This window comes from Ursus americanus, chromosome 11 (genome assembly GCF_024610735.1).
Source record: "Ursus americanus isolate L20-20 chromosome 11, mUrsAme1.1.p, whole genome shotgun sequence".
Lineage (NCBI taxonomy): Eukaryota > Metazoa > Chordata > Mammalia > Carnivora > Ursidae > Ursus > Ursus americanus.
Window position 1 is genome coordinate 56890379 of NC_142137.1, and position 121896 is coordinate 57012274.

The 121896-nt window shown below is 37.0% G+C and overlaps 1 protein-coding gene across 9 annotated transcripts; it reads right to left on the reverse strand.

Moving 5' to 3' along the window:
- Positions 1-35729: 35729 nt before the first annotated feature.
- Positions 35730-121680, reverse strand: SHPRH (SNF2 histone linker PHD RING helicase). 9 transcript variants are annotated; one of them, XM_045805292.2, is made up of 30 exons: positions 121480-121679; positions 113897-114567; positions 111530-111659; positions 109388-109606; positions 106045-106123; positions 104873-105023; positions 103738-103846; positions 102846-103102; positions 100205-100864; positions 96733-96984; positions 95806-95884; positions 90640-90803; positions 90273-90529; positions 88947-89068; positions 78385-78473; positions 76355-76447; positions 74590-74697; positions 73473-73615; positions 71536-71709; positions 71161-71223; positions 69955-70180; positions 68066-68209; positions 66681-66782; positions 63234-63305; positions 60069-60257; positions 45929-46021; positions 45142-45228; positions 44245-44423; positions 39119-39199; positions 35730-37928 (listed from the first exon to the last, which is right to left on the reverse strand). In XM_045805292.2, exons 2-30 carry the CDS (start codon positions 114533-114535, stop codon positions 37832-37834), a joined length of 5058 nt encoding a protein of 1685 aa, XP_045661248.2. In that variant the 5' UTR covers positions 114536-114567; positions 121480-121679; the 3' UTR covers positions 35730-37831. The 9 variants fall into 9 exon arrangements, 6 of the variants coding, with proteins under 6 accessions (XP_045661248.2, XP_087721689.1, XP_087721688.1 ...); XM_087865563.1 differs by lacking the exon at positions 121480-121679 and adding an exon at positions 121246-121463; XM_087865562.1 differs by lacking the exon at positions 121480-121679 and adding an exon at positions 121006-121208.
- Between the last annotated feature and the right edge of the window lie 216 nt (positions 121681-121896).

The following is a 121896-nucleotide window of genomic DNA, read 5'->3' on the forward strand; positions in this document are numbered from 1 at the left end:
GTATCATGTAATATTTGTCCTGCAACTGACTTATTTCATTTAGCAGTGTCCTCGGGGTTCATCCATGTTGTTGCAAACAGCAGGATTTCCTTCTTTTTTAAGGCTGAATAATATTCTATTGCGTGCATCCACCACATTTTTTTCTTCTTCTTTTTTTTAGATTTTATTTATTTATTTCACAGAGAGAGAGCACGCACAAGAAGGGGGAGCAGGAGAGAGAGAAGCAGGCTCCCCTCTGAGCCGGTAGCCAGATGCAGGGCTCGATCGCAGGACCCTGGGATCATGACCCAAGCCAAAGGCAGACACTTAACCGACTGAGCCACCCAGGCGCCCACATTTTCTTTACTCACTCATCCATCCGCAGACATTTAGGTTGTTTCCATATCTTGGCTATTACGAATAATGCGGTAATGAACATGAGAAGGTAGATATCTCCTTAAGATCCTGATTTCTATTCTTTTGGATATATATACCCAAAAGTGGTTGTCAGGGGCTAGGGGAGGGGGAAAGAGGGAGCTGCTATTCACCAGTATAAAGTTAGAGGTATACAAGATGAATAAACTCTAAAGACCTGCTATGCAACATTGTGCCTACAGTTGGTAGTACTTTTCAGACAGAAAAAAAAAAATCTGTCTTGTGACTGCACATTTAAATGGGTCCTGAGGACAGGGCTGTAACTGGTGTTTATAATAACATTTTGTAGCACGTAAGAAAAAATGGACATGTTCAGGAGATTCTGTTTAAGAAAAAAATGAAACAGAAGCATGTGTATTTATCAAAATTTCAATTTTAAATGGTTAAAACAGGGGCGCCTGGGTGGCACAGCGGTTAAGCGTCTGCCTTCGGCTCAGGGCGTGATCCCGGCGTTATGGGATCGAGCCCCACATCAGGCTCCTCCGCTGAGAGCCTGCTTCTTCCTCTCCCACTCCCCCTGCTTGTGTTCCCTCTCTCGCTGGCTGTCTCTATCTCTGTCAGATAAATAAATAAAATCTTCCAAAAAAAATAATAAAAAAAAATAAATGGTTAAAACAAAACAAAATAATACAGCCAAATCATTTTCAAGCTGAAAAGTGTAACGCTTAGTGACTTATTGCTTGGCTTTTTAGAATATTTAGTTCCCCCAGGTTTCTGGAGAGTCAAGTTTTCACAGGAAATTTATAATAGCTTTTTCTCTAAATAGAACTAATGATACTGCTTAGAGCATTTGATTAATCAACTTAGGTTGACACAGATCCCTGGGGACACTCTCAATTTAAAGTCTAAATCACCTGAATTAACTCACCTCAATTTCTGCACAAAGAGCTAAAAAATAGTCTACCTATTTACACGAAGGAAACCCTCTGTCTTCCTAAATTATAGAGTCATCTGCTTGGTGGAGTTCATTTACCAGTCGTTTACGGAGTGCATCGTATGCCAGACCATGACTATGCCTTTACGAGGAGCAGACAGCATTAGGTAAAGCTGATCTACTAAGGGCTCATTGCTATATTCTTTTTCATATATGACAAAAAACACAAAGGTTAGAAACAAGTTCAGAATTTTTGCATCATTTCTGATTTATTGTCATCTCTTGATTTAATAGGGATCTACAGGCGAAGCTTTATCATTTTAATGTAAAGAGCAGGTTTTCAATGGGGATATAGAGAGTTCATCACAAAACTACATGCAGAAATAAGAGCGCAAAGGAACTGATAGGTTAATTTCATTTCTAAGTGGAGTCAGTAAATCAGTGCAGTTAAAAAACCGGTGTGTGAATAAAACGTACGCTCTCTTGACAAAGCAAATTATAAGGGATACATCCTTATAGAAATTACAGGAATGGTTTCATAGATCAGCTTAATTTATTGACTGGTGACAGTAAAATTAATAATAATCAATATCAATGATACCCAAGCCCAAACTGTCATTTTCATGTACAGTTGATGGTACATAACTCCATTGTGATGAGTGAATGTAACATTAGCAACACACTGAGTTCTCTGAGATACTTCTTTTGTGTCTATCTGTTCCAGGATATTTAACAGACAATTTGTTTTATTAACTATTGCTTCCTCAAACAAACAAAACAAAACAAAAGATAAGTACTTCAAAGTCATTTTTGGTTGGTAACGCTGTCCGTTATTCGGAATCAATGTAGCATGACACCTTGTCTACTGATGTAGACGTACGTTTGACAGGTAGTTTCTTGTGGAGGCTAGATCATGCAGCAGTTCAAAATCTGGTGGTCCTGAGTGTATCTTAGGAATCTTATAATGTTGGGATCAGCGTGCAGGTACACTGATTTATAATTTTTGCCAACTAATAGAAATTTGGGGCTTTTTGACATTCATTATTTTCTAAAGATGATCTTGGTTGGGCCTATGGAAATTCCCTCTTTCACCTCCAAGAGGAAGTGGGATGGCTTCAGGAAAATGTCTTTAAGGTCTTGTTTTTCACAAGTTATCCATTCTACCGCTAGCTCTTCCCCTCAGGAGCCATATGAATGTGTCCTTAATTGGCCACATAGAAGAGTTGCTAGCTACTAGCCAGAGATACATTCTTGAATTCTTTGTTACTCAAGTATCTATTAAAAGCTCAACTAAGAGAAACAATGTCCATGGATGATTTTGGAAAGATACACAGTTCATTCATTCCTTTATATTTTGTCCTCACTGTATTCCCAACATTTATGTCAGACAAGTAGTAGGTACTTCACAATATTTGTTAATTGGATGAATGCATGAAAACTACCACTGGATTAAGTTTCTTAAGAGGTAAGAGATAAAAAAATAAAATAAAAAGAGCGAAGAGATGTATTTCCAGAATATATTGTTTTATCCCCTCCAAAATTTTTCCTGAGTTGTATTTGGTATGATGCCCAGGGATTATACTGAGAATGTCTCTATCAATCCTCCTGTGAACTCGTGTTATTAGAATATACACTCCCTGCTCGATGAAACACCTTAGAACATTTATTTTCTGGTCCTAATACAACAAATAGTCTTGCTCATCTTGAGAATTTGATTTATTTCATGCATATCATGAACTGTGTTACCAATCAGATTTCCCTCTTCCAGTTCCCTGCCCTAAGGAAAAATCTGTAGCTCCAAATGCCATCATGATTGCATTTTTTTTCAATTAATTCATTTCTACTTCTATTTTCTGCCCCCATGTTTGTTTTTCATTTTTCACCCTCATATAGTTTGTAGTTTATAATTTATTGGCATATTTGTTTGGTAGCTTATTATATATTGTATTTATCCCTTTAAGTGATCTTAAATTCCTTTTACAATAAAATAGGGTATTAGCAAATGAAATATTTAATCCATCAATGAAATTAAAGATTAAATTTATTGTATAGAAGAATTTGACAGTCATAATCTCTGGTTTTAAAAGTCCTTGATACAAGACAATCTTGTGGAGTATACTTGCTGTTTGTTCTAGCAAAAACCTCCTGCCTTCTTCCGGAAAAAGCAACTCTATCTTCTGGAAACTGCTTCCCTTTCCACTGCAGTCATGCTGTCCTCTGACCACCTCTGCCTCCTAGAAAGTGTTGGGCACTCCAGGGATGGGCTACTACATCGAACTGTTTACTCAGGCGTCTCCGGTTGTTTCTTGGGGATGGGGATGTAGTACGGGTGAGGCAGGCCTGTCCTAGGATGGAACTGAGAGAAAACTTGGGTGCTGAGAGTGATCACATTTCCTGCCTCCTGGAGAAAGCCTCGCTTAGTGTACGAAAAAGTTGGCATAAAGCAGAGACAGCAGGTCAGAGAGAGAAAATAAATGAGAGAGAGGAGAGATCTGGCAACATTCAAATTCCTGGTTCTATCCTTTCCTGACACCCAGCTAATTCCTGGTTCTATCCTGTCCTGAGACCCAACTAAATCTTTGCTTTTCAGGTGGTTTTGAATGTTCACTCCTTCTTTACATTTTGTAAGATAACTAATTCTTTTTCTTTTTTCTATATTGGTTCAAAGTGGGTTTCTGTCACTTTCAAGCAAGGGTCCTTGCTGATGTATGTTGCTTCCAAGCTTTGTTGTGTGGAATCTGGGGCACCAACGTACTTGAGAAGAAATGCTTTGGCCCTAATCCTTGTCAGCCCCACAACTCAGCTTTGCACAAAGATGTGACTTACTCTTCATTTTGCAAAGTGTATAGCTGGCTCCAATTTTTCTTTTCTACTCTATTCTTTTCTTTCTTTTTCTTTTCCTTTATCCTTTTTTCTTTCTTTCTTTCTTTCTTTCTTTCTTTCTTTCTTTCTTTCTTTCTTTCTTTCTTTTTTATTTAAAGGAAATACAGCAATGCCTCTTCTAGATCTGGTGTAGAAAACATTTGAATTTTCTTCTGCAAGATACCAGTATTGCAGGCATTTGTCAGCAAACTCAAATTGCTTGCTCTCCTGATTGTGTCAAAATGTGGACTTAGACAATGGTTACTAGAGATGTAGGGACATAATAACTAGCCTTTTCCAGATCATTCTCCTTCTATTTCTATATCAAATCATCAGAATTGTACATGCTGGGGTGGATAAAGTGGAAAGAAGATGGACTTTAGATCAGGCAGACCTGGCTCCAAGTCTTAGCTTTACAACTTGGCCCTGTTTCCCAGTCTCTCTCAGTCCCTCTTAGGTAACTTGGGGAAGATCTAGCATCTACCTCATAATGCTGTTAGAGAAAACACATGTAAAGCCCCAATACAGTGTCAATATATAATAAGTGGGAGCTGGAAGGCCATTTCTAGTGCTGGAAACATAGCAGACCTTTAGAGAGATTATATTTCCCGTACTGACTGAGACTAACGATAGTCTCAGTCAAACCTGAAGAAGGTTTGATATTTTATCTTATTTGGTCAGTGAAATCAGAATAGCCTCAAGGAGTGTTGCCAGGTATCAACAGCTAAAATCTATAAGCATCTTTAGAAAATAATTTTCCACAATACCTTCCATGTATTTGAAGAATATGTTATGGTGCTGTTTAGAAGGAAAAAGATCGTCTCTTCATTCTACCAACAAAGACGTTTAAAATCACAAAAGTATATTTTCGTTGTTCACTGTAAATATAAAAACGTATTTTCAAATGGACTTAGTTAATTTAAAGGACTATCAATTTTCATACTATTTGGAGTGAAAACAAAACAAAGATCCTGGGGATTTCTGCTTGAAACAATACAGAAAGGAGAGAGATGGCTTCCTTTCTGAGTCTCTGGTCTCTTTCACAACCTTGACAGAGGATTGTTTAACTTGTGAAATGCTTTTTATACAATCTGTTCTGGAAGGCATTTTGTTTATGGGTTGATACTGTGCCAGCTTTTACAAATTCCCTTCTTTCTCTTTTCTTTGTTACTTCCATCTTTTCTTTCTTTCTCTTTGCACCCCCTCTCACACCGAACCCAAAAAAAATGGCTGTTCTCTGTCTTTATGGCCCTTTCTCCACCCCCCGAACCCCTGTGTCCTTCCTGCTTCCACACTCGAAGTTGGCTACAAGAACAGTAGATTGAGTAAACGTCTATCTAACGGTAATAAATTAGAGGGTTTTCCTCTTAAATTGTGTATGTTTGTCGATATTTTGTTGAAAGTACTTTACGTAAAAAAAAGTTTTAAATGATCCTAAGAATTTTCAGCAACAATCTAGTGGGTTTTGGTCATACAGCACAATGTATAAGTGTCAGAAATAGACACTAGCCTGTTAATTTAGTCAGTCCCCGACTGTCAGGATGATGGGTAATTCAAGCTATGTTATTGATTGCATTTCTAACTGTCAAGCAGAGAGGTACTCCCTTTCCCTGGAATCTGCAGCCATGGGAATAATGGAGCCTCGAATGGCCAGGTGCCGTCTTTGCCAGCACTTAGAAAGAGCCTTGACTGAGAACAAGGACAACAGAGGAAAGAACAGCCAGAGATGGAGGAAAGAGAGAAAAGAGCCTGCTGATGTGGTCTCCTGATGCTATTCACAGCTATCATGCAATGATCTGTCCAGTTATTTAAGACAATAAATAAATTTTCTTCTTTTTTTTTTTTTTGCCTTAATACGGTTTAAAATCGATTTCTAGCATACCTTTGAAAAAGTTCCAACACGCCCATTGCTTTTTAATTCAAATGCAGTGTCACACAGTCATAATCGTTCTAAGACAGAATATGATTTTTATTCCTTTTTACATCTCCAACTCCAACACTTTCCTGGATGGGAAGCTTACCAGTTTGCTAATAGCAGAGCTGTGGAATATTTAGACTATAATATGGAGTAGAGATCACTATAAAAAATCTCAATGAACCTGGATATTTGGATTTATTTTCTAGATTCTTTTTCATTCATTATTTCCAATAGTGTTTTATCCTTCCCAACTCGAGAGCACCTAGAAAGAATTGAGAACACAAAGCCAATGGATTATACTTGATCAAACAACAGGAATCCTGCCGTTGCCTGGTACTAACTTACCATGTCTTAGGCCTTATTTTGCTCAAGGACCCTTGAATAAAGGAGCAATAAATGCAAAGACCAGAGTCCATGTTAATTTTACATTACTTAAAAGCCTTTTTTGTCTGGATTTAGCTAAGCGTATGTCACACCTGGTGGCTAGTCACTCATAGAGAGGACAGCCAAGTCACCACATTACTCAGCTGTTCTACAAGCTTTGTCCCTAACCTTGCCAAGTAGTTGTGACTGTGCAACTTGCACTCCTGGGAAAATTAGGTTCGTCATTCTTTCTCAGCTAACTTCCCCATGTAGTTTTGCCATTATAACTTGAATTTTCCAGACCTAATCCCTTTAAAAATAGAAGTAAGAATCCAAGGATCCTAATTCTGTCCAGTGAGTCACTTTTTCTTTCTGCCAACGACCCCTCAGGGAATCAGTCTAAGGTTTAAATCCTGCAAGAGTCATGGATGGATCTCCTAATGGGTTATGCAGAAGGGTGTGGAATCTGTGATTTAGGAATGAAAAGCAAAAGAACACATGTTATTAACATTCCTCCCCCAATCACCTAATATTTTAGCATCAAGAAGATAGTCTCATGAATGAATATAGAGCACATTTATTTAAAAAATGCCAGTAAATCACTTTACTCTGAACCTTAATTTCTTTTTTATAGAAATGACAATTCACTTTCTTTTTTAAAAAAGATTTTATTTATTTATTTATTTATTTATTTATTTATTTATTTATAGAGCATGAGCGGGGGTGGGGAGGGGCAAAGGGAGAGGGAGAGAACCTTAATCAGACTCCCCCTTGAGCTTGGAGCCCGACATAAAAGGGGCTCGATCTCATGACCCTGAGATCATGATCTGAGTGAAATCAAGAGTTGGACACTTAACAGACTAAGCCACCTGGGTGACCCTAAGATTTTATTTTTTAAATAATCTCCTATTGGGGCTCATGGGACTGAAACTCACAACCCTGAGATCAAGAGTCACAGGTTCCAGTGACTGAGCCAGCCTGGTGCCCCAGAAATGAACATTCCATCCCAAAGCTACAGAATACACATTCTTCTCCAGTGCACATGGAGCATTCTCCAGAATAGATCACATCCTGGGTCACAAATCAGATCTCGACCGGTACCAAAAGATTGGGATCACTGCCTGCATATTTTCAGACCACAATGCTTTGAAACTCAAACTCAATCACAAGAGGAAAGTTGGAAATAACTCAAATACATGGAGGCTAAAGAGCATCCTACTAAAGATTGAATGGGTCAACCAGGAAATTAAAGAATTAAAAAATTAATGGTAACCAATGAAAGTGAAAACACAACTTCTCAGAATCTTTGGCATGCAGCAAAGACGGTCTTAAGAGGGAAGTATATAGCAATATAAGCCTTTCTTAAGAAATAAGAAAGGTATCAAATATACGACCTAACCTTACACCTAAAGGAGCTGGAGAAAGAGCAGCAAATAAAGCCTACACCCAGCAGGAGAAGAGAAATAACAAAGAATCAGAGCAGAAATGAATGAAATAGAAACCCAAAGAACAGTAGGAAAGATCAACAAAACTAGGAGCTTGTTCTTTGAAAGAATTAATAAGGTTGATAAACCCCTGGCCAGACTTATCAAAAAGAAAAGAGAAAGGACCCAAATAAATAAAATCATGAATGAAAGAGGAGAGATCACAACCAACACCAAAGAAACACAAACAATTATAAGAACATGTTATTAGCAACTATATGCCAACAAATTAGACAATCCGGAAGAAATGGATGCAATCTGGAAGAGACATATAAACTACCAAAACTGAACTAGAAAGCAGTAGAAAACCTGAGCAGACCCATAACCAGCAAGGAAATTGAAGCAGTAATCAAAAATCTCCCAACAAATGTAACTTACTCTCTTAATCTCCCCAAACTGGATTTAGGTATTCGATTACAGAGCTTCTTTTATCATGTGGTACTGTTAGGAGTGAGTTGGACAGTTCGGTAGTCAGGGCCGGGGTCCCTAACAAGAAGATATGGAGTCCGGACAGCTAAGATAAAACAGCACTGACATCCTGTTTTGCAGCTTAGACAGGAGCGCGCTAGCATTCTGCTTTGCAGCCTTTGCAGAAACGACGTCTGCAAAATATCTTAAAATAAGACAATTAACCACAAAGCATTTGTCACTATCACAGTCAAGGGGCAGTTAAGACATAAGCCCCTAGATGTCAGCAAAAAAGGTCATCGTCTGGATGACATTAACCTAATAGGTAGACAGATACATGACCAGATTGGCACGACTCAGCACACCCTGATTGCTTACGATAGTCCTACAAGAGAGCTCATAAAAAGTCCTAAACTTAGACACTCCGGGGGCAACCCTCTTGGGTCCCCTCCCTCTCTGGGAGCTTTGCACTGTTGCTCCATAAACCTTGCTTTGCTGCCCACCACTTTTTGTCTGGTCCTCCCTCTTCATTCTTCGAAGCTGCGTGACCAAGAACCGTGGGCACTAAAGGCAGAGAATTTCTGCAACGGTACTTGACTGGGTTTGTATTTGTCATCCTCACTAGTAGCGCTTGCAAATATCAGACTGGTAATGTGCGAAGGATGCCTCAACAATTTTCAAATTGGATAATTATAGGACTGAAATTTGACTAAAAGAAATGAAAGAATATGGTCTGAAAAGTTAAATGTTGAGTTTTTCATAAATGATGTTCTATAACCTCAACTCTTTCTTGTGTAATGATCTGAACCCAGATGAACAATTTTCTTGAAAATAAGGAATGTAACTGAATAGATGCCATATATACTTTGTTAGGAATGTGTCTTTCTAGGTTAGAAAGGGAACACTTTTGTATAGGGTCTTGAACACTGAAAATGTCCACTTTATATGTGGACATATGTCTTGGATGATAATTTTATTTAGTCAAATGGGCTAAATTTATTTGATCAGCATGTGCATGAAAGTGTGTTGGGGGGCCAACAGACACATGAAAGAATGCTCAACATCACTCAGCATTAGGGAAGTACAAATCAAAACCACAATGAGATATCACCTCACACCTGTGAAATGGCTAAAATGAACAAGTCAGGAAATGACAGATGTTGATGAGGATGCGGAGAAAAGAGAACCCTCTTACACTGTTGGTGCGAATGCAAGCTGGTACAGCCACTGTGGAAAACAGTAAAGTGCTTCCTCAAAAAACTAAAAATAGAGCTACCCTATGACCCAGCAATTGGGTATCTAAATACTACTAGGTATTTACCCTAAAGATACAAACGTAGTGATCTGAAGGGGCACCTGCACCTCAATGTTTATGGCAATAAACCAACAATAGCCAAACTATGGAAAGAGACCAGATGTCCATCAAAAGATGAATGGATAAAGAAGATGTGATATATATATATATATATATATATATATATATATATATATACATATATACATATATACATACATACATACATACACACACACACACACACAATGGAATATTACTCAGCCATCAAAAAACAAAATCTTGCCATTTGCAACGACGTGGATGGAACTAGAGGGTATTATACTAAGCAAAATAAGTCAGTCAGAGAAAGAATTATCACATGATCTCACTCATATGTGGAATTTAAGAAACAAAAAAGAGGATCATAGGGGAAGGAAGGGAAAAATAAAACAAGATGAAATCAGAGAGGGAGACATAATATAAGAGACTCATAATCATAGGAAACAAACTGAGGGTTGCTGGAGGGGAGGGTGAGGGGATGGGGTAACCGGGTGATCACATGATGTAATGAGCACTGGGTGTTATGTAAGACTGCTGAATCACTGAGCTCAACCTCTGAAACTGATACTACACTATCTGTTAGTTGCACCTGAAGTGTTAAAGAGCAAATCTAAGATTGAAAATGGTCCAAAGAATTCCACTTTTTGTTTGTCCTTTTCCTCCTGGGACCCCAACCATACTTGCAGGCCTTATACCTAGTTAAGCACATTTTTGGTTGCACCTGACTGTTAATTTTCTCTAAATCAACCTTCTGTATGAATATGGAAGAAAAAAATGATTAGGTTTTTCTTTATGCTCCAACTTTATACCTTGGAAATACTTATTTTTACCTTTTCTTATACAGTGGAAGAGGAAAGTGACTCTTGCTAATGTAAGAGGAGAGCTTGGACATCCTTGGGGCCTGCTTTCTTACAATACAGGTGAAAAATCTGAGGCCCAGAGAGGTCAAGGGGCTTCTCCAAGATGGTGGAGGCAGGCTTAGCATCCGGATGTCCTGAGATCTTGCCCCAGCCCCTCACTTTGGTTTTTGGTCTTTCACCACTTGATGCAGTTAACTTATGGGACATTATGTCATCCAGGTACCTGCTTCTAGCTCATCATTCCCAAGACTATGTGACCTGACAGTATTTACAGCTTCTCAGGAGCAGCAAGAATACGTGTGATTTATATTTGTTCTTTGAAGAAGGATCTTACTTTAAAAAATAAACTAAGAGTACTTTGGGGCTAATATGTGATCAATATGAGTAACTCTGTGTTTAATCTTTGTCATAAAATACTAAGAAATGGCTACGAAGCTGTGAAGTCGGTGTTTGTGGTGGCTTAAAAGCAAATCTCTAAAGGCGCTTTCAAAAGAGGAGTTTCAACGAGTTTAGATCAATTGCTGATTTTTTAAAAATAAGTGAAGAGAATCTCATTTAACTAAAAAGTTTTGTAATGTGTTCAAAGCATTATGCTTTATCACCAAATATAACCTAAATTTTCACAGGATGGTCTGATTTAATTGCGTTTTAGTTATGCTACAAAGTCACGTTTTGAATAGTGGAATGTTCCAGTTGTTTCTACAGTAAGCAAAAGAATCAAGAGCACTCTTTTTTTTTTTTTAAAGATTTTATTTATTCATTTGACAGAGAGAGAGACAGCCAGTGAGAGAGGGAACACAAGCAGGGGGAGTGGGAGAGGAAGAAGCAGGCGCCCAGCAGAGCAGCCCGATGTGGGGCTCGATCCCAGAACGCCAGGATCACGCCCTGAGCCGAAGGCAGACGCTTAAGAACTGAGCCACCCAGTCGCCCCAATCAAGAGCATTCTGCATCAGAGATGAATTTAAGATTATTCTTATGATCAGACTAAGCTTAAACAGATCATAAATCCTTCCATGAAAGGAGTAATTCCAGAATACGTTTTTCCCCTTCCAATTTTTGTTTGGGTAAATGGAAAGCGTATATTCTAAGAGACAGTCTAAAGATTCAAAATACTAGTTCTGGATGACGTTGTGACCCAGCCCACCTACAACCATCACAGAGACTGCGATACCGCGGGGTTTGGATCCTTCATGAGGCACCCACAGAAATGGACTTACTTGTGGTTGGCCCTGACGTTGTTCTCCTCATTTGCCTGTATTTCTATGTAATTCATAGCATAACGGCAAGCAAATCCGATCCTAATCAATGTGCTTGAGATTATCGTGGGCCCCATGTTCTTGGTCGTCTGAGAAATACAACGTGAGCATCTTCAGAAGCATGAAGAGCAACACGGAACTTTGCCTGGGTGGGTCTTGTATGCATACGTACTTGTGGAAGGTCAGACATACAGGAAGTGTAAGTCCAACCACTTTTGAAGAAATGAATCCCAACTTTGAGTTCAGCCAAAAACTAACAATGTGGTCTCGTCTAATTAGCCTGTCATGTTAAATACAGCTTTCTTTTGATGGTTAGTGATTGCATTTTCCTACTTGATCTATGTACACTTTAGAAAGTATTACGCTGTTCAAACGATAGATATACAACTCATGTTTGTTTAATATGATGTGTGGCATCATTTATAGGATTTGGGCATGGGGCTTTGGCTAGGGACTCTATGACAAAATTATGTCTATGGGAAAATCAGAATAAATTTTCAACATTGTAATGTAATGTGCTTTTTTTATGGAATACTCTTTGCTATGAACATAGGGTCCACTTAGATTTTAAAGTATGTATCATTACTATGTTCAGAATAACTGATCCATGTAGTCAAATCAATGCCTGGAAATGGTAAAAGCAATCTAGAAACAAAATTGTCTGTGTTCCAAGAGGCAACATTGCAGTGCCTTTTGTTTCAAATAATACAAGACATTTGCAATACAAAAAAAGAAACAAAGAAACCAAAGGTCAACCATAGTAAAGGTCTCAGACTAAGCAGAAGCAGGATTGCAGTGAGAAGGAGAGTATGATAATGTACATTTACAGAATTGCTTCCAACTGATGATTCTGATTCCAGCCAGCATAAAACACTGTGGAAGCTCGGGTGCCAATGGCCAAGCCGCTTTGCTGGCTGTGAATACCATCATGGGAAAGAGCGGCAACAGGCATTGGAAAGGCAGGAGGAGGAGAAATTTTAAGTTGAATTCTGTTCTTCCTGAGTGGCAGAAATGAGTATACATTGAAGATAATTAACAGTATCGAAGGTAGATTTTTGTTTAATGATTGTTAATCTTTTTTTTTTTTTTAAGCTTTATTTACTTGAGAGAGAAAGAGACCACACAGGGAAGGTAGGAGGGGGAGAAGCCAAGGGAGAGGGAGAGAGAGTCCCAGACGGACTCTACACAGAGCATGGAGCCTGACAGGGGCTCGATCTTACAACCCCGAGATCATGACCTGAGCCGAAACCAAGAGTTGGCCACTCAACCGACTGAGCCACCCAGGCGCCCCTAACAATTGTTAATCTTTAAACAAAATTTAGCCTTCTTATTACCTAAATTTAAATTGTATGTTAATATAACCCCCTACACTTTTAAAATTATTTTGGAACAGGCGTTCATCACTGATGAATGAAAAGTGTACTGGAGGACGAGTATTCTGTATTCCCAGCCCCTAGCCCACAGTTTACCAGTCACATAGAGGGTGTTGAACAATTGCTTTTGTGTTTCAGGTCTCAAACCCTGGGTTCCGAATGTATGAGGCACTGCATTTCTCTGTGAAACAGTATTTTCATGTCTGTGTAAGAGTAATGAAGAAGTAAAGAATATTTTGCTTTTATTTTCCTGTTTTTTCCATCAAGCTATTTACATGAATGTCTTAGGAAACGCTCTCTCATATGCAACCAGGGTGTAAGATTATTCATTTTTTTCTGGGTTATAGCCCGAGGCAGGAAGCATGTTTTATTAATCTCTGCATTCCCTGTGCCTGGCATGTTATAAGGACCTGGCACATAGTAGATGTTCAGTTAATTTTGGTTGGGTGAATGAGACAAGCTGTATGTAGGGTTAAATCTCATTAAACTGGCACTTGACCCTGAGAATAGCAGGTGTTGCATGACAAGCACGTGTCTGACTCTGTTTTAGTGCTGAGGACACAGGTGCATACAGCAGGCACACCTAGCCTGAATCAGGCAGATACACAAACACATCTAATATAATGCCGTGGTCTAAGCACCATAACTAAAGTATGAAAGAAGAGCTATGGAGGAACAGGGACAGAAGTGAAGTTTTCCAGATGAAGTGCTACTTGTGTTGGGACTTGAAAATAAGAAAAAATGCAGCTTTGATTAAAGTTAACCAAGAAGTCTTCAGAATAATGTGTTTAATGCAACCAAGACTAGCCATAAAAAAGTAGACATTGGTAAGACCAAGTTTCCAAAGAAATGCATGGATAAATGTAAGTATCTCCCAAGTTTGAGTTGTATAGCTCCTTCAATAAGAAACAAGTATTTTAAGCAACAGAATATTTGAAGGAAGAAGCTGACAGTAGCAGGTCGCTGTTTTCCAATAGTCCCTGGTGTTAAAAACACAGGGAAGGGAAAGGAGAGCATTCTGGGTAGAGAAGCAGCCTATGCAAAGGCACTCAGGTGTTGAGGGGATGGAAGCTTAGTGGGATTAGAGCGTTGTTTGGAAACAGTGGCTATTTTAGTCTGCTTCAGGTGCCTTAACAAAGCACTATAGATTGGAGGTTTAAATAACAGAAATTTATTTCTCACAGTTTCGGAGGCTGGAAAGTCCAAGATCAAGGTGCCAGCTGGTTCATTTTCTGGTCAAGGCTCTGTTTCTGGCTTGCAGACAGCAGCCTTGTCACTCTGTCCTCACATGGCTTTTCCTAGGTGCATGCTTAGGGTAACAGGGGGAGCAAGGTCTCTGGTGTCTCTTCTTGTAAGGATATTAATCCCATCACAAGGGCCCCAACCTCATGACCTCTTGTAACTCTAATTATGTGTCAAAGATTCCATTTCCAAATACCATCACTGTAGGGGATAGAGCTCAATATGAATTTGGGGGGACACAATTCAGTTCATAGAAGTGGCTGAGATGGGACTGGACATGGAGGGCAGGCCAGCTAATAGAGGACAGACTGTACCCCGTCTCAGGGTTTGGGACACTTCCAATGTCAACAAGGAGCCAGTAAAAGTTTTTAAGAAGGGAAGGGACATGACCCAAGTATTTTTCAAAAGGTACCTTTGACAAGCAGCATCTCCTGGCTCCTGCCTCCTCTTGCCTCTAGCGACTCTTTAAGTGTCTGGCTGTCGGGAGTCAGGACCTACACCTGGGACGATACAAGGTATTGAAGAATTGCAATTATTCGTGATGTATCATTGGGAAATTACTGCTGAACAGGATGTGTTAATATCTTTTGTGATCATCTTTTTTTACCTATTTTTATCCATGTGAGAAACTTGAATCGTAAGTGTCTGGCAGCGGTTCCATGAACCTTTATTTATTTTTATTTATTTATTTTTTTAAGATTTTATTTATTTATTTGACAGAGAGAGACAGGAGAGGGAACACAAGCAGGGGGTGTGGGAGAGGAAGAAGCAGGCTCCTAGCGGAGGAGCCTGGTGTGGGGCTCGATCCCAGAACGCCGGGATCACGCCCTGAGCCGAAGGCAGACACTTAACGACTGTGCCGCCCAGGCACCCCTCCATAAACCTTTAAAGCATTTCTTCATGTCAGTGGTTTATTCTCTCATCCTGTTGACAAATTAGATCACTTCTCCTCTCCTTGTTGTGTGACTTTAATTTCAGACAAGTCCCGCAGGGCTATCACTGATGGTCTCATCTCCTTGTTTCCTGATTCTCTTCTTAGAAGAGAATCAGGAAACACCTTTCTTTGTTTTGGACTTGAATTTGGGGGTCTTCACATTATTCCTTAAGGACATTTATTACTGAATAGCCCTACTATTTTACTCATGCCAAACATCTTTAAGCTGATAAAGATCCTTGAAAAAAATAATTAAAAAAAATTTTTAAACAACGATAAGAAGAGGAAAAGTAGGGGCGCCTGGGTGGCACAGCGGTTAAGCGTCTGCCTTCAGCTCAGGGCGTGATCCCGGTGTTATGGGATCAAGCCCCACATCAGGCTCCTCCGCTATGAGCCTGCTTCTTCCTCTCCCACTCCCCCTGCTTGTGTTCCCTCTCTCGCTGGCTGTCTCTATCTCTGCTGAATAAATGAATAAAATCTTAAAAAAAAAAAAAGAAGAGGAAAAGTAAAACTGAAAACAACAACAAAGGATAATGCTTTTTGTAAAGAAGCAGTGTTTTGCTAACTGGTGTTAAGATTTTGTTGTTGTTGTTTTATTTTGGTTTTTTAGTTTTTTTTTTTTTCTAAGTCACTTAGCTTATGAACAAGATTTTAAAAGGTTTCAAACATAAAGGCAAGAAAAAAAAAAAGAGGCACAGCCTTCTTTCCAAGTGAAAAGCCCAAAGGGACCACAAGGTTTGGTGATGTCCTAGATTTCTGGGACAGTCTACACTGAAATGATTATTTGTTTCTTTTTCAGTTGCCACTTTTTTTTTTTTTTTTTTTTAGGTCATTGGTGGTAGGCAAAGTCATTAATGCTACTATCTTTTTTTTAGCTCAATAAATCTAAAGCACCAAATAAAAATTTAAAATACAAACACATAATTTGAGACTGTGGTGCTTTTCTATTTATTTCTAGTATGGAACTGTCAGAACTATAAGCTGTCACATTTCCATAAGCTGCTATGGTTTTATTATTCTGGGCTGAAGATTATCTTCCCTATAGCTGTGACCAAGCCAGGTCCCTGACTTAAGCACCTGTCTGAGTTCAACATATTGGCACTTTTGACCCCTCTTAGACATTTTCTACCTGAATTTAAAAGGAAGGAGACGGTTACTTTTCATTCCAATTCAAGTTGCTATTTCAACTGCAGTGAGACGTTAGTACTCGTTTGAGCAAATTCCAAAGCTGGCCCCGTTTCAGGAGTTGTGTCCTGGCCGGAGGAGAGGTTTGGGTGGCCCCCCAAGAGCTGGGTTCCACTGCATCTTGGTCTACTGGCTGTTTCAGTAAGATTTCCAGACAAAGCAGGGCTGACTGTGGATAGCAGGAGTCTCTCCCCAGTTGACCTTTATGCTCTCATTTGCAAATTTTGGAGGCATCTTTATTTTGCCTGATGAAGGAGACAAAAGAGTACCTTTCCCAGAAGCTGGGACCATGCCGTGGGTGGAACAAACTGTGTTCAGTGCCAGAGAGTCTAAGATTTGCATCCACGTTCTAATCGGGAAAGCCTGCGTATTGTCTACGTGTCCTTCTTCAAGTTCCTTGATTTTGAGTCCATGGGAGTCGTTTTATAATTCTGTACATGGTCAGGAAGAGGCGTACAAATTCTATCCTGCCGGGTGTGAGTTTTATTGACCTCTGTCTCCCTCTGCTTCTAGTGGGGTGGACAACAATTTTGCTTCCATTTGCAATTCGCTTTGAGCTTGCTTTATTCCATAAAACGTGTGCTTCTTGACTTCTTTTTTTTTAAGATTTTATTTATTCATTTGACAGAGAGAGAGAGCACAAGCAGGGGGAGCGGCAGAGGGAGAGGGAGAAGCAGGCTCCCCGCTGAGCAGAGGGCCCGATGCGGGGCTCGATCTGAGGACCCTGGGATCATGACCTGAGTCGAAGGCAGCTGCTTAACCGACTGAGCCCCCCAGGCGCCCCTCAACTTCTTCTTTGAACCAGCTGTACCGACTGCCTCATTCTCTCACCAAGTGAGTTTAACAAAATATTGAATGAATGTCCATTTTTTAAATCTGTACCAAAGTCACAGTTTTTTTTTTTGAAATTAGCTTTTTAACACTCAACTTCCTTATTTGGAGAATGAGCATAATAATACCTCCTTCATGTTCCTCCTGGAGTTTTTGGAATTCAATGAATTATAATTACCTGGGTTGAAATGATACCTAAGAGCTGAAAATGTTCTCTTATCTCCTTTTGTGTTCCTAGTATCTGGGAAAGAGAATCTGCACCAAAGTGCTCTTGATGGTAAAATACCAGACTAATAGGAGGTATAGTTGTTCTTAGCAGACCTTATTGGCAGTGCAGGAGCCAGCAACCTCTGACCTCATTTTGAAAGTGGCCAGAGGGTTCACCTTAGGTGGCATTCAGAGTCAAAGGTAGAGCGCTCACGTGCTGGGCAAATGGGGACATGGTGGTTTCCGATTCCAGGGAAGAGGCATTAAAGGTGACTCTTAAGAGTTGGCTTTTCCTTTCTGGGCCCTTTGCCAGTAGGGGTTCAGAGGTCAAAAATGCTTTTGCCACAGAAACATCAGCTGGTCTAAGACACAGCTGCTTGCCGCCTAAGACACAATTGCTCGCCGCCTCTCCTGGCCTTTGCCTGTGCTGGCTGAGGTGAGCGGAGCAGAGCAGGATTTCTGGAACACAAAATCTCACAGCGAATGTAAAGATTTGTCAAAACACTTAACGATTGCCAACACTTATTGGCTAAGTCTGTGTCCTACTTTTTTACCTTCAGCTTATTTCAGTTCCAAAATATGAAATCCAGAACTTTGGAGTAGGAAGCTAACACTTAAAATGGAGGTCCCTGCAGAAATGTTCTGTGCCGGTTTTTAACAGTGCCAGCATCTTAGCTTCCATTTTCCCCTCTTTCTCCCTGATCTCAAAATGAACAAGTGCACTAAACACTTTGCTCATGAAACATTACTAACTGGAGGTTCCTGGGAAGGCAACTTGCATTCACCCAGGGAGAATCTGAAGGTGTCCTTCTTTCAGAAACAGTCACAGGCTGCCCAAGGGCTCCCGAAGAGAGCACTCCTGTCCCTGGGATCTGGAACAGTACCTTATGGAGATACAGGTCTTTATAAAAGTGATCGAGTAAAAGAGCATGACAAGGGACCATTATCTGGATTAACCTGGTGGGCCCTGGATACAATCATAAGTATCACTCTGAAAGGGGGAATTCAATTCAAGTATCTTCGTACTACCTGTTTCATATGTTTTCTACTGGTTACATGATTATTTTATGTTAAATGTGATGAAACAACTAGAAAATCGATCTTTTCCTCCAGACAGTGTTTTAAAAGCAATTGTTGGTATATAGTGTCGTTCTTGGACAAGTCTGGTATTTCCAAAGAGCTGCAGAGATGATTACATAATCAGACTCTTTCAAAGGCATGTGAACTCCTAGCCAGAGAACTGAGTTTTTTATGTGGCTTAATTATGTGAAAAGAGGGCTTCCAGGTAATTATAACACCCGAAAGTACTCAAAAAGAGGATAAAACTGTTCCCCTTGCTTTCTTTATTTTCCACAGGTTAGTCATAACTTCCAAACAATAAGATTAATGATGACTAGATTTATATATAGACAATAAATGTATCTGTTATCTGCTTTCCAAGCCATTAACAGACTTCAAAGAAGTTTTACAAATTCACGGTATGTATAATTAGTTGACCATAACAGTTTTGAACCTTTCGGAGATTGCCTTGTTTCCACCTGTTAAAGTGGCATAGCCTGTACCACCTGAGGAGAGAAGAAGCATATTGGCCCTTCAGTCCAGAACATCCATACAGGGAGGAAAACCCCCAGACTGGTATTTGAAATAAATCCATATTAATAAGGCTGGAAATTCTTTATAAAAGCAACAACAATGACAAAAAAACTGCTTGGGATTTCCACATGATTCAAATCTTTGGAACAAATGATGGTCTCACTGATTTCTGCCTGAGATTTGATGTTGCTGGTCAAAACACAACCTACTAGTAATGTGTGCTATTTAGGTGCTAATCTTAAGAGAAATCTTTATACAAAATTATCAGGGCACAGCTTTTTTTTTTTTTTTTTACATTTATTTATTTTTTTAAATTAACATACAATGTATTATTTGTTTCAGGGTACAGGTCTGCGATTCATCAGTCTTACACAATTCACAGGGCTCACCATAGCACATACCCTCCCCAGTGTCCATCACCCAGCCACCCCATCCCTCCCCCCCCTGCCCTCCAGCAACCCTGTTTGTTTCCTGATATTGAGTCTCTTATAGTTTGTCTCCCTCTCTGGTTTCATCTTGTTTTATGTTTCCCTTCCTCCCCCTACGATCCTCTGTTTTGTTTCTTAAATTCCACATATGAGTGAGGTCATGTGATAATTCTTTCTCTGATTGACTTATTTCACTTAGCATAATACCCTCTAGTTCTATCCACATTGTTACAAATGGCAAGATCTCTTTTTTGATGACTGAGTAATATTCCATTGTATATATTATACCATTTCTTCTTTATCCATCACCTGCTGAGGGACATCTAGACTCTTTCAATAGTTTGGCTGCTGTGGACATTGCTGCTATAAACATTGGGATGCAGAGGCCCCTTCGGATCACTACATTTGTCTCATTGGGGTAAATATCCAGTAGGGCAATTGCTGGGTCATAGAGTAGCTCTATTTTTTGAGGAAACTCCATACTGTTTTCCAGAGTGGCTACACCAGCTTGCATTCCCTCAACAGTGTAGGAGGGTTCCCCTTTCTCTGAATCCTTGCCAACATCTGTCATTTCCTGACTCAGGGCACAGCTTTTTTCCTAGCTTTCCACCATGTCTAGAGATTCAAGTCACCCTTCTCTTTCCTGGGCTGTGAAAGAATTCGTGTGAGGGCTCTCTGACATAAGGAGACTAACACACATCATACTCCGGGTCTCCGGGGGTGCCTTCACTTACGTTGCAAACGCATCTGCCCTGGAAATTTACGACAGTTGTCTCACTCTTCTTTTTACACGCTATTTGAAGTTGGTTTCTCGGACACTGATAAGTTGTACTTATTTCATTTGGTGGTGATGAAAGAGCAACGCATTGATTCTTGTAAGTGGATGGCAGACAAATGCAGCTTGTTTTTCTTTCTTTCCTTTTTAAAAAGGATTTTATTTCTTTATTTGAGAGACAGAGTGAGAGCGAGAGAGCTAGCCCAAGAGGGCAGGGGTAGGGGCAGAGGGAGAGGGAGCGGGAGAAGCAGACTCCTAGCTGAGCAGGGAGCCTGACGTGGGGCTCGATCTGGGGACTCCGGGATCATGATGTGAGCTGAAGGCGGACGCCTAACCGATTGAGCCACCCAGGCACCCCACAGCTTGTTTTTCTATTTCAGTATCATATAACATCGTAAAATACTAGAACGTTGACACATCACATTTCTGTTCAACCCACGGTCTGCACAGTTAAAAAGGAGCTACACCATTAGAGAGTTTCTCTGCAGGTACTGCACCCATAGACGAGGGATTCTGAGCGTGGTCTCTGGACCAGCAGCATCAGCACTATCTGGAACTTGTTAGAAATAATCAGTCTCCACTCAGACCACCTGCATTAGACGCTCTGGTGGCAGGACCCAGCAATCTGTATTTTAACATGCCCCCCCACCCCAGGATTCTAAAGTGGGCTTTAGTGCTGTAGTTTGAGAACCAATGATACAGTACGTTTCTATCCGAAGGATAAGACTCATTGGGATATTAAGCCCCTGTTAGGCCTGATGCAATGATGGGTTAAAAAAGGGGGGAGGGGAGCTATGACTGACATTCACACTCTGCTTGGTTACCTCTTGATTTCTTCTTAGAATCGGAATCTGTAGATGATAAAATTAAGTTGCTTTATAGCTGAAACAAATTTAAATAAAGGACTTGAAATGAGAAGATGGTCTGGTAGGGAGAGTATTTTTAGAAAAATTCTTTAACAGGAATCTGGGAAAGATGTACTACAGAAAGTCGTTAAAAATCTCCAAATTTTGCCACTGGGAGAAACTGAAAGAGACCCTCATATCTGCCTTTGAGAGCAGGTGCCAGTTAAGTGACATGTCATTCGTTACCTAACCAAACATCTGAAGATTCAAAAAACCCAGAATTAAATTAGTGAACAGTTAAATGCTGCAGTAAGACCCATAATAAATATTATTGAATTGTGCTAAATTTTTTACTGTATAAAAAGTTGGTGCTATTGCCTTGAGGATTAAAAATAATGATTTCTTGGGAGAAGAAGCTAAAGAGTTTTAACATATAGCCCCATATAAAAGGGAAAATTAAAGTACACGGAAAAGCGTAAAAGGTAGCTATAATTTTTGCCTGGGTTGGGAAAGGAGTGGCTTGTGGAGGGGTATAAAAAAATGGGAGGGCATTTGAGCATGTAAGGGCTCTGAAGCATGTAAGGATTTATCTATCTCTATCTATCTATCTATCTATCTATCTATCTATCTATCTATCTATCTATCTATCTATCTTTCATCTATCTATCATTATCAGGGCTCTGAAGCATGTAAGGATTTATCTATCTATATCTATCTATCATCTATCTATCTATCTATCTATCTATCTATCTATCTATCTATCTATCTATCTATCTATCTCTATCTATCTATCTATCATCTATCTATCTATCTATCTATCTTTCATCTATCTACCAACTAGCTATCATCTCTTACCTATATTTATATTTTTAAATTTATTTAATATTTTTATTTATTTCCAAATAAATTTCCGATTTTTAGAGCACTTTTAGGACACAGAAGGTCCAGAGATTTCCCATATACACCTTGCCCCCACACATGTATAGCCTTCCCCATACCAATGTCCCCCACTAGGGTGGTACACTTGTTGCAATCAATGGACCTACACTGACACATCATTATCATCCAGGGTCCATGGTTTACATGAGGGGTCAGTCTTGGAGTTATACATTCTATGGGTTTGAACAAACTTGTAATGACATGCATCCACCATTATAGTTCGTACAGAGTACTTTCACTGCCCTAAAAATCCTCGTGCTCTCCCTATTCATCCCTTCCTCCCCCTAGTCCTGGTAACCAGTGATCTTTCTACTGTCTCCATAATTTTACCTTTTCCAGAATATCATATAGTTGGGATCATTAATATGTAATGTTTTCAGATTCACTTCTTTCACTTACTAAGTTTGCATAGTTTTATAGCTCATTCTTTTTGGCACCGAACGATATTTCACAGCTGGATATACCGCAGTTTTATTTATCCATCCACATACTGAAGGACATCTTTGGTTGCTTCCAAGTTTTGGCAATTTTGAATAAAGCTGCTATAAATATCTATATGCAGGTTTTTGTGGGGACATATGTTTTGAACTCCTTCAGGTAAATACCATAGAGCGTGACGGCTAGATCAGATGATAAAAGTATGCTTAGTTTTGTAAGAAATCAACAAGGTGTCTTCCAAAGGGGCTGTGCTATTCTGCATTCCTGCACACAATGAATCAGAGTTGCTGTTCCTCCACATCTTCACCTGAAGTTGGTATCAGTGTTCTGGATTTGGGCCATTCTAACGGGTGTGTAATGGTATCCCCTCGTAGTTTTATTTTCCATTTCCCTGATGACATAGGATGTGGAGCATATCTTCATATGCTCATTTACCATCTATATATCTTCTTCTTCAGTGAGGTGTCTCTTAAGGTCTTCAGCTCATTTTTTAATCAGTTGTTTGTTTAGTTATTATTGAGTTTTAAGAATTCTTTGTATATTTTGGGCAACAGTTCTTTATCAGATGTGTCTTTTACAAATAATTTCTCCTGGTTTGTTGCTTGTCTTTTCATTCTCTTGATAGTGTCTTTCACAAGGCAAAAAATTTTAATTTTAATGAAGCACATTTATCAATTCTTTCTTTCGTGGATTGTGCCTTTGGTGTTGTCTCTAAAAACTCAACAAACCCAAGTTCATCTATATTTCTCCCAGATTATATTCCGGCAGTTTTAGAATTCTGAGTTTTACATTTATGCCTGATCCGGTTTGAGCAATTTTTGTTGAGTATATAGGGTCTGTGTCCAGATTCTTTTCTTTTTTTTTTTTTGCATGTGGATGTCCAGTTGTTCCAGCACTATTTGTGCAATTTTAGGCTGTCCAGCTAGAGTATGGAAAATAAAGACTTTGGTTAGGCATAATTCTCATCTCATCCCAATTATCTCTAGTGACCAAAATATACCAATACGTTGTTGAGAGTGGCTGAGCTAACCCAGCTTTCTATTTCACACATGAGGAAGCTGAGAGAACCATTGTTTTGTTCAGGGAAACCCCACTTGTTAATGATAAAGTCAGATCATTCAAGAGCTCAAATAGCCTTACTTCAAACTGAGGTGTTGCTGGATACACTCAAAGGCAAGTTAGAAACAAGGGTTTGGGGCCAGAAGGAGAGTTGAAGAGTGGAAATAAAGATTAGGGGGTCATTTATAAATGTTATGATTGAAGCTGAAGCCATGATTGATTATAAGGCAAAGCCTTAATTAGCAGGAACTAGTCCAAGAAACTATAATCCATAATACCTAAAATGTATCCCATATTCTACTTTAGGGAACAATGAGATAAATTATAAGCTTTTGATGTGTTTTTTAAAACCCAACAATTTCTATGGGAAGTCTTTAGAATAGTACTAATCCCAACTCCATCTATTAAATGTAAGACAAGATCTTATTCATTCATTTTTCCAATAAGGAGCTATTGAGCTCCTACTGTTTACCAGGTGCTGGGCTATAACAGCAAACAAAATAAAATTTCAGCTCTTAGGGAGTTTATTTTCTATCAAGGAAGACAGAAAAAAATAGATAAAATGAATATATGTCAAATGGTGATAAGAGCTTGGGGAAAATGAATAAGGGGGATAGAATGACAGTGGTGGATAGGAAGGGTGCAATTTTGTGCAGAATGCTTGATATGTCCTCACTGATAAGCTGGCATGGGAGCAGCGGCTTACAAGAAGTGAGGCAAGGGGCCATATGAATATCTGGAGGAAGATCATTACAGGCAGAGGGAATAGCCATTTCAACGCCCTGAGGGAACATCCTTGGCAAGTTATAGATACAAGAAGCTTCCCAAGGATAGCACAGAGGGATAGAGGAGGGGTGTGAGTGATGAGGACAGAGGCCACAGAGGCTCAGATCAGCAGGGGCCTTCCAGCCTTCATATAGATTTAGGTTTCTCTCTGAGTGAGTTGAATAACCATTGGAGGGCTTTGCCCGGAGCTGGGACATTATCTGTCATATGTCTTAAAAGGATCACCCTGGGGGCTGTGTTGGGAAAAGACTCTAGGAGGCCGTCACAATAACCCAGTTATGAGGATCACGGCAGGGATGAGGTGTTCGCTATGGTAGTGATGACAAGTGTTTGGAGCCCAGATGCATTCTGAGGGTGAACTGATGGATTGGATGTGAGGGGTGAGAGAAGAAAAAGACATGAGGATGACCACAAGGTTTTTGGCTTGCACAAGGTAAAGATGGAGTGCCATTTACTGAGATACAGAAAACAGCCAGTAGGTTTATTATGACACTGTTCGTTCACAAAACTTCCAATTAAGAAGTGTATTTTGTTTTTTACTGCTCCTGATGTTATATGTCTGTAGTAGCCGTCTGTAGCCAATGCCATGGACGTGAACTCTGGGCGGCCTTGGTAAAGCCTCCCATCCCGCTGCTAGGAGAGGCCAGCGTGTGCATGCTTGCCTGCAGTGTAATTACAAAGGGTGGGTGGGATATTAGCTTCAGTGTCTCAGTGACGCTTGTTATGGGAGGTGGGAAGGAAGGGAAAGGGAGGTAGGGAGGGTGGGAGGCTGGGAGGGAGGAAGGAGGGATAGTTAGCAACCATTTCATCCCATCTTTTAAAAGACCATCCGGTCTATGGTCCTTGTGAGGCAGGTGAAGACTTTTCAGTAGGAAAATTAAGGTCACAAAGTAGTATTATATTAATGCTATGCTATATCAGAATGTGTGGGCAGATGCCATCCATACCATAGTTTCAGATGCAGTAAGTTCAATTAAAACCCTTGAAGTACAATGTGTCGAAACTTAAAGGACAATGTATCAAAGCTTAAATGACAATGTCCTTCATTCTTAGGTGATTTAACTGGTAGGCGAGAAGGACAATGAAAGTGAGTTCTACCGTGCTGAGTTGTTGTCCTTAATAATGACGACACAGAGTGTATTTGCAAACTGTCCATAGCAAATCTTTTACCATGTAGCAAAACTCATAAAATTACATTCCTGTTTTTTTAAAAAAATGTTTCCATTTATGAGTGTCCAAGGGCAGTCTTTTACTATAATATAAACATTCATTCCTTCTGTGGCTCCAAGCTGGCATTTCAGCATTGGATTCAAATTTTAGATTAAAATATGATAATCTTCCAAATAAAACTGGCAAAGAATATGGTCACCTAAATTTAGTAAGTTCAGTGGAACTGCTTTTTATACAATATTCTGGATATTTCAAATCAACAGAGCTTATACGACTAAAGTAGAAATCAAACATGAGTTTCTTCTTTTGGTACGCGGTGTTCCATGAAAAATCACGAAGTCTTCCTCGACTTATGGCAGTGGTTCTCAATTTTGCCCCCTAGGAAATATGTGATAATGTCTGGAAACATTTTTTGGTTGTCATAACGTGGGGGTTAGGCTGTGCTACTGGCATCTAGGGGGCTGTTAAAGATCTTATAATGCCCAGGACAGCCCCCACAAGAGTGATCTGGCCCATGATGTCAATAGTGCTGAGATTAAGAATCCCTGATATATGCCATTGCTCACGGTTCATTCTATAGCTCGTATCACTGTCTCATTCCTTTAAGATAGTTCAACTGTTCAACTGTTCAAGTCAATATTTGAGTGCAAAAGGTAGATTGGCACTATGATGTATTTCTAGGATGGGACAAACACATCACTTTGGGGTTACATGATTATTAGTTCATCATTACTTGGGTTGAAAGACTATAGGAGGGGTGCCTGGGTGGTTCAATTGGTTAAGCGTCTGCCTTTGGCTCAGGTCATGATCCTAGGGTTCTGGGACCGAGCCCTGCATCAGGCTCCTTGCTCAATGGGGAGCCTGCTTCTCCGTCTCCCTGCTTCTCCCTTTCCCTGCCGCTCCCCCTGCTTGTACTCTGTCTCTCTCTCTCTCTGTTAAATAAATAAATAAAATCTTAAACAAAAAAACAAAAAAAGAAGACCATAAGATTCTTTAGTGGAAAATGGCAAGTGTGTCAGATTAAGGCTTTTCACGAAGAGTACCATCAAGGTTAGGGAATTTTTGAAAGATAATAGCCACCTTTATTTCTAAGAATTTGATCTCTATATTGTTTAGTCATTCCATTTCCATAGCTATTTATTCAGATGAGTATCAATTACAGCCAGTAATACTAGAGGCTACAACATTTAAACTGTGGCTTCCAGGTATCAGTGTGATTCACAGGCCTAGGGCACAATATTCTCTACAACGTGTGCATGATATTTTCAACACTGTCTTATTTTAATTTAGAATAGGTTTTGCCAAACCCTTTGCATGCCAAATGACTGAAAAAAAAGTTTGTGCTATGTTAAAAAATGTTTTAGAATATTTTTATTGAGATATAATTCACATACCACAAAATCCAGCCATTTAAAGTATATAACTCGGTGTTTTTTAGTATATTCACAGAGTTGTGCAACTATCACTAAGACCTAGTTTAGAACATTTTCACCATCCTATAAAGAGACTTCATACCCGTTAACAGTTGCTCCGTGTATCCCAGCCCCTCTCCTAGCCCTAGACAACCACAAATGTACTTTTTGACTCTACAGATGACTACTCTGGATATCTCCTGTAAATAGAAGCGTAGCCGATTTTTCTTACTGGTTCTTTCACTTTGCCTAATGTTTTCAAGATTCATCCTTTTGTAAAAGCATGTTATCTGTACTTCATTTCTTTTTATCTTCAAATAATATTCCATTGTAAGTATATACATGTAAGTATATACAATCATTGCAAGTCTATCCATTTGTCATTTGCTGGGACATTTGGATTTTTTCCACTGTGCTTACTGTAAATAATGCTGGTAACAACAACTTTTAGGGTGGGGCTGGAAGTCAACCTGACTGGTGTCTGAGAAGAAAGAGACATCAGGGGTGCGGGCACTCAGAAGAGACACCATGTGAAGGGCGCAGGGAGAAGAATCGGTCTGCAAACCAAAGGGAAACCTCAGAGGAAACCAGACCTACCAGCACCTTGATCTTTCCAATTCCAGCCTCTAGAGCTGTGAGAAATGCATTGCTCTGGTGGAAGCCAGTCGGTCTGCGGTATTTGTTATGGCAGCCGTAGCAATCGGCCACAGGTCTAGGCTTAGGAGTGGAACTGCTGGGTCATAAGGGAACTGTGACAATTTGCAGAAATGCCAGACTATTCATATGTCCATCTTTGTGTGGATATATATTTTCTTTTCTTTTTAGTAAATACATAGGAGTGGCATAGCTGGTAAGTGGATGTGTAACTTTTTAAAGAAACGAACCAACTATTCTCCAAACTGGCTGTACTGTTTTTCATTCCCACCAGCAATATAGGAAGGCTCTGGAGCCAGCCAGGGGTCTTGGTGAGTCAGTGGTCTTAGAAAACCTTCATGACGACCCTGCCCGGTCACTCCACAGATTGTGCTGAAAGACTCCGAAGAAATCAGTAAATCCTTGACCTTTACAAGGAAGACACTCTCTCTGCGCTATAAGGTGTGGGTAAGGCGACAGTGTAGTTCCTGGGAGAATGCAAGCAGGAAAAGCAGCAAATAAAGCAGTTTTTCATGGGGTCACCTTAGCTGCCCTGTTTCAATATATTTGTCTTTCTCAGCGTGATTTATCTTAGATGGGGTTCACTCTTGGTGTTGTGCACTCTACGGGTGTACATACGTGTAGTAGCATAGCCACCATCGTAGTATCCTACAGAATGGTTCCACTGCCCTAAAAATCCTCTGTGCCCTGCTGATTCATCCCTCTCTTCCCCTCCTGCAACCCCTCATTATGGTTTTGATTTGTACTTGATTTGCATTTTCCCTAATACTGTTAATCATCTTTTCTTTTTTTCCCCTTTCTTTCTTGCTTTCCCTTTCTTTCCCTCTTTCTCTTTCTTCCTCTTTCTCTTTTCTTTCCTTCCTTCCTTCCTTCCTTCCTTCCTTCCTTCCTTCCTTCCTTCCTTCCTTCCTTTCCTTTTCTTTCTCTTTCTTTCTTCTTTCTTTCTTTCTTTCTTTCTTTCTTTCTTTCTTTCTTTCTTTCTTTCTTTCTTTCTCTCTTTCTTTCATTGTCAGAGAGAGAGTGAGTGAGCACAAGAGGGGGGAGAGCAGCAGAGAGAAGCAGGCTCCCTGCTGAGCAAGGAGCCAGGATGCAGGACTCAATCCCAGGACCCTGGTATCATGACCTGTCTTTTCATGTGCTTATTGGCCACTTACATAGCTTTGTCTGCAGGGAAGGGAGATGTAGGTACAAACTTTCCGTTGTAAGGTAAGTAAGTTCTGAGGCTCTGAAGTACAGCGCAATGACTATAGGTGACAATATAGTACTGTGTACTTGTAACTGGCTGACAAGAGATCTTAAGCTTTCTTACCACACACGCAAACAAATGATTAAGTATGTGAGGTGATGAGGGTGTTAATTATCTTGGCAATCATTTCACAGTGTGTATGTATATCAAATGGTACGCTTTAAATAGATATACGATCATATTTGTCAGTTATTCCTCTTGCTAAAGCTGGGAAAAATCCCTGCAAAGTTAAAATGCTACTATTTGTACTGACTACCTGATAAATCATTTCTGAGGCCACACATTTAGTGTCACTATATTGTGGCAATACCAAATACACAAGATATTTTTGAAGTAATTTTATAGAACTTTTAAAATTTTTATGCTTTCAATGTTCATTTTGAAATAAAAATATGTCTACCAAAAAAACACACAAATCCTGAGCACTTTTAAATTGGGTTGTCTTTTTATTGTCGAATATCAGTGCTTTTTAAGGTTGAATTTGCTTCCAACTGGAGAAGAAAACAACCCATGATTTTGTCTAGTATAGGGGCCAAGGGCAGGCCGCCCCAAGATGGGCTATTTTCGCACAAAGATTATTGAATTAAAAAGCAATCAAACCCCAGCAGATTCTGAAAACGCTCTTTACCTCCCCCTCATTACTGTCTAAAAGAATTTAGATAGAGGACCCACTCCAGGAAGAGAGCGATCACCATAGCTAACTACATTATCCTGTGAACTGGGTGAGGCCTGTTTGGTTAAAGTCTTTTGTGTCCCCTTGTTGCTCAGTGGCCCAGCAAACATTTACTCTCTTTCATTTTCCTGTGAATTGCATTTCATCCCTCTGGTGTCCGGACCCCAACCCCCTTCTCCTTAGTTCAGAATGACATATATACTTCATTTTGCCTGTCTTGGAGTTTCCTTGTCTGTGTGGATTCCCCATATACTTGAGATTAAATTTCACTTAATCAGGGCGCCTGGGTGGCTCAGTCAATTCAGTGGCTGCCTTCAGCTCGGGTCATGATCCCAGGGTCCTGGTGGGGAAATCCCAGCCCCTAAGTGGGAAATCCCTGCTTTGCTGGGTGGGTGGGTGGGGGGGGAGTCTCCTTCTCCCTCTGCCCCTCCCCCTGCCCAAACACACACCTACTCTCTCTCAAATAAACACGTAAAATCTAAAAAAATAAATAAATTGACTTTCTCCTGTTGTTTCATGTCTATTTCTTTGTCCACCTAGAAAGATCTCGAAGGGAGCAGAAAATTCTTGCTTCCTGACACTAGTGTGAGAGAAACCCAGTAATACCTTATGATGAGGGAGCACAAGGATGGCTGAACAAGGCACAAGCGGACCCCCTGCAACCATCCCCCACCCCCCACTCCAGGGTGGGACGTGTGTGACATTCTTCTAGGAATCTCCCAACTATCTTAATGTTAATGCCTTGCTAGAGGGGAAAACAACCTTAATTTGACAACGGCAAGACCTCTGGTATCTTGTAGGTCAGTCCTCCACAGCACATGGAAGTTCTTTTGAAACCTCCCCTTTTCCTTACTTCTCCCAACTCCCAGTATTTAATCACCACTCCTCCAGACCCTGGTGTAGCAGCTCTTTCTGCCCACGGGTCCTGTCCCCGGGCTTTAATAAGCCACCACTTTGCACCAAAGACGTCTGAAGAATTCTTTCTTGGTCGTCGGCTCTGGACCTCACCCCACCGGACCTCACCTATATTCCAAAACCACATCACTTTATTATGCTGGAAGGTGGCCTTCTCAACAGAGCCATTGCCCCTTTCTATCCGTGACGCAGACAATGCCTTGTGATTTCAGGGCAGAGCTACCATGGTTTTTTGACAGTTGGGCTCACGGGAATCCAAAAAAACCCAAACAGCTCAACACAATATTAAATAAATCTTAGAGATAAAAGTTAGTGTAACAGTTACTGATATCAAAATCAATAAGAATCAAACAGCACTTACTACCAAATATGGAACACACAGGAATAGTACAGTTAGGAGAAATGTGAAATGATTTCTCAGTGTTTATTAGCCAGCGCTCTTTAGTGGGCAGGATCTTTGCAAATGTTTCAGCAGCCCTCACAACTCTGCTCTGATGTGAACCATGTTTATCAGTTATTCCAATGAATTAAATTCAACGCCCCCCCATTTACTGCACACACAATGGAAGGTGATGCCTTTTCTACTGAAATCATTGAATTCTTGATAAAATTTTAGAAAATAGTTGCATTTTCTGTTTACTAACTTTTTAGAAAAGGAAATAGCGGTGCCCTTTTTTTTTTTTTTTGTATTTATTATTCACTTGGGTAAAGAGATTCTGGAGCTTAACAACCATGCATTTTGGGAGAAAGAAAATAAAAACCTAAAATGGGAAATACCGTAATTATTTAACTAAAGGACTTAAAAGAACCTTCGAGTTCACTTGCAGTTAGATAAAAATCCTTGCCTTTTCTTAAAATCTTTCAGAAATGATTTCACTATCTTCTTCGAGTACCTATTTCATGTTCCAAACTTTTTTTCTTGCAGATACTCAAAATCATATTGGATGCTATACAGCCCTCCTCTGCATTTAGTAGCTACGGTGACTAGCTTCTCCCCACCATCTTCGTTCAAAAATGAAGCTCTTCATCCTTCCTTACCTGATGTACGAGAGCTCCCGTCTCCACTTACATAGGTGACATGTGACTGCCATATATGTGGATGGGAATAAGGTTGTCATTGTCGATCTGCATATTAAATAAAAGGAAACTTAATTTCTCTTTTTATAAATAATCCTCCCACTCAATATAAGTTCCAATATCTTCTTTCCACACCTTAATGGATCTCCTTGCCTGTTTCTGGAATGTGAAGTGCCACACTAGAGGCCATCATGGACGCCAGTGATACTCCTTTTAAAAGCCTTACCCCCCCCACCCCTGCAATCTTCATCCAGTATATAAACGGTTAGGGCATGTCTAAACATTTTTGGGTATAGTTTCTAAGAAATATTACAATGCTATTTAAAAGCGGCACCCAAAGGTGGTGTGTCAGGTTTCGATCAGAGACACAAAAGCAGCAGGAGAGATCTATTAAAGGATTTATTGCAGGGCATTGGCTTCTGATCGTGGAGGTCGGTTGGGCAAGTCCAGTCTGTAGGGCAGGCGGGAACTCTCAAGCATGAATGGAAGCCTCTGTCCACATGTAAGTTTCACTTCTGCTCCAAATGTCCGTTTGCTGATTGAATCAAGCCCATCCAGGTCATCTAGAATAATCTCCCTTTAAGTTGGCTGATTATGGACTTTAATCATACCTACCAAACACTTTCACAGCAACACATAAATATTTGATTGAATGACTGAGACTGGCCTAGCAGAGGTGACTCATACAAATTGGCATCACAGGTAAGAATTATCTCCGTGGTCATGGAGTAGTCACTGAATGAGTATCAGTGTTTCATTTTATATTCATATGGAGAGAGCTTTTGGTTTAAAAAGTCAGCTGTTATAAGCAACTCAACCCTTTTTTTTTTAACAATGCATGATGCAAAATTAAATGGAACTCCTTGTTATATTTGGTGCAAGATCCACCAGACTTGCATATACTGTTGCTGCTGTGTGGGTAGATTTTTTACCACAAACTTCTGACTGTGATCAATAAAAATGTACATATAGCAAACTTACAAGGACGGCTAGAAAAATTTTGCCATTCCCTTCCTTAATCTTAATGAACAAGTAAGTCCCCAACTGAAGATACTTCAAAAATAGGCTATTGTAGTTCTTCTCAAACTTTTTGGTCTCAGGACCCGCATATGTATCAAACTTACTGAGGGCCTTAGGGCTTTTGTTTATATGGGTTATGTCATTAGTTTGGGCTGCTCCAGGTGCGATGTACTTTCTCCAGGGAGTTGCGAACTATACAATTTGGTGGTGGTGGGGGGGTTGCCCTCTGAAGCTTGTTGGAGGAGCCTCTTCTCCGCCCCCTCCCCTCCCCCCCCAGGAGCCCACTGACTCCGGGTTAGGAGTGTTTGGGTAGGAGTCTGATAAGTACCCTTTTACCTAAAAACTACTTTTCTGATACAGAGACTTACAGTCTCAAAACTGAGGAAGAAGAGAACAGATATGAAGAAAGGAAGGAACAATGGAAGAAAGGGAAGAAAGAAGAGAATTAAAAAGTGGTTTATTGGGTAAAGATCTTTATCTTAATGCTTGAAAGACCAAAACCATTTAAGAAAACTTGCTAATCTTTTGCTCTATGCATAGAGAAAGATTGAGTAAAAATAATCATCCCTTTAAAAGATTTACTATATAAATTAGATGTCTGTTTATCTGAGTTGTCCTTAGCAACTTAGTAGGAAGCCGGAAGTGCTATGTATTTATTTGTACCATATCACGCTGGTAAGCAATCATGTGAGAAGCAGGGCAGAATGGTCACCTGCAGAATAAAAGCACTAACCTGATTAGCAATTAGAGACTTAAAAAGTGAGAAGCACTGAGGAAGGTTTAAGCAAATACAACATTCCACAATGATCCTTAATAGTTTAATAATTAATCACTGATAAACATCCTGATACGATAAAGCCAGATCAGGCACTAAAACACATTCTCTGTTTAAACACAGGTTTGCATTTACCAAAGACATTTTTTCGTGAAAGGAAAATATTTTCAACACAATCAACAGGCAATAATGATCTCATCTTAGTCAATGGAGATTTTTTATGAAGACTGAAAAACTGACTGGATGTAGCACTCATGTGATTATAGGAAACTGGCAAGATGAGCCTTTGTAGGTCCGAGTACAGAATTAGGGATGTGGTGAATAGAAACTAAATGGTCTTCAAAGAAAATAAACACAAGTAATCTCCATAGACATACTCTAAATAAATTATTAATAAAGGGAGGAGAAACTAGATTTCCAAGGAAATTTGGGCACAAATATTTGCTCTAGAAGGCACCGGAGGGGTCAATGCTCAGACTGTGCTGGGATACAAATCACAGATCTGAAAGGGATGTGGAGCATAAATAAGAACAGGTTTCCAGGAGACAAAGATACCAAAGGGCTTTGGAGGAAGACCCTTAAGAAAAGACTGAAGGGATGAGTTATTTGACAGGAAGAAAGAAAAAGTTACTGAACAATTTAATAACGATAGACACCTATACAAAGGATCATCATACAGATAAAGGAGGCTAAATATTATTTCTAGTTCGCAAGAAAAAGAAGTTGCGTGCATAAGCTGCAGTAGAAAGGACTCAGTTTCAACAAATGAAGGAAGGTCAGTTTCAACAAACAAAATGAGTCTTCAGTCACTGACACTAAACAATGGAACAGGGTCCAAGGGATGGTGTTGGACCTTCAAAGACAAGGTACGTGTGTCCTTGAAAAGGCTGACTGAAGGCAAGGGAAGATGTAAATTCTCACGCTATTTTCTGTGTGTGATACTGCACGTTCTAGAATTCAGATGCAACACTGCATACCTATCACAAGACCTGGAATTCTCCTTGGATTATCAATTACTACACACTCCTCTAAAAGGCGGCTTTCAAGTGGTTCATATTCAACCCTTAATGTGATAACATTCTTGTGGGCTTCACTATGTAACAGAGATACATGGAGATTCTCATAAATTTTATAAAATATAGTTAATTGGTCCCACCTTGAAGAAATACTATTAAAGATTAGATTTCCTTTACCAGAGTAGAAGGGCTCAAAGTGCATTGCCCGTACTGTACTGTTTTACTGACATTTCATTTTTATATCGGTATGTCAATTAAAAATTATAAAATGACATGTTACTGGGGGGATGCTGTTTAAATTCTAGAAAAATTGAAAGACACTTTTTTAAATAGGCTCCACGCCCCACATGGGGCTCAAACTCGCGACCCTAAGAGTCACATGCTCTACCTACTGAGCCAGCCAGGTGCCCCTGAAAGATACTTTTTATTTAATTTAACTAAGCCTGAGGTCATTTAGCATGGGTGATTTTTGCATTTCAGAAAGGCTATTCTGTAGTTTAATAAACAATTCAAGCACACTACATCTTTAATGTGCTAAATCTTGCAAATGAGAGCAGAAGATTTAAAAGACAATTGGTTCCTTTGTCCACATGAAAGGGCAGCTTAAGTTGATGACTAATTACTCTTGCATTGCTCAATTCCATTCCTAAATATTTTTTTTAAATTTTTTTAAAAGATTTTATTTATTTATTTGACAGAGATAGAGACAGCCAGCGAGAGAGGGAACACAAGCAGGCGGAGTGGGAGAGGAAGAAGCAGGCTCATAGCGGAGGAGCCTGATGTGGGGCTCGATCCCATAACGCCGGGATCATGCCCTGAGCTGAAGGCAGATGCTTAACCGCTGTGCCACCCAGGCGCCCCGCATTCCTAAATATTTTGATAAGTACTGTGAGTTTGATAGTTATTCGTAAAGCATTTGTGGTTACATGTGCAATTATCATGTCGAAAGTTTTTAGTTTGTTGTTCTTAATATGACACGAAAAGGGGGAATCCCTAAAAAACCAAACACATGGACCACCGCCGCAATCACACACCAAGAGAAAAGCTGAAGCTGCAATCAACAGGGAAGCTACCTGGGTCTGAGGCAAAGGATCACGGAATTAGGCACATGTATTTTACAATGCATTTACCCCATCTCTTCAGTCCTAATAAGCTCAGTTGGATTCATGTAGCAGGGAATGCTTCCCCAGAGCCAAACACATTTAAGCTCCTTAACAATTGGCACAATCTCATTTTTTCTCACTGGTTCATTAGTGCAGCACCCGCTTCAGGACAACGATCTGTGAGCAGAGTGATAGTTCAGAAAATATAAAATGATGGAAGAAGAAAACAAGAAAGTCCTTTGTTTGCAGCCAAGAAGATGTGGGGATTAGATCTGTTTATTTGTTCTGAACAACTGTCTGGAAGAACTGCCACAACTGTTTTGAAGAAATAATAAATGTCTATAAAATACAGAATTCTATAGTATAAACAATTTTGACATCTTTTGTTGAGAGACCAAAATAAAAAACAAGAAATCATAGTGTATGTAATATGGCTCAGAAATTAATAAGTCCCCAAATTTCAATTTCCACTAAAATATTTATTTAATTAATGATATCTTACAGAAATAAATAAGAACAGTTTTTCTCTAATACAGATAGGTATATTTATATATATATATTTTTTCCTGTTTTACAAAATCGAAGCATATCAAATTGTTTTCCCTAAAACTTCAGCTCAAAAAGGAATACCAGGAAACAAACAGAAATACTGAAATATGCTCATCATTAAATTATAACCATGGGCCTTCTGAATCTCAGCATGACATAAGATTTAGAGAAAGACCATGAGATTGGGAGTCAGGGCACCTGGGCTCCACTATTTCCTTGCTATGTGTCACAAGCACCGTTTTCTGTATTTCTGAACCTTGGTTCTCTACCTTTAGAACAGGAATGATATCAGTTATATCAACTTCACAGGACTGTTGGGCAAATTAAAGCTGAATGTGAATGTACAGGAAAGCTCTTTATAATATGTAAAGAGCTACAAAAATAATAGTTTTGTTTAATTTCATATAAAAGAATCAATGCATATCTTCCTTCAACTGAAGAATAAGCACCAAAAATGTGTGTGTGTTTTCTTCAGCTGAATTATGTCACCCTATAAGCCTAGAATAAGAAAATGCACCTGAACTAAGCACCAAAGCTTCTCGGACAATGTGATAGAAGGGATATTTCTATTACAGTTTTCTGGGCAGCTAAGGAGGAGCTAATGAGTCCTGAGGGTCATTTAAAACTCGGAAGGCTCAAAGAAAACAAAACAAGATTTGTATTACATCAAATGGCCAGGATAAAACAAGCTACTCCTTATTTAGTGATTTCAAAGTCCATTAATTCTTCACAGAAGAAGAAACACTCAGTTGTTATCCCTCGCAATTATTTGCTTATGTAAATACGACATTCTCTTGTTCCAAAGATCAAATACTAGTCCTTGAGAGAAGTCCTAGTGAAATAAAATAACAAATTATCACAAATTTAGATACTAGTGGCTAAAAGGCTAGTTTCCCAAGGACACGGAAAAGGAGAAGAATCCAAGACATCAGTATAATAATGGTAAAAAAAGAAAAAAAAAGAAAAAAAAAAAAAAAGAAAACCCTGCCATGTTATGATTAAAAACTAAAATTATAAAAATTGCAATATTTACAGATACATCAATCTTAAAATATGTAAAAACAATAAGGAAAATTAAAAGTAAAGAAAGCTGTTTTGATAATTTTACAATAAACATGAATACACTTAAAATGCTAAAGTTCACTGCTTACACTGACACTACTTAACATATCACAGAAATAAGAAAAGTGTTCAATGTTTCAATTTTTAGTAGCAACATACAGAGAAAATAAATACTTGGCTAATATTAACTTATTGTTAGGAATTGTATTACTGTAAAGTTACTATGCATGGCGTTATAGTCTAAAGCTACTCGAATAACTAGGAGTTAATATAATTCACCATCTACTTAAAATATTACTACCAAGATATTGGTGAATCATGTGCTAAAGATACTGAAGGCCCTTCCAAAACTTAGATTTAAGTGGGTCAAATATACTAGGTGGTATGAAACTAGACCAGTTTACTCTCTCCTTTTTCCAATTCTTTTTAAGACTCATCTTACCAAAAGAGAAATACACGTTACCTCTCTTAATTCCCTTGCCTCATCAGATACAGTTATTCTTTGGGACAAAAATAAATGTTTCATTAAGAGTGTAAAATTAAAAATCTTTATGGATCTTTTGGAAACAAGATAATTGGAAAGGACTCAGTAACTACTAGGACGCCGTACAACTAAAAAAAGGAAAGAAATTCATTCAATGAAGAAGAGTATTTACTGACATCTACTGGATTTTTTTACTTATAACTTTGCCCTATAAGCTATGAAAAATTTAAATACATTAAAGTCTGTGGATTCAATCAAGTGTATTTCATTCAAGTTCTTCAGTTTCTTTGGTAAACAGGTCTGCCAGGTCAGCCAAGGTTAAGACGGAGGCCTCTGGATGCTTCACTGATGAGTTTGTGTGGCTGTAGGATTTTCCAAGTGAGTAGAGTTAGAAAGAAACCAAGGAATAAATGATTACATTTGTGTTATATTTTGCTCTAGTCCTATAATAACATGAAGACATAATGATATAAGAATATTCTTATAATATAAAAACATATTTCCTCATCAGGATTTGTAAGTAAGCCACAAGAACCTCCAAGAACAAAGTCAATGATGGGATCATTGTTACATCTTGTCAAAATTAGTGAAGACTTCTGTATAGCGCTTTCAGACTTTGTTATAAAATGGCTTGTCTCTCCACAATTCCTGAAACAAAGGAACAAAACCTATGCCAACTGCGGCTAAGGCTCTCACTTTAGAATTTGCCTTCTTACTTCCCAATGTTAGTGTATTTCAAGAGAATTTCAACAGCTCTTCTGTTATTTTATTTAAGCAGCTTAACTGTAATTGCTGAATTCTGTTACACATGGAAACAACATCGACAATAAAAAGCCTTCATGTCTGATGCAAACAGCTTTCACAGTAGACTCTTTCCTTCCCATAAACCACCAATGGAAGGAGATCACTGGTTTCAAGCTGCTTCTGTGCTATGCACAGGGCTTCTGTAGAGACATGCCCCCAAGGCAATTGCTCCTCTCTATCTGCCAACCGTACCTATCTCCCAAGAATGCAGTAAAGCACTGGTTTATGTTTCGAAAAGACTTTGAAGAAAATTATGGAAAAAATATTAGAAAGTTTTATAATTCTAAAGTTAAGTTTTTAAAATTAAGGCTACTCTGGTCTCTCTGCTTCTGTTCTGACTTTGGAATGATTATCAAAATCACCAGCTGAGTTTTAAGTCCAGCTCTTCCTATGTGCATGTGACTAACATGTGTGATATATAAAGCAACACTTTGGAAAGTAAGTATCCTTTTACAGATATCAGACTAAGGCTTTTAGGGTGGGCATAAAGATAGATTTCTTTAAAAAGTAATCCAATATGGCAAAGAAATGTAGGGCAGTTTAAATATTTTTAAACATTACAATCCCTATTATTAAATGAAATCAAATATAGGATGTCCAGAGCATTAACTGGGAAATTTTAGGTGGGTAAAATGTCCTGTCTTGCTTTTAAAAAGTATCTGGTCATCTAACTGAAAAAGTCCCAGACACCTGCATAATCTTAAATAAACAGGAAACATCCATGGGCTTGTAGGAGACTGTTACCTACCTCTTCTCAGCAGTTTTCAGCATTGCCTGCATTCTTTCTTCTATTGTTGCCTTAATTAAGAATCTGTGTACAATAGTAGGTCTAGAAGGTACATAACAATAAATTTAAAAACATCTTAAAACCAATTAGAACAAATAAGACTTCACATATTATACGCTATATTCATCAGTCATGTGGTGCCCACTGTGGCAAATACCAATCAAGGTGCTGGGGGGGTGGTGAGCAGTGAATAAAACAAACTAGTCTTAATGAATTAACATTCTAATGAGGGGAGACACACAATAAACACATCAACTGGATGGTACAGATAATGCCACGAGGAAGCTGACAGGAGATGAAACATGACTGACGGGAATGAAGCTGCTAAGCCAAGGACATCCGAACAGAAGCAACAGTAAATAAATGCAAGCTCTCGGGAAGAGAACACGCTTGGAACAAGTCGGGCAGGAAGAAGCCTAGCATTGTAACGGAGCGGCAGACAGTGGAAGTGAGATTGGAGAGTGGGCAGGGAGCAGATTGTGTAGGGCCTGGAGGGACATGGCAGGAACCTGGATTTTACTGTGGTTATGAGAGAAAGCCATCTGTGGGTTTTATGTGTGATTTGATTTATACTTGATTATACTTTAGACATCCCTTTGGCTGCTGCACGGGGGGTAGACTGTTAGGGAGCAAAAGTGAAGGCTGAGAAGCCAATTAAGGAGTTCTGGAGGAGTCCAGGTAACAGGGTGGGCTGAGCTCTGGTTGTATCTGTGGAAACAGTAAGTAGCAGAAGGTCTGGAATATCTTTCACAGGTCGAGTTGGCAAGACTTCAGGGATGGTTTGGATGTGTGGCACAAAGAGAGGAAGTATGGAAAAGTCCTAGATTTATGGTCTGAGAAACGACAGATGAGAGAGTCAGATGATAAGATGGCGAGGGCTGGGGGTGGGTGGGAGCACAGTAGGAATACACTTTCTTTTACCACGTTAAACCTAGGTTTTCCATTAGCTAGGAATCCAAGGGGAGGCGGAGTCCAGATAGTGTGAAGCAGCAGAACTGGGTATGTGAGTCTGAGACAGGAGCTGAAGGGGCCTATCTGGACCGGGGACATAAGTCTGAGAGTCGTCCACATATCAATGCTACTTAAAGCTCTGGGACTGGATAAGCTCATCCAGCAAGTGTAGATGAGAACAGAAAGAACCCTCAGGGACCATTGGCAAGAAGTAGGTCATTAATAACATTATGAACCTCATTTCAGGGGCACAGTGAGGACAAAAACCCGACGAGAAAGGCTGAGAGAGGAGGGGTAAGGAATTGGGAGGTGGAAGTGGAATGTACGAGAGTGTTTTTTAAGACAGATGATATTAAGACATATTTTTGCGGTCATGTATTACAAAAGGAATGTCCTTGAGAATACGAGAAGGGATGGGACCCATGACAAGTGGAATGGCTGGCTTTTGAAAGAAAAGGGACGCTTCTCCCACTGTAATAAAAGGGAAGGAACATACTGTGCCTTCGGGCTTATTGCTACAGACGAACTATCCACACCCCTTCCTACAACCAGCGCTTGCATCGGAGCAGTATTTTGGCGCTCTCCCCTCTCTCCTGCTTCACTAGCTCTCCGTTTCTAATGAATCACTCCATTACTTCTCCCACATGAAAGGAAACAACAACAGAAAAACCTCCTGATCTCATACTCTTCCTTTTCTCTGCTCTTTGCAGCAAAACTGCTCAAAACACGAGTCCTACCAGCGATGTAGAGGCAGGAGTGCACTGCGCTTGAAAGTAGGGACTGGGGAGGCAGAGCAGCGGTGTCTGAGACCTGCCAACACTTTCGCTAGCTATGCGACCTGGGACAAGTTACTTAACCCCTCTCTGTTAGATAAATGTTTATTAATAAATAAATAAAACCCTATTCTCTCTTATACTCAAATCAGGCCATGGCTTCCACCACTACCAAAACTGGTTTCAATCTCCATGCTGTTAAATTGAAGGGTCGATTCTCAATCTTTATCTTACTTGACATTTTAACAGTACATGATATATAGTTGGTCACATCCTTCTTCTTGAGTTACATTTCTTTACTTTACTTCCAGGAACCTTTCTTCTGGTTTTCTTCCCAACTCATTGTTTGATCTTTATCTGTTACCTTGGCTGGTACCTTCTCTTCTCCCACAGCCTTTAACTTTGGTGTCCTCTGGAGTCCAGTCCTTGGTCCTCTTCTCTACCTATACCTATTCCCTAGGAAATCTCTCTTAGTCCTGTGACTTAAAAATACCATTTATACTGTTGACTTTCAAATTTATCTCTAGCACAGACTTCTCCTGAGCTCGAGACTTGTATATCCAATTACAGAATAGCTATCTCCATTTGTCTAATAAATATCAGATAAACATTTCAAATTTCTATGTAAAATAAGCTTCTGTTTTTCCCTCACCAAACCTGCTCTACCCTGTAGTCTTCCCCAGCTCAGCTGAAGGCTACTTCATCCTTCCAGTTGTCTAGGTCACAAACAGCAGCACTGAACTTGACTTGCTAACATCCCATGTCCAGTCTGTCCACACATAACTGTTGGTTCTACCCTCAAAATAAGTCCAGAACCTAACCACTTCTCACCACTTCCACTGCTGCTACCACGGTCCAGGTCGCCTTTAACTCTTACCAGGACTACACAACAGCCTCCTAACTGTTCTCCCTGCTTCTACTCCCCTGCCCCTGAACATGGCATTCAGAATGATTCTCTCAAAACTGAAGTTAGAACTTGCTGCACCTCCACTCAAAGCCTTCCGCTGGCTCCCTATCTCATACACAGTGAAAGCAAGGTCCTCATAGGGACCTCCTAGGCCCTATAAAATCCCCTCTCCTATCGGCTCTCTGAGTTCATCTCCTACTTCTCTACTCTTTGCTTGTTCTGCTTCAGCAACTCTGGCTCCTTGCTCTTCCTCAAACGTATCAGGTATACTCCTGACAGGGTCTTTGCACTGAGTGTGCTGTCTGCTTGAATGTTATTCCCCATGATATCTGCATGGCTTTCTTGTCCCTTTCAGATGTTAACTTCCCCATAAAAATCTTGCATGCTGGGTGGCTCAGTGGGTTAAGCTCCTGACTCTTGATTTTGGTTCAGGTCATGATCTCAGGGTTGTGAGACTGAGCCCTGTATTGGGCTACGTGGAGCCTGCTTAAGATTCTCCCTCTCCCTTTCCTCCTCCCCCTCCTTTCTTTCTCTCCCTCTCTAAACAAAACAAAATAAAACAAAACAAAACAAAACAAAAAAACCTTGCATGCCACTCTGCTCAGCCAAATGTACTTATAACTTACAAAAAAAAAAAAAAAAAGAAAGAGAGAGAGAGAGAGATCAAGACCTTAGCTGAGATCAAGAGTTGGACGTTTAACCAACTGCGCCATTCAGGGGTCCCTAGCTAAGTGCACTCTTCATCCTCCCTTAGCCGGCTCTACTTTTCTAGATCCTAACATAGTGTATCTTTTACTTATGCTATTGTTTACCGTCTGTGTCTCTATTGTCGTGACTAGAATTTAAGTTCCATGACGGTATCTCAGAAGGTGTTCAATAAAAATTTACTGAACGAAGTATATAGGTATTGACGCAGGTAGACTGTTCAAGTTGGTGATGAAAAGATGAGATGCTTTGAATATGACTTCATCTGTTTTCCATGTAATGAGGCAAGACTGTCATCAGTGGGGCAGGAAGTTATAGAAGACTTTTAAGATAGTCTCTTCAGAAAGTGGAAAAATCTATCTACTAGGGAGGCATAGTAGGATTGTCAAGCAGTGTTGAATGGCTTTTTAGACTGTGGTCTTACATCTGAGCTGAACCCAGTCTATGCTTTGGAAAACATTGATAAGAAAGCAATGTTTAAAAATATAAGAAAAAAACAAAGAAGAACAACCAAATAAGATATAACTGCGTTTTAAATGACACTCGATAGTACTTGGAACATTGCTGGGGTATAGAGTATGTGGAGAGGAGTGACAGGAGATGATTTTTACAGTTATATTACTTTGCCATATTTTACTACAGGTTTGTTTGATGAACATGTCTCTTTCCTGCTGAAAATTAAAGTCCTCATTTGTTCACCTGGCAATTGCTTACAGAGCAGTCCCGTTTTCTGAGTAGGTCATACAAGATGGCATCTCCTGTCACTCCTCTCCACATACTCTATACCCCAGCAATTCCAAACTCCTTCTGGTCCCTAGGAGTATCATGGTGTTTATCTCCTCTGTGTTCCTGCACATGCGACTCTCTCTGGCTATGTGAGCACCCTTTTCTAGCCCAGCTTTGAAATAATTATTCCTTCGAGACTCAACCTAATGAAGCTTTCCCTGACTCTCTAGGCACAACCGATCGCTCCCTTCTTTTATTACCACAATACTTCTATTATATTTTTGCACACTCTGCTGCAATATTTCTTGTGCTACACAGTGACCTTCTTGGGGGAGCAGATTACGTCCTACTCAATTTGAGTCTTCAGTATGTAGCACACATGACATACAGTTGCCACTCGATATTTATTTAATGAATACTCAGTATGGATTTTTTTAAACATTCAAGGCATCTAACATCTAGGAGGTAATAATACATCTAGGAGGTCTTATGAAGGATAACTGTCTATTCTGGTATCTGAATAAAAGTAGTAGATATTACACAGTATTCACTATTAAGTTTGGGCCCAGTATCAGGTTGGGCCTAAATGAAATCTAATTACCTCTTAGAATAGACCTAAGGGACAGTCTTATTCTAAGGGGAAGGATTTAAAAAGGAGTCATGAACGAGATATGCCTTTTTTAAAATACAGGCTAATTTAGACAATCAAAAATCAATTCTTCTCAAAGTCATGATGGATGCCTTCAACTCTGCAGCTATCTTAAATATTTTACAAAACTGTTTTGGTGACGTGATCAGGGTAGTTTTTGGAGGAAAGACAAAGATCTGGGAGAAGTAGGGGATTTGATGTTTGGATGACGGAGGTTTAGAAATCTCAATATGTTTTTTGGTCATACACCTGAAAATTTAATAAAGACGTGATTAAAAATGAATAGGTTATAATGAACACAAATGAAGAGTTTAAACAGTGATTTGTATCTTAGAAACTTGAAGCAAATTTAACTGATGCTAATTTTCGTCCTTACTTTGTTTGTCCAATTCGGTGCACCCTCCCAATGGCCTGAAGCTCATGGGCGGGGTTCAATATGGGCTCCACCAAGAGAACATGAGTTGCTTCAATGATAGTTAATCCATTAGAACCTGTGTGCAGGGGCAGCAGCAAAATATTGATTTGAGGATCATGTTTAAATGCTGAAAGGTTCTCCTAAAAAAAGAAAGGTACATTTAAATTTTACTTGGGTCACTTAAAAGTAAGAGCAGTATATTATACCTCATATTACGAAGCCTAATAGAATCCAGGTCATTGTGAAACGTAACAATGAAGACAGTTAAATGTAAAATTACCAATTTTAGAAAATGTAAACTTGTTGCCTGACTTCATGAGAAGTATCACATGAACTCTCTCGTTTTTTATGATACAGTAGAAGCACAAGACACATGTACATGATGTATGCAAATTAAACTACATGCGCTTGGAGGAAAAAGAAAGAGAATGAGTGTGTCAGAGTGAGGATGAGATCAGAGACATGAATCTGCAACATTTGCACTTGGTCCTCTTTGTGTTTTTGTTTCCTAGGGTGTGCGCCTCTTGTTGTGCTGAGTGTAGCGTAAGGAATTTGATCATCTAGAGCTTTGCCTGGCGCAGTGTCCTGAAGACCTAATCCCAGCATGAGGGCCCTGTCCATTCAAGAGGTGCATCATAGGCCATCTCAGAAGATCTTTAAAAAAAATGATCTTGCTATGGGTATAAATGGATAGAAAATAATTACAGTTTCTCTACTTTGCTTTTGAAAATTCATTTTATAATGAATCAGTAACTGAAACCCTTACACAAGACAATACATGCAAGTAAACTATTAAAAGCAGTTTTAGTTTGCGACTAAATCCACCCCGCCAGAAAAGCAAGAAAAATCTTGACATACCTGAAATGTCTTAACACGACTGATCTGAGCAAATTCCATGTTGTTGTCAGTGAGGGCTTTTGAAATAATATCTAACACATCTTGCCACTAGAACACATAAAACAATAAGAAAACAAATATTTACACAAAGCTATCACAAAAAAAGGAGTTGAAAAGGGACTAAATCTAAATAACTTTTGCACCTCAGAATTAAGAAACATAAAAATAAACCTTCAAATGTGGTTCCACTGATATTATTTCATACTACCAAAATGGTAGCGTTTTTTTTTTTTTTTTTTTCTATTTGTTTTAAGTCAAATGCTGGTGAAAGATAGGATAAAAGACATGGATGTCTTTGGGAACTGAATTAAGATAAACATAAATAACAGAAAATAAATGGAGTGCTTAATGGATATAGTAGCTTACCTTATAAAAATAAAAAACTAGAATTTTTACTTGGTATTTTATTCAGTGGCTTACTTTAACTTTCTTTTTCTCCAAAAACCAATTTCATTTGTGAAGTGCGACTTTCAAGGTTATAGATTCTAATTTTGAACATATTAATATTAGAAAATCCTCATAAAACATATTAACAGGAAATGTAGCTACAGAAAATGCCTTGCAAAACATCACCGAATTTCTCTAAAAATAATTCTATCCTATGGAAAAATGAACATGGAAAAATCTAGCAGTAATTCTAAATCTCAACTATATTATGGTGAATAATGAATGTGAGTTTTCAGATACAACTGAGCAGAGACAGAAAGCCAGTCTGAGCGAAGACTCAGGATGAAAACGCTCACTGTACCGTCGAGAAGACGAGTGCCTTGGCACCTGGGTCTCTAAGCTGGATTCTCATCAGAGTTCTGACCACAGCTTCCACTTTTGTAGAGTGGCTGCCCTTTGAACACAAACAAGGAAACACATCACTACCAAATAAAATCTGGTTTATAATGAGAAGGAAAACCACTTTATAAAATACTTGTATTACCAAAACTACACGTGCATCAAAACAAACTATCAGGTGCATATGTGTTTACTCTTCTTTATTTTGTATTTGCTGGAAATTTTCTTTAGCCTCAAACTGTAGAAGCTATAGAACTTACACTCGGGAAAATGGAATATGAAACACACCAGAAAGTAATACAGTGCTAAGACTCTGAAGAGAAGATTTTTAGGTTAAAGTGGTTAGGATTTGTAGTTACAAGATTCTGTTATTTTAGATAAGCAGAATTTATATTAAAAATATTAAAAACACTCTTCCCTTCAGATATCAGGGCATTAGAAATGTTAAGAATACAATGAATCAAAATTCCCATGTAAGCAAACTGTGAAGGATCCAACCCAGGAAGGATTCTTTCCTGCAAAGGAATTACAAAGGACAATGACATAGGTACAAATGACATCCCTTGGACAGCAGATTTCTACAAAGCTAGACAAACACTCAATGAGTGGTTTTTGCATTTTCTATAACCATTTCCATCATAAAAGTACGAAAAGGAAAAAAATGAAGAAATAATAAAATGAGGAAATGAGCAAACGTTTTTGTAGCTTTCACAGAGAAAGCTTTCCTCCTGGAATGCTCTGGGAGATGGCAGGACATGAAGATATTAAGGGCATGGGATTTTGAGACAGATCTAAATTCAAAACTGACCAGCCAGTTCTGCATTTTGCTGGTTAGGCAGACTAACCTTTCCAAGGCTTAGTTTCCTCATCTATTAAACAGGGATGATAATTCTATTTCCAAAGATTGCTGTGATGGTTAAATTAGAGAAATACATGTATAGCATTTAACTCAACACTTGGCAGAGGAGATACTCAGTAACTTATTATCTTTCTAAGACACTGAATACAAGCACAGATAATGACACAGATAAGTTCACAAGGGGGCAGGTCTAACCAAAAAGAAGTAAAAATAGTCCCACAGTAGCGTTACTCTTCTCCTCAAACCGACTCCTCGCACCACCTTTACACAGAGACATCAAAGGTAAAATATGTAAAGGAAACAAGAAAGAAAGGCATATCAACTTTAAGTTAGCAAGACAGAATTATGGAAGAAGTTTTAAAACCCTAATACTAAAATCCTGAGTCTACAGAATTATTTTTCTGCTATGCAGATTGCCAATTATACTTGAAAGGTTAAAAAATACAAAGGATCTGTTTCAGTCTAAACAGTGTCTTAAATAGAGCAAAATCGTCTCAAATGAGAGAAAGCAGGAAATCAGCATGAAGTATTGTTTAATGAGTTTAGACAGAAACATTCATATCCTTTGCAAGGTCTCATTTTCAAAAATATTTTCAAATGAAATACCATAATAACTATAAAACCTTCCATCTATTAAGCTGCTTATGAAAAGTTCAAAAGAAAACATAATAACCTTTTATCAGCAACATTCCAAACTAGAGTGCTAACTCTGAGGAGGAAAAGACCAGAATATTTGCTTTTATCAAAATTTGGACAGTTCAGTGGTAGCTTTCAATGATCCCGTACAAATGTCACAGCTTGGAACCATTTGGTCCTAGTCCAGTTACTTCCACTATGAAAGAATAATAATAAGGAAGTGCAGAAATCCAAAGCTCTGCTTGGCAGAAAGCTACATGGGGAGTTAGACTACCTTAATACCCTTTTCTTCCACTTGGACAGAGTGGCCACTGAGAATGAGAACAATGGATGGACTTCTTAGTGGGTGGCCCATGTATATCGGCAGGTCTTGGTTTGAGCATGCATGCCCTGCATAATTTTAAAAAAGAAATCCAATAAATGCAAAATCCTTATGGTAGGCCAATATGTTAAGGTAGCTTCTGTAAAGACAAAAGATTTCCTATTTTAGACTACTTGAAAACATTTAAATTATCATAAACTGTCAATAAAAATGTTGCCCCCCAGTTGCAAGAGGATATGTTGAGTTTATTTTATTTTTTAAAAGATTTATTTACTTGAGAGAGTGAGAGCACACACGTGTGTGTGTGTGTGTGTGTGTGTGTGTGTGTGTGTGTGTCTGGGGGGGGACAGACGGAGAGGGGGAGTCTTAAGCAGACTCTGCGCTGAACACGGAGCCCTACATGGGCCTTGATCCCATGACAAGGAGATCATGACCTGAGCTGAAACCAAGAGTCAGATGCTCAACCAACTACGCCACCCAGGCGCCCCTGTTGAGTTTAATAACAATTCCTAATTTGTTGCTAAATGGAAAGAAAATGCTATGCACAATGAAGGATTACTGACCTAACAAGTTAACACAGAAAGGCAGTTAACCATAGGAGAAAAACTGAATAGAAGTTCGATTAGGATCTGGTTTCTGTCTATTTACTGTATCACAAGCACATTTTGGATAACTTTAAAAAAAATTACATAAAAGCTATTGGACAACTAAGCTAACAGAAATATACAGAATTAAAGAAGTAAAATATTTTTTTTAAAAAGCCCTACCCTCTCAAAACACCACTAAGAATTGGCATTTATCTTGTTAGACCTCTTTAGGCATTTTAGAAGCTTACATAAAAATGCATGCATACTCCACAAATATTTGTAAACGTGTTTTATAAAATGGCCTTTTCATTTAACATTGTATCTTAGCAATCTATTCCTGTAGGACCTTTATTTTACTTGACCTCAACAGCTGTACAACACTTAGGGTATAATAACTTATTAAATATTTGCTTATTAATATCATTTAGATTCTTACATTCATTTTGCTATTATAAACAATACTTCAGTCATACTTGTTCTTTTGGCTTTGGATGCATGTGAAAATATTTTTGTTGGATAGGTACCCCAAAGTAGAATTGTTGGTCAAAGACTCAAAAAATTTACTAGATACTGGGATTTTGGTGGATCAAATCGCCATCTAAAAATGCTGGAACTGGGGTGCCTGGGTGGCTCAGTCAGTTAGGCGTCTGCCTTCAGTTCAGGTCATGATCCTGGAGTCCTGGGATCCAGCCCCATGTTGGCTCCCTGCTCCGTGGGGAGTCTGCTTCTCCCTCTCTCTCTCTGCCCCTCCCCTGCTCCTTCTCTCTCTCTCTCTCTCTCTCAAATAAATAAAACCTTAAAAAAAAATACTGGAACTTTTAACTACCAATGGTTAAAAATGTCTGTTTCTTTGCACACTTGTTAAAACGTGATTTTTTTGCCAGTCTGATAGGTGAAACGAGGAGCCAAATTTTCATTTAGTCTACATTTTCTTGAGAGTGAATTTGAATATCATTAACTGGCCATTCAGAATTCCTCTTTTGTGAACTGTATTCATATCCTTTGCCAATTACAAAAAAAAACCCCCAAACCCTAAGTTTTCATTTCTTACTGATTTGTAGGATCTCTTGTATACTGTACATGTTAAATTTACGTTGTATTTTCCTACCTCTCTGTATGTGGTTCACAGTTGTGTTAAATGCAATAATGTAAGCAAAAGTGCTTTATTAATTCATATTAATTACAGTAACCCACAAATACTTGATGAAATGACAACTGGGATTTAAAAAATAAGTATTCTTTGATTTTACTCTTCTATCAGACTTTTCTGTGCATGTTAACATTTAACTGTCTTTCATAAGAGAAAGATGAGATTTTTTTTTGGAGAAGAGCACCTTTTCCTCAGTTGTCTTGCCATGGTTCTTTTTTCATATTTTATTTAAGTAGGTTCCATGCCCAACATGGGGCTTGATCTCACAACCCTGAGCCTAAATCAAGTCAGATGCTTAACCAACTGAGCCACCCAGGCGCCCAAACCCGGTGGGCTTTTATCTTTAATCTTTAGGAACCTAGATTCCCACCACATTATGCCCTTATTCATGAACTTTTTTCTTTTTCTTGCTTGTGCTTTTTACTTCCAAATGAAAAAGCAAGAGTCCCAAAATAATACTGAGAAGACTATGGTTGGTCTTACAGCAGAGTCAATCAAAGTGAATAAAAAGATAGGGCAGACTTTCTTCTGTATTTTCCTTATCGCTCAAGTCTCTCCAACATTTCAAGTAAGTTCATATTTGATTATTCAAATCATTCATTTATTTATTCAACAAAAATGCCAAGAACTATATTAGGCACTGGACATACAAAGATCAAAAGCTACACTCCCTTACTCCCCAAAACATATAGTCTAATGCATGTTACAGAATATAGAAAACAACAAAAAAGATGGTTTATACTCCTGGTTTGGCCTGGATGCAATTTAAGTCAATGTTTTATTATACCATCTTAATGAGTACTATATATATTCTACCGCTCTCTTTAATGTTTCTATCTCAAGTGCATAAATGAAGTTTGGCTCAAATCTGTCAGCTTCTAAGAAGACTATTTGATGTGGCCACTGCTACAGAAAATAAGTACTTAGTTTGTTAAAAAAGGTTAAAACACAAAGAAGGGGATGGTTTATATACAGGCAAGGCTGGAGGATATCATAGAAGAGGCACAAAAGAGATTAGGATGAGGAACTGTGCACAGGAATCTATCGCTATGCAAGGTGTTAACAAAGTATGACTATTCTCAAGACTAAGTCCAACTTAGCTTATTTTTTTAGATGTATCAGTAAACATACAGATGCAAAGTTAAGCTGGAATGATATGTATTCGTGAGGAGGGTACATGGGAATAGAAAGCCCACAAAACTGCTAGACATAAATATATTATGTTGATAAAGTTGTACTTAATTATAAGCACCTTCATCCTCTTCTGAAGTTTTTGTCCCTTTCCTCATTTCCATCCTTTCTTGAGAATCTCTTTGGTTTTTCCAGCTATATATCCACCAACCCTGACTTTGTGATCAATGCTTGGCTTTTCTTCATGTTTTTGAAACATCAATGATGAAGGCCCAGCTTTGAAGTAAAGACACATCATCTGTCCCTGCTTTTCACTGGCCATATCTTCACGGTTGTTCTCCCTAAGGCGCTACTTCTAAGGTCAACTGGAGAACCAGCATGGGAGACATACAAAGTGTCACCAGTCAGATCAAGTCAGTACCTCTCCTGGTGTTCCACTCATGAGGTAAGTAGTCAAGAGTATTATAACAGTTAATGAAGACAAAGGATGGAATTTTCCTTCTTTTTAGCAAAAGAATTATATAAAATATTCTTTACAGAAATCTTTGTTCCCTTGCTTGTAATTTAATTAAGAAAAACCAAAGGTCTTCACGCTACATATATAGGTGGTTTTTCTACTTTCTGGAAAATAAACTGCAAAGTTAAAAGCTCTAGACTTTTGGGTAGAAGTCAAGGCAATGAAAAAATAGTGGATACCATTAGGTCCAAAGGCCAACAAAGAATATTTCTTATTAAGTCTGGCCCAGAGGTTGTCTAGTTGCATGACTAAAGATCTGAAATGTTATGCAGCCTCTTAACTACTCTAAATAAATGCAACCAGCTTATTTTCATCATGGAGTTAAACTTGACTGGAGTAGCTCTACAGTCTCAGGTTCATGTTATAAAGTTCCGAGACCCTAAAGTTTGAGTTAAAATTTGTTAAATGTGTTAAAAGGATGGAAAACTCACTTTTGTTTTCTTGTCATATATTCAGTAGATTAAAAGAACTCTAATAATAAAGCTATCAAGTAGTATTGATTTAGACTTTGATCAACACTTCCTCCCTCCAGAATGGGACCAAATATCTCATTAGGTCATTCGTAGAGTGAGGTACTGCTTTTCAACCCCTAAAGTCTTATTATTGGGGAAAGAGGAGGGAATAGGTAAAAGCTTTGAGTATGGTGTAGAAGATACGCAGTGGTTGGTTCACTCTATTTCTTTCATGCCTATTTCCTCTTGCTGAGAATCCTTATTTAGGGAAAGCAGGAAAGGAAGGAGAGGAAATATGAGATCTCCCTACTGTAGCAGCAAAGTGCTATTTGCACTTGATTTATAGAAATAAAACCAGTGCTCTATGACTGGAAAGTTATTGTTGGTTTGTATTATAAACCCTTTGTCACCAGTCTGTCCTTCCTTGAGCCCCTCTAATTTCTCTATTTACTTAATCTGTCCACATTCCTCTCTCAATTTTTCTCTGCAGTATCTATGGAGTCTCATGGTTATGCTTTACTCCACTGGCAGAATTAAGGGCTAAAGTGGCGGCTGGGTCCTGAAGAACATAAGAAAAAAGTCAAACAGTGCAGATGCTGAACGCACTCTTTTCTAATTCTAATTCTAATTAGTGAATTCTAATTCACTCTTTTCTGAAACTAATGTTTTCACCGAACATTAGAGAGAATATTGTTTAGAGACTACTTTATGTCAACACGCAGGCCATATCTTTAGAGACTTTACACATATAAATTCCATACATGTGAAATACACACTAGTATATGTGAAACATTTCAAATCATGGCTTACATTAGAGGGGGCTGTTAGTCACTTATCACTCTAAAGGGAAAGCAAAATGAAGTCATTTTCTGAAATTTGCCATTCATACTCATCATGCTAAAATTTCTTGAAGCGGTACAGCACAGTGAAAAAAACATTACAATGAGCATTATAGGGGTATTATAGAAAGTCATGGGGGATCTTTAGCACTAAAAATAGAAACTGATCATAGTGGCAACGCAAATAAGAGAGAACGAAGGACAGCATTACTTTTCATTGTGTGCCTTCCATTTTATTGAGTTTATTTTTCTTTCTTTTGTGTCAATTATTACTACTAAAAACTAAATGTACTTTTTGTCTACCCTTATTTCTTACAGATGGACAAGAGATTCAGGGGGAGGGAAGAGAGGCCTCTAATTCTGGGATGCTTTTAACGTATCACCTTGCCAGCAAACCTGCCCTCTGAATTCTGTCAGTGCTCGAGTGCTGGGCGCCACTGTGCCTACAGTGCCTCCTCCTGCTCTAGGGTCAAACGGATGCCTAACCTGTGCCACCTGCCACGGACGAGTCTCAGCTTTGTGAGACTAAGGCAATCCCATCTGAAACACAGCAAAGATTTTACTTTAATCTTCCAGTTATTAGACAGATTGATTTTTGCAATCATTAAAACATACTACAAAGGTCTTGAGATTAGAGATTTTTTGGAAGATTTCATCTGACTGAAAACAACACTCTAAAGAAGACAAACTTAGGCCCCACCCCAAAAGAGAACTATGTCCTCTAATCAGTAACATGACCAACTAGGATCATAACATGGTGACAGATAATAGATGTTTTTCTCTAGGTTTTCATAGTGGGCTTGTAACTTGCAAATAACTTGAATGTTCAGTATAAAGTCATTTCTGTCTTGGTATTACCTGACTTTTGTTACATTTATTCTGGACTTTTCTTTTTGAAAGACAGATAACTCTTTGAATGCGCCTGTGCTATCCATAGTAGTTTCCGCTGAGTAAGATCAGTTAACATTGTTTTATTTCTGTCTGCACCTGTTCACCATGCTAAAAACCCATGTCAGTAGTGACAGATACAATTTAGTGCAGTTATACAGCTTGTATGATTGGTTTCATGAAGTAGGAACACTTCTCAAGCATATACCTGGGGCAAGTGCTGGGTTCTTCAAGCATTCACATGTTACTTGAATGAAGTTCAATGGAAATGCCACCTATGCGGTAGGAAATCTTACAAGTGCATTAGGCCATAAAAATATTCTGTTCCTTTAAACGCTTTGCATAATGATTTCAAAGAGACAGGTTAGCAACTGTAAAAAAGTTAAAAATTTCATTTGTACCCAAAGGCTTTTAGGGATATTATATGTAAATAGTAATCAATGGCTTATCTGTTCGTCCGTCCATCCATCCATCCATCCATCCATCCATCCATCCATCCATCCATCCAGATATCCACATACTTACTGAGGACCTGTTATATACCAGACATTGTTCTAGATGCTGGGGATACAGCAGTAAATAAACCAAAGTCCCCACTTCACGAACAATGTCCTTTCCACATTTTAATGGAGTTTACACCCTGCAAAGTGTAAGTTTTTCAGAACAGTAACTTCATAAAGATAATTTACATCTTAGAAGTTTCTATTGTTTGATTTTTGTAAGCTATTGCTAACTTTAACAGACTCCTTAACAGTTTAGAATTACAAGTGCTAACTTGGCCAATGAATAGAAATTGTTTTTTGTGATTATAATTATACTTACTCATGACATTTCCTAACAAAAACACACAACTGTATTCTAAAATTACCAGTTAATGTTCACATACAAATATCTTACATAAAAATATTTAGATATACTTAAATATATATATATTAAATTTTATTTATTTATTCGACAGAGATAGAGACAGCCAGCGAGAGAGGGAACACAAGCAGGGGGAGTGGGAGAGGAAGAAGCAGGCTGATAGCGGAGGAGCCTGATGTGGGGCTCGATCCCATAACGCCGGGATCACGCCCTGAGCCGAAGGCAGACGCTTAACCGCTGTGCCACCAAGGCGCCCCTACTTAAATATATTTAAATAAATAAAGCTTGTGGATTATGTTCACCGAATTATTTTAGGTTCAGTCAGAATTTTGGAACCAGTTTTTTTCCATCCAGATGTTTAATTATATTTAGAAAGTACAAGACAGACTTCACAAGTCACCCTTGAATAACTGAACAAAAACTCAAAAAAGAAAAGAAAAGAAAAGAAACAACAGAATTCTACACATACGATGTGACACATGGTACTGCTAAAATTCTCGGGGAGTATAAGTGTAGAAATACAGTTTTGGTTTTTTTTTTCTCTCTACAAAGAGGCTATTTAAGACATCTCTGCTATCAATAGACTTATTTATTAAAAATGCAGATTCATGGACCAGATCCCAGATCTAATGAGTTAAAATTTAAATGGGAATGGGGCCTGATAAAAATCTTTATTTTAGGAAGCAGGCCAGTTATTAGACACTCAAAAGCTTGAGAAGATGAAGCAGTTGTGCTGTGTGCAGGATGGGTGGGAAGGCTGCTGTTTTGCTGTGGCTACACCCAGGGAGCATATTTGCTCCTGGATAGGAACTTCTTATGATGTAAGAACCCTGTCCATCATAGGGTCAGGGTTTCCACTGACAAAAATGCTTTGTATGAAACTTATCCAAACTTAGAACACAAGGAACATGCCACATGGCGTGTGTGTTCTGCCAGGAAGCCTACTTCACCATCCCAAATGCCTGGCAGTTGTCAGAACTTGCAAGGGGAATTTTGTTTACTTTGTAAAATGCCCAGTACGTTCCAAGGGTCATTTAGGAATACTGTCACACAGACGTTAGGGTAGATACAGTCTTTAACTTACATGTGTCCACTAAAGAGAACACTGTGATCTCAATATTCAGTTTATTTCTATGGTCCATCAATAGGATTCCTTATATTGTGAAATACCAGTAGAAAAAAAATGTCTTATATTATTGAATACTATTTTTATGTTTTCCAGATATCCTTTATCCAAGACCAGCTTTATGATTATGTATGCTACATTGTTTGCTCTGAGAGTCTTTGACATGACTACTTAGAGTGAAATAAACATTTCGGATAATACAAAAACTTCAATGAAATAAAAAAAATTACTTCTCAGTATTGTTTAATAAAGGCCAGAGATTTGATAATCAACATAAAAGAAAAAAACCCTAGGGTTAGCAATAGTTTGAACTAATATTTAGAAAATTTCAAAATAATGCCTTAATTATTCATATAGAATCATCTTGTTTTAATGTATGATTACTCCCTCAACTTCACAATAGACGGTATGACTGTTCAGTAGGGTAGTTTCAGAAGCAGTTGAGAGTCTGAGAAAACAACAGGCAGATGCTTCAAAGAGGAGGTGGCAGACAGTAGGGCAGAAACGTGACAGAAGTCAGAAAAGGGGACAGGCAGCAGAAGGCAGAAGTGGCAGGAACAAATGGTGACAGTAAAGGCAACGAGAGAAGCAAAAGTAAATGTGGCAAGAAGCAATGTAAGAATGTGGAAGACAGATAAAACTCATAAGCATAATAGGTATAATATTCGGTCATGTTTAATAAAAAGGAAATACAAGTATATATGCATCTATGACAAAAGAAAAATTAACTTTAGTAAATTCTATAATCATAACTTTTTATGAGATGCTTCAATTAATTTTATGTGTTCATCAGTACGCAGGAAAGACAGGAAGAAGTCAGAGCATAGTAAACAGTATTTGTACACTGATATTCCTGTCCCAACAGGACAACGAATGTAACTGTCCTGACCTCTCTCCTGTGTGTCTCGGAAAGGTGCCATAAAACGAACAGGTGTTTGGGTCTGATGGGCTCCATGACTCAGTTTCATAGAGGCTGTGCTGTTTACTGGTAGCTAGAGCAATCACTTCCTAAACCTCACGGCGTGAAGCCTGACACAGCAGTTCTTTCTCACACTGGTTTCTGACACTGGGATGAATGCTTTTATCTAAGGGTTAGCAGCCCTTTAGCCACGAATGCCATCAGTGGCCCTTAGGATGCCTATGCCAAAGGAAGAGACAGGAGAAGAGAAAGAGGGGCGAATAAGACTATTTTTAAGGGAAGAAGGAAGCTGGGAGGAAAGCAGTTCTTTGGGTGGGGAGGAAGATCAAGTCTGACCATCAAATGCCTCATCAGGGCTGGTCAGCAGATTGCACCACAGACCACCTTTCTCTTCACTATGCAGCTCTTCGGCATTTGGTTTAAAAATACGTATTTATGCAGGGGATTCCCAGAGAGGGAGCAGGACTACACAGCCCCTTGAAATCATGATCCTCTCATCACTTAACCTGGCCAGTTGTGTTATTCCCAGACTGCTCTGCAGTTTCTTCCCACTCCTCACCCTCCCACTTTTTTCTTTCCACTCCCCAACTCTGGTGGTTCCCCAGAAACTAGTGCTTTATGGGCAACAAACTCTTTTCCACTTTTAACCTTTTGTGGAAATACTGTACTCTACTTCGTTGCTTTAACTAGAACCTGGCTGTCCTCTGAGCACACTGCTTTCTCGGCAGGCCTCTTTGCGGAGACATTCACTCTTTCCTATTCCTTGCACTATGAGTACTGGTGTCCTCTGGTCCCTGATGCAGGTTTCAGATCATTATTTCTCATTTTTGTAAAAGTTTCCAAGTTTTGGGCCTCATGAAAACCAGTTATACCCCTAATTCTACTCTTTGCTGTCATCATTTAGTGAACACTACCTTTCATTCACGGCACAATTTTGGTACCTAACTCTACCCCTCAACTCTAGGTGTGATACACTGATATACTCTCGATATGTCCCCCAAGGGGACAATCCCTCCAACGTTCAAGTCTTACCACTTCATCTTCTACCACCTTGTCTCCTCCACCTCACTTGGGTCACTGCTTCTTCAGTCGCATCTGGAGTACTGAACAAGCTGTCCTTTCTGAAATGACTAAGAGAGCCCACCATCTGACAAGGACACCTACCCTAATAGCTTATTTGCTCAGTAGCCCAACCTCTTCCTGTTATTTGAATGAGATCTCTACTTCCTCTCTATATGTTAGCACTCTGTCTTTTCAAGAAACTTACACTGCAGATTATCCCTTCTCTTTCCTGCATCTTCAAACTACCCTCCTTTGCCAGAGATTAAACATACTCAAGAATATTTATCATTAAAAAAAACCCTAAAACCAAACCCCCAGCCCCAAAAAATCCATAAACCCCCTTTCTGCACTTTGTATCTCTTGCTGGTTATAATTCTCTTTCCTACTTCACAGCTAAATTTATAAAATGGTTGGGCATTTTCTCTACTTATTCACTTCTTGTTCACTCTTCATTCCCTCCAATCTGCCTTTTGCATTTAAATTTCTACGGAAAGAGCTCTTCTGAAGTTTATCAGTGACCTTCATTAGCCAAACTGGTCCACAGTGCCACTGAGCCACGTCAGCATCACTGGATGCGGCTGACGACTGCCTGCTTCCTGAAGTAGTTCTCCTGTGGCCTTTCCTCGACTGCTGATGCCTCCAGCTGCTCCTTCCTGGTCTCCTTTTCAGCTTCTCCCCCTTTGTTCAACCTTTAAAGAGCTCTGGATTCCTAGGGGACCTGGTCTGAAGCTAACTTCTGTGTCTCTCCTCAGTAATCTCATTCACCTCATGGCTTCGCACATCATTATGCCAGTGACTCTGAATTTTCTCTCTCTCGTTCCACAGAGCAATACTTTGCTATATAGTTCTACTTGGATGTCCTAGGCATTTCAAACACAGTATGTTTCAATGTGCTCCTCTTCCAAATACCTTCTATCAGTAACTATACTATTATCCACCTGATTTTTCACATCAGAAACCAGGGGGTCCCCTATGAAATCACCATCAATCCCTCCAGCATTCTATTTTACCAATCAGCCTTCGAACACCTCATGACTATATCCACTTCTTTCTATCTCCACTACCACTGACCTAATCAAAGCCACCATCACTACTGCTGTGGCCATCTGATCTGGTCTCTCCAAAGTTTTTGTTTTGTTTTTTTTCTATTTCTGCTAATCTAATTTCCACACTGCAGCAAGGGATCTTTTAAAGATTCAAATTTGATCATGATACTTCTCTACATATAACATGTAATGCCTTTCTGTTTAAAGGAAAAGGAAATTCTCAAATCTTCAGATGGCCCTTCAGCATCTGGCCCCTCTTTGGTTTTCAGACTCATTTCATTCACTTGTCCTTGGTGCCTTCTACACTATAGCCACGGAGTTCCACTCAGTTCTTCCTTGTCTCAGACATTTCTGTGCATTGTCTTTTGTTTGTTTCTGTCTGGCAGCCTCTTCCCCACAGGATCACGTCTCTCTTCGCCTCAGCCTGGTGAATTCATCCATCCTTTAGGCTTCTACTTCACTGTCATTCCCTCAGAGGAGCCAGGTTTGATTTTCTTCTGTAGGGCTTACCACAATTATAATACATTAACTGTTTGTATAATGTCTATTGCTTCCTGCCCCAATTCAAATTCTGTTCCCCCTTTGCCAAACTGTAACATCCACAAGAACAGCAATCATGGCTGTTTTATTCAGGAGTGTGTGTTGTGTCTGTGAGGCCTAGCACACCAAGTGGCACACACTATGTGTCCAATAAACAGGTATGGGACGAATGAATGAATGAAGTTCATTCCAACTTTGGGATTCTGTTTATCTCAACACATTAGAGAACAATGTTACTGATATTTTCAGGTTTTACTCAAATAATGATAGGAATAAATAGCAATTAGACGTACTTTAATTTCACCACACTTTTGTCAGGAGGGGGAGCCCACATTCCTGATAGTTTCCACTTGCAGTTCATTTTCCTCAAAAAAAATACAATCCTTAAAAATAGGATTTTTAACTCAATTACTCCTTTGGGCCTATATTCTTTACTACAATCACATATTAATTTGTCCTTTGTCTAAGTTTGGTTAGGAAGGGAAAAAAAAGCATGTTTAAGGAAGGCAAAGAACAAAAAAGTTCTTTCATTAGATAAAAAAGGTTTTTCATTAGATAAATGCCCCTTAGAAAGTCCAACTACAGATTCTGTTTGGACTTCAAATTCTAGTCACTGTCTTAGAATTCCAAATGAAGCATGGGAAAACATGAGGAAAATAAAGCCAAGTTTTGGCTCTACCATGAAATGCCAATCTGTGTCATTTCAAGTACACTACCTCCTTCTTGTGACCGTCTCCATTAACTTCATAAGCATTCTATTCTTTTCCTCCAATTAGGTTGGGCTCACCCCTTTTCCCTGCTATCTAGGGAGAACGAGAGAATGAGGAAGAAGCTTTCTTTAAGTAAAATGCTAATTTAACCAGAGCTCTCTCTGTAGTAGACAGAAAAACCATCAAAGATAATGGAGAACTGAAATTCTAAGGTGTCACAGTGGAGCTGACTATGGCCAGCCATGTTTGAAAAAGCCTTCTTGCCTTCCTCCCACATAGAAAGCGTAGATGGTAAAGCTGAGGCTTTCAGGCTATATACTCCTACAGACAGAAACAGTGGTCTCTACACATTCACTGCGCCGGCCTTGTTCTCATTCTGATGCTCTCATGGTCAGATACTGATTCCTACTACATTGCTCTAACTATGCTTCCACATGTTCTTAACCTATTTTACCTTCACAGGGATGTCTTCTTCCTGGCTGGCTTTCTCGGAGGTGAAGACATACGAGATTTCTTTGTGAGAAGTGGTCTGGCGGCAGATGGCACACTTAATGGAGCTTCTGTGAGACCCCACGCTGTACTGTTCAATAATAATTGAAATGCACTCATTACAGAAACAGTGTCCACAGGTCAGTACTGCCCACTGAAAGAGAAAACACACAATATACCTCAGTGAGGTGCTAACAAAGATGCCTTCTAATCTATAAATATATTAAAACGGGGAGAAGGGAGTCATAAAAACTAAGTTGTACTTGAACTATTTTTCAGTTCAACCAGAGTACGCCTTCATAGTTTTTAGTTCTACTCACTCTAATGGTGAGCATAACAGTCAGCCACCAATTATTTTGTTTGGTGTTCTCATTTCTGTATTTAGGAAAAATGCAAATTACTCTTTTAGCACTGCAACAGCAGATATAATCGAGGGACTGAGAACATTAATTTGGAGATAATATCATCCTCAGTATATTCTATACAACTATTCTATATAACTCTTCTATATAACTCATTAAATGGATTTCACATGTTGCAGTATTTATTATATAGAAAATGAGATGGGCTAGTATCTCAGGTTTATTTAAAAGCTGTTCTAGATATATTAAAAACCCCAAATAAAAAGACATTTTTGAAAACCCCTTTGTCCTATTTCAAGAAAAGTACAATAGTTCTCTCTGACTCTTGGAGTCTACCACAGCAACTCCCTGATTTTGGCAATGAGGGGTGTAGAAGAGTACTGGTTTTAGGTGAGGTGTCAGTTCTAAAAGTTACGGGATCTTATGCAAATTAATTTAACTTTTTCACCTGGAAAAGAACGACAACAAAACCTGAGTGGTATTACGAGTGACTAGGTTCCTAAGCACTAAACTGTGTTTTTCTAGGATTCAGACACGTATGGATGTCCATGGAAAGAAGATGCATGGCTGGGCCCACTTGGGGTGCTTTGCAGGATAGACTAAGAAGACCCTTAGAAAAGAACTCACACTAAGGGGGGGAGAAAAATGAGATATATAAACTTAGTTTGAAAATAATTTTTGAGGGGCGCCTGGGTGGCTCAGTTGGTTGAATGTCTGCCTTCGGCTCAGGTCATGATCCCAGGGTCCTGGGATCAAGTCCCGCATCGGGCTCCCTGCTCGGGGGGGGGGGGCGGGGGGGAGCCTGTTTCTCCTTCTCCCTCTGCCATTCCTCCTGCTTGTGCTCTCTGGCTCTCTCTACCTCTCTGTCAAATAGATAAAATCTTAAAAAAAGAAAAATAAGAAAAAGAAAAAAAAATAATTTTTCAGAAGGGGGAGGGGCTGTTTGGGGTTTTACTGGCTGATACTGTTCATGCTGTTGTCTAGCTGCACATCTGCTCTCTTGCATCAGTCCTGGGGAGTTGAGGCTGCAGTAAAATTTAAGAGCTGTTTCATTAGCAATTTTCTTTTTTAAAAGACTTTTCTATTTTTTTGGGGGGGGGCAGGGGAAGAGAGAGAGGCCCAAGCAGACTCCATGCCAAGCTTGATCCCATGACCCGAGATCATAACCTGAGCTGAAACCAAGAGTTGGTCGTTTTACTGACTGAGCCACTCACATACCCCTCACTAGCATTTTTGTAAACACAGCAGCATTTTGCTGTACCCTGTGTACCTTTAGTGCCCATGGGGATGAAGGGCACTTCCTCTACTCGAGATAAGTTTTGTGGCTCCTGAGAGCTCAGAATGGACAAGCTGTAAAGCAAGTCCATCTACACCTGCAATTCAGGAGAAATCAGACACTTGGCACCAGAGCCTCAGGAGTGACTAGAAGTTGAATGAAGCAGCCCAAACAGAAGACCAGACAAACGGCAGTGCCTCCAGGGGTGTTAGCCAGTATATGAGCTCTCTCTGATCGATTCTCTAAATTAGGAGGGGAAGAGGAGAACTGAGAAAGATAAAAAGGATCTGGAGTTCCTACAGATTGTGGTGAGGAACAGAATTTAAAAAGTGAAGCAGTTACTCTTATTGTAATCCAGTATGTTCTCCTAAGTGAAGGAAATATGGGTTATATTAAAATTAAATGAAATAATGTATATGAAAGAACTTTAAAAACTGGAAATGTTTAAGACATAAACAAAATTTCTAATTCATCCAGTTGCGTGAATCTCAACGAAACTGAAAGTAAAAAAGACACTGCTTACCTCAAGATCCTTTCCATTTTTATCATGACTTTTATCATATTTTTACCAGTGACTTTTCTAAGAAATCACCAGCATCTGTACATTACTATTCTGCTTGGTTTCCAAAGTAATATTGATACATTTAAGATTTATTATCAATAAAATGTCCTTAAAATCTCACTTTCTCCATAAATTATGGAAACTAAAAGGTACTTTCTTTCTGATTATTGCCGGTCAGAATGTGAAGCTCATATATTTAAATTTTACTCTTGGTTCCATAGAAAAAAAAGTCAAGAACACTTTTTACTCACTTTAAATTCTGAGGAGCAATTAATATTCTGATACTGTATATATTGATTTATCATACAAAGTAGAAATTTGTAGTTTTAAAAATCACGGTTGGTAGGATAGAAGAATCTCTCTGAACTAATACGGTGCCATTAAGTTTACAGAAATTTGCACACCAGTATTTGAAAAGAAAGATTTATTCTTATTATAATGGCCTTGTAAAAATCACATCTAAATTCCCCTAGGATAGATATTATTTATACTTTAAAGTCTGGTTATTAAATATTAATAATCCCAAGTAAGAGCTATGTTACTATACCTTTGTAATACCTTCTTAAGTAAATCTACGTATGCTCTATTATATTTCCGCACAATTACTAAATAAACATGTTAAACTGACAAAGTCAAATTACTTAGACTTGATCTTGTGACTGGAAACAACATGCAAAACTATGCATCTTTAATGAAAAATGTGGGGTTATTCTAGAAACACGTTTTCACCTATCACTTAAGGAGGAATACTGCTCAAACATATGTGGCACTAAGCTTCTCACCTAATCTTTGGCCCTATTTTTAAGATGGAGGTCATTTTTGCCTTGGATATAAAACTGTCATGAGAGAAAAAGAGAACTATTATAGGTAAATGCCTTTGAAAAGTGTAAAGTGTTTTATAAATGCATATGCTATTTATTATTATTTCACCTGTTTTCCCAGCTGCCGAGCACAGATTGGACAAGGTTCTGGATTAATGCCTCCTGATGTTTTATCTTGAGACTATTCAAAAAAATAATTAAAGAAGAGATTAGTTGCATTTTAAAACCTGATATGCATTTTACAACTGACTTCATAAATCCTGGCAACTGCTATTTAAATAAACTTGATAATTAAAGTGACTTAATGTACTACTTAATACTAATATTCCTGGGATTTATAAATAACATTCAAAGAACAAATAAAAAATGGAAATAACTTTCATTAGAGTTTATCAAAGTTACTATATTACTAATATGTGTGACTATCGTAGAAGGCAAAGTGAAAAACTGTGATGTAACAGGTAAATTCAAAATTTTACTTTCAAGCTAGTTTTTGTTATAAAGAAATACGTATTATTTTAAAAAATATAATTTGGAATTTTGAAATAAAGGCTCATTAAAAACTATACAGATATTTATTCTGTACATAGACTGGGCAGGTGATCACAGACTTGGGAAGAGGCAACATTTATTTACATGTTTCCTTATTAATACTGGTTTCTTCTCCATATTCTTTTGTAATCTCATTAGGGCAAAGCAACTAACTAGAAAGCAGAAATATCTTTGATTTGAGACTAATTTTGCCTGGAAATTATATTGAAGTATAATAGTTATCTTCAAAATCTCTTTAAAACTATTTCAAAAATTTTCGAGCTTCAAAAAAGTCACCAAATGGATAGGTTTTAATATTGAGGAAAACCTAAAAGAAAGTAAATTAGACTCATAGATCACTGAAGTTTTAAGTCTTTGGTTTCATTAACCAAATAGTTAAACATTTTAAACAATTGTTTTTGATTATCCTTTGACTTTTGTTTAGTAAAAAAAAAAAAAAAAAAGTAAATTGTACACGGATACAGCAACTCTACAGGTTCAAGACAATTCCGTTAGCTAAAATACAAGGATTTTTCCAAAAAAGTTGAATTATTTTCTTCTATTTACTGATTTGTTTCAGGTAAAATATAACAAACCACCTCAAAGTTTTAGTGGCTATAACTAACAGGAGTTTCTCATGATTCTACAGGTCACCTGAGTGATCTGGGGGTGGGGTGACTCGTGTGGGGCTGGATGGGCTATTATGGCCTCATGTTGATGTCTAGCAGTCGGCAGACTAGCTGGTCTGGAGATAGGGCTAAACTGAGATTCCTGCTCCTGAAGACAGGTAATCTGGGCTGCTTCACAACGACTCAAAGTTCCAAAGAGCAACAAGATTGGGAGAACTCCAATGTGCTTGTACTTTTGAAATGTCTGTGCTTGTGTCACAAGGCCAAAAGCAGGTCATGTGATCAAACCCAGAGTCAGTGTGGGAGATCATCCATGAGCATGTATATAAAAAGGGACATTACGTGGCATTTTGTAAACAATTTTTCATAATTTACATCATCTCTTCTTTTAAAATTTACTTGAAGTGAGGACTACTATTTTTCCATAAAGGGCCTGGTTGGCCTTGTGGCCATATGGTTTCTGTTGCAACTACTCAACTCTGCTATTGTAGCACGAAAGAAGCCATAAACAATATGGAAAGGAAAGAGTGTGGCTGGGTTCCAGCAAAACTTTACAGTTATTACAAAACAGGTAGTGAGCTGGATTTGTCCCACATGTAGTACTTTGCAGACCCCTGATTTAAAGTTATTAATTTTCTCTAAGCACACCTTACGGGCACATTGTCACATGATTTCTATTTTTGTTCAGTTCAGAACATTTTCTACTTTCTGTTGTGATTTCTTTAACTCACGGGTTATTGAGGAGTATGTTATTAATTTCTGAATATTTGGGGATTCACTTGGTTATCTTTCCTTATTGGTTTCTAATTTAATTCCTCTCATCAGGAAACATAATCTTGTATAATTTTAATCCTTTACAAATTCAAGAGTTGCTCTTTGAATCAGTACAAGGTCTATTTGGGTAAATGTTCCATGTACCCCTAAGAAGAGTATATTTTGTAGCTGTTGAGTCAATTTGGTCATGGCTGTTCAGTGTTCAAATGTTAAGATATCCTTATCGATTTTTTCTGTCCATTTGTCTGACATATGGAAGCATCTTGCAATAGTTTGCCTCTGCTTACCTTCTTCCTGTGCTGTTAAGCACTTCAGTTCTGTGTATGTTGTATACCCTATACATTAGCATTGCTGCTTTGCACGGTTAGTGTTCTTCTTTATTTACTTATATACTTAAGCTTTCTCTTGCCCTGCATTCCTTCCTGTAGTTCTATCTTTCAGCCTGGGATCATTTCCCTTTGGTCCAGAGAACTTCTTTTAATATTTGCTATAGTGTGAGTCCACTGGAAAAGAATTCTTTAAGTTCCTTAAACCTAAAAACATCCCAATTTCACTTTTAAAAAAAGCATTTTAAAGATGTTGTTCCACTGTTACCTGGTTACACAGCATAAAGCTATTGAAACCTGCTAACAGTGGAATGCCATCTTTAAAATATTAAAAGCAAACAGTTTCTCTGTGTAGTTAATAAGGAGAAGGTATACAGTTTTTGGTCCCAATTCTAGTTGTTTAAAAATTTTTTTCATGATATTTGGTTTCTCATAGTTTATGATATTTGTAGGTGTTTTTAAAAAATTTTATTTTTATTCTGTTTGGGGGTCTCTGAGCTTCTTGAAAAAGTAAGTCCCATAGGTAGAAAAGAGTGGTGTCAAGATCCAAACCTGAACTGCCTGGGTCCCAAGAACATCTTCTCAACTACCATGCTATTTTACTATAATGAATGTCCAACTTCTCATTTTATCATCACTGGGATTTACTGATTCACTTAAATGTATTTTGTATCAGTTTTCAGGACCAACTCTAGTCTACTGCTTTCCTTCATTTGTCCTATCCAAGAATCTATTATATCTCTTTCTGATAAGGTATTGCCAATAGCCAATTATCCTTGCAATAAAATGCAACTACATTCATCAATGTCCAATATAATACATTGCTCACAACTCAGAAAATGTGTTTTCAATTATATTAAATAATTTATCATTACATCTTCTGATTTAGTAGCCTTCCAAACATTTTATAGTTCCAAATAACAAATTAAAAAAATCTATGTATGTATTAATGAATGCATGTATATGTATATATAGATTATGCAATGCATTTTTTGCCCAGAGGTTGTAATACTTCCACTATTCAAAGTTTTGAATGACAGTCTGTTTATATTGCTTTATACTCTAGAGTGCATACCCTTTACATAAACCGCGTAACTTATATTTTCTACAGGTATCACCTGTTGTGATCTGCGTAGTTACTGTAGCTGTAACTAGTGTTCTGACTGATATAATTAGCACAAAGACTAAAGAAAACCTTGTACCATTAATTATGCGACTAACAGATTAAATGGAAGGAGTTACAAAGGTTTATTGATTTGTAGCATAGGAAAAAGTAGCATCTTTTAAACACAATACCTTCTCCAAGTTAGTTAGGTAAAGAAGCTGCCCAAGTTTTTTCTGAAGCTGTGAAGTAGCAACAGCTTTATCATTTAGTAGTTTTATGCGATTTTGTTCTACCTAAAAAACAAAACAACAGAACTTTTTATCCTCTCTCTTAGAAAGATGGTAAAATTATATTAAACATGTAAAATTCTTCTTCAATAATTTAAGTGTTCCTATTTTAAGAAAATATGAAAACTGAAATTTGCAAAATGGATACTGGATATTTTAAAAGGAAATACACACACACACACACACACACACGGCTCTACAGAAGACAAAATTCAATACAAAATTCTTTTAAATAGGAAGTTTCCCTATACACTTGACATTGGATAAAAATCAACCCAAATCCTATTTATGTACCATTTTTTAGTAATATATCCGTGGGATAAAGAAAAACTAAATGATCTGCTGCTTTGGTCGGAGTGATTTTATGAAACCCAGGGAGGACTCTCCCTTCACATGTACTCTCACACCTACACCCATACCCCTTCCCTCCTTTGCCCAGTAGAAAACAGTAGACAGAAGATTATAAAAATAAGAGGAATTTGGTTACAAAGGAAAAAATTACTGACAATTCATATTTTAAAGGTCGAGATAGTAGTATTTTTAAATTTTTCTAAGGTAAAGTTTCCAAGCTTTATAGAAAGAAAAAGATTTAAAAGTTAAAACACAAGGGACGCCTGAGTGGCTCAGTCGGTTAAGTGTCCGACTCTTGATCTCAGCTCAGGTTTTGATCTAGGGGTCATGAGTTTAAGCCCCTGTGCTGGGCTCCAGGCTGGGCATGGAGCCTACTTAAAACAAAACAAAACAAAACCAAAAAAACCCCCACATACAAGGAATAAAATTATAGAGGAAATTATATTTTAATATGGGATATAAAAGGTTGGGAGAGTCATTGTTTAATCTTGGGATATAAAGAGGGTTTATTAGAACATAAGTTGTCAATATCTATTCACCAGTAGCAAAGGAAAAGTGCTAAAGAAAAGTTTCTGATTGTTCTTAAGGAAGGTAAGAATAATCAAAAACTTTTCTTTTGCATTTTTCCTTTGAAAAAACTGAGGTAAGAAGGACATATGTCTAAAAACTGATTGAGACCCCCTTTAGATTTTGGCATACAGAAGGTGCTCAGAAACACATGAATATGCAATCTGAAGAAAAACGAACTGAAATAGTGAATTCTATGCATGTATTAGATATGACATTGTTCATCTTTGCCCATTTTGACCTATAAAACCAAACACTTTTATATGGCTCAAACTAAGAGCAGAGAATCACTGTCTTGACTTTTCTATGGACCTTGGATTTTTGTGACACCTATTCGCTGTGTTCTTTTCTGTGATTTACTTGCAAATTACCTCATGTGGTTCAATGATATGAAGAACAGGTGGATTGGGCTTTGGCTCCCTAGGATCACGTACTCTTAGTCGTTCTGTAGCCATTGCAAGTTCATCAATAGCAGATACACGATTCCTCAGAGCCATCCAATACTCATGAAGCAACTAAGAAAACAGAAAACACAAAGACAGTGGTAATTAATACACAGAATTACAACTGGTTAAAAACACCGAAATGTGCCATGATCAAAAGTCTTCAGTGAGGTCTAAGATTTACACATTTTTTTCATTAAGTGTCTAAGACACAAGCAATTTTGGGGCCATTTTTTAGGATGAGGTTGTATGACTGAATAACCTCCACAGGCCGCTGCAGAATATTGCGCCTTTAGATTCTTAGGAACAGAACACCAGAAGCTATTTTGGTGGGACCACAGATCTTTATAGGTCAATATTAGCCTGGTGGAATCTCTGTTTTGTTAAGAAATATTTTTTATTATAAAATATTTCACATTTTCAAAATCATATGTATATATGATAATGAGAATACTCAAATACACAACTGAGGACTCAACATTCAATTTAAGAAAGAGAACAATATCAATGTCTTGGAAAGTCTCTGTTCCTGGCTCAACTGCATCCCTCTTTACTTGCACATTCTTCCTTCAACCCCCTACAATGGACTAAACACTATTCTGAATTGGACTTATTCTGTACTTTTCATTTGAGTTATACTAATCTACACATTCTTAATAATTTGGTTATGTATGTTTCTGAAATTTATGGAAATGTTATCAGACAGTATAAAATCTTTGATATGCTTTCTTCACTAATATTATGCTTTGAGGTAGACCCCGACTGATGTGTGTCACAGTAGCTTATTAATTTGCATTGCTGTATAAGAGTTCATAGAGAAAAAAAATTCACAAAGATCCGAGAAAACTGCATGATAGGCAATCCTCTGAGACATAGCATGTTGTCAAAATAAGCCCAGAGGAAAGATGCAGGGGCAACTGGACACTGTATATAGTACTGTCTTCCAACTGCTTGCTGTAATTATGCATTAATGTGCATTTACATTTAGAATAATAATGTGAGAAGAAAAAAATTATTATCAATCAATAATTTCAACTATAAAAGTATTATTCCCCAACTTATCAAACATATGAAATGATATTATAGATAGCACATTTTCTCTTCCTGGATAGAAATTTTTATCTTGCTTTAAAAGTCAAGAACTTCAGATTTTTAAAAAAGATATAAATGGAATTATAATATAAATAAAACAGTTCTTTAATTTCCTCACCCATCTCACCTGCATAATGGGATAATGGATAACAAATCCAACTCTAAATAATTCAGAATTAATGAATTTTGGAATCTCATTCAAGTACAAAGTTGTGATATGATAAATTATCAAAATAAATATAAAGGGCTACTTTCTACTTTATTAACTGCAATGGTTTCCAGTCTTGTAGGTTGAGAAATATTTACTATGTTCTCCAGTCTTCAAAGTTATTGATGTCTGGTTGTTACTCACAGAGCAAAAGCAAAACAAAACACAACACAACAAAAACAAACAGAACTCTAATTTCACAGAACTACAGTGTAAGATCAAGCTAAGAATAGAATAAAACAAAACACTTTTACAACTAAATAAAAGGCTTCATATCAATTTCATTTTAATAATGACTTCCTGTTACTAATTTAACATATAGAAGTTCCTTATTTGTTCAGTATTATTGTATTTATTTTTCTTCATTAAAATCATTACATTTTAGGGAAACAGAAATTTTGATAGCTCAAGTCTCTAAAGTAGATTTTTAAAAAACTCTGAAAAGAGCAAAGTAGTACTTAAAATTAATATAAAGAAGAAAAATTTTTAATATTGGAAAAAATATTGAAATATGTACCTTATATTCCTTTTTCCATGCTTCAAAAAGGTCCATTGAAGTACTTCCTTCATCAATGAATTCAGCATCAAATCTATGTGACTTTGCAAATGATAGTAATGCTTTCATAGATCGCTCTGTCTCACTTACTGCCCACAGACCCCGGCTAGTGGTGGGTATTCGATCATCCACCAGTCCTTCTTCATCTTCTATCATCTCCTCAAATATTGCAGTCTGGCCTTTGACTCTGAAAACATACGAGAACAAAATAACAGTAACTACTGTTAGTGGGTTAGCATTGTAAAAGTCCTATTGGCAGAGCCAATAGAGAAGGAAGGTCAATAACTTTCCATCAATAACTTTCAATATCATGTCTACAAGATCATGCTTGCAAGTCTTTGGAAAATTACAGCAATTCTAAAAATGCTGGAGGCATTATAAATTGTCCTGTATCTTGACAGCAATCTGACATAATAAAAAATGGCTATAAATTTTTATGCTAAAATCTAGCTCTGAGAATTACCATAATACAAAACACAAACTACCACCACCACCACCAACCATGCAAAAGCAAAACAAAAAGAAAACACTGGCTGATCTCAAAATACACAATCTCTCTTTTTCAAGGCAATCAGAACCTAGCCTTTTCTCAATTTGTTTGTAAAACAGGAATAATTTTGCTAATACCTCACTAGGTTAAGCACTCACTAGGTACCGTAATCCTTGACACAGGATGAGAATTTCCAATGTGTGTTGGAGAAAGTATATTAATAATGAAAGTTAACCTTTTACAGAACTCTTACTATGTATCACGCACTATGCTAAGCAATTATGTGCATTTTAAAATTTAATATTCATAAAAAACTCAATGAGGAAAGTGTTGCTTTATTTTCATTTAATGAATGAGGATACTGAGGCTTACAGAGGCAATCTGCCCACAATAGTGGGCAGGGATTTGAGCTGAAACGTGTTGGACTTTAAAGTCTGTCACTCCCCTAAACTGTCCCTTCATAACACATTACCTAACGACATGAACATTTGGGGGTAACTTCTGTATAAGTGAAACTGAACATGTTGAATAATCACATGCCAAAATTCACTGAATTGATGCAATTAAAGAAAAAACACAGGAATGTTACTGTGAGGAAAATACATAGTCTTATAAATCAAAACACCAAGTCTTGTAAACATTTCATTCTCCTGATGGTAATCAATCAGAGAACTCACGTGTGGGAAAACAGCTTTGATTCATACTCTGTAAACAATTCATCAGCCTTACAAAAGACACAGCTGAAAAAGAAAGAAATGATCAGAGAAATATTTATAAATATAACTAGCAATCGGGTAATTTCTAAAAGAGGCTTAGTGTCTTATACTTCACTTTTTCTTTACAACCCATATGCCACTTAAGGAAAAAAAATACAGTTTTCAGTATGTGGTCCTTGAGAGTTTTTTAAGTTAGATTAACAATATATTTCTTTCCACTTCTGTCTAATTTAAATGAAGAAACTTTTGTTAGATGAGCCACTGTTTCTTCTCTCAGAAGAAATGTAGCTGAATGGAATGACTCTGTATCATTGCGTGACTTCTCCTATTACTTACCAGTTGAGAGGAAGTCTGATTGGTCGGAGGTGGCAGATTGTTGCCGATTCAATAACATTACGAGATGGAGGTCCCTCCAAGTTTTTTACAGCCTCTCTTACCAGCTTCTGGAATTTATTTAGTTCCTCCATTTGTGTTGTAAGTAAGAACTGAAGACCTCTGCAGTCATGGAACCTGATTCCCATCACCAGCATCACACACAACACAAAGAAGAGTACGTCAATTTCCTCAAATTCAGAAAATGGTTGCCAAAATATTAAAAAAAACTGCAACATTTTACCTAGCCTACCTTGAGTGAATTTACCTTAGTAGTATGCTCAATCTACTACCAGACAAAGTATAATAGCATTGGGTTATTTACTATAAAAGATATCAAAATTTTGATGGTCTGTCCTCAGGAACTGAAACAAGAGTCTGCAAAACTGTCTCTGTCTCAGGTATGTTTGAAAGACCAAGATTGCCACATTCTTTCTTTTTTAATGCTGATTGACTACAAATGTCCCTCCTGAGATCCTTGCTTTATATGGAAAGGTGACCCCAGGATGAAAAATAAAGAGAAAAATTGAGAAGAAAGAAGAAAAATAGCCAAGAGTTATACTGCTTGCTGCAAAGAGCTTATAAATACATACATACATATATATGTACATGTATATATCACATATATTTTATAATATACACATATTATTTACATGTATATACATTTTATTAAGCATTTATTATATGATGCCAGGCACTTTGCTAAGCTCCTTTCCTGTATAACCTCAACAGATACTACTGTGCTCATGTTACAGATGAAGCTTAATGAATTAAAATAATTTAATTAAAGTCACAAAGCTTTCATGTAGCAGAGTTAGGAGTTAAACCCAAACGCAATACTCTTTTTTTTTTTTCAGTTTTTATTTATTTATTTGACAGAACACAAGCAGGGGGGATGGCAGGCTGAGGGAGAGGGAGAGGGAGAAGCAGGCTCCCTGTGCTGGATGTGGGGCTCGATTCCAGGACCCTGAGATCATGACCTGCACTGAAGGCAGATGCTAACTGACTGTCAAGTTCTGTATAGTGAAAAAGATGATGACTGTATATCTAATTAGTAATGACACATGGAAAATATAGCACATCTTTTTAGGGTTTTAGCAGACATTTGGAAAGGCTTTTAGAAGAGTAAAAGAAAACACTTTAAAACATTTTAAAGATATTCTTATGCTGAATTTTTCACTGAAAACCAACATTAATCCCAAGGCTGACCTTATACTGGGATGTGATCTGAGAAGCAATAAAAGATCCTCTCTCGTCCCCTACCTAGAATCAATAGTCCTGCCACGATACCTCAAGTCTCCACATTAGACTGACATTCCTTTGGGTTAAATCACTGTGGATACTTTTGATAAAAAATAAGTTTGGTCTTTGGGAAGATTTACCATTAATACAATAAGAGCAATAATCCAACTTACCTACAGAGACCCTGAAGAATGGTGAGTGTTGATGAGAAGAAAGAAAGATGGGGGAGACAGCAGGTAACGCTACAACATAAAACCTGGGCCACTGTGGTGCTACGATGCTTAGCTCTTTGGGGGTGAATTACAGAGCAGAAGCATGAATGCCTTACCTCAAGGACAAATTTCTCCAAACAAAGTTTATTTCAAAACTCTGCTTAGAGTTGGGTTTGATCCGTCCAACAAAGATACAAAGAATATACTTTAAGCAGATTAAAAAAACACTAAAAAAGGACTTAAAAAATGATTAATACATAGAAGAAACACAGGTTTCTTTTTTCAGACTTATATCTTTGTTTGAAACGTACTCTTAACAATATGTAAAATTTAGATGTTAATAACCACAATACGTTCTGATAGTTAATTGTACCCCTTAACATCAAATGATCTGAATATTTGGGGTCATTACTCATAAAGTTATTCTATTTTGTACTATTTTCTTACTTCTCTGACATAGAAAGCTTGCCAATTTGTTGCTTGTAGTTGCTTGTTATTTCATTTCTTACTCGCTGAACAAGTTCCTCATCAATAGCAAATTCTATTGCTCTGTGGATCACATTCAGCCACCAAGGAGAATTAGAATAAATCTGTAAAAATGACAACAGCTCATCAATTCATGTTTTTTTCAGTGCTCACTATGTTTCTATCACTGGGAAAGGTGCTGTGAAAAAGTCAAAGGAAGCAATAAATACTAGTCTCAAGGGAATTATAACAGTGGGGGAGATAAGCATACATACTCTATATACAATGGGTGTGTACAAGTTTTGCATACATAATTAAAGAGAACACCTGTTTCCTGACTACTGTGGATGAATGAGAATTTACTGTATATATTTGTGTTAACACAGTTGTGCTAAAAAAAATATATTACCAAAATGAAAACTCAGTATTCACTGTATATATCTGAAAAGGTGACAGGTCTCTTTCTCAGCATAATAAAGACATCCCTCTAATCATCAACTAACTGAACTAGATTCTATTCAATAATACTCTATGATTACTAGCAAAATTCTATGCCTGAATACTAAATAATTAATGAATTAGGAAGAATAAAGTGTGGAGTAACTGGTTAAAATAAAAAAGTGTGTTTTGTGGTAGCTTCCTCTTTAGGCTTGCTACTGACTTCATAAAAGAGAAATTTTATAAATGACAAACGGCATGTATTCCATAAGAAAAATACCCATGTTTCTAAAGTTCTGACATCTTAAAAGAAAAGATTTTGGAAACATACATATCTAAGATCAAAAGGAGGTTATGGAAGTCTTTACTTTCTTCAAAAGACAACTTACTGTCTACACGAGATAAGAGAAAAGCCATCATAGCTTTAAAAAAAAATGAAAGAGAACAACTTCCAAAGAGGTGAGTTATCTACACACCTGTTCATTCAATTAATAAACACTGAGAACAGCAAATACATTTTTTATTATGGGACAGGCACCCTACTAGGTGCTAAGAATTCCAAGATGAATAAGAAAGTTCAAATTTTTCTCCAAACCAAGACAAAATCCAAAATGCTACACTGAGACAGACACAGGTGAGGAAAGTCGCTGTGTGGATGTACCTTTCTCTGGAGCTCCCGAATGGTCTGCTGCACGGGCTGCAAAGCTTGCTGGGCTTCAGCGACTTCTGTGTTACACTTGCTCATATAATGCTCTCGCAGTTGTTTGGCCTGTGTTGAAAGACAAAACAAATGTGAACCTTCATTGCAGGACTAGAAAATAATTCAGTATAATGTTGCAAGAACAATGTGGTATATTTTATGTACATAAAGCTACTTACCACAGTTTAAGCACAGAATTCTATATACTGTCAAGAACGTAAAAGCCAAGCTAGAAGTTCCGAATACGGATATTAAAGAGACATTTACTTGGAAGTCACAAAATTTAAGAAATCCCAAGGGTCTGCTTCCTAAATTTCTATCTAATTTTTTAATCAAAAAAAAAAAAAAAGGGAATGGGAAGAACAACAGTATTTCAAATCATGAGGCAAAGCAATCTTTTAGAATTTGTCTAATTTAGAAACTACAACTTTTTGGAATTACTTCAGTTTGGAAATAATACTTGAGGCAGTATACAGTAACATAGGTGTTGTGGACATGGGATAGTGGGAGGAAAACCAGAAAGACTCCTGAACAGGAAATTCTAACCCTTCCGCTTAGAGGCGGTTGACCCACGTGAAGTTGCCAACACTAGACCCTTTGACTTACAAAAACGGCAATTTCATGAGGTTCAACTGAACAGATACATCTCTTTGGGCTAGCCATTTCACTTCTCTGAGCTTCTGTTACTTCATTTGCAAATGTTGGTGGTTGAAGTTGATGATTTCTTGGATCTGGGGCTTCATATTCTATGAGAGGCATAAATGATAATGTGGTCTCCTTGGAAATCTATCTATCCAGTTTTCCTTTTCCTTCTCCCATGATGCATTTCTCCTTTTCCTGTCACAACCTTCCCATTAATTTCCATTAAAATTCCTTGGCTATAATGATCTGGTCATTAGAGCTATCTACTAATAGATTGGACAGTCTCTTAGAGTTTCTGTCGCTGAAGGCATTTAAACAAGTGACTGATTGTATGTAAGATTAGATGCCTCCGATAGGAATGAGATTTCACTCAAAAATCTCTAACACTTAAGACTGTCACCTAACATCAAGAAAGGGCTGTATATATGCAATCCCACTTTGTATCTTAATTCAAATAAAAAAGGTCCCATTTACAGGTTCAATTCATTTCAAACGTTATCTACTACACTTTTGATTTTAGCTTTGCCATCTGACTTTTAAAAAGGCAAAAATCCATGGGGGAATTAGCATAATAGGCTCATTAACAATTTACAGTGAAATGATTTATACTATACTTTCTGATGAGGCAAGACTCACTGCACTGCAGAAGGAACTTCTTTGAGAGGACATGAGAAATACCACCAAAACACTGAGTTTATTTACTGCCTTCGGTAATACACAGAAAAATGGAGGAAGCACAAAACTTTTTATTTTTACTAAACTACGTCTTTTGCAGATCTCCCATGAGACCAACAAGGTCTTCCTCCTTCCTTCCTTTTTCTATGTGCTGCTGGCTACCAACGCCATATCTATAAAAGCAGTTACCATATAACTACAAGTCGATCATAAGAGAAGCAAAATAATATGGAGTACTGCAATTCCCCACCACCCAAAATCACCAAAGCAAAATTTGGAAGATAAAAGCAGCAGGAAAACATATGATTACTTTTATTTAGATGTTGTATACCCCAGGAAATATTAATGAGATGGGGGAAAAAGTCTGAAAAAAATAATTCCTTTACAGACCAAATAAAACAATAATTACCTCTTCCTCAAGTCTGCCATCTCGTAAGGTAGGTGGTATTCCTGGGTGCTTGGCTACCAACAATTCCATCAAGTTATGGGTAGCATGAAGTCTCTACAAACACACAAAAGGCAGTAATTTTGAGAGCCAATGCAATGGACTCTAAAAGGAGAATCTACCATCAATATGGCATACAGAATACTAACACCATGTTAAGATCAGGTCATTGAAAACTCCTCTAGCACAATTTAAGTACCAACCTCCTCAGAGAAAACCAAACCCGTTTCATAAGTAAAGGTCTTAATTCATAATGGCATAACCTTTCTTCAATTAAAAATACAGTCTTTTTTTTTTTTTTAAGATTTTATTTATTTATTTGACAGAGAGAGACAGCCAGTGAGAGAGGGAACACAAGCAGGGGGAGTGGGAGAGGAAGAAGCAGGCTCCTAGCGGAGGAGCCTGATGTGGGGCTCGATCCCAGAGCACCGGGATCACGCCCTGAGCCGATGGCAGACACCTAACGACTGCGCCACCCAGGCGCCCCAAAAATACAGTCTTAAGAAAATAGTCTTATGAAATATGTCTATGCATTTAGCTGAATGTGTAATATAGGTATATTTCTTCTATTATATGTGCTTTTGTCTATACAGGGAACTATGCTTATGCCAAGTAAGTGAGTCAAGTAGAAAGACTGACTGCACAGACTTGACTGATTCCTCTTCTGGGAAATGAGTCTGCATAAGCCTAGCAGTTATGAGAAAAATAAGGATAATGAAATATATAGGAAAACAGGGCTGTGACCTGGATCTGTTGAACTTAAGGGCTGAAAAGGGGAAAAGCTAGAGGTAAAGATGGTATAGGAAGAAGGGGAAAACTATATCTTTTATCTCTGTATTCAGTATAAGCCAGGCTTCTCACTGTGATACTGAGTCTGCAGCTGGGTAGAGGCTCCCTCTGGAGTCAAGGGCCGTGAGAAGAAATAAGTCATTTATGCTAACTTCACTCTTTACCTGGGAAGAGAGCTAAGGACTAAAGGATAAGCAGGAAAGAGTCCTGGCAAGATCTGATTTGGTGCTAGTGGTTTGAGACTATAAAGGTTTCCTCTGTCTGGCTACAGGTTACTGGCCATGGTACAGATCTTTGTAGAGTTCATCTTTGAAGAGTCACCTCAAATGTCTTAGATCTTTTCAACATGGCTTCATAGATAATATAATCAGCAACATGATCAGATTGAGTAGCCTGTAAATGACACTACGGAAAGAAACAAAGTGGTAGAAACTCCGTTCCTCTTCTCCATGTGTGCTTGTGGAAGAGGACTTCTGTTGCTTCCTGAACAAGGTGGTGGAACAGACTGGAAGAATGCCTGTCTTTTTCTATCCCCTTACACATTTTATCCCAAGAGAGCAGAGTGGCTAATCTGACTGAATAGAGCAAAACATTCAGTGGGCCATGGTGTACACTAGATAGGATTATTAAAACCAAAAGGAAGAAACAGGCTGATTGCTTACTCTTCACTCCTGGACACAGGCATACTGGACTTACCTGTCTTCTTGCCCACTTTTCTACCTCTGCTTTTTTTTTTTTTCAGGAGCATGTTACCTTTGTATTTCTGCCTTCTTCCAGACACATTCGCTTAAGACCCAAGGTCTGACTTCTATAATCCTCATCCATACAGAATATAAGCAGGCTTGCATTTAATTTTCTCCTCTTTCCCCCAAACACTCCTACTAATACTCGCTAAGGCACATGTGAACACGTGGGTCCCAAGGTCTAGATTGTGAATGATAAAGAAGTCCCCCCAAGGACTCAAGCCTAAACTTACTAAGATTAATAAAAGTGGTCCTTATTTACCATTTAGCTAGAAAGCCTTGTGTACATACCACTGGACAGGACTAAGAAAGGGAAGAGATTCAATACTTAAAATAAATGTTATAATTCAAATACCCAGATTTTCCTAAGAGACCTCCAAAAATTAAATCAGAAGATCATGAAAAACTATTTTGTAAAAACTAAATAGACTATATACTTGAAATTGTTTAGTGTTTACTTACTTGAAGTGAATCTGTTTTGAGTTTTCCTTTGTGTTCCTCAGATGAACGCAACACTTCTCTGTATAGCTCTGCTGCCAACGCATACTCACCTGAAGAATTAAAATGTATTTAAAGCATAAGAAAGTCATATATTTAGCTTCCAATGTGATCTAGTTACCTAGTATCTAAAAATGACTACTGTAAAAATATAACAATGATTTAACAAAACCTCACTATTTTTTAAAGAAAAGGAATCTGACTTGGTATTAATATGACTGCCAATAAAAAAGCTGACGATAGCTCTGTTTGCTAATTCCATAGCACAGAACACCAACCAGATATACTTATGTTTTAATATTATACTGAAAAACAAACTCTGAATAAACTTCTAATTTACATGATTTTCTTCTTACTGAATTTAAAGGGTGCCAATTAGTCATTTTGATGTTTGAAATTAAAAACAAATTTATAAATAAAATATTCAAAACACTATGATCAACCTACACCTAATTCTCAGATAAATGACATATTCCTCTTAATGGCCAAAATGGTTTGTAGTTAAGAACTACATTTCAAAAACTTCAGGATTCTTCTTTCCATTTCTGGTCACATAAATCACAATTAGTCTGAGATTAATGCTGTTTTTTATTATTCATAACTAGCAGCTCATTCAAATAAAGTAATTTAAAAAGTATCAACTAAAATATAAGCTGGCAAACTATGGTCTATGGGTCATATCTGACCCTCTGCATTTTCGTAGGGTCCATGGGCTAAGAATTGTTTTTACATTTTTAAGAAGTTGAAAAAAATTCAAAAGAACGTTATTTTGTGACATGTGAAAATTATATGAAATTAAATTTCTGGGTGCATGAATAAAGTTTTATTGCAACTCAGCCCACTCATTTGTTTATGTACTGTCTGTGACCACTTTTGCATTTTAACAGCAAAGTTGAGTAGTTACAACAGATCTTCTGGATCTAAATCTAAAATATTGATTATCTGCTTCTTTCAGTAAGAGTTTTCTGACACTTTTATAAAAGGAGACATGACACATTTTAAATGGCTTGAATAATAGAACCTATTATATTTGCTGCGTGGGGATAAACTCAAAACTGATAATTCACAAATACAATTGAAATAAAAATCTAACAGCAGTAAAATCATAAAATACAAAAAAAAGATGTTTTTGTTTACTGAGAAAGCTTTTTTCATGATCATTACACACTTGCCTTTTTTTTACTTCAAACCAATTTTTAAAAAATCAGTGTATTTACGACTTTGCTCATAGCCACAATGAAAAAAATACATATATACCTTTGTAAATCATGTTGACTCTCTTTTTGTTAAAGCTGATTATATATAAATATGTACACTTGTTTTATTGTGGTGAAATACACCTAACATAAAATTTACCGTACCAATCATTTTTAAGTATGCAGTTCAGAGACATCAGGTACATTCACATTTTTGGGCAAAACACTTGCTTTTATACAATTGCTTTATATTTAGAGTTCTACAAGTTACCTATTATAAAGTGTTCTAAAGCACACAATATTTTACAGTCAATTTCTATTCACTTTGATAAAGGTGAACATTATTTTTGCAAAAATATCACATTATAATGAAGGAGTAACACTCAATTATCTTCATACCAAGAAGCTCTCCTTTTTTAGTTTTTAAGATTCTTATGAAGCTTTTCAAAAGACTAAAAAAGATTCTATTAGTATTTATACTATCATTTATAGAGAATAATTCATTTAATAATTCTTTCATAATTACCATACTTTTTAAAGATGGTACAATGACGAGGCTACAGTATAAGCAGTTGAATTTGAACTATTCACTATAATCCGTTTTAAAATTTTTATTAAAAAAATACATGCCTTCTAGAAACACACAAAAATAAGCATATTCAGTTAAGTTTACAAGTTTAGCCAAATTTAGAAATACCCATTCTTTGCCACTAGATGGCACAAACATTTCCAAGTATTGAATTTGATACTTGCCAAGCTTAATTTTCTCCAAAAAATATGTGCAGAAAACACATTGCACAAAGTTGGAATAATACCATGTTTTTAAAACCATAATCAGTAAGGACCTTAGAATATATATTATATATCATACATATATGTTTGTATAGAATATAAACACATCCCTTGAGTTTGCAGTTAATTTTAGATTTCTTTCAGAAAGCAGATCTTTACTATCTGATTTCTATATTGGAAGAGATTAAATCATGTAAGTTAAATATATGTTACTTTTAAAAATGTTTAACGTACCACTATGAAGCAATGGGAACTAAAAGCAGGAAATCTATCATAATTATGTTTATAATTACAATTAAATTAAGAATGGACATATGCTTTATTAATGGACTTTCTGATAGGAATTTCTCTTAACAATCAACAAAGTTTTCATTGCACAGAAAGACAAAGAACCCTAGCGAGAATACAGTGGAAACTATCTGCAAAGAGCAGTGAGGCACCTCCTGTTATACCCTGGCTTGGTATTTTGCCACACAGCCCACTACACACTGACCCCTCTAGTGTGCTACATACGGTGCTTAGAAATGATCAGATGAGTAATTCTTTTTCATAATCCTCATACCATGCATAGCAACACAGCAGGGAAAAGGAGGCAATAAATCTGAAAAGAAGACTAGAAAAAAGGCCAAGTGAAGAAATTCATTTACTTTCTAAGCTTGAGTCATAAAAACATAGAATAAAATGAGGGTTCCAGTTTTAGAATCAAGATGAGAAATATGAAATTTATTTTTATTATTGTGATAATCTGCAAGTAAATTATTACTCCATTTTAGAAATTTTTGATGAAGAGCTTCAACCTACTAAAGACAGAATATTGAGGTTTAAAATGTCTATTTGATAAAGAAGCATAGTATAATAAAAAAAATTAAATTAATTTGAAATCAAAAGATCCAGGGCAAATTCTCTGTCATTTATTAGCTATAATCTTGAGAAATCAACTAAGCCTTCTGAACGTCAGGTTTTTTTTTTAAAGATTTTATTTATTTATTTGACAGAGAGAGACAGCCAGAGAGACAACACAAACAGGAGGGAGTGGGAGAGGGAGAAGCAGGCTTCTCACTGAGCAAGAAGCCCCCTGCCACTGGATCCCAGCACCCTGGGATCATGATCTAAGCTGAAGGCAGATGCTTAAAGACGGAGCCACCCAGGCGCCCCTGAACGTCAGTTTTCTTATGTAAAATGGGGATAATAACTCAATCATTGGGCAATAATGAGGATAAAACAGAATATATACATGAAGTGTTAAGCATAATACAAAATGCTTATAGAAAATGATCATTTCTCAGATAGGATGCTAGATTTTTAACGACCTGAAAATACTGAAATAGTACATTCATTATTTATGTATCTCTAAAGAAGCATACATATTTCTTATCTGTGACACTCAAATATTCTGTAGATTTTAATCACAATTATTTCACTCATTTGGGACTGTGAGAAACTTATTAGGTAGGACAAATAATTTGCCAACTTTTGCCTAATTATTTCTAAGTTGAAATAAAGTTTAATTAAAAAAATTTTTCTATTAAAACGTAGTATGGTGACAGATGCTAGCCACACTTGTGATCAGCATAGCATAGCATAGAGTTGTCTTATACACCTGAAACTAATGTAACATTGTGTCTCAACTATAGTTCAATTTAAAACAAATGCTGCCTTATTTAGTTCTTCACTATGCATTGTAAAGCACAGATCATTTCAGATTTTAGATTGATGCTGGGAATACTATAGTCACAGGCACATTTAGCAACTGAGAGGGCAATGATAATGATGATTAAGAATTACCTGAGAAAATCCAAATTTGTAAACACTGCTAGCTGAATGAAGCATTTCCTAGGCAATGTCCTAGAGAGAAGATTTGCACACAAAGTTGCATGTGCTATTTATGTTTGTACAATTTATCAGGAATATGTAGTAATATGCCTTTTCTCCTATCATTAGTTATTGATAATAAAAATCTGCGTTCTAAACAGATTGAAAGTGGTAAGAATCTGAGATCACTTTAAATTACCATTATCAGTAACACCACTCTTCATTTATATGTTTCTATAAAGTTTACAATGTGTATTCACACTTCACATTAAGAATAATACTTCAAAGGAAGCTAAGCCAGTGATACTATCTGATTTTATTGATAAGGAAACAGATTCATAAACCTTGGACAATATACACAAGTTCAGAGGGCTACAACTATAGCAAAGAAGAAGCCCATCTTTTTCAGTTCTTGTCTAGAGCTACTTTTACTCAGCTTCTGTGAGTCTTCCGAACTCTAGGCAAGTGTTCAGGACAAGAGACACTTTCTAGTTCTGGTTCTGTTTTGCTGAAAAGTTAATAACCAGACATACCACTCAGTTCCAAGAGGCTTAGAACATTTCCTTGTATCAGACAAAACCACAAATTCCTCTGGGAAACTGATTTCTTTAAGGTCTTATTAGGTAAATTATGAGAAAAATGGTAAATTCTCTCCATAACTGTGTACCCAAGTAGACTAATGGATTAATAATCTTTATGGGAAGGTCAAAAGAATTGGAATTTACCACAGAATGCCTTTTTAGTTCTAACAATATCATGAAGAGCTAAAGACACAAATTTTGTGAGGAATGTAGAAATAAACATTTGTATATAGTAAGTTATAAAAGTGCTTAAAACTGTACATTATTTCACCATTATGAATACTTATATGATTTTAAGAATTATATTCTACTTAGTTTTGGAGAGACTAAAATTGAATTATCTAAACCAAAGCTATTAGAGAAGATTTTAAAGGTAGATTTTATAAAAAGGCACATTTGCATCAGTAATTTCCTCATTACTTACAAGAAAGCTCCTAAAAGTCATTATGGTATAAAAGCTATAAAACTATGCAATCTTATTATATTACAAATGCAGTAATAGATGAATAACAATAGACTCTGCTGAACAGAGTATTCAATGATTCATTAAAGTTGCAAAAAAACCCCCCCAAAAAAACAGTTTAGTTCAGAGAGCCAGAAAAGTTATCATAAAAAATTAGAATAAATTTCTGCAAAGAATGAATTAATTCTAAAATAAAGATAGAGGCACTGAGCTCATTGCAAGTTTATTATAAAAGTATGCTGAGGTCATGGAAATGAAGCTAATGAGTAAATGAAGTAACAGAAAGATGGCTGTACAATTTTATACTCTCAATATCAACGTATGAATAAGAATTCCAGTTGTTTCTACATCCTTGCCAACATTTAATCTGTTTAATTTAAGCCATTTCAATAAAGGCATATAGGGATGTTCTTGTGCTTTGAATGTGCATATACGTAATGACTAATGATGAATATTTCTTTTCATTTCCTTTTTGGCATCTCTATACGCTGACTGAACTCTCCAAATATTTTGCCTATTTTCCTTGTGTTGTTTTCCTATTATTGGGTTTTAATAGTTCTTTTCATATTCCGAATACAAATCCTTTCTTAGACATGTGATTTGCAGATATTTTCTCTATTCAACACCTTATCTTTTTATTTTCTTAAGAATGCCTTTTGAGAAGCAGAGGTTATTAATTTTGATGAAGTCAAATGTATCAGTTTTTTATGGACTGGGCTTTTGGTGTCATCTCTAAATCTTTACCTAATCCCAAATCACAATTGTTTTTTTATCTTTTGTATTTTTCTAGAAGTTTTATAGTTTTAGGTTTTAATTTCAGTTTAATATTCTCTGTATTATGAATTTTTTATATGGTGCAACACTGAAGTTTTATTTTTTGAATATGGATATCTAATTGTTCCAGCATCATTTATTGAAATGCTAACTTTTCTCCACTGCAATACTTTTGCATCTGTGCTGAAAAATCAAATGAACATAAATAAGTGGGACTCTTTCTGGACTCCTCTTGTCCATTGGTCTACTTTCCTATCTTTATGACTATGTCACACTGTCTTGATTATTATAGCTTTAAAATATATCTTGATTCAGGTAGTGTAAATCTTCTCATTGTTTTTTTTTTTCCAAAGTTGTTTTGGCTATTTTAGATGAATTTCAGAATCAGCTTGTCAACTGCTATAAAATAGCCTGCTGAAATTTTGACTGGAAAATTTTGATTGCATTAACTATACATCAATGTAGGACGAATCAGCATGTTAACAATAATGAGTTTTCTGATCCATGAACATGATATAAGTAGGTGTTCTTTAATTTCTCTCAGCAATGTTTGTAATTTTCAATGTTTCTGTGACTTCTGTAAACATCTTACACATCTCTTTTCAAGTTGATGCTTAAGTATTTCCTATTTTTTCGATACTACTATGAAAGGTATTGTCATAATTTCTTTCTTTTTTTTTTTTTTTTAAAGATTTTATTTATTTATGTGACAGAGACAGCCAGCGAGAGAGGGAACACAGCAGGGGGAGTGGGAGAGGAAGAAGCAGGCTCATAGCGGAGGAGCCCGATGTGGGACTCGATCCTGGTACGCCGGGATCACGCCCTGAGCCGAAGGCAGACGCTTTAACGACTGCGCTACCCAGGCGCCCCGGTATTGTCATAATTTCTAATTGTTCATTTCTAGCATACAGAAATAAATTTTTATATACTCTTCTTGTATAATGCAACTTTTCAGAACTCACTTATTAGTTTTAGTAGTTTTCCTACATGGACAATCATATTGCAGCAAATAAAGACACTTTCACTTTTTTTGCTATTCAAAAACTGGTAACTTTTATTTCTTTTAATTGTCTTTTTTTTAAAAAAAGATTTTATTTATTTATTTGACAGAATGAGAGACAGCCAGAGAGAGAGGGAACACAAGCAGGAGGAGTGGGAGAGGAAGAACCAGGCTCCCAGCAGAGCAGGGAGCCCAATGCGGGGCTCGATCCCAGGACCCTGGGGTCACTCCCTGAGCGGAAGGCAGACGCTTAACAACTGAGCCACCCAGGCGCCTCAATTTCTTTGAATTGTCTTAACAGCACTGGAGAGAATTCAGGTACAATGTTGAAGAGAAGTGTTAACAGGACATTCTTCACTGTTCATGATCTTAGAAAACATTGTTTTTAACCATTAAGTATAGCATTAGCTGTAGGTTTTTTATAGATGTCTTTTATCAAAATGAGAAAGTTGTCTTTGATACTTAGATTGTTGAGAAGTTTTTATCTGGAATGGATGTTGAATTTTGTCCGATACTTTTCCTACATTTATTGAGATGTTCACAAGGTTTTTCTTTCTTAGTTGTTAATTTGGTGAATCATATTAATTAATTTTGAATATTAAACCAATCCTGCATTCCCACATAAATTCCACTTGGTCATAAAGTATTATTATTTTTATATATTGTTGGATTCATTTTGTTAAAATTTTTAAAGAATTTTGCATCTATGTACTTGAGTGATACTGGTCTATGGTTTCATAATCAGGATAATGCTCCCTCAAAATTAGTTGGAAATTATTCTTTCCTTTTACTTTTCTGGAAGAGTTTATATAGATTTGACATTTCCTCCTTAAATGTGTGGTAGAACCATGAGGGAAGTCATCTGGGCCCAGAATTTTCTTTGTGGTAAGTTTTTAAATAATAAAATTAATTTCTTGAATAGATACAGAGCCATGCAGGTTATCTATTTCTTCTTCAGTCAGTTTTGGTAGTTTGCCTTTCTGAGTGAGCTTTGGCAGTTTGTATCTTCTAAAGTATTTTTCTATTTATCTAAGTTGAATCTCTGGCATACAGGTGTTCATAATATTCTTTTATGATCTTTTAAATACCTGTACACTCTGTAGTGATGTCACCTCTCTCATTACTAATTCCTGATAATAGTAGTCTATGTCTTTTCTTTTTCCCTGACAGTTTGACTAGAGGTTTATAACTTTCTATTGATCTTCTTGAAGAATCAGGCTTTGATTTCACTATTTTTCTCTACCGGTTTTGTTTTCCTTTTAATTGATTCCTGCATTGATCTTTATTATTTTCTGTCTTTTGCTGACTTGGTATTTCATTTGCTTTTCTTCTTAGTTTCTTAAGGTATCAGCTGATATCAATGATTTACAACTTTTTTAAAGTTGGTATTCAGTCCTATCAATTTCCCTTTAATTACTGATCAAGACTCTACAACTCTTAATGTTATGTTTTCATTTTAATTCACTTCAAAATACTTGCCAGTTTCCCTTTTGATTTAGTCTTTAACCCAAAGATTACTTAGAATTATTTTAATGAGTTTCAAAATATTTGGGGACTTTCTAGTTATCTTTGTTTGACACCTAATTTAATTCCACTGTAGTCAGAGAATGTATTTTTTAAGACTTGCATCCTTTTAAATTTACTAAGTTGTTTTATAGCTCAAAACATGCCTGTCTTAGTAAACATTCCATGTGCACTTAAAAAGAATTTCTTTGGTGGGGTAAAGTGTCCTATAACTGGGGGACTATGTTAACTGGTTGTCCGTGTTGAGTTTTCCATGCCTCTATTTTCTGTCTTCTCGTTCTGTCAATAATTGGAAGAGGGATGTTGAAATCTCTGACTTTAATTGTAGATTTGCCTATTTCTCATCGTAGTTCTATCAGTTTGTGTTTTCTTTTGAAGCCTTAGTTTTAGGTGCATAAACATTTAGGATTATTTTCCAGTGATAGATAGAATAACATATACCCTTGGTAATATTCTTGCCTGGTGGTAATATAGTCACTCTAGCTTTCTTTTGATTAGTGTTAATATGGCATATCTTTTTTTATCCTTTTACATTTGCATCTTTAAATAAAAAGAGGACTTCTTATAGATAGTATATAATCAGATATTGCTTTTCTTAAAATCCATTTTGAAAATCTCTGCCTAAAGGGGCATTTAGACCATTGTATTTAATGTGACCACTGATATGCTTGGGTGTAAATCTACTACCTTGCTGTTTGTTTTAGATTTGTCTCATCTGTTCTTTGTTTCACTTTTCTTTTTTTAGATTAAGAATTTTTCATTATTACTTTTTATCTCATCTTTTAGATTATTACCTCTTTTTTTTTTTTTTAAGATTTTATTTATTTATTGGACAGAGAGAGACAAGCGAGAGAAGGAACACCAGGCAGGGGGAGTGGGAGAGGGAGAAGCAGGCCTCCCACTGAGCAGGGAGCCCAAGGCGGGGCTTGATTGATCCCAGGACCCTGGGATCATGAACTGAGCCGAAGGCAGATGCTTAACGACTGAGCCACCCAGGCACCCCTACCTCTAACTTTTTGTTGTGTTTTCAGTAGTTGCTTTAGGGTATATAGCACATATCTTTGTCAGTCTACTGTCATGATATTATGCCACTTCATATATTATTTATTATATATATATTTATTATAAAAACTTTACAATATTATATATCCGTGTGTTCTCCTCCCAGATATTGTGCTATTATTGTTCTATACTTTACATTTTCATTTTATAAACTTTGTATTTCTTTATACATTTTTCTTCTTCAGAGACTTCAGTACATTTATATTACACTACTTCAAGTTATCTACAATCTTATTGATGCTCTTTTCAAAATTTTCGGTCTTTATTCTCTCAGTTTTTCATGTTGAATGGCTTGTACTGCTACTTTATTCTTTAATTTTAATAATTTTTTTCTACAGTGTCTAATTTACTATTTATTAAGTATCAAACACTGAAATTTGCATCTCTAGAAGTCTAAATTTATGTTTCAATGTCTCTACTTAACATGTTTAATTTTTACTCTTTACCCTACAAAATACAGCCTGATGATTCTCATATTTATATGGAAAGGGGTTTACTAAATGGTGCTCATTAAAAGAGCTAGTTAAGTAACTTCTACTTTTGGCCATGACAAAATAACAGGGAATATGAATTTACTCTCCTTTCTGAAATAAGTAAAATAACATACAAAATATATGAAACCACAGACTGTCAAGACACTGGACATTAGGCAATAAAAAATGGTAATCCCTGAGAGATGGGAAACACCAATTAAACATTTTTCCATGAAATATAAAATTCCCTTTTAACATGCTTATATTTTATGCATAACGTGTAATAGTATAACTACAACCATACACATTGTGTGTGCATTTGTCTATCTCTCCTTGTTAAGGATTTAAGGTCCATGAGATCAAAGACCATACCCTGTTTTACTGTATTATTTTTAGTACTGAGATCATAACTGGTGCAGGGCAGACACTCTAATATGCAACGAAAGGATGAATTTACAAACAATGTTATTTTGTAAACTGATGACTAAGAGCCCCTGAATGTGTCAAAATTTAACCATTCTTCTATTCTTAGGTATTTTGCTTGTTTTTAGTTGTTCACTACTATAGACTAAGGTTAATAATTTATTGCCAAATTTTTGTTCAAAACCTACTTTCCCTAAACAACAACAACAAACATCTAAAGTGGAAATGTTTGGTGAAAGCATATGTAAACTTTGAAGGTTTTTCAAATGTTCAGCATAAGTGCTCTCCATATGGTCGAACCTATCTAAATTAAGATCAGTAGTGTGTGAGAATGTCTTTCTACAGGGGATTTTAATTTCTACTATAACTAATCTGTCTCATTAAGTGTTTAGAAGAATCAGAGATAACAAAGCAATCACCTTCTACCTTTAATGATGTGGATGCCTGCTAAGCCATTGAAAGCACAAACTAGTTGCCGATGTGCTTCTTCACATTCAGTTCCACATTTCTTCTGCAGAGATGTCAACAGCTCTTCCATTGTCATGGTGCTAAAAGAAAAGGCAGATTGTTCAGAACTGAAAAGAAAATCCTATGTGAGAGTATTACATCACATAAGATCAACATCACTCAGACCATTATAGAGTCTTTGCGTATCTTCAGGATCTTTCTCTTCACCTCCATTTTTACCACTATCACTTTTAACTCAAATTACCTCTTACTATTTTAGCAAGCATTCTTCTATCTGATCTCATCATTCTTTCCTTTTTCCCAGTTCAGTTAATGGAGAAGAGAACTAAAAAATCTTCCTAAAATACAAAGTACAACATGACATATTTGAAACAGTATGGGTGTCAGAAAGTAAGATTAAGTCTGGATCCCTAGCATTATAATTTAATTAATCTCCATGGGCCTGAATTTCTTTTTATCTGTAAAAACAAAACAAAACAAAACAAAAAAAACAAAGAAAAAAAAAAAAAAAGAAGATTCTTCAAGGATCAGATCAAATGCCATTTCCACCAAAAGGCTATCTAACATGAACCACTTATATAGAAATTATTTCCACATTCTAATTCATTTATATGTACCTCTTATGAAATATGTTTGTTTGCCTTACATTATAGAAATTTATAATTTTCGTCTTCTCCTTTATTTATCCATAAACTGTGTAAGGGCAAAGACAAAAATATAATTCCTCTTCATATTTTTTAATAACACCTCATCTTTTTAACACCAGGTGCTTAAAAAAAAAAAAGGCCAGCTGCTGAGTCACAGTCTGATGAATGAAAACATTCTGGGATAACAGACTACTGTGGACATAAATACCTTAATATATTAGGTGAAATAATCAGACAGACTTAGCACAATTATAAAGAACATATGTAATGGTAATCTAACTCATCTAATTCCTTGATGTGGGAACCAAAAAATATAACAAGAACGAAAGCCTTTCATATTTGAAGTATAGCAAAAAAAAAAAAAAAAAAAACCTAAAACAAAAAACAACAAAGTAACAAAAGCCCAAAATAGTCCTAACTCTAAAAGAAATGTTTAAAACCATGAAAATAATTTTGATAATATGACTCTCCTTTCATAAATGGGCTTCCACACCAAAGAAAAACCGCATTACTAAAAATAACTGACAACTCTGTTATAACAGCCTGAATGAAACCATGGGCTAGGTAGCTTATAGCTTAAATACGGTCTATCACTACTATATTAGCAACTGCAGTATAAGGAAACTGGTAATAAAACCTTTTCTGGAGTGGCAAGAATTCCCCACGAACGGCCTGCGGGTGGCAGCAGGCCTGCCTGAGCCTCAGCAGTGGATACAAGATGGAGGTAACGGTCCTTCTGTCCAAGCTGCTGAGCTTCAGCGCCCAGTCAGAAATCTTCCTGAGTTTTACTACAGCATCCTGGCAGCACACTTCATGCTGACGGTGATAGAAATGTCTTTCCACTGGAGAAAAGTGAAGCCAGTGGACTTCTTCTGTCTGAGGGGGTATCTGGATCTGTAGGGAGAAGAAAAAAATGATTTCACCTGAAAATTTAACTTTCCATCCCAACTCTTAGTTCTCTTTTCTTATAATATCCTTAATTAGTAAAAACTTATCCTACTGACTTGGTCAATCACATCTTTCTTTGCAGACCTCCAAAGTATCTTGGCAATAAAGCTGTAGAGGAGCTGAGGATTCTTCTTGCAGTAAGGGCGATAAAGAAGTCGAACCCACCAGTGTTTGACACAGTAAGGTTCAATACCAAGAAAGACCACCAACCCAAAAAGATCTGAGAAGAAAACAAGAAAAAAGCACACTGAGAATAACTGTTTCTATATTTCTTCATTACTATTTTATAACCACCTTCACAGACATTACACAGCACATAGTATTTTCCATGAATTAAAATGCAGATTGTAGAGACTCCTGAATCTGAAAGTTAATTCCACTTTGACGTACATTTGTTGGGTATTTATTTTGCTCTAGGTTTTGTGCTAGGAGCTAATATGTAGAACCACTACACAAACCTTGTACTTAATTCAAAGTCTGGTATTTCCGTCAGAAGTAAAACTAGAAACTGACTCACTTGTGTGAGTCTGACCAAGAGATACATAAAAAGAGTCAGACACTGAAACTACTGGATGCAAGACTTGCTGGATTTGAAAATAAGTCTGAATGACATAGGTAATATGAAGAATATTCACTGATCCAATATTCGTTAGTTACACTTTTTGGTCTAATTATTTTACTTTGGGGAAATAAGACTAAAACAATGATAAAGAATACACAAGATTAATCCACATGTTGATATTCACAGCAACGACAAACAATAAAAACGACTCAAATAAAGGAATGATAAAATAAATTGTGTAGTATTCTCCATAAAACAAAAGCTTTCTTTTTCTGATCCAGCAGGTCTTGTGTTTGTTAGATTTACTGCATGGTACTTCTTACAGAGTTCATGATTGGGCACACTCAATTTTATGTGTCATTTTCTGCTCACTTAGCATTATACCTTATGCAGTTTTCATATCTATGATGAATTTTTAAAACACAGAAAACTGCTTATATAATGAAAAAAAAAACATAAAATGATGCATGTAGTATGAGGATAAATATATAAACCTTTATATAAAAAAGAATGGAATAGGGGTTGTATCTTCAAATGAAGATTATAGCTGAGTATAATTTTCTTTACATTTTTCTGTACTGTTAAACACGTTCACATTGGGCTGTTTTCTCTTTAGAAACCATGACAATTGTTTTTACAAAAAGGCCATGCATTTATTCTGAATATGTCCAACAAATATTTAGGTTGAATTAAGTTACTTTGATGATTTCTGACAGTTAGTTAACATCTGAAAGACATACTGCCTATATGCAGATATCGATGGATATATTATATATATATTTCTGTTCTAATCAATCTAGTTGCCTGTGTGCTACCTCTTCTTGAGGTCCCAAAGGTGCCTCAAACTCAACTTGCCAAAATCAAATTCATTATCTCTTTGCCCAAACATGCTGCTGTTCTAGTGCTTTTCACTGGTAAATACTGTCACTGTCCATGGATGCAAGTTAGAAGTCTTGGCATCTCCTCATCACCGTTAAGACTTACTAATTTTTTTCCTTATCCACTTTTTTCCATTTCTTCAGGACAGTCCTAGTTCAAATCCAAAGTGCCAGCATCACTTATCTAGATTACTTACTGTAGTCAACAGAGATGATCCCCAACCACTCTGTTTAAATCCTTTCAACAGCTCCTGCTATTTGTAAGAAAATAAATAAAATTCCTTATCATGGTCTACAGAATCCTCCATGGTCTGGTCTACATCCATCTATTCAGTCTCTCAACCTACTGTGTTTTCCCTAGTTCTCTGTATTATAGCCATATGGATTTCCTTCTGTTCTCCACCTGCCTAATCATCTTTATATTTTGTTTCCTTTACAATAGAGAATTCTCCCTCCCTCTTTACCTATCTCATGTTAATATTTCAGATCCTGGCTCAGCCATCATTTCCTTCTGTATCCCTATTATGTGAGGTCACAGAACCAGGCATCTTTTCTGAAGCCTATTATAGTTTGAATTTTATATTTATTTCATACATTAAAGTTATCTTGACCACAATCTTCTATATGTCTAAGTACTTAATAAATATATCTTCTCCTTTAAGCTGTAAGCTCAAGAAGGTCAGGGACCTTATCTACTTTTTGCAATAAATGTACCACAGAGTACTTAAGTAATTTAGAGTGTCAACACTTCCAAAGAAGCTAAAATGAATACATGAATATATAAATGCATAGTTAGGAACAACAAAAGCAGCAGTGAAGGCAGCTACCATTCACTTAATATTTAATACCTGCCAGGTACTGTGCTAAATGCTTTGTATACTTTATTATACTTAATCTTAAAACATCTTACTTTACAAATTAGGGAAAATAAAAAATATGAACGTTTACGTAATTTCTTTATGGACATACAACTCAATATGTGGTCAACCTGGTTGTTGTGGAGTAGTGCAATTTTGCCCCCGACGGGATATTTGGTTACGTCTAAAAAACATTTGTAGGTGTCACGATAGCAGGAGTGTTACTACCATCTAGTGGGGGGAAGCTAAATATCCTAAGATGCATAGGACAGGTCCAACAAAAAACTATCCCAGCCCCAAATATCAGTGGGGCCATGGCTGAAAAACCCTGTTCTAACATCAAAAGAAAAAAAATGAGACTTCCACTTCCAACTGCAACATAGTAAGTCCTGGCAGGCTGAGATTTCTACTATAACAGCTACAAAAAGAGAGATACAATGAAGAATCATAGTGTTAAAGAAATCAGGGAAATATGGAAACAAAGAGGAAAGATAAACTATACTTCCAGGAAGTTTAGAAAAGCTCTTTTTCAACTAACTTGGGCTTGAGGAGACCTATGGGGTGGATCATCATAATTGTATAAATAGATTGTATATATATTCATATATACAAATGCATATAAGTATGTTAAAAGTTTACAAATTTTATATTTAAAATATTTAGTTTTATTATGTATCATTTATACCTCAATAAAGTTGTACAGACATTTCTTCAAAGAAGACATACAAATGGCAAACACACACATGAAAAGATGCTCAACATCACTTATCATCAGGGAAATACAAATCAAAACCACAATGAGATGTCACCTCACACCTGTCAGAATGACTAAAATCAAAAACACAAGAAATAACCAATGTTGGTGAGGATGCAGAGAAAAAGAAAATCTTGTGCACTGTGGAAAATAGGATGGAAGTTCCTCAAAAAAAAGGCAAAATAGAATTACTGTATGATCCAGTAATTCCACTACTGGGTATTTACCCAAAGAAAACAAAAACACTAATTCCAGAAGATAAATGTATCCTTATATTTATTGAAGCATTATTTACAACAGCCAAATTATGGAAGTGTCCACTGATAGGTGAATGGATAAAGAAGATGTACACACACACACACACACACACACACACAAAAACACTAATTCCAAAAGATAAATGTATCCTTACATTTATTGAAGCATTATTTACAACAGCCAAATTATGGAAGTGTCCACTGATAGGTGAATGGATAAAGAAGATGTACACACACACACACGAATATTACTCAGCCATAAAAAAGGGAATGAAATCTTGCCATATGCAACATGAATGGACCTAGAAGGTATATAATACTAAGTGAAATAAATCAGTCAGAAAAAGTAAATATATGGGATTTCACTCATATGTGGAATTTAAGAAACAAAACAAAATGAATAAATTAAAAAAAAAGACAAATAACGAAACAGACTCTTCAATATAGAGAACAAACTGATGGTTACCAGAGGGGAGGTGAAATGGTGAAGGGGATTAAGAGTACACTTACTGCAATGAACACTGAGTAATGTATATATATAATTGCTGAATCACTATATTGTACACCTAAAACTAATGTAACACTAGATGATAATTATAATGGAATTAAAAAAAATACTGAAGAATTTGTTAAATGGTGGTAAGTGCTTAAACACCTGCCAACACCTTACATATCCAAAATAGCCTACCCAGGAAACTGAGGAATTATTGTTCATATTCTTTCAATGTTAAAATTCGAAAAATGTAACTCTGATAGTCACATTCTTTTTCTTGTACCCTCTCAGCTAACTTTTGAGTCTAATGAGATCTTATTAACATCTAACATCAATAATTTGGACAATTTCCAAATGTAATAGCAAACCACTAAATTTGGCCTTTTAATTAGTCTGATATTATGGTATAAATAGGTATCTTAATGTAATTTACTAAAATTATGCAAATATCTAAATACATACTTAAAGGCTTCCTAGAAGACATTCTGCCCCTAAAAAGAATCTTCAAAAAATTATTGTTTTTCAGATCATAATAATAAACGCTGATAATTTTATTTTAAAAAAGTGTTAAGTTATCCTGTTGAAAACTATGTATGAAAACTTGAAGTTTCAGAAGTTCTTTTTTTAAAGAAAGGTAAGTTTTAAGGATGAACATTTGCCACAGGACTTCAAGAGTATCTACATTATATTTATAATTACATTTTAATGACAGCTTTTCTGAAAATTTATTATGTAGAACAACATTTAATAAAACTTTTAGTTTTAAATATTCACAACTTGAATAAAATTTATAAAAATGCAGTGTCTGCTCTACAGAAAATAAGTTATACAAATGAGAGGAATGTAGAAGCATGAGTTAAAATGTGTGTATGTAAGTGGGGGAGAACTCGACACAATCTAAACGTCTAAGAGGAACAGTTGAACGAATGATGGTGTAAGCTTACGGAGTGATCCTATAAAGCTATGAATACTTTACAACTCTTACAATTAATAAAACTGTGATCCCACTATTTATGGATCAGCCAATGAAAATTATGACCTTCATTTTTATAGATACAGCCAACTGAAATTAATTCCTTTTCCTTCTCCTCTCACTCTTTCTGGTTAGGTTCTTTCTATTTTCTACCTACCACTTTGGAACTCTGAGTTAACAATTGAGACCTGCATCTGCACTGCTGAGGGGGGCACAATGACTGTTTGACTCAGGACTATCAGACTACTCACTGTGTATCTGTCCTCATAAATAAAATAAAAAACCACTTAATTCCATTTAAAAAGACAAATGCTTGAACCACTAGGAGTAAAATGCAAATATATGTACAATCACTTAAGTAAGGATTTCGAGAAAGGTTAAACATACTTGTTCTTCAAAAAAGCAAGCTTTTTAAACGCACGCAAAATGTGAGGAAAGCACACATTACCCTCCAATCCTCTCTGCACTGGAGTGCCACTGATGCACCAGCGATTAATCCCACTCAAGCGCTGAGCCATTTCCGCGGCCTAATGAGAGAGAAGTATGAAACGGGAGGAAAAAAAGACAGGAAATCAGGAATACGTTTACTCCTGAGAACAGCCCATGAAAAGCTATGTTTCAGGGTCAGACATATTTGTTCTTATTCAACAGTTATAACACTCAAAGTTGAATGTCAAAATCAATGGGTCATCTTCTAGCACAGCGGCTCTCATTAGTAGCAGGCTGCCATGTGCCCTCCCCAAAAGAGGAAGGGTAGTTCAAGTTCATGTAGAATGAAAAGGCTCCCTGAATACATCTGACTGAATTGATACATGCCCTAAGCCACCCATCCTTCAGATGTGAACCAATGTACTAACAGATGAGATTCATAAATTGAGTGCAGGTTACAAATTGGCCACAGAAGATGGAATAAAGATAATATGACGAACAAAGGCTGAATCACTACTCCCTCTAAAGTAGCATGGTCTGTTACGATATGGTCTCTCTGATGAAAAACTGCTGAAGTTCACTTTGGCCCAAAGCTATCAGAGCCTACATGATGAGCCTTCCACTTAGCAGAAATGCTTATAAAAGTCCCTAAACAGAGTTTACTTTTACCTGCACCACACATAAATTGCCTACTATCTTATTCAAATACACATAGTCATTGCATATAGAGCAATAATTCACAAAGTACCAAAATAATTCCTAAGGGTTATGTAGTTCATGGCACAAGAGAAAAGCTAATGTAGTGTGTTTAACAGCAAACTGTTGGCCAATATCAATACTGTGGGTCAATTACACTTAAATTATTAAATTTTCTACGGACAGCTTCCCCAATCTCTTTCTTCTTTTCTCTTCCCCAGTGCTCAAAAGATTTTGCAGAAATTCTCACTTTTACAGTAGGACATTCAACCATCTGGGCTTCATCAAGGCAGATCCTCCACCACTCCACAGCTACTAGGGGGCTGGGAATGGCCATATAGCGCTTCTGGTTCCGTAAGCGACGCCCATCTTCACTATTGCTGTGTGGGATATCTACATAGTTCAGTTCTGAACGAAGGACATCATAGGTAATGATAACTATATCCTGTTCAGCCAAAAAATGAGGTTGTAAAAAACCATCTTTCTTCACTCCTTGGTATACCTAGGAAATAATCAGCACAAACACAATTATTGCAGAAAAGCTCATCAAAGAGAACTAAAATATTCATTCTTTTATATCCTTACCAAGCCCTTTCTATTTTTTTAGTACCAAACATGCTATGAGATACATTCCACACATGCCTAGAGAAAGATACATTTTTAGGGTGAAAGACCAATGACATAAGCAATGTGAAAGGAAATATAACAGAAGTAAAAATGGTAGCACAGCGGAAAGACCAATGCTGGAACTGAAAAGGTAAATTCAGAGAGCAGTGAAAATTTGAGATGGATCTTGAAGAACATTTAGGAGTTCTCCCAGGTGGAGCAAGGGGAAAAGGACTTCTAGGTAGGTAGATAGGAGGTAGGTGCAAAAGCACAAAGGTACAAAGAAGTAGAACAGTAAGGGCTATAATATAATTTATGTTGCGGACACTGTGCTGAGCTTTATCTCCTAATTTCAGTAACAAATCTTAGTAGTTGTTATTACTCCTATCCCACACATAAAAAACACGAAGGTTCTTGCTCAAAACTGGCAGCACCTAGATTCAAAACAAGGTTTATCTACCCCACAAAACAGAGCTCCTCAATGGCAAAGATGGTGTTTTACTTACTACGGTATTCTCTCTCCACGTCTATGATAGTTGCTGAAATACTGAAAACCTTAAATGACATTTGTGTGGAAAGAAAAGAACAAAGGGAGTGAAGAATATTAACATTACTCAACAAAATGGGTTTGGAGAGAACATACCTCAACATAGTAAAGGCCATATATGACAAACCCACAGCTAACATCGTACTCAATGGTGAAAAACTGAAAGCTTTCCCTCTAAGGTCAAGAATAAAACAAGGATGCCCATTCTCACCACTTTCATTCAACATAGTAGTGAAAGTCCTAGCTGCAGCAATCAGATGAGAAAAAGAAAGATAAACTATGCTCACGGATTGAAAATATTAATATTGCTAAAATGTCCATAGTACCCAAAGCCATCTACAGATTCAGTGTAATCCCTATCAGAATACCAATAAGCATTTTTTCTATTGGTATTCTGTATTTGTTCTGAACAAAAAATAAAACAATCCTAAAACTGGTATGGAACCACAGAAGGCCTTGAATTGCCAAAGCAATCTTGCAAAAGAAGAACAGAACTGGAGGTCTCACAATCCCAGATTTGAAGATATACTACAAAGCTGTAGTAATCAAGAATATGGTACTGGCACAAAAACAGATACATAAATAGACAGGAACAGAATAGAAATAAACCCATGCTTATATGGTTAGTTAATCTACAATAAAAAAAGGCAAGAATACACAATGGAGAAAAACAGTGTCTTCAATAAATGGTGCTGGGAAAACTGGACAGCTACATGCAAAAGAATAAAAGCGAACCACTTTCTTACACCACATAAAAATTAACTCAAAATGGAATAAAAATCTAAATGTGAGACCTGAAACCATAAAACCCCTAAAAGAAAACATAGGCAGTCACCTCTTAGATGTTGGCCTTAACCACATATTTATGGATATGTCTCCTCAGGCAAGGGAGACAAAAACAAAAGTAAACTACTGGAACTACAGCAAAATAAAAAGCTTTTTGCACAGCAAAGAACACCATCAATACAAAAAAGCAACCTAGTGAATGGGAAAGATATGTGCAAGTGATATATTCACTACGGAGTTAATATCCAAAATATAAAGAATTTATGTAGCTCGACACCAAAAAAACCCAAAAACCAAAAAAACTGATTAAAAAATGGGCTGAACAGACATTTCTCCAAAGAAGACATACAGATGGCCAACAGACACATAAAAAGACGCTCAACATCACTAAACAGAAACACAAATCAAACCACAATGAAATACCACCTCACACTAGTCAGAATGGCTATTATCAAGAAGATAAGAACTAACAAGCATTGGTGAGGATGTGGAGAAAAGGAAATTCTAGTCTGGTGGTGGGAATGTAAATTGGTGCAACCACTCTAGAAAACAGTATGCAAATGCCCCCCTCAAATTAAAACAGAAATACTACATGATCCAATAATTCCACTACTATTCACCCAAAGAAAATGAAAACACTAATTCCATGATATAGTCACCCTTATGTTTATTGCAGCATTGTTAACAATAGCCAAGTTATGGAAGCAACCTGTGTTCACCGACAGATGAATGGATAAAAAAGTTGTGGCATATATACATTGTGGAATATTAGTTATAAAAAAGAATGAGATCTTGCTATTTGTGACAACATGGGCCTAGAGGTATTAGCCTCAATGGAATAAGTCAGAGAGAGAAAGATAAATCCCATATTTCACTTGTATGTGGAACCCTAAAAAACAAACGAACAAACATAAAATAGTATAAATACAGAGAACAAACTGCTGGCTGTCAGAGCAGAGGGAATTGAGGGGGTAGGTGAAATAGGTGAAGAGAATTAAGAAGCACAGACTTCTAGTTATAAGATAAATAAGTCACAGGGATGAAAAGTACAGCATAGGTAATAAAGTCAATAATACTGTAATAACATTGCATGGTGACAGATGGTAACAACACTTATCATGGTGAGCACAGTGTAATATACAGAATTATCAATTCACTGTTATATACTAGAAATTAATATAACATTATATGTCAACTACACTTCAATTAAGGAAAAAACAAAATACCAACATTAGTAAATTACAATGTGCTGTGTACCAAAACTTTATCAAATCATTTAACCTTCACAGTAAGTCTGTGAGGGGGTACTATTTTTAGAACTTAGCAGAGTTCCTAGTACATTACAGGTGCTCAATAAATATTTGTTGAATGAGTAAATTTTATTTTACAGATGAAGTAACTGAGGCTTCAGAGGACGATTCTGGAGCTAAGGTGGGGGGAGATCAGACAAGTAGCTACTGTTACACAATGCTGTCTTTGGACTGCATTTCTGTCTTGAGAGTATAAATGCACATATGAAGTCTTTTTTGTTTACATGTTGAATTCTTTCAAAAGCTTTCACATCTTTTCAAAGTGCTTTAATTTCTGAATTAAATGTCAGACAAGAATTAGAATCTACTGCTTTATTTCTTATTCTCAATTTCCTCTTCAAGTTCTGACCTCATATTATCTTATTAAGTTAATTTTTGGGGTAAACAACAACGTGACAAAGATTATAAAAATTATCACAAGGAAGCAAAAATTGACATTTTCCTATCCCTTTCAAGAGCCCAGATTGCCTTACCAATACTCGAAGAGATGATGACCTCACATGCCTGTTGATTTCATCCACCCACTGATGACAGATGGAACTGGGCGAGATGATTAGAGTTGCTCTTGTTGATACTGGCTCCATCGCAACAAGGCAGTGGGGGCAGTAAAAAGGTTTAATCTTCAGATTCTTCTCTTCATAATTCACACATTTTGCATGTTGCCACAGGTGGCATTTCAGGCACTGAACACGAGGTTTACGGTCTACCTGGTCAAGTTCACCACATATACATTCAAAGCGATAATCAGAGGAATTACAGGGACTCGTGACAGTAGACTGTGGCACATCACCATCAGCAGGGTTTAGAGATTCAGCTTGATCCTCTGCTGCACGCAGTTGCTTTCCTTCAAAGATACATGTATTTTTAGATGCAGTAATATCAGTAATTCCAGAGTCACTGGTAGCTGGACAATGATCTTGTGAATTGAGATTGATGTTAGGTTGACCTTTTCCCTTTTTTGTAGATGGAACGGGCCTTTTCCTGAATTTACTACGATTTTTCCGAGACTTATAGTAATAATAGTAAGGATCATCATCATCATCGGATGTGTTTGATGGCAAGTATTCAGAATCTGTGTCTTTGCTCCCTGATTTTCTGGATTCTTTCTGAATTTTCCTTGGACTCCCTACTGCCTATGAAAAAATATTAATTAATTTATTTCAACATAATTACATTTTTGAAATTAAATTCCCAACCTTATTTATGAGTTTTCCATAAAAGTCCAATAGCCACTCTTTGCTACCATTTTCCCAGGGGTGAATCATTCCTGATCAGTTGCTTTCAATCTGCCCTCTAAAAAGGGTCTAAAAAGGAAGGTTCTACTACTGTGTAAGTAAAATTTGAAGAGAATAAAAAGGAGAAAGATAGGGAGCTACTAATATCTTGATATTAACCTCTTATAATTTATAGTCTGCCTAAATCAATAAAAGACTAGTAGTTTATAATACATAAACATACAAACTAGGGCCATTATAAACATACCACGTATTAAAATATAGCATTTATAGGCTGGTGATGGGTAGTAAGGGGGGGCATGTATTGCATGGTGCACTGGGTGTTACAAGCAACTAATGAATCATCGAACTTTACATCAAAAACCAGGGATGTACTGTATGGTGACTAACATAATATAATAAAAAAAAACATTAAAAAAATATAGCATTTAAAGAAAGTGAAAATTAATCTACTAGTTATTACAACTAGCAAACAATTTTCTTCTTTGTCCTTTCTACCTTTGTCCATTCCTGAAATCATTTACTGGATGCCAATTTTGTGCCAGGCATAGTGTTAGATGCTGGGGATAGAAATATGAGGAATATTTAGCTCCTGGTCTCCAAGGGGGTCTGTTGGAAACGGAAGAACAATAAAAAGTGAAGCGATGGTATAGGAATGTGTAAGGGGGGGTATATAACAGAGGGGCTGTGACGGGAAGGTAGGTGCCAGCAACAGCTTCCTAGAAGTGATGTTAGAGCTGAGGTTGAACAGAGAGTTGAGACACTTAAAATGAAATGAATGGCATTAATTGAAGACTTTCATTTTTTGGTGACAGAAGGATTACCAGAAGCACGGAAGTTCACTGTAGCCTACTACCCTGGCTGGGGAAAACGTTGTAGACTCCCTACTCTAGAAAACGAACTTTTCAATCTGCCATTTCTTTCGCAGGACAAGCTGGTAGCCCCATACTTTGACTTATCATTAGTCTTTACCTGATTTATTTATTTATTTTTAAAAAGTTAGTTAGTTAATTTATTTATGGTAATCTCTATACCCAGCATGGGAGTTAAACTCATGACCCTGAGATCAAGAGTTGCATGCTGCTCTGACAGGGCCAGCCAAGTGCCCCCTTTACCTGATTTATGTATGCATAGCTATGTAACTAATTTTTTTAAAAAGCAAATTTGAAATTAATAGCCCCCAAAAAGCAGTTTTATAACAAAATGTTAAAATTTCGTAAGATAATGACATGGGAAAAATGAGAGTTTATATAAAAAACTGAAAATGTATACAAAGAGCTAAGCAAATGTAAGGTATATAATATTTTTAAACTACAGAACATTGCCTGGGTGGCTCAGTTGGTTAAGCGTCTGCTTTCGGCTCAAGTCATGGGATCCCAGTTTCCTGGGATCAAGTCCCTTCTCCCTCTGCTGCTGCTCCCTCTGCTTGTGTGCACTCTCCCTCTCTCTCTCTGAGAAATATATAAAAAAATATATATAAATAAAATCTTAGGGGAAAAAAAAGCTATATAACAGATTTTTTAACTGCTAACAACTGCATGATGAAGACAGTTATTTTACTTACTTTTTTCTCTTTAAAAGATATATTCTTTAGAGTTATTTTGAACTTTATAATGTGCTTAACCCACTAATATAATTCACTCAGAAAATATTTATTGAGTATTTGCTATGTGCCACGTACTTTTCTTTGGGTTTAGTAAACATAATGTCTCTACTCTGATGAAACTTACATTCAGGAAGTAGAAAAGATAAGTCACAGCCATATGTGAGTTTTTAAGTTTGTTTTTTACCTTCAGTCTCTAACAGTCTCAGTATCAAGTGGAATCTGTCAATAGCTTCCATAAGGCATCACATATAGCAACTTAACAAATGTTGTTACCTGCTTTTTTGTTTTATCATATATATCCTCTTCCTTGTAATTCTTCCCCAATGTAAAAGTTCCAGAAAAACCATGGCCTTTGATCTGTTTCACAAGACCTTCAAAAATTAAACATTTCAGCATCCGTTTCAGAAGACTCCTGTTCCGCTGAACATCATATCTATATATAGAACTGACATACTTATAGATGGAAAGGATGGAAACTCCTTTTTTTCCATTCATTTCTTTCACAGCTGTCAGGATCATCACACGTGTAGCTACATGGAAAAGGATATGCTAACTCAGTCAAAATCATTAAAATTTAAAAAAACAAGCAATTAATATGCATTGAGAACTAAGTTAAGAAAAAATAAAACACAGATTTATTGAAGATATGTTATCTGTATATCATCATTTTAAAGAATATGCAAAAATTTATCTCAACACATTAATCAATTACTGTAATGGAAATAATTTAAGGAAGAATTACTCATTAATTTGTTAATCTTACAAAGCAACTGTCATTTAAAATTGTATTTTAAAAAACCTCTCACAATTATCTACGTATATGCTATAATTAGTAAGGGAAACATTCATTTGCTAGCAGAATTTGAAGTAGCTATGCTTGAGAATAAACAAAGCCTGATTTAAACTGTAAGATAAAGAAATTCAAATATAAAAGATTGAACAAGAAGTATCTAGACTAAAAAAGAATGAAGCAATCAAATGAAAGAATAAATCTTTACTTTTGTTACGATAACATGACTTGTAATCCACTCCATTTATACAAAGTTTAAACGACTATAAAAACAATTATTCATAACAATTGTAAGATAACTCCATATAAGGAATACAAGAACTATAACAAAGATGACTGTAACAAGGTATTTTCTTTAAGAGATTTCATACTTACGGGGGCACTGAACTTTTTCTTTTGGTTCAAATTCCATATTCTGGGTTTCTGTGTTTTTTACTTTTCCTCCAGAATAATGTGATGGAATGAAATAATTCACCACTTTTCCCTGATATAAACAACATTCAGTAGTCACACAGTGTTTTGCTTTCAGTAACTGGAGTTGCTTAATAAAATTAACCCTCCTTCTATTAAGGAGATGCAAGAGTTGTAAAAAATGATGAAAGAGAAAGCTAAAATGCTATTCATACATACCAACCTTATTTTTTATCTTAGGGTTTACCACTAGCCATCACTTTTTGAAATTGTACATATTGTCTTAAAACTACCTAAATGGTAAGTGTGGAACTTCTGAAATTAACTTTTAAAGGCTTGTTTAAATATGGAATTAATATAGAAGTTACTGACAGTTAAAACTATATATTCCAACTCATATTTTTTAACAATGAAATAGATATTTTCTATTCCATACTCAAATCTATGAGGTTAACTTCGCAAACCTGACCCTATCAGAAGATCACATTATCACTAAGTTGTGAGCACAGTGGGCCCTACAGGTAATCAATTATACCCTTAACTAGTGTGTTGATTTTAGATTTGGTTATTGGAGATTATGAGCTATGAGCTCTATTTGCCTCAGTGGAGCTGTTTTTCTTTTTTATCCCCCATAAACTCTAAAATTTATATTTTTAAACAATTATATATTTTGGAACAAGGACTTAGAGTTTGATTCGTTTAGCAATCTAATCACTAATTATTAGATTCTATGATTTACATATCTACGATGTGTACAATTAAAAAAAAAATATTTAGTGGTAATATGGAGGCCTGTAGTACTGACTAAACATTTGAGGAAGTAACTATACTTTCCTTGGAGTAACCCTGCCAGCTAGAAGGAAGCTTGATAAGTTACAGCATAACCCCTTCCTAGTTGGCCAACATCACTTACAAAAACCCTGCCAGGTCACAAACATCCTATTCTCTGTGCCCACTTGAAGTTAACTAATAACTTGTAAGAATCATTAGCCTCCGAGTAAACTGGATGTTGGCTTAAGTGCCAAGCAAATGTTGGCCATATGATGCTTTTTGAGAACATATGTCCCCTGCTTTCTCAGCCCTACGGTACTCCTCCTACCTCAGGAAGAGTGAGAGCATCTTGTCTGACATCTTGTCGAGTATGTGTCAGAATCAGAGCCAAAACCTCCACTGTCTTTCCGAGACCCATCTCATCTGCTAAGATTCCACCAAGCAACTGTGGCCCAGCATTTGGGTAATCACGGATGATGCTGAAGGGAAAAACAAGAAAAACGTATCACAGGAATGCAAGTAAAAAATATATTATTCCTAAAGAAAACTGGAAGAAATCCATAAAAGTCTAAGTTTTTTTTTAAACTACATTTTAGGGTAAAACAATCTGAAACCCTAGGTCACGAATAAAGAACTGTGATAAAAAATTGCCTGAGCTGACAACTAACTCTGCAGAAACAGGAGTGGTACTGGTAAATGCCCATCATTTTTTTCTCTTCTATAAATAACAGGAGGCATGTCTGCCTTCTTTTGTGTCTGTGAATAAAAAAGTAAGGAGGACAATAACTACCAATTCACCCATTATGTTATTATATTTAATGATTCCTAAGACTTTTATAGTAGAAATTAACAAATTTAATGAAAATATAAAAATTGGTCCATAAGATGATTTTCATTTAAAATTATAATCTCTTTAAATGTCAACAACTAAGCATCTTAAGTCTATCATAGTTCATTCATTTACTGAAAAATGACAAACGTTATTAATTTCTTTATCCTACCTATAAAAATGATAAAAATATGAAGTCTAACAAGACTAACATAGTATTTCTTCTTACGGTTATTGTCAAAGCTAAAGACCTATGCTACCAATCTCATACAGGTTTTCATAACATTTATTTATTTTATTACGTTATGTTTGTTATCATACAGTACTTCATTAGTTTTTGACATAGTGTCCCGTGCTTCATTGTTTGCGTATAACACCCAGTGCTCACTACAATATGTGCCCTCCTTAATACCATCACCAGGCTAACCCATTCCCCCACCCCTCTGCTCTGAAACCCTCAGTTTGTTTCCTGGAGTCCACAGACTCTCATGGTTTCTCTCCCCCTCTGATTTCCCCGCCTCATTTTCCCCTTCCTTCTCCTGATGTCCTCCATGCTTTCTCTTATGTTCCACATATAAGTGAAACCATATGATAATTGTCTTTCTCTGCTTGACATATTTCACTTAGCATAATATTTATTTTTAATACCAAGCACATGAAGTTTGTCTTACCAGCCTGTATACGGATTGTAGTAGAGTTTCAAACCCTCAGATGTAACAATCTCACGCCATAAGAAGTGCAGGGCATTTTCTAAAGAAAAATATAACCATAAGAACAAGTTTCTGTTTGTCTTGCCTTCTGCCAGATAATCACATTAGAATAAAAATAAGCTAGCAGTCAGCATGCCCTGGGAAGCCACATACACATGGGAAAAGGGTAGGATCTCATTCTTCTCTTCACATATTATTCTCATGTTTATTCTTCCTTTGCTTTGGACACCAATATTTTCTACATACAAGTGTTAAGACAGAAAAAAAAAAAGTGCAGCAAATCAGAGGTTTAACAGGAAAAGAAAACTAGACGTAACCAACTCCCACCCAATAAAGGAAAGTAGCTTATCCTTTATAAATCTTTTAAAAGTTGCCTAAAGTTTTTATTTTTATTTTACTTTTATTTTTTTAAAATATTTTATGTATTTATTTGACAGAGAGAGAGACAGTCAGCGAGAGAGGGAACACAAGCAGGGGGAGTGGGAGAGGAAGAAGCAGGCTCACAGCGGAGGAGCCTGATGTGGGGCTCGATCCCATAACGCCGGGATCACGCCCTGAGCTGAAGGCAGATGCTCAACCGCTGTGCCACGCAGGCGCCCCAGCCTAAAGTTTTTAAATAACTCAACAGACATATGCTAGTGGGCTAATACATTAACCTAAATCAGACCTAACTTTTAACATGGGTCTGAGAGTAGGAGGAAAGGCTTACCTAACTGAGGAAATAGTATCTTGAAACACTGAAGTACTGAGTGTATTTCAATCAAGATCTTTCACTGTCTTTTCCCTTAAAATTTTAAGTTGTTTAAACCAACTGCCAAATTAGGAAGCATGTCTCTACCCACCAGTGAAACAAAAAGTAATTTTTTGTTGCCTTTTTTTAAAAAAAGATTTATTTATCTGACAGAGAGCACAAGCACAAGCAGGGAAGCAGGGGGAGCAGAAGGAAGAGGGAGAAGCAGACTCCCTGCTGAGCAAGAAGCCTGATGCAGGACTCTATCCCAGGACCCTCGGATCATGACCTGAGCTGAAGGCAGCTGCTTAACCGACTAAGTGACCCAGGCGCCCCTTTTGTTGCCTTCTTTAGGGATTGATAGATGAAGCAGGAATACAGACACATAGGGTTTATAAAATGAAAAAATTAAAAGATAAAAAGCTTCAATTTATGGGAGTCATAGGGAACATAACTATTAAATGATATATGGGATTTAATCAAGAAAATCCATCCTGTGGAGAAAAAAGAATGGATTACTGATACATGCAGTATGGTTGAAATCTCAAAAACATTATGTTGAAAAAGGCCAACTTCACTCCCACCTCAAATGTCCATATTTTGCCATTCTACTTATTGTTTCAAAACCAGGCAGCACTAATTTATGGTGGCAATAGTTGTCTCCTGAAGGGGCTGAGGGAGGAGACCTGACTGGACCACGAGGAAACTTTCTGGGGTAATGGAAATACTTCATGTCAGCACTGTAAAATAGATGTAAAAGAATAGGTAAAATCAATTTTAACAATTTTATTTAGCCTAGTATAACCAATATATTACATTTCAATATGTAATCGATATAAAAATTATTAATGAGATATTTGGCATCTTTTTTTTTGTACTATTTGAAATCTGGTACATATTTTAAACTTGCAACACATAATTTGGACAGCCATTTGAAGTCTCAAGAGGCATGGATGGCTAGTGCCTTCTGAGAATATCTAGTCTGTCTTAATTGGGTCACTGGTGACACAGACGCACAGATTTGTGCAAATTTATCAAACTGTGCCCTTAAGATCTGTGCATTTTATTGTAAGTTATACCTTAATAAAATTACTTAATTATAAGAAATGTTATTTCATTTTGGAGAAAAAAATAGTCATTTGTGGGAAGCTACAGAGCTAACAATTTTCTCAATGGATAAATTATAAGAAAAAATACAGAATGTGAGGAGATAAAAATCTATGGATTACAGAAATTTAAGCGACAACAACTAATTCCAATGTATGAAGGTTATTTGGTATCAGATTTGAATAAATGGTAAGAGAGAAAGAGAAATAAAAAAAGAGAAAGGGGAGAAGAAAAAAGGGAGAGAGGGGAGAGATTTGGCAATATTAAGGAATAACTGGGTTTAAAAGCCATTATAAGATATATAAATTTATTTCTGTTTAAAGGAACCCTTTTAATTCTAATGTTTATATATAATATGTCTGTTTAAAGGAATTCTTTTAATAAAATAAATTGAAATATCCAGATTAAATGATATGATATGTGAAATTATTACTTCAAAATAATTCAGAGTATGGGTATGGGTTGAGGGTGAGTGGGAAGAAATAATGTTGGCTATAAACAGATATTTATTTTCCAAAATTAAAAATTAAAAAAAATTAATTTTGTTGGATTAAAAAAGTACAAACTGGAAACTATGGGAGAAATATGTACGTGCTATCCATCATTAAAATAAATCTATACAGAAAAAAAGTGAAATAGACATTTCACTTCCTAGAATCATGCAAAAATCTCACCTTGTGCCTATCTCTTTAAAGATAATGATAAAGAAGTGGCATAAATGACTCCCATAAATTTACTTTTATGAAAACACTTAATAGACAACATTTTATTTTATTATTTATTTTGTGGTGGAGCAAAGAAAATAAATACAAACTTAGTCACACATTAATCTCCTACTTTTGTAAATTTGCTTTCTGTTGCTAATATTCATCATTATTGTGAAGCCTCTTGCAGATAATTAACAAGATTCCCATCTAATCAGGTTCCAAAAACAATTCTTACTTGGAAAGGCATGTAATAATTCTATCAGTTTTTAAAAATTCAATGAAGGTAGCCTTTATTTGGGCAGGAAAAATTAGTTCAAACACTTACAGATGAGGGTACCTACAAATGCATTTCTCTAGATTTCAATTTTATTTTTTATTTTTTTTTAAATCCTAAGATCTTTTTTTTTTTTTTAAAGATTATTTATTTATTTATTTGACAGAGACAGAGACAGCCAGCGAGAGAGGGAACACAAGCAGGGGGAGTGGGAGAGGAAGAAGCAGGCTCATAGCAGAGGAGCCTGATGTGGGGCTCGATCCCACAACGCCGGGATCATGCCCTGAGCTGAAGGCAGACGCTTAACCGCTGTGCCACCCAGGCGCCCCTAGATTTCAATTTTAAAGAATTTCTTATACTATCATTTTGTTCATAGTAAAACCCATTCTTATCTTTTCAATATGATTTGTTCAACAACGTCCCTCATCCTAATTATCTCTAATATAATCCCTCTGATCAATCTGTCTTTAAGCATCTTATACTTGCCACTAGTAGGAGCGCTTCTGAAATGCTCTTGTTGTAGCATCCAATTGACAGCCTCTCTCTGGTATGGTCTCAACACAGGAATCAATGCAGGGTGCTGGACATCCACTTGGATGGACTGTGTTTCTTGCTGATGTGTTTGCTTCACAAACTGATAGAGCTCATCAATGTCCTGTCCCTCTGGCTCGCTCTCTGAATCTTCCTCATCCTCTTCCAACACATCTGTACATCCAACAGTAAATGTACTCAAAACAACCCGATCCACTTTTTATAACTACATGCAATTCTTATTCTAAGAACATACTATGTACTTTTCCGTCTCTGGGGCCTTGCTCAGTGTGTTTTGGGACAGGAAGGCCCTATTCTTAATTCTTCGCTGATCAAAAATCTACCTTTCAAAATAGTTCAACTATTTCCATGGCATTTTCTTTTGTTTTCCCTGGTTAGAATTAATGTTCTCCTCTGTGTTCGTGTAATACTCTTTTACTTTGGATATAGTGCTACATTGCAATCTGTCTGGCAGTGCAATCATTTATGTGTATTCTTCCCTTGTGCACTGAATTGTTATGCAAAGGCTGTCTTCTGTTTTTATAGCTCCTCAGAGCAGCTAGCACATGCTTTGCCCATTGTAGATATTTAATAAACATTTGAATGTGAAAATCTTTTGCAGTTTATAAAAGGATAATTTATTTCACTTTTACGTCTTAACATAAAAAAACCCATATGCAGACATAATTTTTCTATGTCTAGTAAGACAAGGGTTCCCATTTCATTTCTTATGCTAAAAAAGGATAGGCATTTGGTAGTAGCAGGAGCCAAGTGCTTAAGCCACTAATATGAATTTGTAAAAAATAGCAGATACATTTCCTGGGCACAACTGCCCTGTGAAAGAAGACTGGTGCTTACTGTAACATGAAAAAAAATTCAAAATCCTGAATAAATGTACAAAACTACTTTAAGTTATGATTTATTTCTCAACTGTTCCCAAAAGGCCTATCCACTTTTACAGAACATACCTCACATGCCATAGAATGAAGACTGTACCACAAAATACATAATTTACTTTCTTCAATAAAAAATATGCCACATGAGATTTCCAAAATTTTATAATTAATGTCTAGTTTTATGTGTGGTTATTTCAGACTTTTACTATAGATGTGTAATCTAGTACTGATAACTAAATTGAAGTTTTCCTTTGAAATCCTTTGACATTTTCCTTTGAAAAGTCTAACTTGTATTATTGTTAAAAGGCAGAATAATTCTTAGCATAACTTTAAAAATTCTAGATGTACTTAAAAGCAAGCCCTCCAATTCTGAAACCAGAGATTTTTCTCCTTTAAGTCTTTAACATGCAAATGATTTATTTTTATTATTTTTTTTTAATTAAGTAGGCTCCCCATCCAACATGAGGCTTGCACTCACGAACTTGAGATCAAGAGTCACATGCTCTACCGACTGAGTCAGCCAGGCACCCCAACTTTTATTAGTATTATGAAGCTTTGCAAAGAATGTACTGAAGAAAAAACTCAACAATAAAGCTTAGAAACTGATTTCCCAAATATTCCAGTATGAAATGTTCTGTAATTTGCACCTGAAATAATGCTGACCCACCATGAGCAGGGCTTGGAGAATTTGAGCCGTTTTTCCAGTAGTGTTGATAGGGTGCACCAAGCCATACACACTTTCCCCTTGGGAACCAATGGCAGACAACTCTGAAGCTGTAGTCCTGACCAAGGATGCAACATCTTGCCAAGAAACAGTAGGAAAGTTAACTGGTCTTTATGGGAAGCAGGCTCTTGAGATTATTTGTCAGACTGCAAAGGAGAGGTGGGATAAGGCCAGCCAAGAATCTCTGGCCATAACAAAATAAAAGCACAAGAATAATGCAAAAATTCCAATCGGCTCAGATCCCTTTAGATTCTACTGACTGCAAACATTTCTTGCATACTTACTCTAAGGTAGGCACAGTATTTAGCAAAGAAAGACACAAATTAGTGGGGGCATTTCAGATACAAATAATTTTGTCATACAGTGATTTTAAAGAGACTGTTTAATTTTATTATGGTTTTATCGTTTTTCTGCTTGTTATGTATATGATTTGGGAAAAACCCACAACTCTTAAAGCAATAGCCATTTTTAATTTACCTGGAATAACAAAATTGTATAACTTTTCCATCACTCTTTTCATGAGCTGATTAAACTTCTTCATTCTTGAATTTGCATCACTGAAAAAGTCTAGTTTCGCTAGGCCACCTTCCAAAAGATAAATTCCAACCTACAAAGAATTAATCAACATAAACATAGTTTTAATTGCACTAATACATTCTTTATGAGGACATGAAAAAAACTTTTTTAACCATTACTGTTTTTAAACATATTCGCAGTATTTGCCCCACAAACATTAGATACATACCTACACCAAATCGCCCTCACAAATTCTTATTTTCAATAACAAACTGATTCTACAAATGCAGTGCCTAATATGTGAAATGCACCATTCAAGTTGCTAGAAAATAATACTTCCTAAACTGGACCTGAACCTGGGAGAATGTGATGAGAACACCAATTCTACCTAACAAGTCAATGATTTCCAAACTTGATGAATAACAGAATAATCAGAGAAGTTGGTTAAAAATGCAGATTCCCCTAGAAGATTCTGATGCACATACCAGGATTCTTAAGCACAGTTACGCTTGGGAATCCCTATTACTAGATCAAACACTAAAATGTATAGGAAAACAGATGTTGATTAATGTAATATATCTTAATTCTGGTAAAACAATGCAGTACGAAGTTCTGCAGTCAAAAGATTTGAAGTTGAATACTGGCATTGGTATTTAAGAGCTAAAAACCAGGCAAAGTAATTGATTTATTTTGACCCAAATGCTGTTATTTGCAAAATGGAGAGAAGCCTATAAGAGATAGCCTATATAATACAATTTTAAAACTTCTTGATGGTAGATACTCAATAAATGCATTTTCCTTCATTTCCCTATGTTATCCTGGACCTGATTCCGTAATCATGGAGAGGCTCATATTCTTTTACTAAAGAACTAGAATCCAACCCAGCATTATAAAGGAATGAGTAACAAAGAATATATTTCATTATTATTTGTACTCTGCCTTGTGTCCATTTAGAGTTAGCTTACTACAACAGCAATGAGTGTTTAAATATTTATAAAAGTTGGGATAAGAATACAGAACAGATCAAGACTTGGTCTATGGGGAAGGTAGACAGAACAAATATACAAGCCACGAATTCTTACATCCTTGCTATCACTGAGCCACAGTTTTGGAATGCATCATCAACAAGGAGAACATAGTTTCATTCTCCAGGGAAGAATTAATTACAATCTAATGCTTCTAAATTTTCTTTCCTTTTGTCAGTTCTGAAAGTATACTAATATGATTACTTTTTCATGTAAGAAAGACACACAAGACAGTTTTCAACCGAACAAAAGTGAATTTAACATTTTAGAACTTCTTTTCCTTTTAAATTTTGGCATAAAGGCATATTAACCTGCTTCATAGTTTATAAAGGACGTCTACTTACAGTATCTCACCTGATTCTCAACATGACTGAGGTAAAAAGAATGATTATTATTTACATTTTACACAGAAAGATGATGAATTAGAGCATTTAAATGATTCGCATAGTGTTACTTAGCTAGTAAATAGCAGAGCCTAAAATGAATTATAAATTTACTCATTCATTTGCTGAAAACTTGTTCAGTATCAGGGTTTTACTAAGCTGTGATGATGAATGACTTCATAGTCGCTAAAGAAGAAAAATCTAAAATGTAAGTACACTACAAGTGGCCAAGGCAAAAGTAAACGTGTATGGAGTATTATGGCGGAAGGGCGTGTAACACCATCCATGAATTTTAAGAAAAGATCTCCCTACAGAAGGAAACTCTGAGCTGAATATTAGAGAATGCGCAGGAGTTACCAGGGAAAAGGAAAGGAACAATCCAGGCAGAGAACCATGAAAACAAAAGCAAAGATGCAGAAATATGGCCAGAAAATATGTAGGAAATAAATCAATCTGGAATTTCTGGGACAAAATTAAAAGCAGAGTGATAAAAGATGAGGCTGGAGAAGTAGATAAGGGCCTATCAAAGAAGGGAGTTATGTGCCAGATTACACTTCATTCTGCAGTAAAGAACAGAATTCCATTTCACATTATACCAATTCAGAGACAAAGCAGATGGGAGTTGAAAAGACAGGCAGGGCAATAGTTAAAGGACTGCTACAAGAAGAGGGAGAGATGACAAGACATTGAGAATAGAGCCAGAAGGGAGGAATCCGGGATATCTTGAAAAAGGACAGCTTGGAAATTATTATCTACAGTATACATTTTTTACAGTTATTGAAAGCCCAAAATAAAGTATACTTTGAAACTTAATAATGAAAGGCTTATTTCTGGCTTTTTAGACCTTCCTTCTAAATTAACTTCAAAATGGGACTGCCCAACGCAGAAGAACCTTAAAAGACACCACAGAAATTGAGTACCTTGATCACGTGATTTCCGTCTGGTTTTTGGTAAAGTTTTATTCTTCTCTTCTTTTGTAGCCATCCCAAATCTTCTAACATTTCACCACTGAAGGATGATTCCACTCGAATACCCTTGTCACAAATACTAATTGGCTCACTGAGTCCTTTTCCTTGTTTCTCTACATCTTCACATTCTGAATTAACATAGATCAGGAAATGATTGCTTGACTCTGAACTCATCAGTGTAAAACTCCTTTCAGAAAAATGTTCAATTAAACACTGTTCGGGAAGAAGCTGAAGAGTTAATTCTCCCAGAAATGCCTTCCAAGAATTATCAACGTGATAGGGAGAAATCACGATATTCAGCTTTACAGAGAAAGGAGAAAAAATGCCACCAGTCTCTTCTTTACTGATTGATTTTGAGATGTTCGCTGCCTTGGAACACCTCTTCTTATCTTTGTGAGCCACTTCTTCCTTTAGGCTATCATCTAGGATGATACAGTGAGCAGAAGAGAAAGCTGAACCTGAGGAGGGGTGCTCGTCATCAGTTAGGGTGAGAGGTTCATTCCTTCTGTCTTCATGCATATTCCAGTGAAGCTGCTGTTGCTTTTCCTCATCAACTCTCACTGGAGGAGCACGTTTCCGCCGGCTACTCATTTTCAAGTTTTCTTGGTTGGTAAATATGAACTCTAGAAGACAAATGCAACAAGTAAGCATTCCAAGAGAAGATTTTAGTATCAAAGTGCTCCCAGATGAACAATTCACCATAAATTAGAGGCCCACACATGATATGAAATCTTAAGAGAGATACATAAAGCCATGGTTAATTTTTTTAAAATAAGTCAAATACAGCTAAGGAACTCACTGATCATAATCTCATGAATCACAGAAATTCTAATGGTCTTACTGGTCCTTTAATGGATAAATTTAATAAAAATAATGTGTTATATAAAATAAAATACATTCTAAAAATAGCAGGAAAAATTAAATAAGCAGCAGTAAGGTAAATTTCTCAAATATACTTGAAATGCATATTTGAAGAGTTTTAGTAACATTTAAACTCATATCATCACAATAAAAGTTCAATTTTGTTTTATAATACCAAAGGGTTAACAAGACTTCACTTGACACTTACATAGCTAAAAAATTCCTAAAAATATATCTTCTCTTTCAAAAGAAGACAATGAAAATACAGAACATATTTCTTTTTTGTGGGTTAGCAGAAATAAGAATAGCTGGGCAAGGAATAAGATGGTGATGGCAACCAGGGGAAATGGAGCAGAGACAATAAAAGAAGAAAGAAAAAAAATGTAGGAAAAAAAAAAGGAAGCTTTGTCATCTCAGAAGAGGTAATTGGTCTGACAGCAACCTGTATTAGGTAGGCCCAAACTACGCTTTTCCCAGAATAATAGCCAATCCTGTATGAAACACACAGCAATCACAGAGATTAAAATCATAAGGCTGTAATGATGGCGGATGCCTATTCCACCTAGTCCAATGATGTAGCTGGAAAAAGAAAAAGGATGTATAAACAATTAAAATATGGCTTCAGGGTAGTTTCAGAAATATTCTCAATTTGGAATGTTTATGGACTGGAAGACGCAAGATGTCAAAATATCAATTCCTAGATATTGATCTACAAAGTAATCCTATTCAAAATCTCAACAGGCTTTTTTTTTTTCTCCAGAAACTGACAAGTGATTTTGAAATTTATATTAAAATGCCCAAGACCTAGAAGACTCAAAATAATTTTGAAAAAGAAGAATAAAGTTGAAAGATTCACGCTGACTCCAGGACTTACACTGATGGTAATTAAAACAGTGTGGTAATGATATATAGATAGACACGGTAATCAAAACAGTGTGGTAATGGTATATGACAGATATATAGATGAATGTAACAAAATAAAGCATCCTGGAATAGACCCATACACCTATGGTCAATTGATTTTCTTACCCAAAGATTTACTTATTTATTTTAAAGAGCGAGAAAGAGTGAGCCTGTGTGGGGGGGGGGGGGTGGAGGGTGGGAGGGGCAGAGGGAGAGAATTTCAAGTATACTCCCCACTGGGTAGGGATCCCATTCAGGGGCTTGATCTCAGGATGCACGAGATCATGACAGGAGCTAAAGCCAAGAGTCAAACATGTTTTAACTGACTGATCCACCCAGGCACCTGGTCAATTAATTTTTGAAAGAAATTCAAAGGCAGTCAATGGGCAAAAATATCCTTTTCAATAAACATGTAGCCACATGCAAAAAAACTAATCTTGAGCTTTACCTCACACCACATATAAAAATTAACTCGAGGGGTGCCTGGGTGGCACAGCGGTTAAGCGTTTGCCTTCGGCTCAGGGCGTGATCCCGGCGCTGTGGGATCGAGCCCCACATCGGGCTCCTCTGCTATGAGCCTGCTTCTTCCTCTCCCACTCCCCCTGCTTGTGTTCCCTCTCTCGCTGGCTGTCTCTATCTCTGTCAAATAAATAAATAAAATCTTTAAAAAAAAAAATTAACTCGAACTAGATTATGAACTGAAATATAAAAGCTAGAACTATAAAACTTCTAAAAGAAAACAGAGGAGAAAATATAAGTGACATTAAATTAGGCAAAAAAAATTTAATAGGGCCCAAAAAGCAGAGAATATAAAAAATTAATAAAGTTTCAACAAAACTACATATGTTTGAAGCTCAACAAAACTTCAAAAGATACTGTTATAGAAAGGAGAGGGGAAGCCAGATGGGATACAGTATTAATAAAACAAGTATCTGATGAAGGAATTGGAAAAAAAAAAAAAAACTTTCACAAATCTGTAGTAAGACAATCTTAAGAAAAAATTCTGAACACACTTCACCAAAGATGATCTGCGAGTGCCAAATAATCACATGAAAATATCTTCACCATCATCAGTCAAAGCAATGCAAATTCAACCTACAATCCAGGATAGGAAACTATGTATGCACTAGAATGGCTAAAATTTAAAAGACTGTAGAGGAAGAGCAACTAAAACTGAATTCTCCAACATCAGGAAAAGTTTGTCAATTTCTTACAAAATTAAATACAAACTTTCTGTGCAGCCTAGTAATCCTACCTAGATATTTACCAAAGAGAAATAAAAAACAGATTCACAAAAAAGATTTAAGCTTGAATGTTAATAGTAGTTTTAACAAAAGCTAAAAATTGGAAACAACCCAAGTGTCCATTACCTGGTAAATGGATAAACAGGTGGGATACTTCTTCATGATAAACTGATACAAGATACAATGACATGGATGAATTTTTAAACCATTATGCTAATAAGCGAAGGAAGCCAGATGTGTAAGACCATATACCGTATGATTCTATTTATATGAAATTCTAGAAAAGGCAAAAACCTACTGATAGAAGACCGATGAGTGGTTACTAGAAGTGAGGAAGTGGGAAGAGATAGACTGATAGCAAGGAGCAGGAGGGAAAGCTTTGGGGTGACAGAAATGTTCAACTGGTGTTTACGTGATTGTATATACTTGTTAAAACTCATCAAATTGTACACTTAAGATTGTTGGATTTTACTGTATGTAAAAAGCACAAATAAAAAGTAGATGCAGAAAAGATTTAAAATCAAAGAAAATAGGGTACCCGGGTGGCTCAGTCAGTTAAATGTCCGCCTTCAGCTCAGGTCATGATCCCAGGGTCCTGGGATGAAGAGGAGCCCACGTCAGGCTCCCTGGGAGTCTGTTTCTCCCTCTGCCTCTGCCCCCCCACCCCCTGCTTGTGTTCTCTCTCTCTCAAATAAATAAAATCTTAAAAAAAGATAAAATTATAAGAATATTAGGAACAGTTTTATTCTAATAAACCTGAAAAATCTAAATAAAATGAGTAATTTACTGACAAAATATAAATTAATAAAATTTATTTTCTTAGTAGCCACGCTATATGTGGCTTTTTAACTTTAAATAAATAAAATTAGCACTAGCCACACTTTAAGTGCGCAACAGCCATATGTGACTAGTGACTATTATACTAGACGGTGCAATTATAAAAACATTCTCAAAACTGCAAAAAGTCTATCAAGTAGTGCTGGTCTAAGTCAATCATGAGACTTCTGGTTCCTTAGCCAGTGCCTGCTTTATGAATGCGTAGGTAATAAACTGTAAACAATCTCTTACTATGGTTAACTATAAGCATCTTATTTCCTTTATTATCTTGGAAGAAGAATACAGGAGGCCCCTAATAAACTATGTGTTTATCTTTGTCCAATTCTCATCAGAATATAGGCTAGAACACTGGAATTTGGTCATTCTGCTGGAACTTTGAAAAGTTCAGCTGTGTCAGCTTATTAGTTAACTATGGCCCCAAATATGCTGTATAATATACCACTCCAAAGCTCAATATCTTGAGATAGCAATCATTTATTCTCAAAGATCTGCAGGTTAGCTGGTTAGCTGAGGATTGGCTGACCTAGCCTTAGGTTTCTGGAGGAGCAGTTCAGCTCTGCTTAATGTAGTTCTCATCCTCCTCCTAGGACCAGCAAAACAACCCACAGATGTACATGGCTGAGGTGTAACAGTATAAATCCAATCACACAAGTACTTTTCAAAGTGGGGTCACCGCAAAAGCACAAGGTTTCATGAGCTAAAGCAAGTCACGCAAATGGATCCAAAGTGAAGAGGTAGGGAAATGGACCATACTTCCCTACTGGGTAGAACTGCTTACGGCAGAGTGTAGATATGTGGTAGGGGTCACATAATCTATTATACTAACCATAATATTAGTAACATGGTAATTATGGAATTGTTAACTCTAAAAGCCCCAAAAGCAACTGGCTATAGAGTCTCACATCTGCACAGCAATGTGGCTTACAGGAGAAAAGATTCTAATTCTAGCTTTGGCATTTACTGTGTGGCACAGGAATAGTTATTTAACCTCTCTGTGCCAGTTTTCTCGTTTCTAAAGTGGGGATTATGGGATTATGCTTAGAAATAATGTAAGTATAATAGTACAATTAAAAGAAATTTAGTATATATTCAGTGAGCGGTAGCTGCTACCACCATCATCCTCAGAACAATTCATTATATATTATAATAACCAAACTTTAATGTGGCAGGATGGACGACCATATATGTGTGTGTCTCAAACCTGACTGGACATTAGAATCATCTGGGGGAATTTTAAAAAATCCTGATGCCCAGGCACTAACCCAGCCAATTACACCAGAACTGAGCATACATTCATGACAAAACAAAAACAAAACCAAAAACAAAACCACCTCATTCCAACTGACTCTTTTCTTAAGGGATTTCTATCCAGGGATAACTTCTTGAACCAAGAAGATATTATTTGATCAAAACCACTTATAACCATAATGTTAACTGGCAGCTAATAAGTCAAGTACTAGTAAAATTCTAAATATTTCTAATCATATTACAAACTCTTCTCCTGGTTTTCTTCATACCACACGAGTCCCACTTTTGGTCATTCTACTTCTTATTTCTCCTTTTTAAATATCAGAGTTAGGTGAAACATGATTATTTGCTGTTTTTAAATCTGGACCACACTTTAATTGTCCTACATTTAAATGTAAAAAGCCTTTTGCTTGAAATCCCCTTTCACACTTTTCTGCCTGTTGCTTCCCCAACCTTCCCCAGAAAACTTTCCATGACCAGGCATGCTGAGTTTAGGGCCATTACTCCTTGATCCCAACTGCTATACTGTTCTAACTGTAAGACTTTGAAGGCCATGAAAGCTAGGCAGGAACAGTATCCTATTCACCACTGTACCCCCAATGCCAGGTCAGTGCCAAGATAGAAATGATATACAAAATAAGGTGAAACAAGTATCTCTAACTCCCCGAATACCTAATAGCCTCCCTCTTTTTAAGTACCATGTTTCTTTTTAGACAAGAGTCTCTTAACCACATTCTAGAAGATTACAGGTAATGTGAAACTATTCTTTACTATTTCTGGCCTTGAATGAAACACAGAAAACTGACTGACCCATATCTTCAACAGAAAACAAAGATAAGTTATTTGAAAAATAAACATAAAATGTTAAGTTATTAAAACAATATAACAAATGATTACCAATTAAACTTAGATTCAGATTTTTTTCCCTCCAAATTATTATCTCTTCATTAAAAGACACATACAAATCCTGACTTACAACAAATCTGTGGTAGGCCTGGATTTAGAATTTAGGAACAATAAGAAGTATACATCTGCCATACTGCTGCCCAAAGTGAGCCTTATGCAAGCAAAGCCCAATCATTATGGATTAGTGAAAAGCTCCTAATGATCTCGCATTGCCACCATCTTTCTGCAATAAGTAGTAACTTCAGCAAAGATGAGAGTGTTTTCATCTGTTGAACCCCAAAATATGTTAGTCACAAAAACTTTAAAAATGCCCTCAAAAGAAAATTTTTCACCAGCACATTCTGTGTCCCCAAATTTTTGTAGCCTGAACTCTTAATAAGAGGTTTGTTTTAATAATTCTGAAGTGCAGTTGTAAGCTTGGGCAAAGAAGAGACATAAGGATAGCACCTTCTTTCAAAAGTAAACTATTTTATTCTCAACTGCTAGCTTATTGGCTAACTAGACCTGGGAAGCTCTAGGAAGCACAGGTTATCCAGTACAGGCACACTTCTCTCACTGACGCTCAATAATACTCGGCTTCTAGCATGGTTTCTGATCATAAACCAGTGAGTCTTTCTGGTGACAGTACAGATATTATGGATCATTTCTATTCATGGGAGTTTCAACAGTCTTGCTACCACCCAAGAAAATAATTTTAAATAGCTGTAATGACTTTAAAATTATTTTATTTTGTTCAGTTAAGGCGTTAAGGTAATTTAAATATAAGTAGGAAAACATCAAACATCTAGTTTCTCTACCTCCTGGGTCATGTACAATCACTCAGAAAAAAGGCACGAGCTTAATGGCCATTAATTAATACTACTATATCTGAAAGTGACAGTCAATCATCAAATAACACATCTTTGTTCACAAACCTAGGAACGACCACGAAGTCAAAACGTACAACGTACAAGGATGGTTTTGAGAGTGAAAGTAATTAATCTGACTCCAAAGGTAACTGAGAACTTTCAGACTTAACTTGGAAGCCTCGCCTCCCCTTTACCACATTACAACCCCGCGCACCAAGACGCTAGGCAGGTGCCCAGATCCAGCCTCCAGGGGCGTGTGTGTGACGAATGGTGATACCCAGTCGGTTTCTTCCGAAACTCAAAAGCGGTTCACGGAGTCAGAGCTGGGCTGTCAGCGCCAGATCGCTCCCAGCAGGCCGGGCAAACAAGCTACCCGCGAGGCCGAGGAGCGCGACGACAGTCCCTCGGACGCTCGATCTAAACACCGCAGGCCCCAGCCCCCGGGGAGACTCACAGCCTCCTTTCCCACGGTCCTTTCTTCTCCCGGGGAAGCCGTGCCGGTCCAGAGGCCCCCAAGTCTGGGATGGGAAAGGGTCTGGGAAACTCGCGCTGCGTCTCCCTCTCAGCGCTTTAGCTTCCTGGGCTCCAGAAAAACCGAGTCTTCCCTTCTTGGGACCTCCACCTCCGTGGGGAGACTTCTTCCGTCCCCGACCTCTGACCCCTGACCCTCCATCGCCCAAGCGCCTACCTAGGCTGGTTCTCAAGCCTCTTCTCTGCGCCAAGGTCCGGGGATCTTCTAAAGCCCCCGCAGGTCCCGGGCACGCATTCGCCACCCACCGAACACCCGCCTGAGATGAGCACGCGCGCTTTATGCTGGTTTGTGTTGGGGTTCCCGGGGGGCCCAGAAACCACAGCTTCCAGCTGCCGGGTGCGCGCTGGAGCGTGGGGTCAAGGTGAACGCGCACGTCGGAGCGCCCCGCCCCTTTTCTCCGGCAATGGCTTCATAAGTCTCATCTGCGCAAGTCCACACTGTTAAAGTCTACCGGAGGCTACAGTTGGAATCTCGCGATAGCGCTGCCCCACGACATTAGGAGTACAGGATTGGCTGGAATTTCTAAGGAGAAGGCGGGAGTCTAAGCAGATATTAGGTGTGGGCGGGGCTCCG

What these genes read in the sequence shown, in the direction of transcription:
- SHPRH (XM_045805292.2), bottom strand. Translation starts at nt 114,535, where the DNA reads ATGAGTAGCCGGCGGAAACGTGCTCCTCCAGTGAGAGTTGATGAGGAA. An exon ending in ATGATAAAACAAAAAAGCAG is followed by an intron (nt 100,865 to 102,845) that starts GTAACAACATTT and finishes ATTTTTTCATAG; the next exon opens with GCAGTAGGGAGTCCAAGGAA. An exon ending in ATGGCAGACTTGAGGAAGAG is followed by an intron (nt 74,698 to 76,354) that starts GTAATTATTGTT and finishes CTTTCAACACAG; the next exon opens with GCCAAACAACTGCGAGAGCA.